General features: G+C 29.8%; 6 protein-coding genes across 8 annotated transcripts; 4 read left to right on the top strand and 2 right to left on the bottom strand.

Moving 5' to 3' along the window:
• Nucleotides 1–529: 529 nt before the first annotated feature.
• LOC127251261 (phenylalanine ammonia-lyase-like) lies at nucleotides 530–5,907 on the top strand. The gene is made up of 2 exons (XM_051274883.1): nucleotides 530–1,073; nucleotides 3,988–5,907. The coding sequence occupies exons 1-2, from the start codon at nucleotides 682–684 to the stop codon at nucleotides 5,735–5,737; spliced, it is 2,142 nt and encodes a 713-aa protein (XP_051130840.1). The 5' UTR covers nucleotides 530–681; the 3' UTR covers nucleotides 5,738–5,907.
• Nucleotides 5,908–25,367: 19,460 nt separating this feature from the next.
• LOC127251266 (NAC domain containing protein 50-like) lies at nucleotides 25,368–28,494 on the top strand. 2 transcript variants are annotated; one of them, XM_051274891.1, is made up of 5 exons: nucleotides 25,368–25,943; nucleotides 26,471–26,748; nucleotides 26,870–27,067; nucleotides 27,594–28,111; nucleotides 28,213–28,494. In XM_051274891.1, the coding sequence occupies exons 1-4, from the start codon at nucleotides 25,733–25,735 to the stop codon at nucleotides 28,104–28,106; spliced, it is 1,200 nt and encodes a 399-aa protein (XP_051130848.1). In that variant the 5' UTR covers nucleotides 25,368–25,732; the 3' UTR covers nucleotides 28,107–28,111; nucleotides 28,213–28,494. The 2 variants fall into 2 exon arrangements, with proteins under 2 accessions (XP_051130848.1, XP_051130849.1); XM_051274892.1 differs by having other exon boundaries at nucleotides 25,370–25,943; nucleotides 26,882–27,067.
• Nucleotides 28,495–40,260: 11,766 nt separating this feature from the next.
• On the top strand, nucleotides 40,261–49,799 carry LOC127251245 (transketolase, chloroplastic-like). Its single transcript, XM_051274856.1, has 8 exons — nucleotides 40,261–40,879; nucleotides 44,043–44,133; nucleotides 45,746–45,851; nucleotides 45,930–46,212; nucleotides 46,583–46,731; nucleotides 46,809–46,962; nucleotides 47,711–48,182; nucleotides 49,082–49,799. The coding sequence occupies exons 1-8, from the start codon at nucleotides 40,385–40,387 to the stop codon at nucleotides 49,579–49,581; spliced, it is 2,250 nt and encodes a 749-aa protein (XP_051130813.1). The 5' UTR covers nucleotides 40,261–40,384; the 3' UTR covers nucleotides 49,582–49,799.
• A 1,073-nt stretch (nucleotides 49,800–50,872) lies between these two features.
• Nucleotides 50,873–59,251, bottom strand: LOC127251250 (putative receptor-like protein kinase At5g39000). 2 transcript variants are annotated; one of them, XM_051274864.1, is made up of 8 exons: nucleotides 59,190–59,251; nucleotides 55,089–57,809; nucleotides 54,614–54,882; nucleotides 53,564–53,699; nucleotides 53,332–53,468; nucleotides 53,103–53,226; nucleotides 51,539–51,882; nucleotides 50,873–51,130 (listed from the first exon to the last, which is right to left on the bottom strand). In XM_051274864.1, the coding sequence occupies exons 2-7, from the start codon at nucleotides 57,724–57,726 to the stop codon at nucleotides 51,566–51,568; spliced, it is 3,621 nt and encodes a 1,206-aa protein (XP_051130821.1). In that variant the 5' UTR covers nucleotides 57,727–57,809; nucleotides 59,190–59,251; the 3' UTR covers nucleotides 50,873–51,130; nucleotides 51,539–51,565. The 2 variants fall into 2 exon arrangements, with proteins under 2 accessions (XP_051130821.1, XP_051130820.1); XM_051274863.1 differs by lacking the exon at nucleotides 59,190–59,251 and having other exon boundaries at nucleotides 55,089–57,892.
• Nucleotides 59,252–82,079: 22,828 nt separating this feature from the next.
• On the bottom strand, nucleotides 82,080–84,145 carry LOC127251287 (protein NUCLEAR FUSION DEFECTIVE 4). Its single transcript, XM_051274930.1, has one exon. It carries the CDS (start codon nucleotides 84,049–84,051, stop codon nucleotides 82,261–82,263), a length of 1,791 nt encoding a protein of 596 aa, XP_051130887.1. The 5' UTR covers nucleotides 84,052–84,145; the 3' UTR covers nucleotides 82,080–82,260.
• A 16,627-nt stretch (nucleotides 84,146–100,772) lies between these two features.
• Nucleotides 100,773–103,263, top strand: LOC127251239 (uncharacterized). Its single transcript, XM_051274850.1, has 2 exons — nucleotides 100,773–100,916; nucleotides 102,595–103,263. The coding sequence occupies exons 1-2, from the start codon at nucleotides 100,773–100,775 to the stop codon at nucleotides 103,261–103,263; spliced, it is 813 nt and encodes a 270-aa protein (XP_051130807.1).
• The last annotated feature ends 40,916 nt before the right edge of the window (nucleotides 103,264–144,179 follow it).

The following is a 144,179-nucleotide window of genomic DNA, read 5'->3' as shown; positions in this document are numbered from 1 at the left end:
ATAAAAGTAATGATATTTTTGTAATATATTGTAAGTTGAAAGGATATTTATCATATTAGATAGATAATACAATTATTACATTAAAAAATGATAATTTTATTTTAGGACGAATAAAAATAAAAAATAACAAATTTTCAACGAGACGAAGAGAGTATAAAAAATATATCTTTCAACTATTTTACAAAACCAACACACTATATAATAAATTGATTATTATTTATTAAAATAAAAATAATAAAATAATAAATAAATACAATTATTTATTATAAATAAATTATACCTAACTTTGACACTAAAAAAACATGCGACATAATTATGCGGATGTCAATTACTAAGCCCCCACCCACGTCGGAAATGGAAGATGACGTCGGCCTTTCGTGACTCCATCGCACCAACCTTACACGTGTCTCCATCTCAACCCTCCATAGCAATGGCCATCCAACGGCCATTATTTATTCTCTCAACCAACCCGGTTAGACTCGCCCGACCAACACACATTTTCCCACTCTATTTAACCAAACCCAATCCAACTCTACATACTCAACCAATTTCAAGCTTAGATAAACCCCAAAAATCTCCTACCTAATATCTTACCCACATTTCTCTCTCTATATATATAAAGAGAAAGAAAAAAAAAAAGTAAAAAAGGAAAAAAAAAAAATCTATTCAAAAGTACCTATTATGGAAATTATCAATGGAAATTCGTCGCCGTACATGTACAACGATGACAAAAATGGTGGCGGCAATGATTCGTTGAAATGGGGCAAGGCGGCTGAGTCCCTAATGGGAAGCCACCTCGACCAAGTCAAGGGTATGGTGGATGAATATAAACGGGCGGGGGCGATCAAACTAGGGGGCGAGACACTGACAATAGCGCAAGTGGCGGCAGTGGCGAGAAAAGGGGTTGAGGTCGAGTTAGCCGAGGGGGCCAAGAAAGGGGTTGAGGCGAGTAGCGATTGGGTGATGGAGAGCATGAATAAAGGGATGGATAATTACGGCATCACGACTGGATTCGGAGCGACATCGCATAGAAGAACTAAACAAGGCTCGGTGCTACAAAATGAACTTATTAGGTACGTATAAATATATTGTACTACCTCCATTGAGCTCTAAGGATCTCAAAGAAAAAATTGTAAAAATACTTCAATTAGTATATCCTATAATACTAATAGAAGAAAATTTGTACAAAATATTATACAAATATAAAGATATGTTTAATGTTAAGTACAATAACACAAAAGATAAATGTGACCCTTAGAGGCGGACGAAATATAATAAGAGTATGATTTATCTATATATGGAAATGAGTATGACGAAATGAGTATGATTTATTTTAGAATTGTATTATAATTTTGACTACGTCATTTTTAGGTGATACTATAACTTTAAGAACAATATGATTCTTTTGTCATTAATTATTAAAATTTATAAAAATATTTTGAAAAAGTATAATACTCCCTCCGTCCCAAAAAAAGTGTCTTATTGAGAGTTGGCACGGAAATTAAGGAATAATAGTATTTAATTGAAAGTGAGTATAAAGTAGAATGTAAATGACTAAAATGCCCTTGTTTTTTTAAGGATTTTAAAGAGTACGTTAGAGTAATAATTAGGGATAGTATGAAAAAGTAAGAATAATTTTGTTATAAAGTAAGGACCACGGCTACTAAATAAAGAAACAAGACAATTGTTTTGGGACGGACGAAAATGGAAAAACAAGACAAATCTTTTGGGACGGAGGGAGTATTTGGTTTGTTCACTCAGTGTTTTTAGATAAATTATTATTATTATTATTTTTTTTTGTGTATAGTATATGAAGATTGCATTAGTAAATATAAAAAATATTTCCTCCGTGTCACATAATTTGTCCCTATTTTCTATTTTTGTTCATCCTACATAACTTGTCTTTTCATTTTTTGGAAATCTTATTATCCACTTTAATCACATTTTAAATTTTAAATTTTATAAATTTTTTTAATCTTAATTTATAATTATTTTTACTAAATAATAATTATTTTTACTAATACACTTCTTAATTACCTACTAATTATACTTTACTAAAATTTCTGTATCTACGGGAATATGCCCAAAATATATGGGACGGAGGGAGTAATTTTTTGTGTTGAATGATTGACTTTTAATAAGTTGATAATATATATATATTATTGTGTGTATATTTATATTTTTTAATAATATTCATAGAGAATTGTTCATCGAAAAATGCCTAGTGAACAGACTCATTGTTTTAGCTAAATAAATTTAATTATTTTTCAAAAAATTTTTATGAAAATATAATATATTTTTCATTAAAAAAATATACTCCGTCTCATAACAAACTATCTATTTTTCTATTTTAATCCGTCCCATAACAAAATATCTATTTTTTTTTTTTAGTAATTGTATTATCTACCTAACATTACAAATACCTTTACAACTTACAATATATTACATAAATATCATTACCTTTATATCACACCATACTAATAAGATTATGTTAGTCATTTCTACTTTATTCCTACTATATCCCAATATAATACTAATATTTCTAAAATTATGTGAAAAAACAAATAAATACTTAATTATGAGACAAATAAAATAAATTAAAAGAGGTTACTAAGAATAGTATAGTGTACAAAAGAACAATCTTTTAGTATTAATTGATCAAATTTGATAAAATGAATTATTAGCTTATTTCACTCTCTTTTTAGATACTTTTTTAGTGTTATCTTTTGCATCATGATCATGGTGTTTAAATATGGAAATACTTTGAATTAATATGTGTTTTTTAGTTATTTTTTATTTGATATATATATATATATATATCTTTTTTATTTCTTCTCAATAACTCAAACCAAATTAATATTTAATATAATGTTTGTAAAATTTAAAAAATTATTACTATGAATATGTATGTAAACAAAATGTGAATTCACTGGTGTGTTTGTTTGGGGGATTGAATTTTAAATACACTGTTCATCCCATTTTTTTTTCCAAAAAACATCAAATCAAACACATATTTTTTATTTTTTATATTATACTAAAAATCAATTTTACATTCAAAATATCACATCAATCCATATTTATATCACATCATACAACTATTTAAATTCAAAATTTTTATTATTCAAATCTCAACTCAAAATTTAAATTCTCGAACAAACACAATGGGACAAAAAATAAAAATTAGACAATCTTGTCGGCATAGTAAGGACAAATAACATACTTTTTTTAATAGAAACAAATAGCTTAAAAAACCACATTCATCATTTTACTTTAAATAGATAAATTTTTAGGTTATATTTTCTTTTTGTGTTTATTTAATTTTTTTACTATTTAAATTTGATATTTTTAAAAAATATATATACTTTTACGAAATATTATTTGATTTAAAAATCCAAATATCCAAATCCAATTTAAACTGAATATAACACACTCATTATGCTTGAATTGTGAAGTTGCTGGCCCCAAATAGATTTCTTTGGCCTGATCTCTATAAAATCTCTGGTTTGTTTAAAGGATTTTGGTAGATTTTTACTATTTATACAATTTTTTTTTTCAAAATTATCAAATCAAACATCTATTTTTTATTTTTTATATTATATTAAAAATTAATTTTACATTCAAAACGTCACGTCAATCCATATTTATATCTATCATTGTGGAAGATCCCGAATTACTACTCCCACACCAATCTCATTTCCTACATGCATCTCCCGAGGAGTATCCAGGGAGGCCACAAACACAATATCATTTTCTTTATTATTATTATTATTATTATTATTACTATTATTATTATTTTGATAACGTTTAAACTACAGTCGTTACTCGTCGAGTGCGCTCTAGATAATTTCCAGTTGAACTTAATACTCTACAAACTAGGCTCGACAAGACAGTTATTTATATTATTACACATACATTAGATAAAATAATGATTTATTTTGTCCCATAAAATCTTTCTAACATCGGATCTCTGGTTTTTCTTTTCCGTAGGTTCCTAAATGCGGGAATATTTGGCAATGGATCCGAGTCGACCCACGAACTTCCAAAATCGGCCACAAGGGCCTCAATGCTAGTAAGAATCAACACACTCCTACAAGGATACTCCGGGATCCGGTTTGAAATTCTCGACGCGATCGCCAAACTCCTCAACCATCGGATCACGCCGTGCCTACCACTCCGGGGCACCATCACCGCCTCCGGTGACATAATCCCATTATCTTACATTGCCGGAATTTTATTGGGCCGGCCCAATTCCAAGGCCATTGGGCCCAATGGTCAAGTCCTAAATGCATCCCAAGCATTTGACCTTGCCGGCATTGGGCCGGGCTTCTTTAACTTGCAGCCCAAAGAAGGCCTTGCCCTAGTAAACGGCACCGCCGTTGGATCGGGCCTCGCCTCAATAGTATTATACGACGCCAATATTCTTGTTGTCCTATCAGAGGTTATATCGGGTATTTTAGTCGAAGTTATACACGGGAAGCCCGAATTCACAGATCATCTGATACATAAGTTAAAACACCATCCGGGCCAAATCGAGGCCGCGGCTATAATGGAACACATTCTCGACGGGAGCTCTTACGTTGAAGAAGCCCAAAAGCTACACGCTATAGACTCGTTGTTAAAGCCAAAGCAAGATCGATATGCCGTCCGCACGTCACCGCAATGGCTCGGCCCGCAAATCGAGGTCATCCGCGCGGCGACTAAATCGATCGAGCGAGAGATCAACTCAGTTAACGACAACCCTCTCATCGACGTGTCGAGGAACAAAGCGCTCCACGGAGGCAATTTCCAGGGCACGCCGATAGGCGTGTCGATGGACAACACGCGCCTCGCCGTCGCGGCGATCGGAAAACTCATGTTCGCGCAGTTCACCGAGCTCGTGAACGACTTATACAACAACGGATTACCATCGAGTCTCTCGGGCGGTCGGGACCCGAGCCTCGACTACGGTTTCAAGGGCGCCGAGGTCGCCATGGCGTCGTATTGCTCCGAGCTACAACACTTAGCCAATCCCGTGACGAACCACGTGGAGAGCGCCGAGCAACACAACCAAGACGTGAACTCGTTGGGCCTAATCTCGGCGCGCAAAACGTCCGAATCCGTCGACATCCTCAAGCTAATGTCGGCGACATTCCTCGTCGCTTTATGCCAAGCCGTCGATCTTCGCCACTTGGAGGAAAATCTAAAAGTCGCGGTGAAAAACACCATTAGCCAAGCCACGAAGAAGGTACTCACGATAAGTGACGACGGCGAGCTCCATCCGTCGAGATTTTGTGAAAAGGACTTGCTCAAGGTCGTCGATCAAGTGCACGTGTTCTCCTACATCGATGACCCGTGTAGTGCCACATACCCTTTAATGCAAAAACTACGGCTAGTGCTCGTCGAGCACGCCCTGGCAAATGCCGAGGGAGAGAAGGCCTATTTCACATCCATTTTTACAAAGATCGGTGATTTCGAGGAAGAATTAAAGACCCTTTTGCCGAAAGAAGTCGAGAGCGCTCGACTCGAGGTCGAGCGTGGGGAATCGACAATCGGGAATCGGATCAAGGAATGTAGGTCGTACCCGTTGTACAAGTTCGTTAGGGACGAGGTCGGGACGAGATTTTTGACGGGCGAGAAGGAGACGTCGCCGGGAGAAGAGTTCGATAAGGTGTTTGAAGCTATATGCGATGGAAGAATGGTCGAGCCATTGCTCGAATGCTTGAAGGGATGGAATGGAGCTCCATTGCCAATCTCTTGATGAATGTTTGTTCGAATTTCTACAAGTTTCGAACAAAATATATATATATATACATATATATCTTGTAATATTGTTTTTGTTTTTGGAAATCTATCTTCTTTGAAATTTCGTATGTGAGAAAGACACACGTTTTTCTCTAAACGTGATATGGTATACATATGTTCTTCTCATTTTGTGGAAAGATGAGGGTTTGCTTACTTGTATTTTTTTATAATTGTTTTATTGCTTATTATTATGGTTATAAAAAACTACTTCGACAATCAAATCTGTTCAACCTGGAAACTTTTAGGTTCAGGTTTGGATACTTCGAATATGCAAAAGATCGGGTCAGCAATCTGAACTCGAAACGAAAAAAAAAAAAAATTCGTGTCATGTTTGGATCGTGTTTCGGGTTGACCTGATAACCCGAAATATAAAAATTTGGTCAAGTTTCGGGTTTCAGGTTGACCTGAAATTATTTTATTATTATTTTAATTTATAATATTTATATTATTTTAAATATAAAAATATTAAAATACAAATGAATTTTTTTAGGTTAATTTAATTTTCTTTAAGTTTTTTGGGTCAGGTTCATATCGAGTTTGTTTGAGTTTCGGGTGACCTAAAATTAATTCAGATTAATTTGAACCCGATTTTAAAGAATTTGTATCGTGTTCAGGTCTAGGATTTCAGATCAAATTTCAGGTTCGGATTGACAATTTTTTATTACCCCATGACTCAACCCGACACGAACACGACCCGAAAACATGACAGCCTTATTTATGTTCTTTTATAAATAACTCGAATATCTATATATTTATTTAAAAATATTTAATTATTAATTTTTATATATTTTGTTACTATTATACACATATATAATATTAATATTATGCATTTATGAAAAGAGCTTCTAAAAGGGCCTTCAAAATATTTGGGCCCTAAACTTGGGCTCAGAAAGGCATACCCAGGGCAAGGCCCGACTTCTATGGTAATTAAATATAATATTTTTATAATAATATAATATGTTTGTAAAAGAATTTTTAGAATTTTATAATAACAAAAAAAAGTTAAAATAACCAAAGTCAATTCAAAGAGTCGCAACATTATCTATTATTATAAAGAATTGATGATAAGGCGGATATCTTATCCGGATAGTATTCATTCAATCTCAAAATATGTAATTAGTTACTTGTTCTGAAATATTCATTATTTATATATTAATTATAAAAATATTTATAAATTTATTATTATTATTATTATTATTATTATTAAAAAGACCGTGGTTTAACCCGCGTAACTCATCATCTGTCGGTCGGTTGAGTTAGGCTGGACTGACTAAATTATAGATTATCCTGACAAACAACTTGTTTATTTGTGAGTTGTAGGGGCTTGTGGACTAATCCGTCCGGCCAATCCGTTTTGGCTATTATAGTCTATGAAAAAGTTTGTGTATCTAACGTTTTGAATTAAGTTTTATTATAATTTTTTATTTTATAATTACCAATGAATAGACATATACGACTGAACTCATAATCATCAGATATTTTGAAAAATAAAAAAATAAATACAAACAAAACAAATGAACCAAAAGACAACTAAACAAACCCTTAACACTCTGAAGAAAATCGTGTTTATATATTGTTTTCTAACATTTGACAATTGGCAATGAAATAATTATAAAAATTGCTATTTATAATAATAAGATATTAAATAAATAAATATTTCTTTGTCCCGGTGTAATGTTATCATTTGATTTTTTTGTCATTGTATTTGACATTAAAAATATTCTTATATTTGAATAATTTATTCCAAAAATGTCATTGTATTAATATTATAAGATGCTAATAAAAACATATTTTCTCTTTTTTCTCTTAATTTACAGTACGTATTGATATAATAATTAATACTCCCTCCGTCCACTTACAATGTTTACATATTTCTATTTTGGGACGTTCAATTACAAAGTTAATATTTCATTAAATACCATATTTTTTTCACAAATACCCTTACTTTACATCACATCGTTACTTTTATACAAAAAAAAAAGTAAGGGCAAAAATGTCATTACACTAATTTTAACTACTCACTATAACTAAAATACTATTATTTCTTAAATACCGCACCAAAAGTAAATGTCAACCTTCTAAGTGGACGGAGGAAGTATTTAAAAATCAATACGTATAAAATTAATTACAACCTTCTTGCGAACACATGAAATAATATTTAAAAAAATATTAAACTTTACATAGATTCTTTTAAAAATATTTATTCAAAGTAAGTTTATTTAAAAAAATTGCTACTTTAAATATTTCTTTAGTCCCAAATCAATCCGAACAATTTGTGCTATAAAATTTTAAAAATATTGATATTATATTAGTAGTAATTTTTCGTTATTCATAATGATTGTGATTCTATTACTTTATGTTGATAATATAATCACCACTAAGGATGATACTTCTAATATTTTTCATCTACAAGTATATTTACATCAACCGTTTAAAATGAATAATTTGAGTCATTTTTGCTACTTTTTTAAATTTGAAATTTCAAACTCTTCAAATGGTTTTTATTTAGTTCGAGTTAAATATATTTTTGATCTTATTTCTCAAGTTGGTTTCATTGATTGCTAAACAAACTCTAAACCACTTTTATATGACATTTGAGTAATTTTTCATGATAATTCTCTTTTCCACTATTAGTTTGTAGAAAGTTTGATTTATTTGACTGTCATTTGATCTAATACAACTTATGCAATTCATATTATGAATTAATCATGGCTGCTTCAAACTTCTCATCACTCTATCGTTTTATATTTTCTTTGTTATGTGAAGAGTATTCTTCTACATAATTTATATTTCTCAACGTACTAATTATTGACACTTAGCGATTACTCTAATGCTGATTGGGCTGGTAATCTAATCGATATTCGTTTCACTACTAGCTTTTGTTTCTTAAATGATTTTCTTATATCTTGGCGCAGTAAAAATACTTTAGTTTCCCGATCGAGTGTTGAGTCAAAATATTGTATTCTGACTAACTCCATATCAAAACTATTTTGACTACATTGGTTGTTCACTGATCTTGGTGCCTCAACCTTCTCCTACAACTTTTTATTGTGATAATTAAGGTGATATAAAAATGACACACAATAATATATTCATAAACATACTAAAATATTGAGTTTAACTACCAATTTATTTGCCAAAATGATGTTCATGGAATTCTTCGCCACATTTCCTAAGAATTTGAGGGGGATGTGAAGTTATGTTATTGTTATTATTTGTATTATTATTGTTGTTGTATTTATTTGTATTATTATTAATCAAAATTTAGATCTATTTTGTATGTGTACAAAATTATTTTAGGATTGATACCATTCATAATTTTCTTCTTAAAACTAACATAAACAAACTTTATATCATGCTAAATAATTAATTTTTTTTTTTTTTCAAAAAACATCTTATCAAATATTAATTTTTCAGTATTCTAGTTTTTATTTTCTAAAACTTTAACTATTTACCAAAATATATCTAAATGAAATTGTCATTAATTTTTTATTTGATTTTTTTATATATAAATTATTATAATAGGAAACATAATAAAATTTTTGTGTAAATAAAGAAAATTATATAATTTTTTACTTATTTCAAATTTAAAACAATAGCAAGTTATTTACGACAAATATATAATCTGTTTATGTACATATTTTTGGAAAGTTTTGATATTATTAATTACTAATATATTTTTCCCCAAAATTTTTTTGAATTAAGTATCTATTTTTTTTTTTTCACAAAATGTTATATCAAATATTCATTTCTTGTTTATTATTTTCAAAATTTTCAAAATTTCTATAATTTTTAAAATTATTTGTTTAGTTTTTATAATTTTAGTTGTTTTTATTGTGCTATATGCTTAATTGTAAAAATATTATAAAAAAATGATACTCCATCAATCTTAACTCAAGTATATTTTTTTACTATTTTTATTTCTCACTAAAAAATCTTTATTTTTTAATATAGTAAAAGCATTTTATATAAAAATATGAAAATGCTCCTAATTACACAAATTATAAAAATATTATTACTTCATATGTATTTTGTAAAGGTAAAATATCAAATCATCTTACACACTTGTACTAATTAATAAATTATTATTATTTTTTAATATATTACAAAGAAAAAGCAAATTGTCCCTTTGAAATAGGACGAAACTAGTATCTCATATATTTTTTAATTTTTTTCGGTTAACATTTAGTATCTAATATATTTTTTAATTTTTTTCGGTTAACATTTATTTTTATATCTAACTGTTTTATATCATATAGTAAACACATTCAAAGCCATAATTCAAATGCTAATTTTTTTTTTCTAATTTTATATAATATATCTAATGTTTCTTTTTTTTTTTATGTATTAAAAGTAATAAATTTAAAATACTATAAAGTATTCAAAATGTTGGGATTGTTCATTTATTTATTGAGGTTTATTATTTGTATCTTATAACTAAAACTGTTGGAAAAAAGTTTATAAATGCTTGTTCTCCAAACAAATGTGAAGAAAGTGATTTTTAATTAATTGACATGAAATATATTTTTTATTAAAGAATATAGGTTATGTTTATTTTGTGTTTTGAGTTGAAATATTTTTATGTTAGGTATAAAAAAATAAGTGGGTAATAAAAAAACTTCAACTATTCTCCAAAACATATCTAAGAGTGTTTACTGCGATTTTAGTTTTGATTTTACTTTTAAAATTTATTTTCAAAAAATATCAAATTAAATACTTATTTTTATTTATTATTTACACTTAAAATTTAATTTTGCATTCAAAACATTATATCAATACATATTTATATCATATCAAACAACAATTTCAATTTAAGAGTTTTACTATTTAGAACCAACATCTCACAAATAAACACACTTTCTTTAATAAGTACTAATATTTGAAATATTTTTATATTATTATAATAGGAAACATAATAAAAATTGTGTACAAATAAAGAAAATTATAAATTTCTTTTTGACTCATTTCAAATTAAAAATAATAGTAAGTTATTTGTGACAAATATATATTTACTCTAGTTTGTTTACTCAATATTTTTAGATGAATTGATTTTTTCTATATGGTATAGGGTACTTATATTGATAATATAAAAAATAATATTTTGTGTTGAATAATTGACTTCTTACGAATGGATAATATATACTATTAATGTGTGTATATATTTATATTTTATTAATAATATTTATAGGAATGGTTCCACGGAGAAATGCTAGGTTAACATCCCGAATATTTTTATGTACATATTTTTAAAATTTTAATACTATTAATCAATAATTATTTTTTAAAAAAAAGAATATCGCATTAAATATTTATTTTATCTTACAAAATATTAAATCATATATTAATTCTTTTACTATTATATATATAAAAAAAATTATGTCTCCAAAACTTTCAAAATTGTTTGTTTTGTTTTTTTCGGTTTAAATGTTTTTGTTGTGAAGTGTGAAGAATTGTAAAAATAGAATAAAGAATGATGTTTTTGTGTATATTATATTCCTCCATCCCTACTAAATAATCATTTTTATCATGTTGTCTATTTCCGTCAAAAGCATTACTTTTTTAGTATAATAAAAATAATTTATACATAAAGATTAAAATACTCGTAATTTTTTAAAAAATATTTATTTCTTCTGTAAGGGCAAAAATATTCAAACATCTATTTCACTAACCAATTAGATATTATTATTTCTTAATATATTACTCCATCCGTCCCATATAAAATGTTCATATTTTCTATTTCGGTTCGTCCCATATAATTTGTCTTTTTCTTTTTTGAAAATATAATTTTACAATTTAATCATATTTTAGATTTTATAATTAATATTTTTTAATCTTAATTAAAATAATTAATTATATTTACTAATACATTTTTTAATTACTTATTAAATTTTTATATTTACATAATATAGACAATTTATCTAAAACAAAAAAAGATACAAAACACTTCATCACACAGGGTCTAGTACCAAATAAAAGTTATACAAACATATTTCCCCCCAAAATACACAAAGATTTTAGCATATTTAATTCCCTTCAATCCGAACAAGTACATACATCCAAAAGAAATTTTTTGTCCATTCCTTCTCATTTAGCCTTATATATACCTGAAAAAAATAAAATAAAATTATCTCACTTTTGTTTCAATGTATCTAAAATAAGCAAACCAAATCCTAAACACAACTTAATCCAAGCTTTTAGTTTGTAGAAACCACAATGTCCTCAATGTCCAAAAAACTCTTCACAAATGAAGAATTGAATAAGATGGTGCAATACTTACTTGGAACTTGCAGAGAAGAATGAGAACGAATTTCTCCAAACAGTGAATGCTTATTCAGCTGTTGCAATTGATTGTCACATGAACTTAAGACTACAAGATTGTTCTTTAAACTTATAGGGTTATAGGGTTGTTCAAAGATCACAATCCTTTAACATTAGCATTTCAATTGCACCAGCCTGTATTGATGTTTGCATGATGACATACTGCAAGAGATGCTAACTTAAACTATCACATATTTCAATAGTAAAAAATAAAAAGTTTTCACCTAAATTTCAATAATAAAATTGAGAGAGAAAATCTATACTTAAATTTCAATATTGAAACAATAAATAACCAATATTTTCACCTCATTGTTTTTATTTAAATATTTGAGATGATTTACTAGATTTAAGATCCGATTATTCCTGAAAAGTTTGCCACCAGCCTAATCAACTACATTTTCTTTCCCAGTGCTTCTGCTTGTCGACGAAAAGTTTGGACAGTTGAAGCTTGAAACTGTTACACAAATGAAATTTTATCAAGATAATGCAGCTCTAGAAACTCCAGCAAGCATCATTTCATGAGTCATACTTTTGCTATGGAAAAATGATAATTATTGTCGGTAAAAAACTAAAAACTTTTTTGTAATATCACTCTACTGAAATGTAAGGATTGACTATCTAGCACTAGCGGAGTTAATGGCATGTCAATTGAAGCTTGAATCTGTTACACAAATGAAATTTTATTAAGATAATACAGCTCCATAAACTCCAGAAAGTATCATTTTACGAGTCATACTTTTGGTATGAAAAAAAGTTTGTAATTTCACACTACTAAAAAGTAGGGATTAGCTTTCCAGCATTAGCAGAGTTAATAGCATGCCAATTGAAGTTTAAATCCGTTACACAAATAAATTTTTATTCAGATAATGCAGCTCCAAAAATTCCACCATACATCATTTCATGAGTCATACTTTTGGTATGGAAAAAAGTTTGTAATTTCACACTATAGAAAAAAGTTTGTAATTTCGTACTACTGAAAAGTAAGGATTAGCTTTCCAGCTTTAGCAGAGTTAATGGCATGCCAATTGAAATAATATTTAACACTATGATTAATCTCTATAATGAAATCCAAAAATGTTTGTTTCCACAATTTTAACTCAATTTCATGCTCAAGACATCGAGTTTACAAGTGGAAACATAATTACTATGAGTATATTCAAGAAGATCGCAAACAAGAAAATGAATATCTATCAAACCCAGTAATGACAAACTAGTATAAACATTCACTAACAGTGCGCAAGGGCATGTACACATATGTCGGGACATAACAGGCGCAGATTGAGGAACATTCAGGTCTAACATAATGCAAATAAGATACAATAATATTCACCACAACCAAAGTAAGGCAAAATCAAGCCATAACACTCAAATATGACATGAATTGTAATATACTCAAAATTAATCCAACAACAGTGAGCGACGAGTAAAAGTTGGTTTAAATCTCATCAATATCCTCATAAGGGACGTGTTCGTCTGATCGATCGGAATAAATAAATGGGAAATGAGGGAGTATTTTATTTTATTGGGAATTGTATATATTAAAAAAAAATCAAGTGAACACGTTCAAATTCATAGTATCAAATCGTAAAAGATATACTCCCTCTGTGTCGTTACAAATTACCTCTTTTCATTTTTTGTACGTTTCATAAAAAATGATTCATTTCTAGTTTTTGATAAATTTATTTATTTTAAACATATTTAACAAATATAAATCAATTTAATTAAATTTATAATATCTTACATGTATGACCAACTCAAAACCCCTTTATTTATATTTCTTCTCAATAAATAAATATTTTTATTTATATATAATTTTTTTTATAAAATTAGTTTTATGTTAATTATAAATAAATAAATATATTTACTTATTTATTTGTATTATATAAAATTTTATTATCTACAAAATGATATTCATATTGTATATATTTTATTGAGATATAGTGCTAAAAATATTTAAAATATCAACAACTCTACTCATATAAAAAATAATAAAATAATATTCCTTCCGTCCCATAAGTAAATATCCATTTTTTTTGCACGTAGTTTTAGAAATATTAGTATTATATTAGAATATAGTAAGAATAAAATAGAAATGACTAAAATAACCTTATTAGTATGTGTGATATAAAGGTGATGTCATTTGTGTAATATATTGTAAATTGTAAGGGTATTTGTAATGTTAGGTAGATAGTGCAGGATAATTTGTTATGGGACGGACTAAAATGGAAAAATAGATACTTTGTTATGGGACGGAAGGAGTATCATAATTTATTATTAATATTACTAATCAATAATACCTAAAATACCGTGTCCGTAACAAAAGAAAACCATCCGTCTGCCTCTAAATGTTACATTTATCTTTTGCGTCATTGTACTTAATTTAAAAAATATCCTTATATTTGTATAATATTTTGTATAAATACCCTTCTATTAGTATATAAGACACTGATAGAAGTATTTTTGTAATTTTTTCTTAATTTGTACCATGTTTTTATATAATAATTTATATTAAAATATTAACAAGTAAAAAGTAAATTAGACCTTTAGAATTGAACATCTGTAGTATTTATTTTTAATTTTAAATAGTATATTTATTTATTAAAATTAATAAATTTAAATTACTAAAAAACATTCAAAATATTGGGGTTGTTCATTCATTTTATTTTTGTTTATTATTTGTATCTTTTAAATAAGACTGGTGGTACATAGTTAGTTACTATTGATTTTCAGACAAATAAGGAATCAAATGATTTTTAATAAAAAGTGACGTGAAATATGTTTACTATTTGTATCTTTTTAGATAAGAATTAAGAATATTTGCATTATTTATAAAAACACATAATAATAATAATAATAATAATAATAATAATAATAATAATAATAATAAAAAGGTAAAAAATTTCAAAATTCACATGTAGATTGGAAATTTTATGATTTAAAAATTGCATAACACCCCTCATGTTTTCCAGAATGTTGCATCAAATCTTCCACGGTTTACACTTAACAGAGTGTACGTGACACGCGTAAATAATATTGTATCGATGAAGCATGTCGACTTTGGAATTCACATTATTAGCGTGTATCGTGTAAGCTCTCTTATGTGTCGACGGTAGGTGTGTTTCATGAAATATTTTAAAAAATATGAATGGAGTGCCATGCAATTTTTAAATCACATGGAAGAATTACACAAAGTTTTTAAATCACAACTGAGATATGAATAAATTTGTCTAATAGAAAAACTATAAAAATATAAATAAATAAATACACAAACACAAGAAATTATTAATAATGCCTAAATAAAATTGAAGAATATGTCATAGCATAATTGGTGCGACCGTGAGACACTCGACTGTAAGATTCAGATGGTTTAAGGACAAGTTTGTGTATCTAGCTTTTTGAATTGAGTTTTAATTTAATTTAATTTTTTTTACAATTACAATAATTTTAGAAAAAATGAACAACCTATATGTTTACTTTTTTATGAAAAAAAAAATATCATATTACTATTATAGAAACAAAACTCTAAAAAAATATTTCTTAACCTTTTTTTTTTGTGTGTGCAATTTTTTATTTTGAAAAAAATATATTGATTGTATATTTAAAATCTTACCTTCAATAATTATTTTATCAAAGAAAATAATAAAAATCAAGGATGTAAATAATATAAAAATAATGAGTGTATATAAATTATAATATATTAATTATTAATTTTTTTTAAAAATAAATATGTTTTTTTGGAAATTGTAAAAGAACACACCCCAAGAGGTGACGGACAGGTAAACTGAACTTATAACTTGAAATATTTTAGTAAAAACTATAAAAATTTAAGATAATAATAATAAAAAAATAAAGACAACCAAAAATGTTGAAAAATAACATGACAAAAAAAAAAAAAAATCATTATATATATATTTAAAACTTTGAAAATTTAATACGAAATAATTATTAAATTTTGTTTTTTAATAATGAAATGTTAGATAAATAAAACATAAATATAAATATATTTTTTTGGGAATTGTAAGAGAACACACTCCAAGAGATGGAAGGTAGATCTGAACTCATAACGTGAAATATTTTAGTAAAAAAATATAAAAATTTAAGATAAGTAATTAAAAAAAAAACTAAAGACAAAGAAAAAATTGAAATCATTAACATGAGAAAAAAAAATCATTATATATATATATATATATTTTTTAAAAACTTTGAAAATTTAATATAAAATAATTATTAAATTTTGTTTTTTTAATAATGAAATGTTAGATAAATAAAACATAAATATAAATATATTTTTCTGGAAATTGTAAGAGAACAAACTCCGAGAGGTGGAAAGTAGAACTGAATTCGTAAAATATTTTAGTAAAAAAATATAAAAATTTTAAGATAAGTAATGATCAAAAAAAAAATCTAAAGACAAAGACAAAATTAAAATCATTAACATGAGAAAAAAAATCATTATATATATTTTAAAAACTTTGAAAATTTAATATAAAATAATTATTAAATTTTATTTTTTTAATAATGAAATGTTAGATAAATAAAACATAAATATAAATATATTTTTTTGGGAATTGTAAGAGAACACACTCCAAGAAGTGGAAGGTAGAACTGAATTCATAACGTAAAATATTTTAGTAAAAAAATATAAAAATTTAAGATAAGTAATGATAAAAAAAACTAAAGACAAAGACAAAATTAAAATCATTAATATGAGAAAAAAATTATTATATATATTTTTTTTGAAAACTTTGAAAATTTAATATAAAATAATTATTAAATTTTGTTTTTTAATAATGAAATGTTAGATAAATAAAACATAAATATAAAGTTATTTTTTTGGGAATTGTAAGAGAACACACTCCAAGAAGTGGAAGGTAGAACTGAATTCATAACGTAAAATATTTTAGTAAAAAAATTATAAAAATTTAAGATAAGTAATGATAAAAAAAACTAAAGACAAAGACAAAATTAAAATCATTAACATGAGAAAAAAATTATTATATATATATTTTTTTTGAAAACTTTGAAAATTTAATATAAAATAATTATTAAATTTTGTTTTTTAATAATGAAATGTTAGATAAATAAAATATAAATATAAATATATTTTTTTGGGAATTGTAAGAGAACACACTCCAAGAGGTGGAAGGTAGAACTGAACTCATAACGTGAAATATTTTAGTAAAAAAATAGAAAAATTTAAGATAAGTAATGATAAAAAAAACTAAAGACAAAGAAAAAATTAAAATCATTAACATGAAAAAAAAAATCATTATATATATATTTTGAAAACTTTGAAAATTTAATAAAAAATAATTATTAAATTTTGTTTTTTAATAATGAAATGTTAGATAAATAAAACATAAATATAAATATATTTTTTGGGGAATTGTAAGAGAACACATTCTAAGAGGTGGAAAGTAAAACTGAACTCATAACTTAAAATCTTTTGGTCAAAAAATATAAAAATTTAAGATAAGTAATAATAAAAATAAAAAATATAAAAAAAAAACTAAAGACAGCCAAAAAAAATTAAAACCATTAACATGGGAAAAAAATCATTTTATATATTTTAACAACTTTGAAAATTTAATATGAAATAATTATTAAATTTGTTGTTTTTTAATAATAAAATATTAGATAAATAAAACATAACATCAGATGAAAACACTCAAATTTACATATATTTGAAGCTATTTATTAAAAATAATTTTATTTTTTAAAAAATACCCTTTTGAATAATTTCATAGTTTTAAATCAATTGGAAGAGTTTTATGATTTGATATTTTAAAAATATGGATAGCAAATATTGATTATATGATTATGATCGGGATGATGCTTTTAGTATTTATAAACTACAAATATATTTAAATCTAACAGTTTGAAATAAAAATTTACATATCTTTGTTACTTTTTAGAACTTGAAGTTCATTCTTCAAATATGTTATTTGTTTAAGATTAAGTGAACTTCTAATTTTATTTTTCAAGTTGACTACACTGATTACCATAGAAACTCTAAATTGTTTATATAAAATATTCAACTTATTTCTTAAGATGGTTCTCTTTTCGACAATCCTACATTGTATTGTCAGTTTATTGGAAGTTTAATTTATTTTATTGTTAGTCAATCAGATATAAATTATATCTTTCATATTGTGAATCAATTCATAAATGTTTCGAAAAGACATCTCACCACTCCTATGTGGTTCCAGATTAAATAATTAAATAAAAAAAATATATTTTTAATATTTTTAGATTTAAAAATAGTATTAAAAAATTTCAAAATTTTATAACTCTATAAATTAGAATCAATGACTTCACCGTTATAAAATAACCTCACATCATCAAACTACGTTTCTTTTAGTTTGAACTAAATAAAATAAATTCTATGTATAATAACTATGCATATATAACATAAGTATTTGACAAGCCCCTCGTTTATATTGGGATCTGGGCGGACGCCTCTCTCGTTCGAGCCCAGGACCGGCCTTGCTTTGGGTGATTCTTTTATTTCTTGGAGTAGTAACAAGCAATATTTGATTTTGATTTTTCGATTGAGTGTGGATTTAGAATATTGTGGTCTTGCCAACTCTATATCAAAATTATTATGATCACGTTGGTTGCTCACTAATCTTAGTGTGTCTCAGCTGGTTTCTACTGCTTTTCATTGTGATAGTTAAAGTGCTACGAAAATAATACATAATAATAGAGCGCATTAACCATATTAAGTTTAATTATCACTTCATTTGCTTTTGCTAACATATTGCTCATGGAACTGATCATCTCTTCTTCTAAATTGTTTCTGATTGTTCTTGTATAAACTCAAGTTGGTATCTAGTCTCGCACCTTTGAGTTTGAAGGATGTTAGCTACATTGTTTTTATTATTGGTGGTGTTGTTGTATTTATTTATGATCCATCCATTTTGGTGCAAGGTTGTCGTTTACTTTTGCACGTAAATTTTTGAATATTAGTATTATAATGAGTTGTAGTGAAAAAGACGAAAATATCCCTATTAGTATTGTGTAATATAAAAGTAATAACATTTGTGTAATATAGTATAAGTTGGAAGGGTTTATTATGTTAGGTAGATAGTACAATTACTAAATTAGGAAATGGTAACTTTGTTTAGGGACAGACCAAAAATGAAAAATGGTAATCTTTTAATGGGACGGAGGGAGTATTATTATTATTAAAACTTAAATATATTTTGTATATATACTCATTTTATGATTAATACAATTCATAATCCCTAACCCCAAAAGTGACATAAACAAACTCTAAATATTTTGAATTCATGTTAGTAGCACTATTTATTTATAATTATTTAAAAACTGTATATATATCATACTAAAAAAAAAAAAAAAAATTCCACAAAACTTCAACTATTCTCCAAAATATATATAAGGATTTGTGTCTTTTTCAATAAAAAAATTTGAACACATTATTTTCTAAAAATTAATATACTACACACACTCATTATTTTTATATTATTTACACAATTTTTTAAAATATAAAAAAATAAAAAATAAAAACCTCAAAACAAAACTCGAAACAAACACACCGTAAATGAATGTCTTTAATTCTTTACTTAAATATTTAATAATTGATCATAATAAGAAACATAATAAAACTTGTGTGCAAATAAAGAAAATTATATATTTTTTTACTCATTTTAAGTGAAAAACAATAGTAAGTTATTTACGAAAAATATATAATATGTCTATTTACATATTTTTTCTTTTTGATATTATTAGTTAATAATTTACTTTCAAAAAATCAAATAGTATTTATTTTTCTCACAAAATCTCACATTAAATATTTATCTATTTTTATTATTTTCTAAACTTACAAAATTTTTTAAATGATTTTTTTTTTTAATTTTTATAATTTAGATGTTTTGGTTGTGGGGTACGATGAATTGTGAAAATACTATAGAAATTGATAGTTTGTGTATTTTCTTATAACTTTTATTTTTATATGTGTATATTACATAACATTATATATAATTTTTATTTTCTTGGAAATTATATATTGAAAATATTATGTTTTTTTTGATAAGTTTGTAAAAAATTTGGTTTGAGTTTGATATTAAAATAATGTATAATGAGATGTTTTGTGAAAAAAAAAATGTGTATCTCTTTCGAAAAATGTAAAGTCCATATAGTAGAAACTTGGTATTTATGGCAAAAGAAACAGACTAGTAATATATATATATAATATTTATTTTTAATTTTATATAGTATATTTAATATTTTTTTATTAAAAATAAAAAAATTTAAAATACTATAAAATATTCAAAGATTTGTGTTGTTCATTTATTTATATATATTTATTATTTGTATTTTCTAAATAAGACTGCTGACACAAAATTTGTTGACGCTGGTTCCCTAGAAAAATAGTAAATCAAGTGACTTTTTTAATAAAAACTGACACAAAATATACTTTTTACTAAAGCAAATATAGTGTGATTATTGTGTTTTTTTATTTTTTTATTTTGGAATATTTTTAAATTTTTAATAAAAATATATTGATTTTCAATACAAAATTTTACTTTCAACAACTAATTTAGCTGAAAAATTATAAAAACCAAAGGGCAACATATTTATGCAATAATAATAAATTGAAAGTAATTCTATAGTGATATAATTATTTATCATAATGAAACAATTAACTACAAAAAATAATAAAATAAGATAATAAGTAAGAGAAATAGGGAACGGGGTGGGTGCATTCTTTTTGCAAAAAATACACACAAGTTTATACTATACATATCAATTATTTTGATATTATTTACACAATTCTCTATACCTCATATAAAAGATGCTCCTTCAAATTATTTCACTTTAGATTTTAATTGCACTAATTAATTATTTAAATATTAATTTATAATTATTTATATTGTATTGTATTAGTTTTATTGATATAATTTTTAAAATTCTGTATCTATAATGCATAGGAGATAATACATGGGATGGGGAAAGTGGTTATTAATGAGTTTGTTTATTTAGTATATTTGTAGCACAATTCTTCATAAATATTATATATAATATATATTTTATTTTTCTACAAAAATTACAATTAAATAAAAAATATTATTTTTTGTATTATCAATACAATTTTCATACATAATATATATAACACATACACCTTCATTAAAAAATATAATATATTTACACATTAACATGTAAAATATACATATTTTATCCATTAATAATTTAGCATAAATATTATTTTTTAAATTGCAAACACAATTTCATACCTAACACATAAAAAAAATTCAAAATGAACAAATCAAAAAATATTAGGCGTGTTGGAATAAAAAATATATATTTATATATATCTCAATATATTTATCATACAACATATATTTATTTTATAATATAACATATGTTATAACACATCATATGTTGTACTATGTATAAATATATGCTGGTCATTGACCGGATCAATACAGAATTTGTAGTTAGGTGTGTTACTATTGTACCAATTTATTGTGAGTTTGATCTATTTGACTGCTAGTCAATCATATGCAGTTCATATTGTGAATCTATTCATGACTTTTTCGAGGACATCTCATCACTCCTTGTGGTTCCAATTGGTTTATACTTCTTCACGGGTGATTTTTATCTTTTAATGCAGTAAAAAACAGAATTAAATTTTTCGATTGAATGTCAGGTAAGAATATTATGTTCTTGCCAACTCTTTATCAAAACTAGTATGACCACATCGGTTGCTCACTAATCTTAGTATGCCTCAGTTATTTCATAATATCCCTCGGGCAAAATGCTATGGAGATGATACATAATAATATCTTTCATGAGCATATTAAATATATTGAGTTTAGTTGTCACTTTATTTGCTAATATATTGCTTATGAAACTGATCGTCTCTTCTTCCAAATCGCTTCTGATTAATTCCTCTTATACAAACTTAAATTGGTATTTACGTCTACATTGAGCTTAAGGGATGTTTGCTACATTTTTTTTTTATTATTCATGTTGTTGTTTTTGTATTAATTTATATTATTATTAAGTAAAGATTAAATCTATTTTGTATTTATATATATATATATTTGTATATACACTCATTTTAGGATTAATACAATTCATAATCTCAACCCCAAAATTGACATAAACAAACTCTATATATTTTGAATTCATATTTTGTAGTACTATTTATTTATAATAAATTTTTAAAAAATATATCATTCTAAACAATTTTTTTAAATAAAACATCGTATTGAATATTAAATTTTTAGTATTCTCAAAAATTTTCTAATATTCAATTATTCTCCAAAACATATCTGAATGAATGTCTTTAAATTATTTGTTAATAATATTTTTTTAAAAAATAACATATTTATTTTTGTCACAAAATAACACATTGAATATTTTTATAAATGATCATAACAGGAAACATAATAAAAATTGTATGGAAATAAAGGAAATTATATAAATTTTAATCCATTTCAAATTATAAACAATAGTAAGTTGTTTATGACAAATATAGAACCCATATATATACATATTTTTGGTTGATATTATTGGTTAATAATATTTTTTTTTAAATAAAATATTTATTTTTCTGCAAAATAACACATTGAATGTTTATTTATTTTTATTATTTTCTAAATTTCCAAAAAATTTGAAATGATTTGTTTAATTTATATAACTTTAGATGTTTGGTTTTATGGGGTATGATAAATTCTGAAAATATTATAGAAATTAATATTTTTGTTTTGTATTTTTGTTAACTTATATTTTTATATTTCTATATTGCATAATATTACATATATTTTTTATGTTTTGGAAATTATATATTGAAAATATTAGGTCAACATAGTGAAGCCATAGTATCCAATGGTAATATATATTTTCGATAAAATATTATAGTATTTATTTTTAATTTTAAATAGTATATTTAATATTTATTTTTAATTAAAAATAACAAATTTTATAATAATTTAAAATATTCAAACATTTGTGTTGTTCATTTATTTATTTTTATATATTATTTGTATTTTTTAAATAAGATTGCTGACACAGTTTGTGAATGCTTATTCCCTAGAAAAATAGTAAATCAAGTGATTTTTTAAATAAAAATTGACACAAAAGATACTTTTTACTCAAAAAAATAGAGTGTTTATTTTGAATTTTTATGATTGTATTCTTTTTTTGAACTTTTTCTAATAAAAATACAGTGATTTTCAATACAAAATTTTACTTTAAACAACTAATTTATCTAGGAAAATAATAAAAACCAAAAAGTTACATATGTAATAATAATAAAAAGTGAAAGCAATTTTATAGTAATATAATTATTTATCATAATAAGACAATTAATTAGAACATATAAAAAATAATATTTTCTCTTATATCGACTATCTAATTTTTTTTTAATATTATATCTATTTTTTCAAAACACAATTTCTAGTATATGAAAGGTTGCGCTTTGTTTACACAACATTATTTTTAAACTTTGGTACTATTTATTTATTTTTAAAATAATTTATTAGATATCTATATTTTTAAGTAAAATATCATATTAATTATTTTTCTAAAATTTTTAATTGAATTAGTTAATTATTTAAAATATTAATTTATAATTATTTATATTATATTAATATTATTTTTTTAATTATTTATTAATTATATCATTTAAAAATTCTATATCATAGTGCATAGGAGATAATACAATTTCTTATAAATACTATATACAATATATATTTTTTATTTTTCTAAAAAAATAATAACTAAATAAAAAAATTATCTTTTATATTATTAATACAAATTTCAAACTTAATATAAATAACACATATACATTCATTAAAAAGAAAAAAAAAAAAAACAAAGTTTGGTCACATATTTTTTTTTTTAAATAAAATAATTTTTTATAAATATTATTGAAAAAATATAATATATGCACACATTAACATATAAAATATACATATTTGATCCGTTAAAAAATATAATACTATATACAATTGTATATAATAGCAATTGTAGTATTTTATTTTATATTTTAAATTATCATCACAATTCTATACTAAGACTTAAAAAAAAATACAAAATGAACAAATTCAATAAATATGTTTCTTTTGAATTGGTTTTGAAATTTTTTGTTTGAATTTGATGTTAAAATAATATATAATAAAATATTTTGTGAAAAAAAAATATATATCTTTTTTAAAAATGCATAGTCCAAATAATAAAAAATTGAGTTCGATGGCTAAAGAAACTTCCGTCCAAGTCATATAAAAGTACTTTTTATTATAATAGTAAAATATATTCCTACATTTTACACAATATTATAAACATGTTTTTATTATTTTTACAATTTTATTATACTATTACCTATAAAATATAAATATATGCAAAAAAAATAGTAATAAGATAATAAGTAGTCAAATTTATCTTATTACTATTTTTTTTTTAAAAGTCAACAAATAAATATTTAACTATTATCTTTTATTTAATACTTATTTATAACAAATTAATTACCTTACTTTCGTTACATTCTCTTTTCTTATTTTTTTAATTTCTAACTAAGATTTTAAAATTACTCTCAACTATCTTATTTTTATCATATTTTCAATAAAATACTTATTTTTCTTAATATCCGTGCTGGACACATATGTCCTAAATTTACTTAGGGTGGGAGTAATATATATATATATATACTGCTTTAGTCATCAAAATTTATTTCTATTTTTGTTTTTTTCATTGTCATCCAAATTTTAAAAAATACTACTACCTACGTCAAAATAAAAAATATATATTTATTTTTGGCGCGAAATTTAAGAAATAATAATAATTTAATTATAGTGGATAAATAAAAATAGTGTAATAATATTTTTGCCCTTAAGTAGTGTAATGACATTTTTTATCTTAATTTTTGATATAAAAATAATAACACGATGTAAAGTAATATATTTGTAAAAAAATAAGGTATTTAATTAAATGACTACTTTGTAATTGAACATTCTAAAAAAATATGTATACTTTTTGGCCCGACCTAAAAAAGTATTTTTCTATTTGTTTTACAATAAAAGAAAGATTCTAATTTTATTTATTTATTATTTTTTTTAAAATTCGTGTCCAATCAAATAAACATAATTTTACATGTCAATATAAAAAAATAGACATAGCCTAAGAAGATAGAAAAAGAAAAAGAAAAAAAAATTGAAAATCCAAACACGGCCTTAAGGCTGCCACCATTTTTGTTTGCTTTCTTCATTGATTTTCGATTTCCGTGTCAAGCAAGCATCCTTACCCCACACCCACACCACACCTCACCACTCTCCGCCCCTTCTCTTCTCTTCTTCGCTTCTCCAATTCCAATTTTTTTTCCTTTCTTAACCGATGGGCAAAACACCAAACCCCAATCCCCATTTCCCATCGCCATAAATCAAATCCCATTTTTACACTCCTCCATTTCTGCTCCCTTCCTTTCCTTTTCATTGCTTGCCGTCTAATCTTCCTCCAAACCCACCTTTTCTTCTCCCTCTTTCTATTTCTATGGATTTCGATGCGTTCTCGGTTTTGATGCTTTGAATTTTCCCTGTGGACCGTCGTTGATTCAATTTCACCTCATTTTGCCTGCAGATTGGAGTGTGGAGTGGAGATTGGGGTTGAGATGGCTGGTCAGGAGCGGGTGCCGGCTGCTATCGCGGCGGGGATGGTCGGAGCGCCGCCGCCGACATCTCTCGCTCCGGGATTCAGGTTCCACCCGACGGACGAGGAATTGGTGAGGTACTATCTGAGGAGGAAAGCCTGTGGGAAGCCTTTTAGGTTTCAAGCTGTTACTGAGATCGACGTCTACAAATCTGAGCCCTGGGAACTTGCCGGTAACCACCGCCCCACATCCATGGATGCTTTTTTGAACTTTTACTTGGGTTTAATTTTGATTTTTGCCTTCAGATTTTACTGCTTCTGTTGATGATTGTTGTCTTTGATTGTAAGCGTTTATCTTGGCTGATGATCCTTGATTTCTTAGGGTTTTGCAGATTTGTTTTGAAAACCTTGTCGGTTTTGAGCTTGTTTTGATTTTGTTGCTTGTTAATCTGTGTTTAGGCTTCATTTTTTTCTGATCATGTGTTGGTGTGTGATTTCTGCCATGGAAAATTGGAAATTGGAACTCCATGAATGATTGACGTATAGTGGATTGAACTGTAAGAAATTTGTTGTGTGTTTTCGATTTCATCTGCATTATGATTGGGAAAAAGAAATGAAGCAAAGTTGAGATTTTGATGTTTTTCTCAGTGGGGAATATTATATATATGTTGGTTTGATTCTCTCTTTGTTGTTGTTGTTATTGTTCTTATCTGATAACTAATTCCTCTTTGATGATGTTCCTCGGCTGGGCTGTGAAAAGACTTTTCGTCGCTGAAGAGTCGAGATCTTGAATGGTACTTCTTCAGCCCTGTGGATAGGAAGTACGGCAACGGTTCACGGCTCAATCGTGCCACCGGAAAAGGGTATTGGAAAGCGACGGGGAAGGACCGGCCCGTGCGCCATAAGAACGCCACTATTGGGATGAAAAAAACCCTTGTTTTTCACAGCGGACGAGCTCCCGATGGCAAGAGAACGAATTGGGTAATGCATGAGTACCGCCTTTGCGATTCGGAATTGGAGAGTGCTGGAGTTACACAGGTGTTGCCGTAGTATTTTTTGTTTTTGTCGATTTGTTGCTGCTTTTAACTTGTTAAAATTTCAAGCCTTTATGCGAAAAAAAAGTCGTGAATCTTAAGAGGTTTCCTTTTTGTGTTGTGAGGGCGGAAAAAAGGATGCTTTTGTGCTCTGTAGAATCTTCCAAAAGAGTGGCCTCGGGCCACCGAATGGGGACCGATACGCCCCTTTTGTTGAGGAGGAATGGGATGAAGATGCGTCCGTTGTGGTTCCCGGGGGAGATGCCGAAGATGACGGAGCTGTTGGCGTTGAGACAAGAGTTGAATGCAATGATCTTGATCAGGTTTTACTGTCTTTTATCCGTTACGTAATAATTCCGTTAGGATGCGAATATCTAGTTGCAATTAATGAAGTGAGCAAATGTTCCGTCTTGTCGCAGCTTTGCATACCGAATCTAAACAGGATTGAGTAAATTAAAACACGTGTTCGACGCTTTTTGGAGTAATGTTTTTGGTTTCCTATTTAGGTTTCGGCCCCATTTGTTAGTTTTGGTTATAATCTACTTGAAAATTTGTCAGATAGTTATGTTATGTTACATGTGTTGCCGTTTCTATAGATCCGTCTTAGCCCTTTTGTTCTAGATTCTTCCTGAAAAACAGGAACGGATATTTGATCTCGTATTTGGCGCATTAATTACACTTCATTACGTAGCGAAGAGTTATGTCGTGATCACTTTTGTTTTGTCGTTGCTTCACACATCATTGTTGTTTTTTCTAATTCCGCAAGTACATCTGTTTTTTTTATTTAACTTCTTTTAGTTTGTGTTTCTTGATGTTTCCCGATTTTATAACTTTTTATCGTTGTGATAGGACACTCCGCCCCTCTCCATAGCCCCGCCGGGGGTCGAAAGTCCGATCGGGTCTCAGAGTCTTCCTTTTATGTGCAAGAGGGAGAGATCCGAAGACATCCCCGACCTGCTGTCATTAGCTCAGACCAAAAGATCGAAGAATGACGACCCCAGCTCCAGCCATGCTAATGGATCTGAAGATTCCACCACTACCAGCCTGGATCCCGCGACAATGATGACGACGAAAAATTGTTCCTCCACCCTGTTGGAATTTCCTTTACTGCAACCTCCGGAGCCGAAAGAGAACCATCATGTCACTTCACTCACTTCTTTCGACTCGTCCAACCTGGAGAAGTCTGTCCCTCCCGGGTACCTGAAATTCATCAACAATCTCGAGAACGAGATCCTGAACGTTTCCATGGAGCGGGAGACGCTGAAGATTGAGGTGATGAGAGCCCAGGCGATGATCAACATTCTTCAATCTCGTATCGAATTCTTGACCAAGGACAATGGGGATTCGCGAAGGCGCCTTTAAGACAGGCAAGATTCTTATATCGTATTATTTTATTTCGATTTTTTGGTGGCTACCTGCGACTTGCTATGATACGTAGTTTTGAGCGTTCTTCTGGTGTTCTTAACAGGGAAGACGAGCATTGTGGTGCTTCTTCGAGGGAGAGCTATGCGCCGGGCTCTCTTTTGGATGTACTGTGGTATGTGATTGTTCGCCGTAGCTAAGTTTAGCTTAGTTTAGTCGGGACTTATGGCGAATCTGTCGACTATGCACTTTTTTCCCCCCTTTGAATAAAGGAGACGCATTCGATATGGGTTGCGATTCAACTTATTACATTCTTGTCTCGTACATTTGCTCGATGTGGATCGAGAAATTGCTTTACTTGGTAAGAAGATCAGGTTACTTAGTTGCATCGACCTCCATAAGAGGATCGTTTGAGAAAGTTTTCGGGTTTGTGCGGTGTTGATGATGGAGATGCATTTGCTTGCATTTTTGAATTCTTTAATTAATTAAGTACGGTAGAACTGTCAAAATAGATTGGATACAGGTTAGTGTACCAATTAGAGGATTTGAGTTAAGTGATGGTAATGTGTTCGGGTAGACCAAATTCAGATTGTGTTTAATTAGGCAAGTATCGAATAGGATATATATATATATATATATATATCTACAACACTTTTTTGAGTCGATATCCGGTTTAGGGTCTAAGGCGGACTTGATTGGATTTGGCCCTGACTCGTTTAAGTAGTGTTGGGCTCAATTATTCAAATCCACTCGGGTATTAAATAATATTTTCTTGTGCAATGCACAATCCATAGTCTCAAAATTTCGAAGTCAAATATGTTTGGGCGAAGGTAGTATTAATACATGTGATTTTCTTGAAAATCTCCAAGTCGGATTTTAGGGTTTAAGGTGAATTTGATTGGATTGGAATTCTATAATAATATTTATTCATTATATTTAAGGGAAAAGATAAATTCTCAATGCAATTATTTTAAATAGATTTTATTGAATTTGATTTATTTATACATGATTTTATCATATATATATATATATATATATTTTATTTTAATATATAATTTTGATGAATGTTGGATCTCATTTTGAGTTCTGAGTGAATTACAAAGTATTGTAGGTTTATCAAGTCTTATTATCTGATCATATATGCTTTGGGTCGGATTTGAATATATTTAAATCTTTTTTGGATCTTAATTTAATAATATGTATTTGGATTAGATTTTAGGTCTAACTACGTCTGACCTGATGCCATTCTCATTTTAGTACCCCAACTTAAAGTGAAATGAGTTAGTAGTTAACGAGCTTAATCCAACTTATCCAACTGTAGCGAGCTAAACCGTTAACCCATGAATTACTTAATAAGATATACATTTCTAATTCGGTACGGATGTGGTGTTGATCCAATTTGAACCATTGGATCTTGGAGATGTGGGGCCTGATGTGGTGGTGGTGGTAGTGGCGGAGGTGGAGGTGAAGTGGCGGTGAGGGCTTCCGAGGTCTTGTAGGTGGTGGAGATCACAGAGAAAAATTGTTGGTCCCAATATAATTACAATTTTCAATGTTCTGTACTTATAAATTCTCAACTCCCTACCTGCACAACCTCTACCTATATGTTGTTCCTTTCATATTATTTATTTTTCTTCATTCAATTATTTAATCGTTACCTCAACCTCTATCCACCTGCTGTTTTTTTTATATTATTTATTTTTCTTCATTTAATCATTTAATCGTTAGCTTAACCTCGACCCACCTGCTGTTCATTTTATACTATTTATTTTTTTTCATTCAATTACTTCAACCTCTACCAACCTGCTGTTCTTTTCATAGTATTTATTTTTCTTTATTCAACTACCTCAACCTCTACCCACTTTCTGTTCTTTTCATGCAATTTATTTTTCTTCATTCAATCATTTAATCGTTACCTCAACCACTGCCAATCTGCTGTTCTTTTCCTATTATTTATTTTTCTTTATTCAATCGTTACCTCACTTCAGTCAGTTGGTTACAACTAATTTCAGAATTTACACCATTAAAGAGGGGACCACCACACATTGATAATCTCTGTTGAATGTCTTGAATACGGGTCACCTTAATATTAGACCCAAATTGAATTAAGCTGTTGTACGTCACTTGACGTCACCAGTTAATCGATTTTTCTGCAAACAACCATCAACCAAAACTAAAAATTTATATCAACTATTACCCATAAAAATGATGGTGGCAACAGTGGTTGGAAGGATTAATACGGTATGGAAAAATAATATTTAACACTGAATTCTTTATAATTTTAATTATCAATATATCAAAATAGTTATATATACATATATATATATATATAGCTGTAACAACAATTTTGAAAGTCACCGAGAACAAAAAAGTTTACAAAGAAAGAAACTACTTGCAAAGACAAAAAATAAAAAATAATAATAATTAAATAAATAATACGAACCAAGAAGAGAAGAAAATGATAGAGAATGAGCAATGTCAATATGACATAATAAAAATTATGAATTAAGAAGACAAGAGAAGGTAGACACAACTAATTTAGAAGATTTGAAATTAAACATAGTAAATGTGAAGTGGAACAATAATATATTATCAAAATAATAAAATTGAGGAATAAATAGATTTTTTTTTTTTTTTTTTTTCCAACTTAACATAAATTAAAAAATATAATTCAACACATTTTGACACTGATAATCTGTGATAATGAAAATGTTTATGTAGTGTTGATTTCTCAACTTACAATTATAGATAGAAGTTATACATAATTTTAATTAATATATTATGCATTGTATTAGTTGAAATTATGTATTAACAGTTTAATTTTTAGAATATACGTTATATATGAATATATTTTATGATGAAATTAATAATAATAATAATAATATATTATGTTGTATGAACTATAAATAATGTGTTAGCCTCGTTTTATATTATAAGGAATATTATATTTATTTGTTATATAATGTATTGTAAATTATTTCTTTAAAATATTATTTAATATTTTACAACTTATTGTAAAAAATAATATATTATTTCCATTTTATGACAAATTATATATTATTTCTGTAGTATAAAATATCAAATTTTAAAATTAAAATTTCAAGCACATTATAAGTAGACAATACACAACATCAAGTAATTGGATTAAAAAAAAATTAGAAAAAAATATGCAAAAACACATTTCAACCAAAATATGCCAAAATATAAATAACTTATGACAATCACTTCATGTAACAATTTTTATATTTGGTTATAATTTCGCAAAAAATTAATATTACATTTTAGTATGCATCTTAGTGGTTCTATTGCACCAACTGCTCTTTATGCGGGAGTAGGAGTGGAAAAAAAAATATTAAAAATGCTGTATATATCATTTAAATAATATCGAAAAAAATACTAAAAGTATTGTATTTTTTATGTATTGTAAATTTTAGTACGATAAAATTGTCAAAATAGATTTGATACACTTTAGTGTACCAATTAGTGGATTTGAGTGAAATGATGGTAATGGGTTCAGTTAGATCAAATTCGGAGTCATTTAAATAAGTTTGTATTTACTTACCTAAGTATCGCTTAGGATATTATATAACTTTTTTCAGTCCATGTAGGGTTCAGGGTCTAATGTGGACTTGATGGGATTCGGACCTGACTCATTTAAATAGGATTGTGCTCAATTATTTAAGTATCAGATCGAATATTATTTAATTTTTTCTTGTGCTATACGCAATCCGTAGTAGCTTAATGTATTGGATTTTATCAAAATTTCGAAGTTAAATATGTTTGGGCGAGAATAGTACTAATATATGTGATCTTGAAAATTCCCATGTCGAGTTTAAGGTGGATTTGACATGGATTGAAATTCAGCTCGATTAATATAATAATATTTATTCATTTATTTATGAAAAATAATAATTTCTATCCATGCAATTATTTTAAATATATTCTATTGATTTTGATTTATTTATACATGATGATTTTATTATAATTTTTTTATATTAATATATAATTTTGATGAATGTTGGATCTCCTTTTGGGTTTTGAGTGAATTACAAAGTATTGTAGATTTATGAGTCTCATCGTCTTATTATATATGCTTTGAATCAGATTTGAGTATATTTAGATCTTTTTTGGATCTTAATTTAATATCTATTTGGGTTAAATTTTGGGTGTCATTCCCATTTTAGTAACCCCAACTTAAGGTGGGATGAGTTATGAGTTAACGAGCTCAATCCAACTTACTCAACTGTAGCGAGCTAAACTGTTAACCCATAAATTTCTTAATAAGATATAAAATTCTAATTCAGCGTAGATTTGGTGTTAATCCAATCTGAACCATTGTTGGATCCTTGGTCGAGGAAGATAATGATAGTTGTGTTGATGGAGATGGCAGTGGAGGTGGTGCCCGATGGTGGTGGTGGTGGTGGCGGCAGTGGCGAAGGCTTATGAGGTCTTGTAGGTGGTTAAAATGATAGAGAAAAACTGTTGGTCTCAACATAGTTACAATTTTCAATGTTCTGTACTCATAAATTTTCTAATTTTCTAGTTTCGAAAGTTCTTTTGTTCTATATATCTCAATCAATGACTCCACCTAAAGCTCATCTTTCTTAATCAGCTATCGCACAACTTCTACCCACCCGCTGCTGTTTTCATATTATTTATTTTTCTTCATTCAATCATTTAATCGTTGCCTTAACATAACTCACATGCTGTTCTTTTCATATTATTTATTTTTTTTCATTCAATCATTCAATCGTTACCTCACTTCAGTCGGTTTGTTATAACTAAATTTTAGAATCTACGCCATTCTAGAGGGGACCACTACACATTGATCATCTCCTTTGGACTTATAGATTGAATCTCTTTAATACGTGTCACCTTCGAGATATTAGGTCCAAACTGAATTAAGTTGTACGTCACTTGACTTCACCGGTTGATCGATTTTTGCAAACAACCAACAACCAAAACTAAAAATTCATATCAACTATTAATAATAAATATAATGGTGGCAGCGGTGGCAAAAGCTTTGAAGATGGTAGAGCAATAGGCGGGGGTGGTTGGAAGGATCAATATGAAAAATAATATTTAGCATCGGATTCTTTATAATTTTAATTATCAATATATCAAAAATAGTTTAATATATATATATATATATATATGCAACCCGTGGCGGAACGAGAATTATATTAAGGGGTTAATTTTTGAATTCTATAGAATAAAATAATTTATTTATATATATATATATATATAACTACTTATATTTATTTGATGTCCAAAATATTTATTGTTATAGTTGTTATATTTTGAAAAAAAAAAAACATAACTACAAATGACAAACTACAAAAATAATAGTAATTAATATATTATATATATATATTTTTTTTATTTATTCAGACTAATTTTCTTAATTATATATTTCTAAATGAATATGTATATATATATATATATATATATATAAATATAAAGCAATGGACCGACCTAAGTGGGGTGGAGTGGGGGAGGTCGGCTGCAGCTCACGCCCTTACTCCATTTCGATCCGTCCCTTGCTGTAACAACAGCTTGAAAGTCACCGAGAATAAAATAAAATTACAAAGAAAGAAAACAACTTGCAAAGGTAAAATAATAATAATAATAATAATAACAATGAAATAAATAATACGAACAAAGAATACAAGAAAAAGATAGACAATGAAAAAAAAAAAGGAATTAAAGAAAAAAAAAAGGAATTAAAGACAAAGAGAAGGGTAGCCGCAACTTATTATTTTTTTTTATTTAAAAAAATTTATAAATTTTTGTGGATTTAGAAAATTCAAAGTCTATGCTGAATTTGATAAATTGTTAGTAATTCATTTAGATGAATTTATAAATTTTATTGAATTCATTATGAATTTATATAAAATTTGTAGGATTGTAGAATTTTTTTTTTTTATTGATATATAATTATATAAATTTATTGAAGTTATTTATATCAAACACAAGTTTATAAATATAATATATTTTATAATTAAGGTTATTATATATTAGTATTATATTTTATAAAATAAAATAAATATTAATAAATAATAAATAATTATTAATAATGTAGAAGTATTGTAATATATATAATACTACTATAATCTATATTACTATTTAAATTTTATAATTATAAATATTATATTATCATTCAATATATCAAATTAGTTTTATATTTTTTTTTATTAGTTATTATTATTTATATAATTTTTTTACATAAAAAAATAAATATGTATATAAATAAAATAAAAAGACATAATTTACAATTTTTGAAAAAAATATTAAAATAAAAAAGTAAATAAATATAAATTAAGAGTTTAACGAAAAATATATATTTAAGTATCTATCCAATGTCAATGGGATGACAATATAGTGCATTGCATATTAAAAAAGAAGAATGACACCCAAATAATAATATATTGTATTCGATAAATTGAAAAGAAAAGACGATATTATTACATATTTATTATCATAATGATATTTTTTAATATTAGATTTATAATACAATAATTTGCTAATATATTTTAGTTAAAATTATTATTTTTATTAAAAATTATAATAACATTAATAAATATTATCATATAATTTATCACTTATACAACAATAAATAAAACATCAAAATCCATAATAATAATAATAATAATAATAATAATTTTAGTAATCCATCAAAATCTATATTTATCAAGAAAGATTTTATACTATACAATTTTTTTTATAATTTTTATTAGAATTCAATAAAATCCATATACTTTTAGAGTGCGTTGGATCCAAGAATAGAATTGCAAAAAATGATAGTAGAGAATTGAATTGTAAAAAAAAATTATTGATTCTTTTATTTGCTAAAACAGTGAATTTAAATTGAGAAGTGTAAAAAAAAATATAAAGTATAAAGATAATACACTTGCTAATTGAAAAAAAAAATAGATCACTAAAAATTAATAAATTAGATTTTAAAAAAATATTATTATAATTTTTAGTTATATTTCTGATAATTTATTTTCATAATAATTTATTAATATAAAATCTCATGAGATTTGAATAAAAACTATAAAATATTCCCAGCGTCCCGAATAAATTGTCCATGTAATGTAAATATAAGAATTTAGACAAATTATATGAGAAATAAAAATAGAAAATATAGACAATTTACATGGGATAGGAGAAATAATAAATAATAGTAAGAAAATAAATAAATAAATACAAATTAAATCGTAAAAGCTAAATATAAAAAAAATAAATAAAATAAATACACATTGAACTCGTCTCTAATTCATTTCTCTCAATTTCTTTGCATACAAGAGGAAAATAAAATTAGGGCATATGAAATGATTTATTTTTTAACTTCTAATTATTTGTCTCATTCAAATAAGGGAAATTGGAGTATTTTTATTTCTTTGTTCCAATTTTTCTGTACCAAACACCATCTTTTAAGTTTTATGTACCAGGCACGATTCATAAGTCTATGAATTGTTTTGTACTTCAATGTTTCTAAATACTTTTAAAAATTTGAATTGAATACTGTCCTATAAATATAGTAAATGTGAAGTGCAACAATAATATAATGCTTCCTCCGTCCCATAAATATAGTCTTAATTGAGTTGGACACGAGATTTAAGAAATATTGATATTATATTGGTAGTTGATAAAAAAACATGGATAAAATTTTTTTTGCCCTTGTGAGTTTATTGGTTTAAAAAGTAGTGAGAATTGTTTAATAAAAATAAAAAAAGTATTGAGTAGTTTTATGGTGATTTGGTTATTTATGGAAATAAAACTATTATTTTAAGACGAACAAAAATGGTAAATAAGACTATTGTATTGAGACATTAAAGGAATGTAATAGAAAAATTAAGGAATAGATAGTAAATCTTTTTTTTTAAAAAAAAGAACTTAATGTAAATTAAATAATGTAGTATATTAAATTATATAATTGAACACATTTTGACACTCGCAATCTATGGTAAGGGAAATGTTTATGTGGTGTGATATCTCAAGTTAGACTCTATAAACAAAAATTATACTAGAGGATGGACGGATCCATGGGACCTTGGGGTCACCCGTCCCCCGCCCCTGAAAATATTTATTTTCTCAGTCCGTTTATAAAGATTATATTTATTTTTGTGTTATTGTACTTAATATTAAAAATATTTTTATATTTATATAATTTTTTTTTTACAAATGTCCTTTTGTAATTATTATAAAATACTAATAGAAGTATTTTTTGCAATTTTTTTTTTTTAATTTGTACTAAATTTTAATATAATAATTAATATTCAAATATTAAAAACCGAATGAAGATAATATTTTTTTTAGTTAAAAATATAATAAAAATTATGCATTTTTAATAATTTGTCTTTTCTATTTTTTAATTTTTATTTTTATTATGAACAAAAAAATAAACAAAATTTGATAATTTTATTGATTTGAAAAGGAATTAAAGATAGACAATGAAAAAAAAAAGGAATTAAAGAAAAATTAAAAAGGAATTAAAGACGAAGAGAAGGTAGCCGCAACTATTTTTTTTTTTATTTTAAAAAATCTATAAATTTTTGTGGATTTAAAAAATTCAAAGTCTATACTGAGTTTGATAAATTGTTAGTAATTCATTTAGATGAATTTATAAATTTGATTGAATTCATTATGAATTTATATAAAATTTGTAGGATTGTAGAATTTTTTTTTTTTTATTGATATATAATTATATAAATTTATTGAAGTTATTTATGTCAAACACAAGTTTATAAATATAATATATTTTATAATTAAGGTTATTATATATTAGTATTATATTTTATAAAATAAAATAAATATTAATAAATAATAAATAATTATTAATAATGTAGAAGTATTGTAATATATATAATACTACTATAATCTATATTACTATTTAAATTTTATAATTATAAATATTATATTATCATTCAATATATCAAATTAGTTTGTAAGGTTGAAAAGTCACATGCATAACCACATGGTCTATACACACTCTTACCTATTCCAGAAGCACCATGGATTGATATTTCAATGGATTTTGTTATGGGATTGCCTAGGTCTAGGAGATGAAATGATTCAAACTTTGTCGTGGTTGATAGATTTTAAAAAATGACACACTTCATTGCATGTAAGAAAACCAATGATGTGTCTCATGTTGCAGATCTATTATTTTATAATGTTTTGAAATTGCATGGTGTTCCTAAGACAATTGTGTCGGATAGGGATACAAAATTTCTTAGTTACTTTTAGAAGACACTTTGGGCTAAATTGGGAACTAAGTTGCTATTTTTTATATCTCATCATCCCAAACGGATGGTCAAACTGAAACAGTGAATAGAACCTTAGGGAACCTACTTCGTGTCTTGATAAAAAAAATTGCAAAAGTTGGGAAGAATGTTTGCCTCATGCTGAATTTGCATATAATCGTACATTGCATTCATCGACACACATGTCTCCTTTTGAGGTTGTTTATAGCTTTAATCCTCTAACACCTTTGGATATGTCATCATTACCTAGCAATGAGTATTTTAATAGTGATGAGAGGAAACAGGCCATTCCAAGTTGTGGAACGCATCAATGACAATGCCTATCATATTGAGCTACCGGATGAATACCAAGTTCATAGCACATTCAACGTTGTTGATTCAAGTCAATTTTGATGTAGGAGATGAATAGGCTATGAAAATGTGGGACTCAATTTTCAAGAATGGGAGGATGACAAGGTCGTTAAAAGCGACATGAACCTGCACTACCACCAGGTCCGATTACTCGAAACCGTGCCAAGAAGTTTCAAACTAATAATATGACATTAGTTCTAAACTTAGAAGAGGAGAACATGCATAAAGTTGAAGCATGAAGCCCAATGGGAAGAGTGTTGTCAATATTGGAGTGCATCCATGATTCATGCACTTCATTTCCTTGAAGACCATAATTTATAATACCCATGAGAGTTGCTACTCACATCATTACTCATGTGGGATAAAAGGTGTTTTATTTTATTTAATAAGGTAGGCCTTCAATCTAATTAATTAGACCTCTCTTATTTACTTAATTAGTGGAATATAAATAATGTATATTTTTGTCCCACATTGGTTTGTAGAGTCTTTTGCCAAGCTAACCTCCCCAATAAATAAGGCATTTGGCTTCACTTGTTAGACATCTTGAAACTTAGATCAATTAAAGTTTTTCTCTTTATTCCATTATATTGAAATCAGTGTGTGAGCGAGGGTTACCCTTGTATACACGTATCATTTTCAAAGGTCATTGGGTTGATTCATTGGGTTCGTAGCTTCCGAAACCGACCATTGGTTTAGAGGTGTTGGGTCTAGGCAACACTTGGGTTCACATCTGATCGATTGTCGAATCGGACACCGGTAATTTTTTTTTTTTACTTAGTTTTCATTTGAATTTAGTTTTAAGTTTTGGTTAGTATAATTTAGTTACTTGGGTTGCGTCAGAAATTAAAATAAAAGTTCCCTAAAATTCGTAATTACCCCTCATACGTTGCAACAATTTTTCTCTATTCGATTAAATTTGAATTTTAACATGTAAAATAAATTAATCGAATAAAATAAAATATAAAATCTGAATTATTCGCAATTGGGCTCGACCCATGAATTGAGCCCAATCTAACTCATTAATTCTTTAATCATAAATGAGACCACATTGTATTTAAAAAGGTGTCATTTCTTTTATTTTTCAATATAGATACAACCGTTCACATTCTTCTCATTCTTCCTCCTTCGCCTTCGCACACCATCGGTAAATTCTATGATAAAGATTTCAAATTTTCTTTAAAATATTATTTAATATTTTACAACTTATTGTAAAAAATAGTCTATTATTTCTATTTATATGACATATAATATATTATTTCTTTACTATAAAATAATCCCTCGGTCCAGCTGGAAAGTATACATATTTTTATTTTGGAATGTCCAATTACAAAGTAAACATTTCATTAAATACCTCACTTTTTTTCCACAAATACTCTTACTTTACGTCACATAATTACTTTTATACCAAAAAACAAGGGCAAAAATATTATTACACTACTTTTAACTATCCACTATAATTAAAATACTATTATTTTTTAAACATCGCGCCAAAAATAAATATATACTTTATCTGCGGACGGACGGGAGTATCAAATTCTAAATCTAAAATTCCAAACACATCACATGTATAGATAATACCACAACACCAAAGTAATTGGATTAAAAAAATTAGAAAAAAAAAAAAAATGCAAAAACACATTTCAATTTTTAAACCTTTTATATGTCAAAACGAACAATACTTCACATAGCAATTTTTTATCTTTTATTTTTATAATTTCTCAAAAAATCAATATTACACTTTAGTCTGCATCTTAATGGTTCTATTGCACCAACTGCTCTCTATGTGAGAGAATGAGTGGAAAATAATATTGGAAATATGATATATCATTTAAATATAATATACCATTTAAACTATATTACTAAAAGTATCGTATTTTTTATATATTGTAAATTTTGGTATAATACGACATTATGCTATTGATTTTCAATATGATAATCGTATAAAATTTTACATTCCGCAAATATATTGTTACCACATTGATTTATCATAGTATCGGCATAATATTATTTCATATATGTAATTATAAGGTATCTCTATTAAAAAAATTAATGATATTAAAATGCGAAAAAGTATAATTTATTTAATTTTTAAAAAATATTAATAATTTATTTATTTATTATTTTCAATTTAAATTAATACTTTTATTAAATTTTTTGACAGGATCCGAAATTTTTTTAATATATAATAAATTACAATTTTAAAATTATATAATTGTCTTATTTATGATTTGTGTCATTGTAGTCGGTATTCAAAATATTTTATATATATATAATATTTTTGTATAAATGTCAAAACACAAAATATAAATAAAACCTTAAACCCGGAGATAATATTATTTTTATAAATAAAATATCGTATCAAAATATTATTTAAATAAAAATAAAAATTTTATTTTAGATCAATTTCAAATCATATCCAATCAAAGACTCAACTAAAAAAAATACAAATACAAACATAAACTATTATAAATAAATAAATAAATAAAATTCGTGCAGTAGCTATATATACGTCAAACTGAACCGCCATAGCTGAGCACATCACAGCTTCTCTGCAATGGCCACGTATCTCTCTCAACGCCCAACTTCGTCTCCACCCACCACGTATTCCTCTTCCCAAATCTTCAAAATCCTCACCGCGCCTGCTCAATCGAGCCACCAATGGCCATATCTTCGCTTCTCCGCGCCCCAAACCCTAATTTCCCTCAATTTCCCCCAAATTCCATCAACTGCAGCACACGCCAGAGGTTCTCACGCCTTAATAAGCCCTATATTTGCCATAGCAGCTTCAATTCCACCAGGCTTCACTCCAAGGACGACGATTACAAGCTCACCTGGAAGGAAGAGCTGCGAGATGCGTACCCGGACGAGAATCTCGATTGCGATTCGGATGAGAAATTTCAGGAAATTGTGGACAGGCGTGGCGTGGATAATTTGAGGATGCTTATTGTTGATTCGGTGCAGAATGCGAAGGCAGGGCATCCAGGAATGGCGTTGGGAATGGCGGAGATTGGATATTTTATGTACAGGCATGTGCTGAGGCAGAATCCTGGGAATCCGTTGTGGTTTGACAGGGATAGGTTTGTTCTGAGCGCCGGCCATGGCTGCTTGCTCCAGTACGTTTGCCTTCATCTCGCTGGATTCCAATCTGTTCAGGTAACAGGGGATTTATTTATTTGTTTATTTGTTTTTAGCTTTCTGGTTCTTCGATTTTGTGGTTGATTGAGAGATTAGTGTTTTTGTGTTATTATTGTTACGTATTAATTACGGATGAGATTTTTTGGTAAGAAATTCACTCTAGATTCCAGTACTGATAAAACAGTGTTCTAGTGATTGTTTGAGGTTTGGATTTTGAATTGGAATTTGAATAATAAAAGTTTTGAATTTGTATTATTGGATGATAGTGATATAAATAGACATTTGATGTTATGTTTTGAATGTAAAATTAATTTTTTTTTTTATAATAATATAAAAATTGAAAAATAGGTATATGATATTTTTTTAGAAAAATAATGGATTTGAAAATCAAATCCCTCAAACAAACACATCCTAAAGAGAAAACAATTTATAGTCCGGCAACCAATACTGATAATGTGAAGTTGAGTCATTAATTTATTTTATTAAATTATATAATTAATCGTAATTATATATAATTATATTTACACTATCAACATGGTGTTGATTTTAGCACCCAATTATCTACCTTTAAAATTAAAATTATTATTATTATTGTCTTTAATAAAAAAGAACAACAAATATAATTTAAAGTTACAATTGAGATATTAAATTTAAAATTATTAAATATAATTTATAAATTTTAAATTAAATGGTAGAGTAAAATTAATTTGAAAGTTAAATTATAATTTCATTTTTAATATATATTATAATTAATTAAAATTTTAAAAATATAAGTTACTAAATTTAATATATTTAATAATATTAGATAATTTGATTTTTTAAATATAGTTAATATAATTCAAAAAATAAGTTATAAAAATTTAATAAAAAAATTATTTATATTGACAACACATATTTTTTTTTGTTAATTTTGATTTTTTAAAAATATTTCCAATTTTATTACATTTATTATTATTATTTTTTTATTTTTTTCAAAAATGCTTAAAATATTAAGAGATTTTCTATTTAGTGTTTTAATCTGAAATTTTTTTTATGTTAGATACAAATAATCAACAATTTTTAACTTAATTCAAACTGGCATTGAATATAATGGTTTCATGGAATTGTGCCAAATCCCCATACTTCTATGCTGTGCTTATTTGATGGTATGCTACCAAACTAAATAAATTTTAGAATTTCAATTTTTAAACCTCTAAAATTACAAATATATTCTAAAATTTATTGACTTTATCGACACATTTAGATCAAATACAGTAAAATAAGAATCGCCTAGTGGTTAGACACGTGAAACCATGAGTGAGTTTGATGCAAGTACATGGATTTTACGGAATTTCATGAAAACACATGTAAATTTCGTGCAATTTAGCCTTATATTTTTTATTGGACCTGAAGAAAAGAACCTGGTTAACATGGGAGGCAATCTATAAACGAGCCATTGGTGCTTCTCTCAGGCAGCCCATAACACAGTGGATGGCAATTGGCCAGATCTTTGTTTCCTTTATGTTCTTTAAATGTCAAGTGAAGTTTTTTCCTATTTGTCTTGTATGTTGATATTTTTTATATTTAGTTTATAGTTTAGATTAGAGTTACATTATGTAAATTAAATTGTTACTGTTAGGTTATATTCATTCGATTTTACTTAACAAAATACCACTCTGGAATGTATTCGGAGTTCTTACGATTTTGAGATGCCTGCCATTGCTCATCTATCAAATTTACTTATTGTCAATTGTTTTTTAGCTTCCATAGAGTTTATGTTCGGTCTTCAATCATTTGTCTTGGTTCCATTCAGTTCAAAGCCTTGCTTCTAGCTCTTGACTCAATAGACGGCTGCGTCATTTTTTATTTCTCGAGAACTCTAAGAGTGTGTTTGTTTGGGGGTTTGGATTTTGAGTTGAGATTTGAATAGTAAAAATTTTGAATTTGAATAATTATATGATGTGATATAAATAAGTGTTGATGTGATATTTTGAATATAAAATTAATTTTTAGTATAATATAAAAAATGAAAAATAGGTGTTTAATTTGATGTTTTTGGAGGGAAAAAAATGGGATGAATAGTAGAAATCTAATCCAATCCCCCAAACAAACACCCTAAATTTTTTTTCTGCGACACCACTTGAGTTTGAAGGATGTTAAGACATTTTAGACATTATTTTGTTATATCTATTAAATTAGATTTTCATCATTTTAGTCTATTTGTATCACGTCCACTCCTGATTGCATTAGAAATTTTACAAAAATGTAACATTCTTTATAAATTTGTGAAATCAAAAGAAGAACCGACCCTTGTATATCTATGTCTTCTTTGTAGTTCTTTATTCTGAGTAGTATGGGGTTCGATGTGGCTTTAATAATTAATTTTTGAAATTTCCTCGAGCTCAAGATTGATCTTTGCACCTCCTTTTGAAGCTTATGCTTGAACCAATCTTCAGCATGACTTTGAGCACCCACAAACTCAGAGTTAGCTAAGTGGGGAAGATAAACGTTTGAGCTTGTATATTTTGAACCATTAGCCTCTTCTACAAAAAAATAAATAATAAAAAAAATAAAAAAAATGATCCATTAATTTGTAAATACTAATTACTAATTGATTGTTTATCAATAAAACTTTTACCTTAGTTTGATAAAGTTCTTAATTGTTAGCTGATGTCCTGAATTTTACATATGACATAGATCAGGAAAGAGGATATAAAGGAGTTTTCTAATGCTTCATCCTATGTTTTTATGCACCAACTGGAACAATCATAATCTGTTTGGTCTTATGATACATATATATATTTCCAGTTTAGTTCTTTCTTGTGTATAGAGTATGATTCACGAGCACTGGTCACCACAAGTTTAGGGTGTGTTAGTTTTTTGGTTTGGATTTTTTAATAGTAAAAAGTTGAATTTGAATAGTTGTTTGATGTGATATAAATAGAGGTTTGATGTGATTTTTGAATGTAAAATAAATTTGTAGTATAATATAAACAAAAATAATTGTTTGATGTGATTTTTGAATGTAAAATAAATTTGTAGTATAATATAAAAAAAAATAATTGTTTGATGTGATATTTCTGGAGAAAAAAAAAATCTAAAAACATGTGGTAAAACCCACGAAAGAACACAACCTTGGTTACTTTAACACGTGCTTTATTTCCTGAACATGTCTGTGAACCAAATCCTTTGATCTGATCAGATTGAAGACCTCCAGCGATTATGTAAACTCGGTAGTAGGACTCCGGGGCATCCAGAGAATATAATAACAGACGGCATTGAAGTTACAACAGGTGCTGATCTAGAGTGAGCTGCTCTTTTTATATATCAATTTGTTCTATTGAGGTGCACATTTGAATGAATAGTTAGCTACTTTCGTCGATAATGTTTTTAATTGGAAGGATGGCTTCGAAATCGGTAGGGAAATACTAACATATATGAAACTTCATTGATGTCCTTGTAGTGTTAAGTTTTTCCTCCTTGGAGAGTTGCTTTGACGAGTTGAATAGAGCGAAAGGACAAGACTCATTTTAGCTTAACTTTAAGAAATGGATTTTCATTACAGAATTTCGATGATTACGATATATAACTCCTAGGGGAAGATATTGAAATGCTTTGTAGAAGTTACTATCGTAGTTCAGTCATTTGTATTAACACACTGTTTAAACTCTTTCGACTTATGGTTAAAATTAGTATAATAGATTGTTACAAAGCATATAAATAAGTGATTCCATGACTAAATTTGTTAAAGACAACAAACATGCTTAACCTTATTTATACCAAAAAATAATTTATTGAAGACATGAGGAGACATGTTTAGAGTTTGGGAAAAAATCAATTTTGGTCCCAATATAATAAAAATTTATCAATTTTGGTCCAAATATAAAAGCTCATCAATTCTAGTCTAATTATAAACAAATTCAATCAATTTTTGTCCCATTTAAACAATTTCAATCAATTTTGGTCACACAGTTAAAAAAAACTAACGAAAATTGTTGATGTGGACATAATGGAGGTGACGTGGCAGCCGACATGGAAACTACACGGCCATGTACAATTATACACAGTCACGTATATTTCAGTGTATAATTATACATAACCATGTTGTTACGTGTATAATTTTACACGGCCTTGTACATTTTCGTTTTAGTCTAAAATTTTATTTTATTTTTATATTTTTTTAAAAAAATTATTTTGAATTTAAAATAGTTGATATAGTTAAAATAGACAAAATCAATAGTAATTATAATATAATTAAAATTTATAAGATATATTCTTTTGAAAAGTTTTGTCTAGAATTCTATTATTCATGTATAATTATACACTGAAATATATATGGTCATGTACCAACATGACCGTATAACAACATGAGCATGTAACGTTATATACTGAAATATACATGACAATGTAACAACATGACCGTGTAGTTTCCAAGTCAGCTGTCACGTCAATTCCGTTATGTCCACGTCAGCAATTTTCGTTAGTTTTTTAACGGTGAGATCAAAATTAATTGAATTTGTTTATAATGGGATCAAAATTGATGAGTTTTTTATATTAGGACAAAAATTAATAAATTTTGGTTATATTGAGACTAAAATTATTTTATTGTGATGGTTTGAATGAGATTATTTTTAAGGTAGTATTTTAAATGAAAAATAAGTGATAGATTCGATAATTTTGAGAAGCAAAATGTGATGAATAATTCGAGACTCTGTAGAAAACTATATCAAAAAAGAACCTTATGCTGTGTTCTTTTGTGGATCTCTCACATTTTATTATTCTCATTTTTTTTTTTCCAAAAAATCTAATCAAACAACTTGTTTTTACTGTTAAAAAATCCAAATTAAAAATCCAAATCCGCAAATAATATCTCAGCTATTCATTATTTTTATGGTTATTGATTAGGACCTCTCGGTCAAGGTGTAGCCAATGCAGTTGGCCTTGCAATAGCTGAAGCTCACTTAGCTGCTAGATTCAACAAACCCGATGTTGCTGTTGTAGATCATCGGACGTAAGCATGAAAACATAAAATCTTTGTGTCGAATTAATCGTTGCAACAAGTGTGTTCGTAACAACCGGTTTGACACAGATATTGCATTATGGGTGATGGCTGTGCTATGGAAGGCATATCAAATGAAGCAGCATCCTTGGCAGCACATTTGAAGCTCAATAAGCTCACATTAATTTACGATGACAATCATAACACTATAGATGGTTCCACGGATCTTGCATTTACCGAGGATATCACGCTGCGGTTTCAGGGGTTGGGTTGGAATACAATAACCTTGGATAATACTCACGGTTGCATAGCATCGTTTCGAAATGCACTCTTCGAAGCTTACAAAGAGACAGAAAGGCCAACATTTATCCGGGTGACACTCTTTTAACTCTTTTGATTGTGGGTTTGGGTTTTTGAATAGTAAATAGTTGAATTTGAATAGTTGTTTGATGTAATATAAACAGATGATGATGTGATGTTTTGAATGTAAACTAGATTTGTAGTATAATATGAAAAGAGAGAAGTCATTATTTGATTTTATATTTTTGTAGAAAAAAAAGAGTCATTTGTAGTAAAATTCACAAAAGAAAAAACTAAGTTTTTAGTTAGTAGCTTGTTTTTAAGATCTTCGACTTCACTTTAGACGTAAGTATTAAAAAGTTTTGGACAAAAGATTTGTGGGTTTGATTATGACTAGTCTTGGAGGCCACCATTTCTTCCAACTCGGATTCTTTGAATTTCAGGTGAAGACACGAATAGGAGCATTGTCGAAGAAAGAAGGAACATCGAAGGCTCATCATGGAATCTTCGATGAAGATGATGAGAGGCAAATGAAGCAAAAGGTTAAGTGGGATGGTCGACAGCCATTTTATGTCATTCCTATGGTTCGCCGGTACCGCATCACTCCATAGATATTATCACTCCTATCGAAATATATGAAGACACTAAAACTTAGCACCATTGTTGCAGTGAAATGCAAGTTCAAGCTGAATACGGCGAAGAATTAGATAGAAATTGGCAAGCCAAATTGTCTTATTATGAAAGAAAGTATCCACAAGAAGCAATCGAATTCAAATCTCTCCTTCATGATGGACTGCCTCCAGGCTGGGAAAGCTCATTACCGGTAATTCATACTATGCTCATTTTATTATTTTAATCTGTCTACCAAAAGTGTGCCAAGTAAAAAAGTAGCATATTTCTTTAAAATTTTACCCATTATTTTTTTCATCTATTTACCCGTTGCCACTGATGGACCCACACATTTCTTATACCAATTCTATTTTAATGCAAAACTTACATTACTAATCCTTTAAAAGTTTCAATTCTATCTTTATAAAAAGTACAAAATAATACAACCTCCATCATCAAAATGTATTATGATTCTCTTTAGAAAGAGAATGATAAGATATTTTGATGACAGGGTAATATGAAAATACTCTCTAAAACTTATATTACTAATCCTTTAAAAGTTTCAATTCTATCTTTATAAAAAATACAAAAATAATACTACCTCCGTCATCAAAATGTATTTTGATTCTCTTTAGAAAAACAATGAGAATATATTTTGACGACAGAGTAATATGAAAATACTCTCTAAAATGTGGTTATTTTTTCATTTTCGTCTTTCATTTAAAAATATGTCCATTTTGTTTTTTAGTAAAAACTTGTACTATATATATATATATTTTTATTATAAAAGATAAAAATAACAAAGAGTACATAACACACTAAAATTCATGCCAAAAGCATTTGAGCCTAATTTTTTTGTATGACGAATAGAGTACTATTTTTCTTAAATCTCCGTGCCAAAAAGTTTTGAATATATTATTACAATGTCTTGAGTTTAATGATTAAGTTGTTTCATTGTTCAGCTATGGTCGACGTCCGATCCTCTAGATGCCACTCGAGGGTACTCCGAGAAGTGCTTAAATAATCTCGCGAAGGTGCTCCCCGGCCTTATTGGCGGAAGTGCAGATCTTGCTTCCTCCAACAAAGCATACTTGCACGGGTATGGCGATTTTCAGCAGCCCGAATCCTCGCAGGGCCGGAACATTCGGTATGGTGTTCGGGAGCATGCTATGGCCGGAATTTCAAATGGCATAGCCTTGCACGGCGGTGGTTTGATTCCCTTTGCAGCAACCTTTCTAATCTTCTCTGACTATATGAAGAATTCCATTAGACTATCTGCTCTAAGCCGTGCAGGAGTCATTTATATTATGACGCATGACTCGATTGGTTTAGGAGAAGATGGACCTACTCATCAGCCCGTCGAGCAGCTCGTCGGGCTCCGAGCAATCCCCCGTCTCTTGGTTTTCCGCCCTGCAGATGGTAATGAAACTTCAGGTATGTCATATGTGTGTTGACTAATTTAAGCTTTAACATAAATTGAAATTTGGTATTTCATTTTTGCTAGGTTCCTCTATATGCAATGCTCATTTGTTTAATTTAATTGAATCAACTTGATAGCAATTCAATCAAATGATTTAAAGCAGTGTAGCAATTTAGTGACTGAATGCAGGTCAAAAGCCATAAAATATTTTTTCATGGAATTGATTTGATGGTACACTGAAGCAGAAGTTGTGTTTGAATGAAAAATTAGGGCTCTATTTACATAGAAGTTTTTGAGTTTTGGAAATAGTAAATAATTGAGTGTGAGATGGAAACGGTATTAGACGAATAGTTCCAAAAGTTAAGTTAGAATTTGGATGTTCAATTTTACATGGAAAATAGATGTTGTGAATAGAATATAGGTTTTAAGGGCGGAAAAACAAAAAAATAAAATAAAAGTTGGATGTGATGTTTATGGAATAGGAGTTATGTGAATGAAAAATAAATTTTGGATCGTAGATGAAATAAATATTCTTTTTATAGAAGTAATTATTTTATTTTCTCAAATGTATGCCAAGAAATGCTCAACAACTTGAGTTACAACTCTTCGGCAATAATTGTTGGAAGCAAAGGGTTGTGTTCTTGTTAATATTTAAGAATTTTCGGGAGTTTTGTCATTAATTATTGAAAATTGTGAAAGTATTATTAAAATATTTATTTTTATTGTTTTTAGATATTATGTGAGAAATGATAATGTATTTTTAGTTTTACAATACTGAAAATGATAAAAATTTAAAGCAAATACACCAAAAGTTAAGATAGACCATTTGATTTTTGAATTACAAATAATTAGATATGGTCATTTTTAGTTGTGCTACCCGACTTTTCGAATTTGATTTATGTTCCAACTTTAGGAGCTTACAAAGTAGCCGTTGCCAACCGGGATGTCCCGAGTTTGATTGCCCTCTCGCGGCAAAAAGTGGCGGCTCATGTCGAGGGCACGTCCGTGGATCTAGTGGAAAAGGGCGGCTATGTTGTGAGTGATAACTCCGGGCAAAATTTACCCGAAATAATATTGATCGGGACCGGATCCGAGCTAAGCCTATGCGAGGCAAGTGCATGCACTTTAAGGGGAGAAGGGAGAAGAGTGAGGGTAGTTTCACTTGTGTGTTGGAGGCTTTTTGATCAGCAACCGGTGTCGTACAAAGAGCACGTCTTGCCTCCCGGCGTCTCAAAACGTGTAAGCATCGAAGCTGGCTCTCCCGTTGGGTGGAGGGAGTATGTCGGCCCTAAAGGCGTCGTTCTTGGAGTGGAAGAATTCGGGGCGAGTGGAGCGTATTTGGATACCTTTAAGAAATATGGTTTTACCGAAGAGAACCTCACCGCGGTCGCGAAGGAAATCCTCGCCTCGTGACGAAAGGTACGTCGATTTTTCGAATGGTTAAAATGGAAGAAGTTAAGAGTGCTAATTGAGACAGATCAGTGTAAGAAAGATGAAAGGTATGTCTACTCTTTTAATACTTCAAATAGTAGCTAATTAAAGTTTCGTTTTGGTACCGTATATTGCATTATTTATACCATATATTGTCGTAATATGTATTGTATATTGGTATTATTGGATATTGTTAGACATGTGCTTCTTTTTTATTTTTATTTATTTTTTATTTTTTATTTTTATTAAATGTGCACCGACCGTATTTGCAAATTGGTTGATATGATCAAAGCTAAAATTACAATTGATGCGGTCAACACACATGAAAGAATCCATCATTGGAGGATTTTTTAGGAACAATGAATCTCATATAATATTATTTAGGAACAAATTTATTTAAAGAACGAAATGTTAATATATATATAGCTTTTTTTTATTATGTTTATTGGATCAAACTAAGTATAATTAGTAAATATTTATAAAAATATTATATATTAATATAATATATATTAAATATTTTAATAATAAATTATATAATTATATATTCAAAATTATAAATTTAACTTTAGCAACAAGATATTTTGACTCAAATCAGTAAGTATTTATAAAAATATTAACATATATTAATATAATTTATAACAATATTTCAATAGAAAATTATATAATTATGTAATAAAATATAATTTTGATTTCAATATAATTTAATACCATAGTACACAATAAGTAAATTATATAACACAATAGAACAATATATAACTCACACAATAAATATTAATACAATGTATAGTGTAATATACTCTCCCGTGGGCTAAAAATACTTTGTTTGTGTTAATCATTCAATATTAATTATGCAATATAAGAATAATTTTAATGTTAAATACAATTATGCAAAAAATAAATATAATCCTTAAAAGCGAATAAATGTACTATTTTATAATTATATGTGATATAATATATATTGATTTTAACACAAAATATGATCCACACAATACATTTTTATTTAACACAACATATACTATTTATTTTTAATGATTTGCTAATTACTTCAAGTTAATTGGTGCAAAGTTATTATAAGTACCTTCTTATTTCTAGGGATTAAAGCTCCTATAAATTATTTAAAAAAAAATAATACAAAATAAAATATTTAATGTAACGTTTTATACGAAAATAAATATTTAATATAATACTCTCTTTCATTCAAAATTAATATATTCATTTTATCTTTGTCAAAATTAAATTATCCAAACTTTTTAATAATCGTGGCCCTATAGAATAAGAAAAAAACCCCTTACATTTTTTATTATTCTTAGAACAGTATTATCACTTATTTTAACTCCATTAATAATAGAATTGTCCTTTCCTTGATTTATTATACTACAAGTGGAAAAAAAAAAACATTAAATTCATTTTTAAAAAAATATTACAGATGAATAATACTGAAAACTAAAAAAAAAATACATGTAAACAGAACCTGAATTTCCTGAGCTTCCTCCTCTTCAAGAACATCACCAATGCTATACATACCTACAACCTGCATATATACACACATATATATATATATAAGTGTGTTTGTTTGAGAGTTTGGATTGTGGATTGAGAATTGAATAGTAAAAATTTTGAATGTGAATAGTTGTACGATGTAATATAAATAGGCATCGATGCGATGATTTGAATGTAAAATTAATTTTTAATATAATATAAAAAATGAAAAATAGGTGATACGATGTTTTTGGATAAAAAAATTGAATGACCAGTAAAGTCTGGGGAAAATTCCCCAAACAAAATGAAAAGAAAAGAGATCATCCCCACACCAAATCCAACGATCCAAATTCCAAAAAAAAAAAAAAAAAAGAATCAATTTTCCGCACACATGCTCAAAAAATGGAAGAAGTTCATTCGAAGGATGCAATGCACAAATGGAAAAAAAGCATCAAGATACCTGGATAAAGTCTCATAAGCATTAATGCTACTGTGTGTGCATCAACTGGATTCTTTCCAGTGCCTCGAGAACTTCTTGAGCCGACGGCCTATTCTTGGGATCAGGCTCGAGACAAGTCTTGGCAAGTCGAGCAACTTCAAATGCACTTTTGGCTGGATACTTTCCCTCCAACCGATGATCCATGCAACGCATCAGTTTTTTCCTGTGGATTAGAAGTGGCACCATCCATTCGACTAGATTTTGCTGCCCTTGGGGACGATTTAGATCAATAGTTCGTAAACCAGTTAGAATCTCTAACAACACCACTCCGAAACCATATATATCACTCTTCACGCGCAAGTGACCTGCCAGTAGAGTAGAACAAACAATGTAATAAACGAGTATGTTTAGTGTTCTAGAGATACGATTCTTAAAAAATATTACGTAAAAAAAATACATATAAACTATAGCCCGCATCTTTATTATGAATACAATACAATTTTTTAATCATCTGAAAAAATTTCTTCTCACGCAAACAATAATTAAGATTAGATGTGTTAAGGAACTTCTTTGTTGAACTCCATTCATTTGCATTGCACAGACTAAGCATCAATGTTAGATGTAATATTTTTTTGGAGATAAATTTATTTTCAGTCCCATTTATAGTATCCATTATCATTTTGGTCGTCTAAATGAAATATGTATAGAAATAATAGAATGTGGTACATAAATATTATCATCTATCACCAAATATAGACGTAAATTTACATTTTTAAATAAATATATAAATAAATATACAAAACTAGATTTACGTTAATACTCCTCCGTCCGCACTCTAGGTACATTTTTGTCCGTTACATTCAAAATTATTAATTTTCAATTATAATAAAAGTAATCCTATATAAATATTAAAATACTCATAACTTTTATAAAAATATTCATTTTTTTTTTGTATTCTTAAAGGCAAAAATGTCCAAATCAACCGTACATATTTCACTAATAAAATACTATTACTTTCTGATTCACTAAAGAAAAACAAATGAATACTTTCCATTGGACCGAGAGAGAATTTGGTGTTATAAATTGACAAGCTACTAGTACATGTTAACTCTGCAATGTTAGAACACATAATAATATTATTGGATATGTCATATCAGTACACATGGCAATATTTCAGTACCATACGCGACTATAGATTAAATATAAGACTATTTCTATATATATATATGCTTTACCTAGATAAACCAAAATAATAATATGTGCAATGAAATAAACTAAAATAATAAGACTATTTCTATATATCCCATCGGTGTGTTCTTTTATCAAATTTCTCAATATTTTTATTATACTAAAATTCAGTTTTACATTCAAAATATTACATAACATCTATTTATATCACATCATACCACTATTCAAATTCAAGATTTTTACTATTTAAATCCCAACAAAAAAAATCCAAACCCGCAAACAACCACACCTTCGAAAAAAACATTTTAAAATCAACAAATATACAAACTAAAAACACACCAAAAACACATATGATCACTCCTAGAGTAGAAAGCTAATAGATCATAAGATTAATTACCCGTTGCAATGTACTCTGGAGCAGCATAACCATATGTCCCTATAACTTGGGTGGAGACATGGCTGTTTATAGCATTAGGTGCCCATTTTGCCAGGCCAAAGTCAGAGAGCTTAGCATTATATGACTGCATCCATTCAAAATCCGAACAGAAAAAAAACAAAAATGCACAAGATAAGCAAATCATGAGCAAAGCACAATATATCTTAGATGAGCAAAAACTTATGTTTACCTCATCAAGCAAAATGTTTGAGGGCTTGAAATCCCTATAGATAACTCCTGTCTCTAAAGAATGTAAGTATGCTAGGCCATTAGCTGCCCCGATCAAGATCTTGAGTCGGACATCCCAGGGAAGTGGCGTAGCACGCCCTATATATACAAGCCCAACATTATCAGCTAACGAGTTGCTGGTTACGAAGAAGTACATTCATAATATTAGCATAAAGTGGAATACATTTCCTTACTTGGAAAAAGAATGTTATCTAGGCTTCCATTCGACAAGTATTCGTAGATGAGCAATTGGTATTTACCCTCCAAACAATAGCCTAGTAGCTTAACCACATTTGGATGAGATATGCTTCCCAGGAACCTTACTTCAGACTACAAATTTTACATTAGGGACAGTTACAAATTTGGGGAAACGATTGAAGTGACAAAGAAGTATAGCAGAAGCCCGAATTTATCAATTCTTAACAAGCTAGGCAACCATTACGATTACCAATAAAATACACTATTTTCTCTTTCAAAACATCGCATTCAAACTACTATTCAAACAAAAATCAAAGCTAAAAAAATAAAATAAAATTTCAAAAGAACACACTGTTTCTGATACTTCAAAAAACAACTACACAACATTCATTAATTGATAATTAATCATCAGAGGCTGTTAAAATACTAAGTTAATTGATTATGTTTCTAGAACAGATAGAAGCATATTCTAAAATAATATATATATTTTACAATTTTAATAATTTCATATCCAACTTAATAATAATTTCATGTTTTTAGTACAAATAGAACACATTTCGATAACATATATCAAAATTTTAATAACCATGCCTATTTTATTTAATTACTTATTTTAAATAAGATATCATTGCTAATAAGCTCTTGATTATTTAGGACATCTTTATTGTGTTCCGAGTTTTGAAACTTTTGCCATTAAAAAAAGGTATTAGATCCAAGAATAGGAAACAGATGGACGTCATATTTTTTTGAAAGAAAAACGGAAATGTACTATAGATTGAATAGTGCTAAAATAAGAAGGCAAACACAAGAATCACAACCTTAATCATTATGTGTTAGTCAATACATAGTAAAACATGATCTTGGTTGTTGCATAACTACATCAATCATGTTTGTTTTGTGTTTCAAACACAAATCAACACTATTGAGCCTGTACGGTTTCTGATAAAAAGACACTATTTATTTTCATAAAATATCATATCAAAATACTATTTAAACCAAAACTCAAATCAATGCAGCAATTTAAATATAAAAAGGTAAAAGCTTACCAGCCACTCTTTCATACCCTGCATGCCTGTAGGATTCACCTTTTTAATAGCTACGGCTGCGGCAGAATCAGTTCCATAATCTTTGAGCAAACCTCTATAAACTTTTCCATAACCTCCTTCACCGAGTATTGTATCTGGGTGGAAATTTCTTGTGATATCCCTCAATTGTGCATAGGAGAAAGCTCTTAAGTTGGGACTTTGAGAAAACTTGACAGCTTTTCGACCCTCAGAAGAAGTTTCAAGTCTAGGCTTCATGTTCACCACCGGTGCTGCAAAATTCATATCAACAATTTTCAGGACATATGTAATAAAATAAACGTTAACCAAGTTTTATCAATGAGCAGATATTCAGCTGATATATCCTTTGGCAGTTCTTTGTTTTTTTAATGATTACCAATGCTTAAGATGTGTATGAGTATATTGAACTTAGAACTTGTAAACCGTACACCTATCAAAGCCAAAGCCAAATAAATACCTGACACCGAGCTCATTTCAACGGCAAGTTTCTTGTATTGGTTTCCACTCTTCTGAATTGCATCCCGTGGCCAAAGTCTTGATAGCTTGCGCATCGTAGTTTTTACCACATTTTTCAAGGGAGACGAGGCGTTTTTCATGTTAGAGGAGGTCAGTTTTTGTTGTGTTGTTCTTTTCTCTCGTGTTATTAGTCTGGTTAGAAAGGATGGTGCTTTTTCCTTTTCCAAAATGACGGTAAACTTTGCAGCATCCTCACCATGTTCTAATTCTTCTGGTAATGAAGGTCTCTCATTCACCTCTTCAGGAAAGACAGAGATGTTTTCTATCTCATTCGAGGATGAAGATTTCACAATTGGGAGGACATCAGCCACCACAGCTACTTTATTTGGTTCTGAAGAATTTGCATTTTCGTGTAGCTCAAGCGCAAACTCAAGGTTTATCACAACATGCGCTATTGCTGGCCTTTTCTTAGGTTCATCCTGCAAGCATCTCTCCACAATCCTCAGAAATGCCTTCAAACTAGCTGAAGAGATTTCATCCCTCAGATTTGGATCTATAATCTGATCAATATCTCCCTTTTCAATTTTATCCCGAGCCCACATAGTTAGACTTCGCTCTTCCACCTCTGCCGATGGCTGCAGTGCTGGTCTCCCACACAACACTTCTAACAACATCACACCAAAGGAATATGTGTCACTTTTCATCGTTAATCTACGAGTTCTGAAATAATCCGGATCAAAGTATCCAAATGTGCCTTTAAAATTTGTGCTACCGTTGCTTTGTCCAGTACGAATTTTTGCTAAGCCGAAATCTGAAACCTTAGGCACAAACTTTTCATCGAGCAATATGTTCGAAGATTTAATATCACGATGTATAATCCCATGGCCCGTGTGAAGATAGTCCAATCCTCGACCAGCTCCAATACAGATTTCAAGCCGTTGCTTCCATGACAGAGAAGTGGCAATGTTTTTCCTAGCAAGTTTGTAGAGATGATCAGCTAATGATCCACAGGGAATATACTCATAAACAAGAATCATCTCTCGATCCTCACTGCAATAACCAACCAGAGAGACTACATTAACATGGCGGAGCTCAGAAAGCAATTCAATCTCCGTCTGAAACTCCTGCTTCCCTTGCTTGGAGCTTGATTTTAATCGTTTTATAGCCACAGCCAGTTTTCCATTATCTATATTTCCCTTGTAGACTTTACCAAATCCTCCCTTTCCAATGACAAATCCATCGAAAAAATTATCTGTGGCAGTTTTCATCACAGCAAGTGAAAATCGAAGACAGAGTCTTTCAGATCTTGTCAATGGCTTGTCTTCCTCCTCAGGCAAGCTAACTCCCCTACTCTGCTGCACCTTATGCACAAAAATGCTCACCAAACAAGTTAGAACGACAACAACAGCTAAAATTGAATTCATGGGACCGAGAGTGGCTAACAAATTTCGAGAAGTGATGGGAATTGAATCTGCTGTAAGAGGCAAAGGATTCGGACTCGCAAGACTGTTGTCATGGTTACTTAACTTGAAGATTTCAAATCCTTCGAGCGGACCTCCAATTCCATCCACGGCTTCATCTCTCGAGTGCAAGGAAATCAAGATAGCACGTCTACCTTCTAGCTTGTTTCCATTCACCATAACCATACAATTCTTATACCACAAGACACCTTTCCCTTCCCTTTCTTGTACCAAATCAGCATTTGTGACAGCAATCATGCCATTGATAAGAATCATAAAATCCTTGGTTCCATTTTCCGCCATTTTCAGCGCCAGCTGATCGAAATGAAGCCGAATCATATACCTAAATCCAACATCCACAGATACATTCCATGTTCTATAGCTAACCTTGTTCGATGGCCACATCCTAAACATGCCAAAAGAATCATCATCTACCATGGAAGATGCAAAATCCCTTTTCACGTTCACTCTATGAGCCATTTCAAGAGCAGTTGAGCTATCAACATAAATCACAGATTTCTGCCCCACAACTTCGACCCCAACATCTTCATCATGGCAGTAAGAAAGACCAGAAGGCACAGAGATAATCTCAATCCCATTAATGAAAGCGTAAAACTCTTTCGACGGATTTTCAGCCATTGCAGGGGTGAAAACAAGGCTGAAAGGTATATTCTCTTTTACATTTACACAGAATTCCTTAGTAACAACATTCAGACCAAGAGAACGAGCAGTAATCGAAGCACTGAAATTACTAAGCAGCGTAAACGGACCTGCCTCGACGCTGAAACAATCCACCAATTTATTGAAAATTCCAGAGCTGAATTTGTACGGTGTAGGGTTAAAATGAAGACGAACATACTTCTGACCTGAATTGAGCCTAAAATTGTACGAAAATTGGGAAGTGGAAATCCTCGCCGAACTGTACGGTACTGGATCGATCGGCTGCACGCTCCTCGCAGACGTTCGGTACGAATTCCCCTTGAGTGTCACCGGAGACGATGAGAATGACGAGTAAACGTCGCCGAGCCATTCTCTGCGAGTGAGCGACGCCGACGGTGATGCCGAACCGCAGTTGATCGAAATGCGATCGTCGGAACCGCTACCAGAAACGTCGGCGAGGTTGAGGAGGAGGAGGACGATGAGGATTGAGGGTAGAGGTTGTGAGGAGCTAGTCGCCATGGCGATGGTGCTGCCATTGGAGGATCCGTCTTCGTACGCAGAGGCAACGTAATGTAATGTAATGTGTATGGAAGGAAGAGTGACTACGCCACAAGTCAACGTCAGTAATATTGCAGTGTTTAGTTTGAACACGTAGTTCATTAATTGTATAGTTGACTAAGTCAACCTCCAGACCACGCGTTTTGTGGGCATCCCCGTTTTAAAAACTTCATATTTGTTCTCTTAATCTAAAAATTGCGTAATTTTTTTAATTATTATTTTAAAAATACTGCAAAAGTTTTTTAATATTTTTTTTAAAATGTCTAAACTTGTTTATGTAGTTGTATAAATAGGTATTGATAGGATGTTTTGAATATAAAATTAGTTTTTAATATAATATAAAAAATAAAAAATAAGTATTATAATTTGATATTTTGGAGAAAAAAATTGAATAAATAATAAAATTTAGGAAATATCCCCAAACAAACACACCCTAAGCTCGTTTATGACATATTGAAAGCTGTGCAAATTTAAAATAGAGATCTCTAATGAATAATTTTTGTAAAAAAAAAAAAATTAAAATTTTTATGAGTCATTATATTTTTTTATAGGTGTATCATATATGTGTAATGCCATGTCGACTTGATTTGAAACTATTTGATAATTTTTATAAAATTAAAAGTATTTTATTAAAATACTACCATATATCATTTATCAAGGGTGTGTTCCGTTCGGTTGAGAGATTTGGACAAAATCTCACTATTCATCCAAAATTTTTCCCCCAAAAACATCAAATCAAACACCTATTTTTTATTTTTTATATTATACTAAAAATCAATTTTACATTCAAAACATCACATCATCACCTATTTATATCACATCATACAACTATTTAAATTCAAAATTTTTACTATTCAAATCTCAACTCAAAATCCAAACCCCCAAACAAACACACCCCAAATTTATTAGTATAACATTTCAAGTTTCTTCCATTTACCATTCACAAAATTCATCAAAATAGTATTTTAAGTTCCCCTATCTACCATTCACGAAATTCATAAAAATAATACTTCAAGTTCATAAAAAAGAAAATCAAAATAAAAAAGTCAAAAACTAATTGAAAAAAAATAAAAATGTTATCAAGTTTATCAAAATGATTTTACAACTTGAAAAACATTCGTCACCTTTACAAAACAAACTTTTTTTCATCGTATTAAAATAAAATTAAATTAGAATCTGAATTTATAAAAATATTAATATATGCAATCACTTAGATTAATTTTAAAATTTATAGAACTTACATGTTTCATATTTCATAATTCTATAAAGTTGACTTTGCATGCTTTCACCGGCTATTAATTTTGCAAATTGACATAAAACGGTTATTCTTCCTCCTAATAAAATAAAAATATATTATAATACAATTTTTTATAAATATGAATATATGCGATCATATATATCAATTAAAAAAAAATAGAACTTACGTGTGTCATAATTGATTTTTTTATTCCATGAAGTTGGCGAACCCAATATGCTCCATAAATCAATACTTCAATCATATCTGAAGATAATTTTGAACGATAATGATCTTGCACTCGAGTTCCTGCACTGAATGTAGCGTTTGATGCTACCGTACTAATAGGAATAACTAACACATCACGAGCCAACTAAGATAAAATCTTGAATTTTAATTATTGAGATTTCCACCAAGTTAAAACATCAAAATCAGTAGCTACAATAGCATCTCCATCTTAACATTTATAAACTTCATCCTCCAAGTAGATATCCAAATCTGATTAAAAGGTCCATCAATCTCAACAACATTCAAATAATTATCAAACATAGATAAACAAGATAGAATCAACTTTCCATGAGATGTAGATTTTATATCAGTTTAAATCTTTATGCAGTGATATCCTTTTGAGATTTCGCATGATCAACTTCAATATACTCAAAATACAAGTTATATAATGCATCACGAACCTTCGTCACATTAGTACGTGCATCATTCTCATATTATATTCTCCTGAAAGCAAACTAAACTAACCTCATTGTGAATTTAGGATCAAGTATCGCTTCAATAGTCATTAAAAGTTAGGAACATCTCCAATATTTGTCAAACTTTTGCTTCATCTTATGAATTATTACTCTAATGAACACGTCAATGTAATTTTTCTTATCATTCAAGATATATTTCACTCTCTAAATAACAACAAGATAAACATTTAAAATATGATAATCAACCCCAGAAATCACATGAATAGCTCCATAGAAAATCTCTGATATGTCAATAACATCATTCACCTTATTTCAACCATCAAGGTTGGGACAAAAAGTGTACGAGGACTCTCTTTGTTAAAATATAGGGAATGCATCCTTAACTCTAAATGCCTCAACTAACATCTCATATGTAGAATTCCAACGAGTTAGACAATCAATTATCAATCTTTTAACCGATATTCCCAAATGATGCACGATATTAGAAAATTTTCTCAACCTAAACTCCGATTGACATATAAATCACACACTATTTCTGACAACTTCAATGATATGTTTAATCTCAGAAAGACCATCTTGAACAACAAGATTCTGTGCAATGCATTGAACATGAAACAATTGACCTTCCAACGACAACTTACGACTTTTTAAAAATGTTTCTTTAGCAATTTGAATTGTCACATCGTCATTGGAAGCATTGTCGACAGAGATAGTGAAGACATTATGATTCTATTCTCTATTCATTCGTACTCTTTATAAGTTCATCATAGATATCAACACCTAAGAAATATCAATCATATAATTATTGTTAGCAAATATGATATATATATATATTAAAGTAAATTATTATACTAATAAGTCACTTTTAAGTTGCCAATGTGAATCAACAAAGTGGCCTGTAGAAATCTTTTGTACTTTTAACTTCCAAATGTCTATAGTTAAGGAAATTTTATTGACATTTTTTAACATCAAATACAACTTTTTTTTTCTCTATTTTATAAACATTAAAAACATTTTTTTTTTTTTTTTTTTTTTTTTGCCATAGCACAAGAAATCTTATGAAATTGTGGTTGGTTTACACTTAGCATATAAGTAAACCATAGTTCTCCACAATGTTAAATGGCTGTTCATTCATCAAAATTCTATGGGCAACGACTTCTTTTTGCTTCAAATGATCATACCTACCACATGATAAATGATTCATCTCAATTTTGGATTGGACGGATTGAAGTTGCAAAATCTTTTGTTTTTCATTATAAAGCTTTTTTTGCAAGCACCTCCTCAGGTGATTCCAAAGATGAGACATTATATCCGATGCTGATTTAGCTAGCTAAGTCTTGCAATGTATACACTGAAATTTTGTACTTCCATCCTTCAAAGCTACTTCAATAAAATCTTTATAAGCTTTTAAACATCTTTTTCTAATTTTTTTGGAAATGACATTTCTTTTCTTCGCCACCGTCTTCTTTATCATTTTTTCGATGATCTTCCTTTTTATTATCCTTCTCTTCATCAGTATTTATATTCTCCACACGTTTGGCTCCGTCGCTCTCATTTAATGAAATATCACATTCACAAAGACCATTCATCTCATCTCGAATACTATTTTCTTAAATGACTGATTCTATTATATTTGAATTATCCATAATCCTGTAATATAAACTTAAATGCTTAAATAATATAAATTCTGTTGTAAAAATAGAAAAATATATAAATAAGTAAAAAAAAACTACAAAATAACATAATTTAAAAAAATAGAAAAATACCAACCTAAAAACCAAAATGACGGGAAACTGCTGATGCTGATGAACTATTGGAAAACAGAACAATTTGGTTTAATAATCTGTTGCAAAAATATAAATAAAAATACACATTAATATAAAAAAAAATTGCAGAATAATAAAATTATAAATATAAAATTTTTTAAAAAAGATAACTAACAGCCTAAAAACCAATATAATGGAAAAATAGGATTTATAACCTATCTAAAATAGAACGTTATACTCTGAAAAAAAATAAAGAAAAAAATACAGATTTATAATAAAAAAATCTAGAAAATAGAAAATAAACACTACCAAATCATAAAAAATAAAATATAAAAAAAAATAGAAATAATGATCTTACTAGTCTCCAAGACGAAGGAAATATGTTAATAAAATAATCTATCGTGCAAAAATAAAAAACAATTAGTGGCAATATGGATAACATTAAAAAACAACAAAATCAAACTAAAAATAATAAAGTAAATAAGAAATGGGAAAAACAAATATTGGAGCAAAAAATATATCAACCACGAACAATCAAAGAGAATGTAAAAAAGTAAAGTGAAAGAATATAGAAACGGCGGATAATATGAAACGGCTAATATGAGATGTTTAAAATTGACAAATTAAGATTTTGTTTGATAGTTTCTACGTAAAATTGGTTTAGCGCATTAACTTACAAATTTACGATTACGATAATTTATTATTTTTAAAACTTATATTATATAGTATTTATTTGTGTAGAATTTAAATTTTAATATTAAATATATTGAATTGAATATATTACTTTACAATTTATATGGAATTATTTTGTTAATATATTATTTTTATAATTTTATTTTTATTCATATTAGTTATACGTTTTTTAAAAAATAATATTATAAATAATGTTATTTTAATTTAATTAATCAAAAATAATAATAGTAATATATATAATATATAATTGAAAATATATACTATGATATACATAATTGAAAATATATATTATATATTATCAAATCGAATATTTACAAATATCAATCGGATATTAAAAAATCATATTTATATTTGAATAATATTCGAATCGAATCGGATATTTATATTCGAATTCGAATAAAATTTTCAAATACGAATATCAAATTTTCAAACCGAATATCAAATTGAACAAAAATATTTGATTCGTTTGCAACCCTATGTTCGATCACCTCAACTTTTGTTACCTCACGTCAACGTATTCTGTTAAAGATTTAACAATATGATCAAAATTGATGATTTATTTTTTTATTACTAATGCCAAGATCAACAACACAATATTCTCATATAATCGGATGAAATTAAAAAGAAATCTAAAGAATCTTTTATATATTTTGAAACCAATAGAACTCGGACTCAGTTTACCCTTATGTCAATCGAAACAAACGCAAACACTCAATCACAATCCAAACCCAAGCGACATCCACAGAAACGCACAAATAACACGAATCAAACCACAGTCTAAGGAAACTTCAACATTCTAAGTCTAATTTCATTGCGGACAAACAATATACACCACAGACAACAAATCAAAATAGAATCGAGAAAGCAAACCAATAGACAACCTCAGAACAGGTCGAACATCATCACGCACATCAAATCCTTAGCTTCGCCGGACAAGATCACCGGAAAAATCGCAAGGAAGATTGATTGGAACCACCGTCGGGAGGTTAGGGCTTTTAGAGAGAAAGTCATGATGTGTGAATGAGCGTGAACCGGGTTCACAGAAGAATCGATGCTTATATATATATATATATATCAAACTAGTAGTCTAATCCAAAGGTCTAGATTCAAGCCATCGATCCAACAGCCATGATTGAGCCTCACTTAGATGGGTCGGTGTGCGGGTACCGGATCCGGTTTTGGATGGGCGGGTCGGGTTGAGTGTTGTTGGGCCTCCAACGATCATAGGCCGAAAACCATCACAAATCTCCACCTTTTTTTGCTGGACAATGTATCATTAATGGGTGTCATCACTGTCCGAGCATCAATTGATCTCAGTATTTTAACTTGTGGACTTATTAACGTGATTAGTATTCACAAATTTTAATCACCAAAAAATTTTTTTACAACAGTAACAGAAACCAAAAAAGAAAAAAAATGTATTAGCAACTTTAAAACAAAATTTTAAGTTAAGCTACAGCTTTTACAATTTCAAAAAATCATTCCTAATCAAAAGTATCAATATACATTATTTTCTTACACAAGTTGAATTTTGTTACCAACAAAACCTTTGTTCCCATGTCCGTAGGGTTATTTTTGAAAAATATCTTTTCAAGTTTTATCAAATATTTAGATACAATATCATGAATTAAACGAAACCTAATGTCTCTATGTTTGAAAGCACAAAATAACTTTTTCAAAAGACCATGTTCCTTCTTATTTTCATTAATTTCATTAATCAATTCATTTCTACGTTTTGATCGTATTGTTTTACTATAAGTTTTTTGTTCAATCCCACCTGCCGATTCAAAAACCTCAAAGACAAATAAAGTAATATCAAAATCATCAAAACTAGATGGTTGTCTAATTCTCCTCTTAGTCCTATTACTAGTCAATTGATAATTCTTAACTTCTCGAGGGCTTCCTACATTTAATTCCGAACATAAACAATCAGAATTTTCACCTAAATCGGACTATTCATGCAAAATTTTAGAATTTAAAACACTTTCAAACAGATTTTGCACATTTTCGGAATTTAAAACAATTTCGGATAGATTTTGAACATTTTCAAACCCTAATTATGGTCCGGACAGAATTTGGAAATTTCCAGGTTCACTTTCCGGGTCAGATTCAGTTTCTGTGCACATTGGAATATTTTCAAATTCAAGAATAACCTTTTTATTATGCTCCACCTCATTTGAGGTGTTATCTAAATCACTAATAGTTCCATTTATCTCACTTGGCACATTATTCATCAAACAAGGCATTTCATTTTCATTAAACATCACATCCCCCCGACTCACAAAAGTTTTGAATCCCGGTTTAGAAGTTAGCCACAACCTATACCCTTTAACCGCCTCGGGGTATCCTAAGAAAATGCATTCTAAGGTTTTAGGTTCCAACTTATCACTAGAAATACGAATAAAAGCGGAACAACCAAACACTCTAAGGTTGGACAAGTCTATACATTTCCCACACCAAATCGATTCGAGGCAAGCTCCTTTTCGAAGGGACCAAAGGTGATCTATTGATTAAATAGGCTGCGTGACCAAGGCTTCTCATGTTTCTAACCCTCTCTAATAGGGTTCGGTTCATCCGTTCGGCAACCCCACTTTGTTGGGGTGTATAAAAAACGGTTCTTTGACGTTTTATTCCATTTTCAACACAAAAATTGTCAAATAAAGCATTACAAAAAACTAAACCATTGTCGGTTCTCACGTTTTTAATCTTTTTACCCATTTGATTTTCAATCAAAATCTTCCAATTTTTAAATGTATTAAAAATATCGTATTTTTGCTTCATCAAGAAAACCCAAACTTTTCTAGAAAAATCATCAATTATAGAGAGAAAGTATCTATACTCCCACTATGTGTGGGCTCACTAGAAGGACCCCACACATCGAAGTGTAAATATTCCAAGATATCTTTTGAAAAAATTTTATTTTCAGCGGTAGTTTTAGGTAAGGGAACTTTATGATGTTTGTCATAAATGAAATCACAAAAAGGCATAGCTGAAATTTTTTCATCACCAAAATAGCCAGATTTTTGCAAAATCTCTAATCCTCTATTACTCAAGTGACCTAATCTCTTATGCCACACATCGGTTTTATCTTGAACAACATTTACAACAAGATCAAATTTTATTTCAGGCACAACAGTCACCACATAGAGATTATTCTTCATTTCAGCTTTAAAAACTACTAAAAAACCTTTTATAATTTTTATATAATTTCCTCCCACTTCTTCTCTAATCCTAGGGAAGATGAATCCGTACAAGAAAGCAAATTGCTAGTCAAATCGGGCACATGATGCACATTGGATAGCTTCAAAATAGACCCGGAACTGAATTTTAGTAAAACGGTCCATATTCTCTCAACTCTACAAATTCTATTATCCGCCATAGAAATATTGCAATTTGTAAGAGTTTTATAGTCCGAAAAAAATTTCTTAAAAGGTGTCATGTGATAAGTGCATGCCGAATTTAATAACCATTCATCTTTATCAAAAGAAGTCATTTTAGAACATAACGGAAAGACCGTAAATACATCACCCAAACATTCACCGGTTAAAGTCATATCGGCATGCTCATTACCAGAGGTGTTAGTCTGATTGCTCACATTATTGCTATTATTATTGGAGTTATGGTTCTTCTTAGGACAATTCCTAATAAAATGAAAAGGATCACCGCAATTAAAACACCGTTTGACATACTTAGAGGGGGTTTGAGATCTATTCTTTGACTTGCTTCTAGACATCTTCTTATGTTGATTATTATGAGAATTATTCCATTGGTTATTGTTATTGGAAGAAGAGTCATCTTTGCTAGGTCTAATCGAAGATCTACCCCTAACATGCATTATCTCTCTATGGCTTTCTTTATTAGCTTTATAAAGTTGTAAGTCTACTTCCTTACTTTTCAAGCCATTTATCACTACGTCTAGTGTTATCATGTCCCTCCCATACTTAATAGCCGATTTCACATTTGAATAGGAACTAAGGATAGCATTTAATAAAACTATAGAACTATAGTCATTTATATTCTTATCACCGGTTAATTTTATATCTTGTATAAGTTTGGTACAAACATCGAGATTTTCATCTATAGACTTTGAAAGATCCAATCTATAACTAAAAAACTTTCTAACAAATGATGCCAATTCATCCAATTCGGCCCTATTTACAACAGGGATATCAATTGCATGTTCAACTTCAACAGCTTTAATCAATATTTGCAAAACAAAGACACTATGCATTTTCTGTTTCCATATAGCAAAATCTATTTTACCATCACAAGGTTGAATATTGTAATATGCAATACTAGCCATCATGATTGTCACGGTGCCCTTTTGCGGCGCGGCGTTAGGGGACCACCATACCGCTATGGCGACGTGGCGCCCGCCATGGCGACAAAATGGCAAACGCGGCGTACTATGTATAAAATTAAATAAATATATATAATTATAAATATCATAAATCCGTAAAAATCATACATTATCAACTTCCTATTAATCTTCAAAGCTTCATATGCCTTAAATCATAAAAAGAAATATAATACCATAAAAAATATAATTGCAATCATCAAACAAAAAAAAAAAAAAATACTATCCATGAATCTCTAAACCACCAATTTTATCATCTCAAATTTCAACAATCAAAGAGCTCAAGTTCACCACTACCATTAGGAATATCTTCCAAATCATCATCATCAATGTTATCATCTAATGATACATCTTCATCGTCTAATTCTTGCTCTATCAATGCCAAAGTTGACGCTTTCTTAGGACGTCTAGAGTATAATTGTATTGATGAACCCGATGTATCTCTGATATTTTCCCTTCTAGGAATATTGCGGCGTTCAAGATCGGCCGATGCACCCATAGCTTCATCAACATGACTCCATGTAAGATCCTCTCCCGAATTAACTACATCATTGGTGTCGAGAACCTACTCATTATCCCATTCAAATTCCTCTAACACCAAAGGATTGAAGTTCTTTCCTTCATCGCGCCTCTTTTGAAATCTATTCGCAATTTTTCGATTGTATTGAACGAAAACTAAATCGTTCAATCTCTTATGCTCCAATCTATTTCGTTTTTTTGTGTGAATCTAAGAAATAATAAATTATAATATATTAGTATATGACTACGATAGCAATAATGTTTAATATATTATTTATATAAGTAATTAAATACTTACAAATTCATGAGCTTCAATTGCGTTCACACCCGGAGGACGAACAACAAAGACTAATTATTTGGAAGACAAGTGATTGAAGCTCGAAATGAAGGACTCCAAAAGCATTCCACCAATCAACTACAAAATGTGAAATATTAAAAAAAATATATTTAGTTCGAACTTTAAAGAAAAATGAAAAAATAAATAAATAAAATAGAAATTATAAAAATTAAGCACTTACGAGGACTTTTTGTCTTTTGTTGCTTAATAGCCAATTGTTTTCCGAAGCTTCCCCGCATATTATCATAATCATCGTCTTGATCACAAATCTTTGTTTGCAATTCATCATCAGTGACCATTTTTTCAAGAACATCATTAAACATAGCTCGTGCCTTACGAGCATATGCATTATCACTCACCTTGAGATCAAAGTACTTGGAAGGATTAAGAAACAATGCAGCTCCATACAACCCGTCTTCCATTTGATCCTCCCACCGGCAATCGATAATATGCATAACTTCTTTTAACAAATTTGGTTTTTTCTCAAAATCTTCTTTGATTTTTCTTTTAGCTTCATTCATCGCTACTGCAAGCTCCGGCATCGCTGGCTTCTCATCCCCGTCAACGATCCTCAAAACAATTATAAGTGGATGCGATGCTTTTATACAATACTTTACACCAGTCCAAAAAGGAGAAGACAATACCATGTTTGCTACTAATCTCCCGATATTTGTATTAGCCAATTTCGATGTAGTCCAATGTTCGCTAAAAAATAAGCTCCTCAAAGCATCTCTATGCTTATATAAGCTCTGCAAAGTAAAAAATGAAGTAGCAAACCGGGTAGGCCCAGGTCTCACAAGATCACTGCCGTCTGTCTTCTCCCGCATCGCATTAAGGAGCCTTACGTGCTTATGGATATATGTAGTAACTATTCTTGCATTGTCAATCTTTGTTGGGAAAACAGACAATTTCCCGATATTTTCCAACATAAGATCAAGGCAATGAGCTGCACAAGGAGTCCAATATAAAGTGGGTATGCACTGCTTCAATATTTTATCCGCTGCCTTGAAATTAGCACCATTGTCCGTTACTACCTGAACCACGTATTCTTTCCAATTTCTTCAATTTTCGCCTAAAGTAAATCCGCCAACATTGATGCAACTTGAGCTTGACTTGATGCATCAATCGACTCCAAAAAAAATGTACCTTCTGGGCTATTGACGAGGAAATTAATCAACTGCCGCCCTCTTTTATCCGTCCACCCGTCGGCCATAAGTGAACAACCGTATTGCTTCCAAGCAATAATATGGTTTTTCTTCAATGTTTGCGTCTTTTTTACCGCCTTCTTCAAAAGAGGAACTCGTAATTCATGATAACTTGGACCTTTTACACCCAGTCCCATCTGCCCCACTGACTCAATCATTATCTCAAAACTTCGAGACTTTGCCACATTGAATGGTATGCCATTTTCATAAAAAAAAATCGGCAATATGTCCATGAAATCTTTCGATCTCCTCCTTACTCCTTGTACACACTTTCAATGTTCTTTGACTTCCACTACTCATTTTGCTGTCTTTCCTCAATGACTTCCTTTGGGGTTTTTCTAAGCATTGAGACAACCGACTTACTTTTTTTTCCACCTTGTGACGTCATCGATGGAAAATTTAGAACAGATTGCGAACGTTTCCTCTTGCTCAAAGTACCCGAGCTAGGATAAGAAACTGAGTCGTGCGATACCCATTGCCTTGCTCCTTGAACATTCACATCAACATCGTCGTCAATGTCGTCGTCGTCATCTAATTCAACACGACTACAAATGGGCTACTTTCCTACTGTCTTTTTCTTTAGGAACTCCCACATCTCATTCCGGATTTCTTCGGACCGTCTTTGAAAACTTCTCTACATCTCCAGAATTTCCAAGCAAGTGTTGTTTCAATCGCTTTATTCCCGATTGTACTTGCTTATAGCAAATGGAACATTCTACCAAATCTCTATTTCCCAAGTCTGGCCAAAAAACATATTTCTAACCCGGATCATTTGACTTAGCTTTTCTTTTAGGATCTTTGGATGGATCTATCGTTGATGCTTCACTTTCGGCCATACCAAATTTAATCCTATAAACATTTATATATCAATATGTCAAAATAATACAAAATAAATAAAAAATTTGTTTTATAAAATTAAAAAAATATAGAAAATATGATGCAAAATAAAAATAAATAATATTGTTATATTAACAAATAAAAAATATATATAAATAATTAAATAAATATTATTAAGACACTAGTTAATAATAGTAATATAATATATATATATTAAAAAATTAATAATAGAATAATAATATAAACATAAATAAAAAATAAAGTAGCAATTTCAATTATGTGCGTGAAAGGTCAAAATTGAGATTTTACTAAGAAATCAAAATTGAGATTCCACTCACCCAAATATCAACGATGAGGAATAGCAGACTGAAGCGGCTTCGACGGACTGGAGCGGAGTGGAAGATTCGCAGAAAAGAATTTCAAACACAACAGCGGCGGCGGCGGAAGAAAATATTTGAGAAGGGCTTTATATTTAGACCGGTTCAAGTAGGTTGAAGCCTAGAATTGGGTTAGGGTTTGATTTCGGCTCAGGACTACACGCCGCGACGTCGCCATGGCGTCGCCATACCGCCTTCTGCCATAAGGCGGGGCGTTGAAGCCTAGCGCTCTCCAAAGAGTGCCAGAACGCCGTGGCATCGCCATGGCGATGCCGTGACAACCATGCTAGCCATTTTTCACAAGAAAAAAAAAAAAAAAAAACTGATTTTAAGAAACTTTCTTAAGAACATATTAACAAGAAAAATGCTTCCGAACAAGAATATAGCCACAGGCTCACCCAACAAACAATTAATCTATTGAACAAACAAATTTTTAGGCTATCCCAACGTGAAAAATGAGCAGGCAGCAAGCAGAAATCACTTTTAAACAAAATTCCAACTAAAACATCAAAAAACTCAATCAAGAATCACAAAACAACCACAACACACCCCAAAACAACAAATAGTTAAAGTAAAAACACAGACAACCACTGCACAACAAAAACAACAGAAGACTCAAGCAAAACACCACAAGCATCCAATGCACAACTAAAAAACAATAGAGGACTCGACCAAAAAACACAAACAACCACTGCACAAAATTTCAAAATTTAACCGAATGTAAATTTTACTGACTCCAAGCTCCGCAACAGTCTTTGACAATCTTTTAGGAATCCTTTCGATGTCCACCTGTTAGATTTTCTAAACCGCGCACTCAATACACAAGTTAGTATAATTTGGATGACAATCAACTATACAAAGTGAATATCCTCTCAAAAACATGTATTCACATTCAGTATTCAAGCAGATTCTAATCTTTGGTCTAGAACTCCCGAAACACACCTCACTTGGAAGTTTGTTTTTAAAAAATATTTTGAGGATTTTACAAAACAATTGAACAGACCATCGGTCTCGGATTTTGAGGAAAAAAAGAGTGCATATTACAGTTTCAAATTTTAAAGAAAAAACTAAAACACATACACTGCTTCTAATTTATAGAAACAGGTAGCAAATCGGTTTCAATCTTTGGAAAAATAAAGAACAAACAACAACTTCAAGATTTTCGCACAAAAACAAAATACAAATCACGGTTTCAAGTTCTATACAAAACAATGACAGATCACGGTTTGAATCCTTTTATTAAAAACACAGAACAAAACACGATTTCAAGATTATAAAAAAAAAAAAAAAAAACAGAGAAATAGATATTGTTAGGCTTTGATACCACTTGTTATTACTAATGCCAAGATCAACAACACAATATTTGTTAGGAAATAAACATATAATCAAATATGTTAGCGGAAGCGGAATTTAAACAAACCTTCAGCCATTACTAAAATTATAATTTATTTTTGAGATCCCCTTCTTCAAAGAAGGGTAGTTGGATCCGTGGAAAGATGGTGTTGCCAAGCTCTGGAATGCTTGGGAGGATGTTGCCAAACTTTGGAACCCTGCGAAGATATGTCAGATCCTGGAACCTTAGGATGATGTTGCCAAACCTTGGCTCTCAAATAGCGATGGTGTATTCTGATTTTCTGAGAGTAGGTTTAGTAACCCGTATGTGAGAGTATTTATAATAAAAAAGAGAAACCGTCCATCACGATTTTTCTGCCACTTCTCACGTATATTTTGAATGTGATAGACTTAATGGGAGAAAAGTATTTTTCTGCCACTTCTCACGTATATTTTGAATGTGATAGACTTAATGGGAGAAAAGTGGGCCACAATTTAAGGTTAGTTTAATTATATAAGATAATTCAAAAGTAATCAAAATTCAAATATGATTAATTAATTAATTAAACTAACATTCTCCCACTTGGCCCACTCAAACCATCACAACATAACGAGAAACTTTACATACGAATCATAGCGGTAGGTCTTCTATAAATGAATATTACCTTCCATGTATCACGATATGTCAAGTATTTCAAACTAAATTCACAACTTAATGAATAAATCATATATTTATTCCGGGTTAAACATAAGCGAGTTTTCTCAATAATAAAAAAATATGTGCACAATAAAGCGAGAAAACATCAAACTGAATAAGAGTCTTAAATAACAATGTGCGCAAATAAACTACATTGTAGAATCAAGTCCCATATTTGCTACGTGATCCCTCAAATTCTTTAGTGGCATGCCTTTAGTCAAGGGATCACAAGCATCAACTCTGTATTAACGTGTTCAATTACCACTTTATTTTCCTTGACACGTTATCTTAAGGTTAAATACTTGATGTCGATGTGTTTACTTCGACTCCCACTCTTATTGCTTTTAACCATAAACACTGCAGCAGAGTTGTCACAGTACAACTTGATCGGTCTAGAAATAGAGTCAACGACTCTAAGCTCGGATATGAAACTCTTCAACCATACACCATGCGAGCTAGCCTCGAAACATGAAACAAACTCAGCCTCCATAGTGGAAGTAGCAGTGATAGACTGCTTCGCACTTCTCCAAGAGATAGCTCCACCAGCCAACATGAACACATAACCCGATGTGGATTTCCGAGTGTCAATGTAGCCAGCATAGTCCGAATCGGAGTAGCCAATCACTTCCAAGACATCAGTTTGTCTATACATGAGCATGAAATCCTTCTTACATTGAAGGTACCTCATATAATATCCCTTTATCATTAGTTGCAAGCAAAATATCATCCACGTACAACTCAAGGAAGCAAATATGACTCCCACTAACCTTCTGGTATATATAATGATCTATGACGTTTTCTTCAAAACCGAATGAAGAGATAACATCATGAAATTTCAAATACCATTGGGGAGGCTTGCTTCAATCCATATATGAATTTATTAAGCTTACAGGCTAAATTTTCTCACATTCCTCCATCAATAATTTTTCATCCTCTTGAACACACATGGTCATCAATTCATTGATGGACCATTTATCTTTATGTGTATTGTAGGATAATATCCCGCATCCGCATTATGTGCTCGCGCACACCCCTCACACCCGTGAATCTCATGGTGGATAACTGAATGACTGGCATAATCAATGTCCATCCAACCTAAATGAAGAATGATCCATTCTTCCAAATTTCGTAATTATCACCAGTCAATTTGGGGACATCACACTTAATGTCAGAGAAATTATAGGATTAAACGCTCCAAAATTAAATATACATGCCCATCAATAAACGAGATAAGTAAATTACATGTTCTACTAATGTAAACATGTTAAAACATGAATCTAGAGACATAAAACTTGCCTGTGGGCTAAAGTTTTACTCAATTAGATTCAAACAAAAACTTAACAATAAAACTATCAAATTGTGTTCCTTTTCTTAACTCCTGTGGGTAGATTAAGAAATACAATTCGATACTTTATCCTAATTACTCGTATAAATATAACAAGACTCCTGTGGGTAGATCTCATTACATTGTACATGATAATTACAATTGATGTCTATTAATGTGATTTCAAATCAATCATGAATAAATGTATAATTAATCGAGGATGTTGTGGCTATTCCCCAATTAAATAAAATTTAAAATAAATCACAAATATCATGAACATAGTCTGAAGTGTACATGTATATAAGCTATTGAGTCATCCGTATGTGAATTTATAAAATAAATTAGCAATCTTATTACAAGTCATCGAAAAACATCAGCAATTGTCTTTGGACAAATTACTGACTCGCCAGTGATAAATTTGTTTTAACAATCGAAAGTTGACAATAAGTAGTGTGTCGAACAATACTCCATCTTTGGAAAAATCTATTGTTTACACACAAATAACCAAACTATTATCACCGCATTCAATGTCATTAAACACGCATGTAACTACTTAATCGCTGACTTGCCTTTGGTTCAATCAGCAGCTTTATAAATTACATACACAATCTCCTAACATATAAAATAAACTGATCTACACAGCAGAGACTGATTTGGCAACATTACTGTTTCAACCAATTCATAAAATACATTATTCTCTTTATTGCTAATTAAATTCACCTTAAAATAAACTATGTATATCCAATACATATGAAAGCTATAACAACAACAATTAATTTTGGACTCATCAAAATAATCAAATAGTCCAGAAAATATTGTGTATAAATATTAAATGTAGGCTGAGTTTGTAAATATACATAATTTATTTTGTGAGCAATTATACATTGATTGCAGTCAAATAAACATAGATCCAAATATTAAATGTATAAATAAATAGACACCCTGTATAATTTATTTTTGTGTCAACAAACACATGTATCTAATTCAAATTATAATATATGTGTAAACACAGCATTTTAGCGTGAATCACATAAATCCAGCAATTATATTGAGGAACTTATCGAAGTCTGAAAATTCATAGAAATAGGCTGCCCACATAGTTCAAACTAATAATACTTCTCGGGTATAATAGCAAGGAATTCATATATATATATTGCAGCCAAACCAAACAGACATAGATGATTCTGAATTAAATTTAATATTCTGATTATTTAATTGAACTTCCATCCAATCTGATCAAAACGTCTCATGATATTTATATCTATCTATATATATGTCCAAATGATTGCAGGTGGGTATCATTCGAGATCTAGATATCAAAGCAGTAAAGACCTTAATGCTCATTATTCATGTTTGATTTCACTAAATTGATAAACATGCACGCAGTGGAAGTCGGTTGCATAAAAAAAAACACGACAATCGATAGACCATGAACTATACAAATCAGATTCCGATTGCAGATTAATTCATTTCTTACATAAAAATTCAACACGGAATCACTTTCTCAATGTGTGCATACGAGTTGACAAAGATATGAAATACACAGAAGACATTACAGAAAAATCTGACACTCCATCGAAACATAGAAAAACTCAAAAATTTAATATTTTTCATAAATTAATTTCAAAATAAAATTCAAAATTTTCCTCAAAACACAATGAAATTTTCTCAAATCATAGGATCGGATCTTGATCAAGAAATATCGCAAAGCAATTGTTGAAAATAAAAAACCAAAATATTTTCAAATAAGAAATTAAAGCGAATCTTGATCAAGAATTTGACGAGAAGAAAATTCAAAGCAATTGCTCTGATACCAAATGTTAGGAAATAAACATATAATCAAATATGTTAGCGGAAGCGAAATTTAAACAAACCTCCAGCCATTGCTAAAATTATAATTTGTTTTTGAGATCTCCTTTTTCGAAGAAGGGTAGTTGGAACCGTGGAAAGATGGTGTTGCCAAGCTCTGGAATTCTTGGGAGGATGTTGCCAAACTTTGGAACCCTGCGAAGATATGTCAGATCCTAGAACCCTAGTATGATGTTGCCAAACCCTGGCTCTCAAATAGCGATGGTGTATTCTGATTTTCTGAGAGTAGGTTTAGTAACCCGTATGTGAGAGTATTTATAATAATAAAAAAAAAAAGAAACCGTCCATCACGATTTTTCTGCCACTTCTCACGTATATTTTGAATGTGATAGACTTAATGGGAGAAAAGTGGACCACAATTTAAGGTTAGTTTAATTATATAAGATAATTAAAAAATAATCAAAATTTAAATATGATTAATTAATTCATTAAACTAACATTCTCCCACTTGGCTCACTCAAACCATCACAACATAACGAGAAACTTTACATACGAATCATAGCGGTAGGTTTTATTATTACTAATGCCAAGATCAACAACACAATATTCTCACATAATTGATTTAAATTGAAAAGAAATATAAAGAATCTTTTATAAATTTTGAAACCAATAGAACTCGGACTTAGTTTACCCATATATCAACCGAAACAAACGCAAACACTCAACCACGACCAAACTCAAGCGACATCCACGGAAACGCACAAACAACGCGAATCAAACCACAATCTAAGGAAACTTCAACATTCTAACCCTAATTTGATCGCGAACAAACATTATACACCACGAACAACAAATCAGACTAGAATCGAGAAAGCAAACTGATGGACAGCCTCAGAACAGGTCGAACATCATCGCGCACATCAAATCCTCCGCTTCGCGGGACAAGATCACCAAAAAAATCGAAAGGAAGATTGATTTGAACCACCGTCGGGATGTTAGGGCTTTTAGAGAGAGAAAGTCACGATGTGTGAATGAGCGTGAACTGGGTCCAGAGAAGAACCAATGCTTATATATACATCAAACTGGTAATCTAATCCAAAGGTCCAGATTCAAGCCACCGATCCAACGACCATGATTGAGTCTCGCTTAGAAGGGTCGGGTCGCGGGTACCGAAACAAGGTTCCGGATAGACAAGTCGGGTTGAGTGTTGTTGGACCTTCAACAGTCATAGACCTGAAACCATCACATATTTGTTTTTATAAAACTAATTTTAGTAATTATTTTTAAATCCGGCCAATATATATATATATATATATATTTGATTGACATCAATATTAATTTTTGCTCTAATTATCATTATAATATTTATTTAATATACATATATAATTATATTTGTAAGGGTCTATAAACTCTAGCTGAAGCTAAGCCCAAGCCAGCATGCAATTAGCCTTATATATAATCTCTTATAAGAATATTATATAAATATATTTTTTTTATATAATATTAAATACCTTTTTTTTTTATTTCTAAAATTTTATAACTACAAAAATGTCTATCGAAAGGTAGCCTAATACTACTACTATGTCTTAATGAATTGAAAATTATTAGACCTATTCAGATTACTGCCTAATTGCATGCCTAATAAGTAAATTAGATGTCTTTTTAATAATATTCAACAACTTTATTCAAATTATTTGTATTTTAATTTATTAGTTATGATATTTTATAAATAATGAATTATAGAATATAAACAAACATTACACAAAATCCGAATAAACGAGTGTGTTCACTTAAATTTATTAAGAAAGATTATGATAATAATAAAAAAAATATGTACAAAAAAGTCAATAAAAATATACAAAAATAATTTACTACTCCGTATAATAATTTTACGATTTTTTATACTTCACAACAAAAATATTTAAAATTATTAATATTAAGTAAATACACTTAAAATTACTAAAAGGAAGTTAGTAATTATAATAAATTAATTCTTGATTGAGAATAAAATTAAATAAAGAGAAGAAGAAAGAAGTAATAAGTCGGAGAAGAGGTCGAGGTGGAAGAAGTGAATGAAGAGAAACTTGGATAATTTTTTACTCGGTTCGTTTCAAGGGTTTATTACCCAATAATTTTTTATTAACATAATTTTCAATTAATATTATTAAAAATATATTTATTTGTCCCACTTAATTTGTCACATCTTTCTATTTCTATTAGTTCCATTTTTTTAAAAATATAATTATACATTTTAATCACATTTTAAAATTTATAATTCATAATCTTTTTATTTTAATTAAATTGTTTAGTCGTATTAATCTTAATCTATAATTATTTTTATTAAATTATAATTATTTTTATTAATATACTTTTTAATTATTTACTAATTACACAATACCTAAAACTCTGTGTCTAAATTAAATGAGACAATTTAGCTCAAGGAAGGAAGTAATATATATACATATATTATACATAATATAATATATACTATTATTCATTTAAAAAAGAATTATTATTATTAAACACAAAACTATAGTTTCAAACAAACAAATTAATTAATTAATTAATTTTTTAAAAATAATATATTTACATTAATAGCAATAAATAAGTTAAGGACACTGTTATTTAGATAGTATAATTATTAGATTATTATTAATGTTATAATATTATTTTTCAATATTAGTAGTATTGTTAGTATTTTAAATATTTCTAACATTATATCTAATAAAATATATACAATTTGGATCTCATTTTGTACATAATAAAATTTATATAATACATATAAATAAAAATATATATATTTAATTATGATTAACTTAAAACTAATTTTATAAAAAATAAAAAATTTTAAATATGGATAAGATATTTATTTATTGTAGAAAGATATAAAAATAAAGTGATTTTGAATTAGTCCTACTTATAAAGGATTATAAATATAATTAAATTAATTTATATTTATTAATCTGATTAAAATGAATAGATTTATTAAAAATAAAAAATAAAAATATTTTTTTAGAACGAAGAAAAAAAAAAGGGTCATGGCCAATCAATAGAGTATATAGAATGTTTTGCATGGTACAATGTTGCACTATAAATAACTCTAATATGTATATTTTTATTATATTTATCATAAAATGCAAATCAAATAACTTTTTTTTTTCTTTTTTTTAAGTTAACATTGTACTAAATTTTAAAATATTAAAATTTTGACAAAAAATTTTAAGTTAACATTGTATTTCACTAATGAACATATGAACAAAAATATTAAAATTTTGACAAAAAATAGCAATGCTATACACAGATGACACAAGAAGTTCTTGATTGAGTTACAATTAAAAAAACTTAAATGATAGCAATGAATATTCATCTAAATTAATGTGATAGAAAACACCATAAAGTAATCGGTATTTCCAGTTAATATTTTTTAAATGATAGTAATGAATATTCATCTAAATTAATGTGATAGAAACACCATAAAGTAATCGGTATTTTCAGTTAATATTTTTTAATTGAACAATTTTTCATAAATATTATTAATATATATACATATTAATATAATATATATATATTATTTATTTATAAAAAATTAATCATTCAATACAAAATATTACTTTTTTATATTACCAACGTAATTTTCCATATTACACAAAAATTCATATAAAAACGTTAGAGTGAACAAACTGAATTTATATGTTTATAGATAATTTAAAAATATTTATCAATTATGATTGTTGTTAAAGTGAGATTGTTGTGGATCTCGCGGTGAATGAAACAGGAATAAAGACGAATTGTTTTCTCATTTCGTATTCTCCATTGAAGACATGAAACAGGAATAAAGACGAATTGTTTTCTCATTTTGTATTCTCCATTGAAGACAGGAAGTTTGCTTTGTTTTTCTTTAAACACATTCAGTGCATTGATTGTTTGTGTTTGATTGATAAAATTCAGATTATGAAGTTAGCCTTAATGTTTAATCATTTTTAATTTCGATTCGGTTTTAGATTAATTTGGTTTTATTCGAATTTTGCTTCCGCTATTATTAATTCATTGTCGTATTTTGTATACAAGGTTTGTTCGATAAATCCAAATATCCGGGAATAAATAAACACAACAGTGGTATCAGAGCCCGGCAACCGATTCCGAAATTGAAAGAAATATTTGGTTCGAGTTTGGTAAGACTCGATCCGTGGTAAAAGGCTAAACCCTCAACTCTTTAATTTCGGTATATTTTTATCTTGGTGAATCTTAGTGATATTGTTGTTAGATAATATCTTGAATTTCTTTATGTTGGTTGCCTATGCATTTCTTGGTGTTTGAATGGCTATATGTTTCTTGGTGATTAGATTAGTGTATAATTTTGAAGTTGATTGTTATTTCCTTGTACTTTTCCTTGGTGATATTTCTTGGGAGTTTTTTGTTCCTTAATTATATTCTTGTTATGTTTCTTGAATTATGTTGATAGCCTTGTGAAGTTTTTGTGCTAGCCAAATTATTGGAGTAGATACATGTTTAATCTTCTTTGTGTCTTAAATATGCATGTTTTAGTTTTTCTTTGTGAGATAGAAAATTGCATGTTATGTGTTAATTGGAATATGCCTAAAAATATTGAATAATTGGAGGATAATCAAGAATAAAATTAGGTTTGTGACATTATGTGATTTCTTGGTGTTAATGCATAATTCTTGATTTGTATGCTATGTGATTAGTTTTTGTTATGTCATGTTTTGATTGATTGCTCTGTGATTATGCTCCCGGGTATTCTTAGTGGTAGTGTTCGATCGAATTAGGTACTTGTGTTTTCCTTTCCGTCTAGTCGCTTAGTGTTCTTCTAGGGTTAGCTTTGTTCCTAGTTGTTGCGTGTTCCTCTAGGTTTCGTCCTAGTTGTTTAGTGTTCTTCTAGGTTCCTAGGTTGCTGAATGTTCTTCTAGGTAGGATGTCTGAGTAGTTGTTTATCCGGAGAGCTAAGTGATAGTGGCCGATCAATCCAGGTTCTTAGGTTGTGCTTAGCCCATAGACGTGTGTGCTAGAACCGTAGAGTTTGGTGCCTAAGGTTTTCTTTGTGTCAAATGCTAAGTGTTCTCTAGTAGACGTCAAATAAGGTGGAACTTCTATTATGTGATTCTATGCCTTTTGTATTTGGCATGTGTTTGTTTTCTTTTTTGAATATGCATGTATGTTGCTCGATTGTGTAGTTTTTGTATGGACTATGTGCTAGGGTGCTATGTGATCTATCTAGGTGCATGTCAGGATCTATGTGTTCTATGTGTGATGTGTTTTATCTGCATTAACGTTTGTTCGTAGATGCAGCGAGGGACTAAAGACGATGATGAAATCCATTGGTGCTAGGTAAGTCTATATCTAGAAAATACATATTTTGGGATTTGGTTAAATCACGACCAAAATAGATGGAATATGTTGGGAATTTTGGCCGTTCGTGGCCTAACCCGACAAATCCCTCGATAATAAATGAGTTGGCCCACTCCGTAGCCCAGCCTACCGGATCAGACCAACCCTTTAATCCTAACCTAATCCATTTGCCCAAACCCACCTTACCATAAACACAATTTGTTAGGTTGTTGATTTTTGTTATAATTGTGAGTGAGTTTGTTAGGGTGAGTAAGTTTTTGATAGAAATTAGTTTGGGGGGTTTTGGGTGTAGATCCGTTTATCATCGAGCTGAGATTCACAACCGTTACAGAACCGATCGAGAGCGAGAGAAGAGAGGGCGATGTTTTTTTGGGCGACTTCCGGTGTGTGATTCCAGTGAGAGTAACCCTTTCCGATGGCCGATCCGGTGGGTGTCGAGGCTTTTGTGTGAAGTGCCGACCTCTAACTTGAGGCGTGGTTACCTCGTGCCATTCTTACACCATAGATTGAGCCGAACATCGCGTTCCTAACCCGGTAAAAGAAGATCGACAAGATCAGAAGATTGATGTTCGAAGTCGGTGCTGTTCGGGAAGCGACTGGAAATCTACCGAACTTGTGCTGTCCAGACTGGAGCTGTCGCAATCGGTTAATCACCCGGAGCTCTGATAAATAATTTCCATCAACGACAAGGACCAACGACGCAGCGATGGACGTCGGCCCCGGTCACCTTCTCCGATCGACGGGCTACGGAGTGGGCCAACTCATTTATTTATCGAAGAATTTGTTGAATTAGACCACGAACGGCCAAAATTCCCAGCAATGATTATAACACATATTTAATCAATAATTTATCATCCACAATTAATATATGAAATATGGAGTATAAGTTGTTATTAAAAAAAAAAAAAAAAACATATGGAGTTAAAGTTAATTGTTGTGAAAAGTATGCTTCTTCATTCCAAAAAAACATTTCACATTAAAAATATCTAAATTTACTTATCTTAATAACAATAATATAATTTTCTATCATTCTTTTAAATATGTATATCATATAAAAAATTAAATAAAAATATATTTTCCAACAATCTACAATCGCATATTACATATACATTATCCTCATAAAAATAATAATATTTTGAACATTCAAATGTGTCACGTAGTCAAACAAATTGTTTATTTTGTGGACCTACGAAGCCATCCCAATAATAATAATAATAGAAAGGCTACGATGCCGATGTGAGAAAAAATCAACACTAATTTTTAAATAATATGTATAAAATATAAAAATAAGTATATATTTTTATTACACACCATGTATTATTATCTCATGTGTAATTAGTAGATAATTAAGAATGTATGAGTGAAAATAAATATTATATAATATAAATAATTATAAATTAAGATTAAGATAATTAATTAATTTAATTAAATTTTTTTTAAAAAAAATTTAAAAGTTTAAAATGAGATTAAAATGTAATCATTTTTTAAAAAAGGAAAATGACATGGTACGTAAGACGGACAGAAACGGCAACGTGAACATCATATGTGGGACGGAGGAAGGGTATATTGCAGCACATATTATATAAAAATATATATTAAAAAATTAATTATTGTATATATTAACTGCAGTGTTATTATTTCATGTGTTTCATTTATTATATTATTATAAATAATGTTAAATAATAATAATAATAATAATAATAGTAGTGATAAAAAAAAATTACGAATTTAATAATCGCGTATATAAATAGAAATAAGGGGCCCACCAACAACAAAATTTCATTAACAAACCAAGCGGGAACAATTCCAGCTGAAATTACAATACGAAACCCTTCCATTGCGAATTTACCATTTTACCCCTTTCCTCATCTTTACGCTACTAATTAATAACAACAATAATAAGTTAATAATATCTTCTGTCTATCTCTTTAAACTATTCACTTCGAGCTCTGCGCATGGCCGTTTCCCTCGCCGCCGCCGGCTGCGGTGGCGCCGACCGTCGCCATCTCGGCCTCCTGCCTAAATCTCCTGTATATATCACTTTTATAAAACTTCCTCGTTCTCAGCACCAGCAGCATCGAAACAATCGCCCCGAACGCCGTCACGGCGGTGATTATCAGAAACGCCGTCCGGAAACACTCGACGCCGCCGCAATCGAGCTCCTCGCCGTGAATCCTCGTCTTCCCCGCCGCTCTGAGCTGCCTCTCCGCCTCCCTGTCGTACAAATGTCCGGTGACCCTCACGTTCAGTACGTACAGTCCCACCGGACTCGCCACCGCCCCGAAATTGTAAAGCGTCGAGTAATACTTCAGGCCGAAAAGCTCCGATATAATGGCGAACAGCAATGGCCACTGCGCGCCGAAGCAGAATCCGATGACGACGGAGGCCACGTAGAGGCCGTTCTCGACGCCGAAGGCGATCAGAACATGGCCGACGCAGGAGACGACGAGCGTTAGGGTTAGCATCATCGGACGGGGGAATTTGTACTTCTGTAAAACGTGCTCCGACAGAAATCCGGCGACGACGCGGCCGAGATAGTTCCAGATGCTTACCAGAGAGACGAACGTGCTGATGCTCTTCGCCGGATAACCTAACGACGATCCGATTTGCCCCAAATTGTCGATCGCCGTCAGCGTTCCTCCAACGCCGCAAATCGTCGCGAAGAAGAGGATCAACATGTCGACGCTGAAGAGCGCTTGTAGAATTGTGTAGTCTTCGCCCCTCTCCGGCGGCCGGAAAATGCTCTGTAAGCTCCAGCAGGAGAGTTCTTCCTTTTCCGGCGACGGTTGTTGCTGTTGTAACTGTGCGGCGGTTGTAAGTGTAACCGTTTCTGGCTTTTCAGTTATAACAACGCTCATTCTCTGCGGTTCGGTGCTGTGCAGTTCGTGTTTTTTCTTCTTACTAATTACGAGTTCTTCGTGGACGACGACGGCGACCGGAGCGAAGAGGAGGAGGACGACAGTCGCGGCGGCGACGGCGTATTCAGCTCTGGTGAAGCTGAGCTGCTTCTGTAAAACGATGACCGCCATTAAAAATCCGGCCAATCCGAGGGAGATGTAGAGGAATCGGTAGAAGACTTTGAGTTCGTGTTCGATTCGGACGACTCTGATGATCCGAATCGTGCGGAGGAAGACGATGGAGATGACCGCCGGCATCCACCCGATCAGAAGAATCAGAGCTTTCGGATTGTCGCCATAGACGGCGTTGTAGACCTGCGTGATGATGGCGCCGCTGAGGCCGACGAAGCCTTTGAGCAAGCCGAGGACGGCGCCGCGGCTCTCCGGGAAGTTCTTGACGGCGGTGACGAGCGCGCCGGTGTTGGCGAAGGACTGCGAGTTCGCGCCGACGCAGATGTAGGCGCACATGTGCCAGACCGCCGGCCGGGAGATTTTCCGGGAGACGGCGAGCCAGATCATGAGGTAGCCGAAGAAGTTGAGGACGGCGCCGATGACGAGCACCACCCACGGCGGCGTGATCTCGTTGATGAGGCCGGAGAGGATTCCGACGTTGGAGCCGAGGTCTTTGAAGAAGCTGAGCAGATTCAGAGTCGTCTGGTCGTAGCCGAGGGACTTTTTGATCGTCGACGAGTAGAGGCCGAACATGTACGTCGCGCCGGCGGCGGACATGATCAGAGTGGTGGCGAACACCATGAACCACCGCCCGGTGATGACCTGGACGGCGAATGATTTACTGGCGGCGCCGCCGCCGCCGCCGGTGACGGCGACCATTTCTGCAGTTGCGGTGTGAGTGTTTTTTTATTTGTGTTTTTTTTTTTTTTTTTTTCTTTGAATTTTATTTTTGGCGATTTATGAAGTTTGTATATATGCCGACATTTATTGCATATAGACGACTGAATTTATAGCAATACTGATAGAGCGGGTGGGATACTCGCTCAGTCCACGTGGTGATATATTATTGGTTGAAGACTTTATGGTTGACTATAGTGCAATAGGGGGAGAGCGATACAGAGAGGAGTTCCTCGAAGCCACGTTGAAAATGACATATGGGTATTATTCTTATTTGTGAAATTACTCAAACGCCCTTTCCTATTTTGTTTTAGAAATCATGTTAGGTTTTGTTTGCACTTTAATATATATATATTTTTTTCCATAATGTAGAAATTGGTGGCCGCTATTTGCCGAGTACATTCTGGTAAATCTCTGGTCGAACCTAATACTTTACAAATTAAGCATGACAATGCAAGTCACACTAATGTAAACTATATGTAATTGGTGGACCTGAAAACATTGAAATTTTGTTTGCACTTTAACGTTTTGATACTATTTAATGTATTTAAAAAGTATAATATTATAAAAAAAATAAAATCACAAAATATAATTAATACTAAATTTATATTATTTATTAAAAAAAAAATATTTAATTTCAAAACTCTCAAAATCTCGAGCCTTTCATTTTCCATTTAAGTTGTCCGAACTAAATAAACTCCTGCGATATTTGTTGTTATTACATATGTGCATAATATTGTAATTTCCTAAAACTCACCTAACTAATTTTAACAAAAAAACAATAAAAATGTTAATTCAAAGCCTCTCTATTTCTACAAAATAATATTGTCAAACCCTACCAAATTATTCATTTCAATTCAGAGAAATGTTACCATTTTTCAAAATATATTTCAATAGTTTGTCATCCATATTTATATTTATCAAATTTGAATTTTGTTATTATAGAATTTGTTAGTAGTATTTAGTGTGGTATGAAATTTAATCGAGAGCAAAGAAATGTCCATCTTGAATTATATTATAATACAAGTTAAAAGATACAAAGTAAATGCTAATATAAGCTAATCATTTTTGTTTTGATTAAGATTCAATCAGCACCGTCTGACAACAAACAAATTTAATTATATTTGTCGCTATATAATTTGAATTAATATAATATTTTCTAAATATACAGTGATGGAATTAGCTTTGAAACTTCATAGGGTGAAACATCGGTTTATTTCTATCGACTTAATGTTGCTTTTTTTTTTTATTACTTATTTTTCTTGTTACAATTTGGTAAAGAGAAAAAATGGGAAAAAAAAACTAAGTTAAGTTCTTGAAAAAAAAAAAAAATTAACAAACTACATAAAACTTGATATTATTATTATTATTTACCTAAAAATATATGGTTTCTTGCACTAAAAATAAAAAATAAAAATTGGAGGGCAAATCAATAAAAAAAAATATACATACTATCTTTTATGGATTATCATATATTTTCAATCAATATCTTGTACTTATTTTCTTTAAAATATACTTTGTTCACACCTGCGTTTTTAGATGAAATGATTTCTAGTGTATAGTATGAAGAATTGTGTCAAAAATATAAAATATATTATTTTATATTGAGTATTTGATTTTCTGAGTTTTTGTAATGATTCTTTGACTTTTTATAACGAGTATTTTGACTTTTTGACTCCCTTTGTCTCTTAACAATCTATTCATTTTTCCATTTTTGTATGTCCATAACAAAATATTAATTTTCTTTTTTAGTAACTGTACTATCTACCGAACATTACAAATACTCTTTCAATTTACAATATATTACACAAATATCATTACTTTTATATCATACAATACTAATAAGGGTATTTTAGTCTTTTTTATCTTTATTTTTACTACATCCCAATATAATACTAATATTTTTAAAACTCCGTGTAAAAAGTAAATGGATAGATAGATATGAGACTGAGAGAGTAGTAAATACCCTAATTAAAAGTAATGGTCATGGTCATTGTAGAAGACAAATAACTACACAAAATACCAATTTTACACTCAATATTCATATTAGACTTCATAAAGGGGTCGAATAATTAGGGTGTTACTACTCCTCCGTTCAATAAAATTAGTCCTATTTGGGCTCGACACGAAAATTAAAAAGGATTAATATTTTGTTAAAAAAATGATAGGTAATTGAAGGTATTTTTGAAAATTTAGTTAAAAATAAAATAAATAAATAGATAATGTAATAAAGTTAATGATATTTGTTGTAAATAAGTGTTGAATTGAGAGTAATAATTACACGTTGATTTGTTGACTTTGCCAAAATTAGTAATGAGATAAATTTAATAGACGGACTAAAAAAAAGTGAGAATAAATTTGGCAGACGGAAGAAGTAATTAATAATAATCGGCAATTTTAGTTTTGATTTCAAGTCAAGATTTTTATTATTCAGTTACATAATTTTTAATAAATTAAATAAAACGAAATCCAGAATAAACGTATATTAGTTTAATAAAAAAAAAAAGTAAAATTTTTTAAATATATATATTTAATTATTTAAGAGTGAAAAAAATTAAATAAAATATATTTTTAAAAAATCGTTAAACATTTAACTTTAAAAAAAAATAAAACTTAAAAATATACTGCCGACCATTAACCAGACAGACCCGAGTTGCAATGAAAATAAAAAATAATAATAATAATTTATAGTATGTGATTTTGTCGTGTTATGTCAACTTGTTTTGTGGCAATCCTTACCAATATTAAAATAAAAATAAAACAATTAGTGACAGCAAATCAAAGCAAAGGATGGTTGACTCGCCACAATTAAGAGGTTCCCATGTTCAGACATAGACATAGACATGTAGATTGTGTTTCTTTTGAATTTTTTCTAAGATTTTTAATACTTACATTTAAAAAAAAAAAATCAAATTAAATAATTATTTTATATTTTATACTCCCTTCGTTCACAAGATAAGTATACATATTTACTTTTGGCACGAAGACTAAAGAATAATAGTATTTTAATTATAGTAGGTAGGTAAACGTAGTGAAATGATATTTTTGCCATTACTTTTTTGGTATAAAAGTAATAATGTGATATAAAATAGGGGTATTTGTGGAAAAAAATGGGGTATTTAATGAAATAATTACTTTGTAATTGGACGTCCCAAAATAGAAACATGTATACTTTCTAGCTGGACGGAGGGAGTATTATATTAAAATTTAATTTTATATTCAGAACATTATATCAATATATATTTATATCCACATCAAATAACCATTTAAATTCAACCTTATACTCTTTAAAAAATCCAAACAAAAAAAAAATTCATAGCAAAAACAACCATATTTGTTGTCTTAGTGATTTTGGGGAATAATTTTTTATAAATACTACTCATTCCGTCTCACTTACTGTGTCCATATTGCCATTTTTGTCCGTCTCACATCTCATGTCACTTTCCTTTTTTGGAAAATGATTATACACTTTAATTTCATTTTAATTTTTTTTTATTTTATAATTTTTAAAATTTTAATTAGACTAATTAGTTATCTTAATATTAATTTATAATTATTTATATTATAGAATAATTATTTTTTCTAATATATTCTTAATTATCTACTAATTATACTTATTCTAAATTCTCGTGTCTACAGTGACACGGTACATGGGACGGAAGAGTACTAAAAAATTACCATATATTCTTTCCATCCGTCGGCAAATGTTATATTTACATTTTGTACGTTAATTTTTTAATATAAATTATTATATCAAAATATAGTATAAATCAAAGAATAATAAAAAAATTATTTATATTAATGTTTTATAATGCTAAAATAGTGACATTTATATAAAAAAAATTATACAAATATAAAAATATTTTTAATACAAAAAATTAATATTTTAATACAAAAATTAATTTTTATATTATTAATACAATTTTAGATATTTAATTTTAAAAAATATATTAATTCAAAAATATAAAATGAATAAACTCATAGTAGACCAACTTATTTGAATTTCAATATTTATTGGGCACACTAAACCAAAACCATCCACCTATTTGTATCATTTTACTACTATTAAATTTCAATTGGATCTTCACAATGATTTGATTTGATTTTATTCTATTTATTGCTTGGATGATTCGGATTTATTATATTTGATATTTTAAAGTTTGGAAAATACTAAAAAATTCAAAATAAAATAATTATTTGATATTATTTTCATTCACTTTATACATTGATATATATATATATAAAAGCACAGATCATGTGCTGATATGAAAATTAATTTCAACATTTAGGTTGTGTTTGGTACAGAGAAATAAGGTTAGAGAAATGGAAATTGCTTCAATTTTCTTGTTTGTTTATGTCAGAGAAATGAAACTTGAGAAATAAATAATTTTCATTTTTCATTTCTCTCCCATATATAGAGAAATGGAGAGAAATAACGTGGCAGCATATTTTTTTTAATTATTTTTTACTATTTAAATTTTTTATATATATTTTTTAAAATTATATTATTTCAATTTTACAAAAATTAAATTAAATTTATTATTAAAATATTTAATTTTTACGATCTTTTAAGAAATTGTACTAAAATATAATCTTAAAAAATATCGTATATAATTATAATTTTTTTTAAAAAAAATCACCAAAAATATTTTTCATTAATTCTCATTCGTTAAAAATTTTTTTTTATCCGATTAATCATTTATTCATGTTTGATCATTTATATAGCTATATGTTTTTTTATATTTCTCAACTGAATTCTTTGTTTTACCAAACAAGAGAATTAATTCTCATTCTTGCTCAATTCCATTTCTTTCCAATTCCATTTTCTACTCTCATTTCTCTGCAATTTCATTCTCTCTGCCAAACGTTACAGAATTAATTACAACTATTATTTAATAGATAATAATTAAGTAAATTATGAATTTTCTTTTTTTTTTTTTTTAATCAAGGGTAAAGATGAAGTTTCAGTATGTTGAATTTACTAGTTTAGCATACAATCCATGTTGAATCAAATAGGTTCTTTAGACTTTTTTTTTTTTTTTTTTTAAGTAAATTAAAAAATAATAATATTTTATTAATTAGTGTAAGTTTGTAAAAGTTTTTGATATTTTTATTATTTGACTTTATATATACAATAATGTAATGAGATATTTGCAATTTAAGTAAAAGTTAAAAGTAATTTTGTATTAATATATTACTGTTTTTTTTATTTTAAAATAAAAAATAAATAATTTAAAGTGAGACAATGATAAAATTTATACTTTGACTTTTGGACATAGAAAGTAATATATAAATAATAGCTACTTTTGTGTGTAATTTTTTTTGTTCTTTTTGCTTATTATTTCAATTTGATATATTGATATTGATTTAAATAAATATAAATTTAAAATGATTTATAATCTATAATGTAGTTAAATTTACTAAAAATAAAAATATGGACTATGTATTTAGACAAACCAAAATGAAAAGTAAAAATCTTTTGAAATGATGAGAGTATAAAATACTATCTAGAGTTGGTTTGGTTTTAGAATTTTGATGGATTTTGAAAATATAAGTGTATTCAATCTAGATTTTTAAAAGTTTTTTAAAATATGGAGATATTCAATTAAGATTTTTAAAAGTCTTTTTAAAATATGTGTGTATTCAATCCCAACTTTTAAATTTTTTTTACAATTTTGAAGTATTCAACCATTCATATACTTTTAAAGTTTATAGATTTTATTGGATTTTTATAGACAATTATGAAAAATTTGTATTAAAATTATAAAGTATTTAACAATGCATAGACTTCTATAAATTTTATTGGATTTTTATAGATAATTATGAAAAATTTGTACGGTAGAAAATCTCTCCTGAGAATAAGAAATTTTGATGAATTTTTAAAATAATAATAATAATAATTAATAATATTATTATTATTATTATTATTATTATTATTGTTGTTGTTGATGATGATGATATGTAGGTTATAAATAATATGATAATATTTATTAATAATATTATAAATATTTAATAAAAAATAATTTAAAATTAAAATATTAAAAATTTTATTACTTTTTTGTTAAATAATATTTTATAAAATATGATACTATCTTCATCCGGCTTTAAAGGTCTTACTTATTTTTTGCGTATTGATATTTGAATATTAATTATTATATCAAAACATAATACAAATAAGAAAAAAGTGCAAAAATAATTCTATTAGTATCTTATAATACTAATAGAAGGACATTTGTGAAAAAATTATACAAATATAAAGATATTTTTAATGTTAAGTATAATGACGTAAAAAGTAAATGTGACCCTTAATGACGAACAGAGATAGTATTTTTTTACTAATCGTTATATAGTAAAAAAAAACTCGAGCAACATTGATTTTAAAAAAGATTGTTAAAAATATAAAGTAATTATTAAATATTATGATAAGACAATACGTAGCTCCTACGATGTATATACGTGGATGCATTTATATCCCTTCTTCGTCCAAATGTACCTATATATATATATATGTATATTACTTGATAAAGAATACAGATAGAAACTTACCCCTCTCTTGTTTGCATTTCCAATCCATTGAATTACTCTCAATGTAATCATTGCATTATATATAGGGGCGGGCGGGCAAAATAATCGAATCGAATCGTCGAATCGTTGAACCGAATTGAATTAAATCGAATTTTTGGTTAATCGAGCAAATTCAGTTCGAATACAAATACTGCATATTTGATATTTGTTCGGTTTGATTCGATTCAGTTTTTTATATTTTTTTCGGTTTGGTTAACCGAACCGAATATATTTATGTATTTATAATATTATATTTTAAAATTTATATTAATAATTATATACGGTTCGGTTTCGGTTCGGATATTTGAAATATTTGCAAATATTTTTTATTTAATTAGAATTTTAAATTTTTTTATATATTTTTTCTTAATTTCGGTTCGGTTCGGTTCGAGTTATTTGCAAATACTACAAATATTTTCGATTAACCGAAAATTCGGTTAACCAGATTTTCGGTTCGAATACGGTTCGCGGTTTTAAGTATTTGTTCGGTTCGATTCGATTATCAAATACCTGCATATTTGTAAATAACCGAACCGTGCCCACCCCTATATATATATACTAGAATACGCTCTTGCGCGGTATACCGCGCGACTATTCTATATTGTAATGTAGTGAAACATTATTTATTTGAAATATAAACTGTAAAACAAAAATACAATTGAATTATTTGCGCTCAGGTCGGTTGGTCAGGTCGGTTGGTCCTCGGTCGGTTGGTCTGGTCGGTTGGTCAGGTGGGTTGGTTAGCTGTCGGATAGGCAGGTCGGAAGGTCCTCGGTCAGTTGGTCCTCGGTCGGTTGGTTAGCGGTAGGATAGACAGGTCGGAAGGTCCTCGGTCGGTTGGTCTGGTCGGATGGTTAGCGGTCGGACAGACAAGTCTGATGGTCAGCAGGTCGGACAGACAGGTCTGATGGTCTGCGGTCGGATAAAGTAGGTCGGCTGGTCTGCGGTCGGATAGGCAAGTTAGCTGGTCCGCAGGCAGATAGATTGAGATAAGAAGGGTGACCCTTCATCTTTATGAGTTTTGAAATGTAAAAAATAGCAAGGATATTTCAACTTTGATAATTGTTACGCACAAAAAATAATAATAATAATAAAAATAAGGATAGCAGGATCTTAAAGGAAGTTAGATACAAAGCGGGTGGAAATGGAGAAAAATTTGCGCTCAGGTCGGTTGGTCAGGTTGGTTGGTCGGATGGTCAGGTGGGTTGGTTAGCGGTGGGATAGGCAGGTCGGAAGGTCCTCGGTCGGTTGGTCTGGTCGGTTGGTTAGCGGTGGGATAGGCAGGTCGGAAGGTCCTCGGTCGGTTGGTCCTCGGTCGGATGGTTAGCGGTCGGACAGACAGGTCTGATGATCTGCGGTCGGATAAAGTAGGTCGGCTGGTCTGCGGTCGGATAGGCAAGTCAGCTGGTCCGCAGAAGGATAGGAAGGGTGACCCTGCATCTCTTTATGAGTTTTAAAATGTCAAAAATAGCAAGGATATTTTAACTCTGATAATTGTTACGCACAAAAAATAATAATAATAATAAAAATAAGGATAGCAGGATCTTAAAGGAAGTTAGACATGAAGTCGGATGAAAAAGGAGAAAAATTTGTGCTTAAGTCGGTTGGTCTGGTCGGTTGGTCGGATGGTCAGATGGGTTGGTTAGCGGTCGGATAGGCAGGTCGGAAGGTCCTTGGTCAGTTGGTCATCGGTCGGATGGTTAGCGGTCGGACAGATAGGTCTCATGGTCTGCGGTCGGATAAAGTAGGTCGGCTGGTCTGCGATCGGATAGGCAAGTCAGCTGGTCCGTAGGCAGATAGACTGAGATAAGAAGGGTGATCCTGCATCTCTTTATGAGTTTTGAAATGTCAAAAATACCAAAGATATTTCAACTTTGATAATTGTTACGCACAAAAAATAATAATAATAAAAATAAAAATAAGGATAGCAGGATCTTAAAGGAAGTTAGACATGAAGTCGGGTGGAAAAGGAGAAAAATTTGCGCTCAGGTCGGAAGGTCCTCAGTCGGATGATCAGGTCGGTTGGTTAGCGGTTGGATAGGCAGGTCGGAAGGTCCTCGGTCGGTTGGTATGGTCGGCTGGTCCTCGGTAGGATGGTTAGCGGTCGGACAGACAGGTCTGATGGTGGTCTGCAGTCGGATAGGCAAGTCAGCTGGTCCGCAGGCGGATAGACAGGTCGCTTGGTGGTGGGTGCGGCCAAGGAGTCTTTTGGTCTACCGATTGGTCTCTGGATTGGTCGGTTGGGCTATTTGAGTTCTGGAACTGGTGGAGGCGTTTGGCGAGGTGGTTGATGTAACCGACCAGACGACGTTCCAAAACGTTTCGTCTTGAGCGGTTGACGGCGGTTGCTGACGACGGTTCCAAAACGTCTTTTCAAGCCAGTACAAGGGTAGGTTAATGGCTAAATTATCATTTTTGAAATGAGGGGCAAGATAGACTTTTCGTGGCAGATCCGTACAAACTCGTATTTATAAGATATAATATATAATATTTCTCTTACATATATATATATACACGCACGACACTGATATATATAAATATACTTGCCAACGTTATATTATTATTATTATATAACATTAAACAATATTTAATATTACACCATATTGTTAACATGTATGATAAATCCTGGACAAAGGTATCTTCATTTTATGATTTTTTTATGAATGTATATTAAATACTCCTTCCTCCTAAATAAATTGTCTGAGTTACTGTAGTTTGTAAATACAAGAATTTAAATAAAATATAATTAATAAATAATTAAAAAATATATTAATAAAATTAATTATAAATTAAGAGATAACTGAATAATTTAATTAAAATTAAGAAAATTATAAATTACGAAATTTAAAATGTGATTAAAACGTATATTTATATTTTTAAAAAAGAAAAAGACAAATTATGTTGGACGGACGAAAATAGAATATATGGACAATTTATGTGGGATAGAAGGAGTATTAGGTATAGAAAATTGTATTAATAATATACAAAAATAATACTGTGTTAAATTATTAACTTTTTTTGAGTAAATAAAATAAATATTGTATATATATTGTGTTACTGTATATATATTAATTTTCTTTAATACTCCCTCCGTCTGTCTCTAATGGTCACGTTTACTTTTTGCATCATTGTACTTAACATTAAAAATACCCTTATATTTGTATAGTTTTTTGTACAAATGTTCTTCTATTAGTATTATAAAATATTAATGAAAGTATTTTTGTAATTTTTTCTTGATTTGTACTATGTTTTGGTATAATAATTAATATTAAAAAATAAATATGTAAAAAGTAAATGAAACATTTAGAATCGGACGCTTTGATATAATAATTAATATTAAAAAATAAATACGTAAAAAATAAATGAGACCCTTGAAGTCGGACGGACGGACGTAGCAATATTTATAAAAAAAGCGTGGCACTACAAAACGCTGAGCGAACAAACTCAAAATTTCACGAACTACGTAATTCGAGGGAATTGAATTATGGATTTCTACAAACCAGCTTCATAAATTAATGCCCTGATTACTTACAAGTCTCTAGCCATAGTTGACTTTATTATTATTATTATTATTATTATTATTATTATTATAAAAAAGTTAAACTGATTTTTTAGTTTCGTAATTTGATTTATTTATTATTTTAGTTCAGTAAGTGGAGTCCGTTGTTTTATAAGTGAAATTTTTTTGTTGTTTTAGTCCTTCAATGTCGGAGATGCCCGCGTGGATCATCGGACGCCACATGTCGACCTGGTGGACACGTAGATTTTATTTTATCTTATTCATTTTTTTCATTTTTTTAAAAAATTTATTTTTAATTTGTTTTTAATTTTATTTGTCTTTTCTAATTTTTTTTGGTCCAATTGAAAAAATAAATTAAAAAAATTAAAATAAAATAAAAAATAAAATAAAATCCACGTGTCCGCCAGGTGTCACTGACCTTGCGGGACACCTGGCGGACACGTGGCTTCCGGCGAGCTACGCGGACGTCCCCGGCCCCGGAGGACTAAAACAACAAAAAATTTTCACTTATGAGACTAGGTTGCGACAGACTCCATTTCTGAGACTAAGGGGTATTTGGTACAGAGAATGAAATTGCAGATAAAATGAGAGTATATAATAAAATTGGAGAGAAATGAAATTGAGTAGAGAATATAATTGGAGAGAAATAGAATTGAGTAGAGAATGAGAATTAACTCCTTGTTTGATGAAACAGAGATTTGAGAAATCTGAAAAAAAAAATTGCAGATATATGAATGATCAAACAAAAATAAATGATTAACTCGATAAAAAGAGAGTTTTAACGAATGAAAATTCATGAAAAATATTTTAATTTTAAAAAAAATTTATAAAAATTAAATAGTATAAAAAAAATTTAAAAATAAAAAAAAAACATATACTGCAACATCATTTCTCTCTGTTTCTCTGCATATGGGACTGCGTATGGAAGATAAATGAAAACAGATAAATAAAAATGATTTATTTGTCAAGTTTTCTTTATCTGACTCAAACCAACAAGATAAAAGATACCATTTTGATTTCTCTAGCCTCGTTTCTATGTACCAAACACAACCTAAAATGATAAGATTGTTCAGTTAGGGACTAAAACAATAATTTACCCTTATTATTATTATTATTATTATTATTATTATTATTATTTGTGTGTTTTCGAAATGATTAAATATTAGTGAAGTTATTGTAGGGATTCGTGCTATATTGTATTGTGTTAGTAAATTAAAACTGATGAATTTATATAATTATGTCTGGTAAACATTAGTCAGTAAACCTAACCTTATATAAAAATCCATTTGCGTGTGTATTATTGACAATACAATGTGTCACACTAATAAATAGTCTTTGTTATATTTTATGTCATATCAATTATCTCTTGCCCATCACAGCTTATCATCATAGTAATTAGTAATCGCATATTTTTTTTTTTTCCAACACGGAATCTCTTCAAGAGATCAAAGAAGCTACTCGACTTTTTCACTGGTCTTATCCAAGGTGGTTAGCTTTGATTTTGTTTAAAATTGAACCATGCATGTTGTTTGCTTAGTAATTTTCATGACCTATCTCCTCATATGATATTGAAAGTTTAAGCGTTGATGACAAAATTTCTACAATAAAAAATAAAATTCAAAAATATATTTCGAATTTGATAGGTGGTGCTAGGGATGGCAACGGGTCGGGTCTGATCAGACCCAAGACCCGACCCGAAAAAATATATATGGACCCAGGACCCGGATCAGACCCGATTGGACTCGAACTTGATTGGACCCGGACTCGACCTGAAACTACCTGATTGGACCCGACAGACTCGATAGTTTCAGAATTTTAAATATAAATCGAATCCGGACCCGGATCCAGACCTGCCTAAACAATTATCTATTTTTTTTTTCAAACAATTACAAAAAAATAACAACAAATAACAAATAATGAGCAACAACAATAGTAATAATTCAATCCAAAAAAAATAAAACTAAATATTGCATATTATGATATATAATAACCAAACATGTAATCTTTTGTGCATTTATCGTAAAAAATCTAAACACATTAACACAAGTCATCAATCACAACGTAAAATAACAACAATTTTCATTGTTCATCGTCATCTTCTTCTTCATCGTCAAATGCTTTTGAGCATCCGGAAGTCAAATTGCCACCTAAAATCAACAAATAATATAAGTCTTACAATATAATAAAATATAAATATATTAATTAAAAATATATTAAAATTAACTTACAATTTGCCTCATTCCATAACCAATGTCGAGCATATACTAATGCTTCATTCCATAACCAACATGATACGACAATCACTCCAATATTTTTCATACTTTGCAAGCATTTTTTTCGTCATTTCTTGAATCAATACATTTGAACTCTTCACCCATTCATCTAATTTTGATTTTATCTCACATATATGAGCAAAATAAAAATTTGATGTAGGATAAAGAGTTCTAGAAAACAACTTTGTCACCTGATAGAAAATCTTAACTTTCCACATATTTCAATTGCAATTTCTCAATCCTCATTACTTGGCTCACTACTGTAATTTCTCTCTCGGCATTTAAGTCGTGGGAACACATCTTTATAAATAATAGCTGTTTCTAACATCAAATAAGTAGAGTTCCAACGAGTTTTGCAATCCAGAACTAACCTTCTAGAACAATTAATATGCAATTGACGAGCAGCTTCTTCAAATTTCTCAATTCTAGAAGGTGAACCAGTCCAATAAATCACACTATCACGCACTTTTTCAATTGCACCACTAATTATTTCCAACCCATCTCTAACAATCACATTTAAAATATGTGCAGAACAACGCATATGAAGTACATTTCCATCCATCAACATATCTTTTGATGTCAGTTTCCCCAAAATTTGTTGAATCATCGAATCATTGGTAGTAAACAATTATCAACCGTAATAGTTGATAATTTCCTATCAATATTCCAGTCCATCAAATACAAAATAAGGACACTTGATAAGACTTCGGCAGTATGAGGAGCCGATACATAAACAAACCTATGAAATAAAAGAATTGTTCGTAAGTTTCAATTATCTATACAACAAAAATACAAAAATACCAAAATAATAAAATTGTTTTTAAGTAAATATACCTGAAAATGACATTCTTTAAAGTCCAAGAGTCATCAATATAAGATCCAGTAATTGACATAAATCCTTTCTTATTATTGCTTGATGTCCACATGTCCGTTGTGATAGCAATTCGACTATTACGCTTGTCCAATATCTCATAACACTTGCTTTTTTCAACCTCATAAATCTTAAAAATGTGACCTTTCAAAGTGTTTCTTGTAATCATGTTAAAACATGGCTGAAGATTACCAACAAATCTTCGAAAACCATTATGATCGACCATTGTCAATGGATAATCATGCAAAATCACCATTATTGCAAGATCGTGCCTTGAATCTTCTTGATTAAACACACGGGTTTCAAGTGTTTGACCTCCACCAAGTTTTTTGCTTCCCATCATCATAACACTTTGTCAAATGGCCATTTTCCTTAGTCTTTTTTTTTTTTTTACAGACTTTTTCAAAATGCTTCTTCAAATTTGTCATTCCATAACCACTCGGTGCTTTGAGACGGACTTGCAGTAGTTGCATTCTGCATATATCATATCATCAATCTTTTTCCTTTCAAAATGATCCCACCATTCCGATGTCCTTTTTCTTTTACAATCAGTAGAGTCATTAGTTTCCAAATTATCATTATTAGTATTTTCTTCTGGAGTTTTCTGTGTATTCATATTTTTCTGAATACTGCTAACCGACGGAATAGAATTGTCAGCTCCTTCGGAATCCATCTACAAAATAATAAAATAATGCACGTAGGAACTATGAATTATCAATTAAGTTTAAAAAACAAAATTGCATAGGCAACAGACAAGACAATAGGAAGTACAAAATTTGAATTCAATAAACACTGCATTTGAATTAATTTCTAATTTTTATACCAAATAAATTAATAACATTATGAACTATCAAATTATCAATATTTTATTATTATTAAATGTACTATTGTAAACTGGCAGTAATAATAAGCAGAGCATCGAAAGAAAAATTTCACAATAATAATAATAATAATAATAATAATAATAATAATAATAAAAAACACCATCATCTTGATTCAGTTATGAATCAACCGACAAATAAAAAAAATTCAATCACCACCCTGGATTTCGAACTCAACATGAACAAAAATTACTTTTTAACAACCGTTGCTACAATTTAGAACTCAAACTGAACAAAAAAAAAATTTATTTTTTCATTCATTTACTTTTAATTTTTTTATACCAAAAACTCAACAAATAATAGAAAAAAAAATCTCTCACACCAAAATAAATAAGTAAAATTACACAATAACTTAGCCTTATACAAAAAACAGCAGTGCTTAATGATGGAAAATTGAGTTGGAGAATGGATTAGACGAAAAAGAGGGAAGAAATCAACCAAAAACTTGTTGTGATGTGATGGTGTCCTGCATGCATGGAAAGGGGCTGTCGTGAGAATAAAAGAGGGGATGGGGCTGCGTGAGAAAAGAAAAAAAAAGAAGAGAAGGCTGCGCTGCTAGGTTTTATGAGGAAAAATACAATATAATTCAGTTTTTTTTTTTTAATTAAATGGAGGTCGGGTCCGGGTATGGGTCGGGTCTATGCTCGGACCCTGGACCCGACCTGACCCTTAAATTTTTTTTTTAATCCACACCCAGACCCGACCTTAGACCCGAATATTTGGACCCGACCCCAAATAAATGGGTCGGGTCCGGGTCGGGTCTCGGGTCTATCCGAATCCATTGCCATCTCTAGGTGGTGCCTGAGAAAAAGGATTCCTAACGCACTGAATTTAGTTACACTAGAAAAATGATTAAACAACAATTGAAAATATGAAAATGATGATCCCTAATGAGATTCCTTTAAATTTTTTTCAATTGAAAATGTCGATCACTATTTTGCTGAAGTCTTTAAATACAAGCCGACCCAAAATATTCTCAATCGTTTCTCAGTCGGTTGCCCAAATCGTGTGTTAAACCGTCGGTGGTTACGTCCCCCACTTACCTATGTTCTGACTTTGGCGGTTGTAACCAATCACTTTTTACTCGGAAGCTTCATTTGGTTACATCCTCCAGTCGTTCTCTCGCGGCAGTTGAAATTGCCTGGGCAGTTAGGTGGTTGATGGCAGTTAATCTATTGAAGCAGTTGCACTGGCCATAACTCCCTAATTGTTGCTTCGCTCGCTTCGGAATATAAGGGCATAGATCTTTCTCCCTTGTTTGGATGGCTGGAGGACATCAGCACAACTGAAGCGATACTGTTATACTATACGAAATTACACTTTAATGTATTGAACACATAATGTGTAATAGAAAACATGTGATGGTTCTTGGGCCACCTTGAAGCCAATGCACTTGCCATAGCTTGATCTTGATATGTCAAAATGGTAGTCGGTTTTCTTCTGTAAATAGTGCTGGCGAATGTGTCAAACAACCGTTGAAATGAGGGAATAGTCTCGTCGTATAATATTCCAAAAACCACTATTTTTCTGTGGTGATTAACACCAACAAACAATGCTAATGGACGATTTTCCTTAATTTTTTTATATGTAGTGTCGAAAGAAACTATGTCTCTAAAATAAATATAATTTGCTCTCATTCTCCCATCAACCCAAAATATGTTAGTAATCATATCATCTTCATCAACTTGAATAGAATACAAGGAATTTGAGTCTATACTTTGCATTCCTTGCAACTTTTCTAGCACCCCTCTCGTGTCTCTTACTTTCATATCTTTTATTTTCTTCGATTGCAAGTAATTTTTAATATCTTGCCTTGTAAATCCTAAGCTATCCCAACTACCACATTCCTTAACCATTAAATCATTTAAGACTTTTGAAGCAAGTCCCACGTGTTCGGCTATCTCAATCTGCGTAGCATGAACATAATCTATCCTCCAATGTGACAAAAAAAAATTGCTGATGAGTGTGCTTAGAAATAAACTTAAATATTTCGTATTTATCATTGTCCTTCAATCGAATTCTCATCATTGCTTTGCACCTGAATCTTGTAATTGGTCGTGGAGCTCTCATATTGATATTTCGTTTATCTTCTTCCTTTATACCTTCAGCACTACAGCAGAATAATCTAAACTTTATCTCTCCTGCTAGTTATTTCTGCATTTTTTGTCTTCGCATGCCGAAACCAGTTTACTTAGCATAGGCTAAGTAAAACTGATAAGCATCCTCTTCATTGTCGAACTCTTTTTCAATTTGAGGTTTTTCTTCAGAAGAAATGTCATGATCATATGGCTGGTCATCATTTTCCATACCCGTAAAATCTAATCTTCATGAAGACGAAGACTTATTTATCGATAGCTCATCAATCACCATTACCTGTAATATTTATGTATTAACAGTAATATTGCAGAATCCAAAATAAAAAATAACAGATAAATCCTACAATACAATGAAAAATAATAAAATTGTTAGAAAATAAACATATAATCAAATATGTTAGCGGAAGCGGAATTTAAACAAACCTCCAGCCATTGCTAAAAATTAAATTTATTCTTGAGATCTCCTTCTTCAAGAAGGGTAGTTGGAACCGTGGAAAGATGGTGTTGCCAAGCTCTGGAACCTTGGGAGGATGTTGCCAAACTTTGGAACCCTGCGAAGATATTGTCAGATCCTGGAACCCTAGGATGACGCTGCCAAACCCTGACTCTCAAACAGCGATGGTGTATTCTAATTTTCTGAGAGTAGGTTTAGTAATCCGTATGTGAGAGTATTTATAATTATAAAGAAAAATCGTCCATCACGATTTTTCTGCCACTTCTCACGTATATTTTGAATGTGATAGACTTAATGGGAGAAAAGTGGGCCACAATTTAAGGCGAGTTTAATTATATAAGATAATTAAAAAATAATCAAAATTCAAATATGATTAATTAATTAATTAAACTAACAAAAATAACAACGAAATCCTACAATACGATGAAAATTAATAAAATAACAGAAAAATTTTACAATACAATAGACTTGTAAAATTTAATTTTATACAATAATAATAAAACCCAAAACAAAAACTATTTTGATAGAACCCCTACCTTCCAGTGGTGTTAACGCGGGAGCAGTGGTGTTGGCGGTCGTGTCGGCGGTGAATCCTCATGGAAGGAGTACAGGTCGTAAGAGGCAGGACGGATTGTTCGGTGGTGAACAAATCGTAGAGGTTGAAAGCAGGAGTACAAAAAAAAAAAAAACAAAACAAAACAAAAGGCAGAGACTCATTTGCAAATTAACATTTAAATTTTTTAATTTTTGATTTAATAAAATAATATAAAAACTTAAATCTTACTTCTTCTACGTGTGGCTGTGTAATGGATTGGACAAAATAGATAGGATAAAATTTGGACAGAGAATCCGAAGCCGCGGTTGAGCCATGAGAGAAGAGGACAATCATTGTGTATTTTTTTGTTTTAAAATATTTTAGTTAGAAAAAATAGATGGTAAAACCAAGAGCACATAATAAATGAAGACATTTTCATTCCTAAATTGTTTTAATAGATTATATTATCAATTAATCAAACTATATAATACTACCTCCGTCTTACATATCGTGTCTGCTACACTGTAGACACTGTATTTTAGGAGGGATGTAATGAGTAGATAATTAAGAATATATTAATGAATAATTATCCTATAATATAAATAATTATAAATTAAAATTAAGATAATGTTGTACACAAATACAATACGTAGCATTTCGTTGGCATACACTTACCGTAGGTGTGGATGTTTGTGATTGGTTGGAGTAACCTATATATATGTATACCATGATGTATTGAAAGAAATCAATTATCTACACTTAGTCTTCCCCCTGTCATTCTCTCTGCACTGCATTAATTAGATTAGAACATATCATATTTAATATATATGCAAAGATAAATATAATAATATATACTTACAATATATATACATATACATATATATATATATAATTACCAACTTATATATTACACTTATTATATAACACGTTATCAGCACGAGGGCTTTTGCCTATTTTATTTTTGGTAAGTTTTATTTTTATACTATATATATATTATCTATTTTATACACTATGGAAAATCTTGCAAAATTTTCTTTTAAACCTCTATCTCTCACCGACAACAATTTTCTGACTTGGTCCTTAAATGTAGAAATGCATCTGATTTCAAAGGGCCTTGTTCATACAATTGCCAGTAAAAATACGGCTACAAGCCAAGATCGGGCTAAGGCTATTATTTCATCCGTCATCATTTGGACATTTCTCTACAGTTTGAATATTTGAGGGTGAAAGATCCACTTGATTTGTGGAATGAATTGAGGGAGAGATTTGGACACTTGAAATATATCACTCTCCCCAAAGCCCGACATGATTGGCTTAACCTGCGATTGCAGGATTTTAAAACTGTTACAGAGTATAACTCTGCTATCCATCAGATTACATCTCAGTTGAAACTCTGCGGAGAAAATGTTACTGAAAATGATAAATTGGAGAAGACTCTCTCTACCTTTCATGCTTCGAATGTTGTGCTGCAACAGCAGTATCGTGAGAAAGACTTTCAAAAGTGCTCACAGCTCATTGCATGTCTTCTATTAGCTGAGCAAAATAATGAGTTATTGATGAAAAATCATCAGTCCCGGCCCATTGGTTCCAGTCCGTTCCCTGAAGCGAACGTGACATTTTCTGAACGAGGCCGAGGACGTGGTCGCGGTCGCGGTCGTGAGAGTCAACGCGGTCGATATACCCCTTACAATCGCCGCAGTTTTGACATTAACAAGATGCAGAGTAAACCCCAACATGGGGATATAGCCGAAAAGGATAAACAGGGAAAGAGGCAAATCGGCAGTTGTAATCGGTGTGGCATTGAAGGCCATTGGGCCAATACCTGCAGAATAGCCAAACACCTAGCCGATCTTTATCAAGCCTCACTGCAGAAAAATGGGAAGGAGGTCGAGACTAATTACGTTGATAACGATGACGACCCCGATGATGATCTTTTGGATTACGACACAACGCATCTTGATATAGCGGATTTTGTCGTAGATCCATCAAACCCCCAGTGATAGACATATTATGTCATTTTACATTACGTTTTGTAATATTTAAATTATCGCATATTACCTTTTTGTAATGTATTTTTTAATATTTATATCTTTCTTTATTAATACTGCATTTACTTATATTTGAAGGTTAAATGGGTGCCAATCAAAATGATGCAAATATGTGTTTTATTGAAAGTGCAACGACATATACTATATTGAAACACGAAAAATATTTCTCCCATTTGAAAAGGCAAAGAATGAATATCAATACAATAAGTGGCAGTGCGAAATTAATTGAAGGCTCTGGAGAAGCCATTATGTTTCTCCCCGCGGGACGAAAATTATGATACAGTATGCACTGTTGGCCACTAAAGCTCGAAGAAATCTACTGAGCTTTCATGACATTTGGAAAAATAGTTATCACATTGAAACTATGAGTGATACCGATGGTGAATTTTTATTGATCACCAATATCATTGATAAAAGGAAATGCATCATTGAGAGATTACCCTCACTCTCTACTGGTTTATATTATGTCAGATTAGGTGTTGTTGAAACACACCTTACGGTAGATCAAAAGACTACCGATTTTCAAATATGGCATGATCGCCTTGGGCATCCTGACAGTATAATGATGAGGCGAATAATTGAGAATTCGCATGACCATTCATTAAAAGGTCAAAAAGTGTTAAACTCAAATGAGTTAACATGTGTTGCCTGCACTCAGGGAAAATTGATAACCAGGCCATCGCCAACTAAAGTAGGTATTGAATCACCTACATTTTTGGAAAGAATACACGGGGATATATGTGGACCAATAGACCCACCGTGTGGGCCATTTAAATATTTTATGGTGCTTATTGATGCATCTACCAGATGGTCACATGTCTGTTTATTATCTACTCGCAATATGGCATTTGCGAGATTGCTTGCCCAAATTATTAAATTACGGGCACAATTCCCCGATAATCCAATTAAGATTATACGTCTGGATAATGCTGGTGAATATACATCGAATGCATTTGATGATTATTGCATGTCGATTGGAATTAATGTAGAGCACCCAGTTGCTCATGTTCATACACAAAATGGCCTGACAGAATCACTTATTAAAAGATTGCAATTTATTTCTAGACCATTACTGATGAGGTCTATGTTGCTCGTTTCAGCTTGGGAGCATGCAATCTTACATGCATGAACACTTATAAGAATGAGGCCGACAAGCTATCATAGCTATTCCCCAATGCATTTAGTATTTGGTCACGAACCAAATATATTTCATCTACGTATTTTTGGGTGTGCTGTTTATGTTCCTATTCCACCCCCCAAACGTACAAAAATGGGTCCTCAACGTAGATTGGGAATTTATGTCGGATATGAATCGCTGTCAATTATAAAATATCTTGAACCTATGACGGGTGATTTATTCACTGCAAGATTTACAGATTGTCATTTTGACGAATCATATATTCCGACATTAGGGGGAAACAGAAATGAACCAAAAAGAGATATTAATTGAAAAATCCCATTGAATTTTTGTGATCCTCGTACAAAGTAGTGTGAACTAGAAGTTCAACGCATTACACATTTGCAAAATATTGCAAATCAGTTACCGGATGCATTCAATGACTCGAGCAAAGTCACTCGATCATATATTCAAGCTGCTAATGCTCCGGCTAAAATAATTGTCCCTTATGGACAAATTGCAAGTGCTAATGAATCAACGACACGCTTAAAGCGTGGTAGACCACTCGGTTCCAAAGATAAACACCCTCGAAAGAAAAAAGGAATTAATGATGATAATCATGAAAATATCAGAAACGACATTGATAAACCTCAATCTAACGAGGAAGTCAACCCTGAAATAATTGCTCCAGAAGAGCACGACTTTGAAGAACATGATGAGATTATTGAAAACTCAATTAACTATATTACTTTAAGAAAATGTTAGAACCGTAAAGAGACAATTATTGATAATGCCTTCGCATACAATTTAGCACTTGATATAATGGAAGAAAACGAGAATCCAAAGCGAAAATCGGTTCATGAATGTCGGCAAAGAAATGACTGGCTAAAATGGGAACATGCGATTCAATCAGAGCTTGACTAATTAAACAAAAGAGAGGTCTTCGGACCAATTGTTCAAACACCAAATGGTATAAAACCAGTTGGATACAAATGGGTGTTTGTACGAAAAAGAAATGAGCATAACGAAGTTGTGAGATATAAAGCCCGTCTTGTAACTCAGGGATTCTCACAAAGGCATGAAGTAGATTTTGATGAAACGTACTCTCCAGTTGTTGATGGAATAACATTTAGATACCTTGTGAGCCTAGCAGTGCGAGAAAAACTCGATATGCGTCTTTTAGACGTAGTCACTGCATATCTTTATGGCTCATTGGATACTGATATTTATATGAAAGTCCCTGAGGGATTCAATATGACTGAAGCATACAAATTAAACCCAAGGGAATCATAATCCATCAAGTTGAAAAGGTCATTGTATGGACTTAAACAATCAGGGCGAATGTGGTATAACCGTCTGAGCGAATGTTTAATAAAAGAAGGTTATACTAATGATCCAATATGCCCATGCGTCTTTATAAAGAAAAATGGATCACATTTTGTCATTATTGCTATATATGTTGATGATCTCAATTTAATTAGAACTACTGAAGAGATCCAAATTGCAGTTGAATATCTAAAGAAAGAATTTGAGATCAAAGATTTTGGAAAGACAAAATATTGTCTGAGATTACAGGTGATCATGTGAACAATGGAATATTTATCCATCAATCAACATATACCCAAAAGGTATTAAAACAATTTTACATGGATAAATCTCACTCTCTGAGTACACCAATGGTGGTCAGATCCCTTGATCCCAATAAAGATCCATTTAGGCCAAGAGAAGAAAATGAAGAGATACTTGGTCCTGATGTACCATATCGGAGCGCTATTGGCGCATTAATGTACCTCGCAAATTGTACCATGCCATATATATCTTTTTTCAGTAAATCTACTGGCCAGGTCTAGCGCATCCCCCACAAAGCGCCATTGGAATGGTATCAAGCACATTTTTCGTTATCTTCAGGGAACTCATGACCTCGGTTTATTTTATTCAAGTGAATCTCGAAATGAATTAACTGGTTATGCTGATGCTGGTTATTTGTCTGATCCGCACAAAGCAAAACCTCAAACTGGCTATTTATTTACTTGTGGTGGAACCGCAATCTCTTGGAGATCTGCTAAACAGAAAATAATAGCTACTTCTTCAAACCATGCTGAAGTTTTAGCAATTCATGAAACCAGTCGTGAATGCGTTTGGTTGAGGTCCATGACTCACCATATTCAGAAAAATTGTGGCTTGATTACCGGTGATAAATTACCTCCTACAATATTATTTGAAGATAATGCAGCTTGTATAGCTCAATTTAAAGGAGGTTATATTAAAGGCGATCGGACAAAGCACATATCTCCGAAGTTCTTTTTCACTCATGATCTTTAGAAAAGTGGTGAAATTAATGTGCAGCAAATTCGATCGTCTGAAAATTTTGCAGATTTATTTACGAAGGCGCTACCGACTGCAACATTTAACAAACTGGTGCAAGGAATTGGAATGCTTCGGATGAAAGACATCAAATAAAGTCCAAAACAGGGGGAGCGCATTAATACAAGAATGATGTACTCTTTTTCCTTCACTATGATTTTTTCCCATAGAGTTTTTTCATAGTAAGGTTTTAACGAGGCACATTCTTTGTATAAAACATCCAAGGGGGAGTGTTGTACACAAATGCAGTACGTAGCATTTCGTTGGCATACACTTACCGTAGGTGTGGATGTTTGGGATTGGTTGGAGTAACCTATATATATGTATACCACGATGTATTGACAGAAATCAATTCTCTACACTTAGTCTTCCCCCTGTCATTCTCTCTGCACTGCATTAATTAGATTAGAACATATCATATTTAATATATATGCAAAGATAAATATAATAATATATACTTACAATATACATACATATACATATATATATAATTACCAACTTATATATTACACTTATTATATAACAGATAACTAATTAATTTAATTAAAATAAAAAAATAAATTAAAAAGTTTAAAATGAGATTAAAGTCTGTAATCATTTTCCAAAAAAGGAAAGTGACATGGTATATAGAACGGACAGAAACGGCAACGTGGACATGATATGTGGGACGGAGGGAATATCTACTTTGTATAATTAAATACAGTATTAGATAAAATTATATTATATTTATTTTGTATAATTATATGATTTGATATGATTGTTTTTTTGTTTTTTACCTAAAATATTTTTCACAATCTTATTATAAATTATAATACTACTCTTATTCCATAATCTATATGCAAAAGGCAAATGACAATCTTTTTATGAGATAGAGGGAGTATAAATTGTTTTATACATTTTTTTTTCTAATAGCAAATATATAACAATATATTAAAATTTAATTGTGATATTATCATAATATATATATATATATGTAATTTGATATTTATTTGCTAATTCAATTTAATTTTATCTTCAAAATTATAAATTATGTTTTAGGAATATACTTTATGTTGTTCTTATTACTTTATATTTTATTAATTAAAAATTAGAAAAGATAAATTACATTTAAAATAAAATCAAAATATATTAAAAAAAAAAATTATTTTATTTACTTCTAAGTGTCTATGTCTAAAAGGTACAATAATTTGAATATTTTATTAAATAGAATTAAATAACACCAGAAAAATAGATTGTATTAATAATTTTATAAATTAGTATTATCTTATTGTATGTATATATATATATATTTTTTATCTGATTGTATTTTTAGTTATATAGAACATGAATACAGTAAAATAAATACTAAGATTAGATAAGATAAAATAGTATTATCAATCATAATCTCATATAGTAAACGCACTTTGTTTTGATTAAAATGAATTATTTGGAGGGAATAGTTTGTTCTTTTTTATTTTAAATTGAAATCAATATTATTTATTATATATAATTTTTTTTATAAAAGGTATATTATTTTTCACAGCAAATTACACCAAAGTATTCGCATTTCAGAAGGGATGTCTTGTTGGGAGTTGACAAGAGAATTTAGGAATAATAGTATTTAATTGAAAGTGAGCAGAATGTAAAAGACTAGAATGTCCTTGTTTTTTAAGAATTTTAAAAAGTAGGTTAGAGTAATAATTAGGGGTAGTTTGAAAAAATATGAATAATTTTGTTATAAAGTGAGGACTACATAGTTACTAAATAAGGAGACAAGACAATTGTTTTGGGATGAACGAAAAAAAAAAAAAAAGACAACTCTTTCGGAAATATTTTTACTTTTACCACTTATTCAATAAAATATTTATTTTTCTTAATTTTCGTATCGGAATAAAATGTTCTACATTTACCGAATGAAAAAAGTATATATCATTTATTCAAGAGAGGAGTTAGTATAATCTTTTATAATATATATATATATATATTTGAAATTGAATAGTGAAAACAATATAATAAACACAAGTAAACAAATAACAAATACTTCCTTCGTCCCATAACAAAATATCCATTTTTTTATTTTAGTCCGTCTCATAATAAAGTATCCATTTTCTTTTTTTAAGTAATTGTACTATCTACCTAACATTATAAATACTCTTACAACTTACAATATATTACACAAATATTATTACCTGTATATCACACGTACTAATACGATTATTTTAGTAATTTCTATTTTATTTCTACTACATTCAAATATAATGTTAATATTTTTAAAACTACATGCAAAAAGCAAATAAATATTTAGTTACGAGACGGAGGGAATACAAATTGTCCAAACTTTGAAATATTGTGACAATAACGACGTTTATACTAAGTAGAGTATTAAACTTCAACGAATATTATTAAAAAAATGTACCCAAAGCATACAATTTTAACAAATACAACACGTACTTTACATTTTTATTTTATTACAATAAATTCCAAATTGGAATATTATATTAACAAAAGATATTAATTATAATAAATGTATCCCACAAATGAGGGAATATTGTCGTCAATTTTGGACACTTACAAATTGATTTGAATATATTTTAATAAGCCAATAATTATTATTTTATCCGTTCCCAATATAATATAATAAAATTAATTCAAACAACTGCTCGTTGCAACAGTTTTTTTTTTTTTTTTTAATGATATGATTGAATTTTGAACTAATTAATTAATTACGTATGCGCAATAATTTCAACGCTGACGTGGCGTTACATCATCTCTTAATTATGGTACCATTTAATTTAAATTCTGCGAATGATGTCACTTGTAGGACAACATCATTGGTTATTCACAAAATTATTGGACTTAATGTTCACTCGTAAACTGAAGGCACGTGACGCACGTGTGACCGTTGGATAAGGTATATTCAAATATTCATTGATATGTTTCCCACAGGCAACTCGAGGCAGTGTTCTTCCACAATTTTAAAAATACGTTTTTTCTAAAAGAAATTAATATTATATATATATTTATTATTTTTATATTATTTATATAATTTTTTATATTTTATATAAAAAAAAATAATTTTTCAAACAATTTCACTAAATAAACACACTCTGAATTCGTAATGTCCTTCGAATTTTATATTTTGTTTAGAATTTCTTACACTATTATTAATATTCCTGTTATATGCCAGTCAAATTTATTTTTATTTTTATTTTATTTTTTATTTGGTTCATTAAATTGATTTCATTATTAATTTTGGTAAAATTAATTAATTAATATTTAACTATTATATTTTATTTAAAATTTATTTACAACAAACTTTTACTACTTTTATTTACATTCTTTCTTTTTATTTTTATTTTTAATTTCTAATTAACTTTACAAAAATACTTGAACTACCTTTTAATTTTTATTATTTTTTAATAAAAAATATTTTTTTTTTAATCTTTGTGTAGGACTCAAGTATGCTAATTTTAACGGATCGGAAAAGTATATAACATTTTTATTCGAGTAAATGAGTTACCAAAGAACTTGATAATTTCTTTTGATTTCTCAAAACCTATTTGGATGTGGTAGACGTGAGACACTATGAGGATAAGATCAAGACGGTAGTCTTATACTTGTCAGATGATCCAACATTATGGTGGAGGACGGCTCAAATAAATATGAGAGAAGTTCAAGGTGGACTTGCAATAAAAAAGAATACATCACCGAGTTTTCACCACTTATGCTTGAGCTTTCCAACATGTCTAAGAAAGATTGCCTATCTATTTTTTGGATGGATTGCAATCGTGAGTGACACTTGAAGTGAAATAATGAAATGTTCAAGGCTTGGTGTAAGTAATTTACATGGACGGATCTACTACCCCAAGCCCCTAAATTTTATTTAATTTTTTAGTGTCAAATATAATTTTTTATATATAATTTAAATAAATTGCCCCCTAAGTCTTAAGGAATTTATTTTTTTTAATCGTTTACATATAACATTTTATTTTATTTCATGTTCCTACAATAAAATAATTGAATTGTCGGTTCGAACTGAAAAGCAACAATTCAAAAATTTTAAAACTAAAATTATACTATAAAAAATTGATTGACTGGACAGTTCCGCCCTCCCAACATTCGGAGGCTGGTTCGGTAACTGGTGATTGCGACAATGGAATAATTTATGAACTTCTAGAAGAGCTCATATTCAAGAAGGATAAAAAAAATAGTCGAGTAGAATGGTAGGGAAGATAAATCAGGAGACAAATCCTATAATACGGAGAACAAACCAACCTTCAAAGACAATAAAAAGGCTAACAATAGCAGTCCAAATAAAAATGAGTGCTTCTTGTGTGGAAGTCCATATTTCATTCGGGAGTGCTTACAAAAGAAGACATTTAACGTCATCTTTGTTCAAAAAGAAGAGAGAGCCAATAAGAAGCAAATTGGTTCGATGCAACTCAATGCCATGAAGACAAAGGAAGGAACTATTACAGAGTAGTAAAAGAATAAAACCAAGGATAGTCATATATTTTTGGAGGTGAATATGATCAAGAGAGTCACCAAAACCATAATTGACATAGGGGCAACCAACAACTTCTTAGTTGAGAGTAAGATAACTTGGTTTGGTGTGAAAGTGACAAAAGAGGATGGATGGATAAAGAAGGTGAACTTGACATCTAAGCTAATTGAGGGAATGGCCAAGTGAGTACTAGTACAACTCGCGGATTAGCAAAAAATAATGAACTTTATAGTTGTTGTAAGGAATGATTACAAGATGGTATTGGGGATGGATTTTTTCAATGGAATGAAGACGATGATGTTCTAAGATGCCTGAATGATGAGCATCACCTAAGGAATGTAACCTTCAAAATCTCTATATTATGTCGTAATTTTCATTTTTGTGTGCTCTTGGAAATGCATGTGTCGAAGATGACAAAAAATGATGACTCAAGGAATGTTGAAGATATCTTAAAGATGATTAAAAAAGACATGTTGTTATTAATTGAGATATCCCAAAGGCGAGTGAGGATGCACTAGTTGATATTCGAGGCATGATGGGAATAACATTGAACTTCTTGAAGGGATGTGTGCGTACGATGCCTAAGAAGTTACCGCCTAGACTAAAATCTGGTCTTGGGATTGAGACAAAGAAGCAAACACAATGGCGAGACAAGATCACAAAGGACTATGTGGTTGATTGAGCCAATGAAGGACTTATGAAGAGTTCAACAGCCACAAGCTTAATGACGAGAGAGACACACAATTCTTAGGTCAGGAGCGGGATTTTTGTTAGAAAAAATGATCGAATGTGTAGCCCACGGCAAGACAAGGTCCGAAGGAAAGTGACAAAGGAGCGCCACGACCAGACAAAGGCCAACCACGTAGGTATTCTTTGGATTCAAACTTTGACCAAACATTCTTTCTATTGGCCTAACCTTTGGAAGGACGGTGGAACGTGTGTGCAAACAAGTCTTAGATAGCGATAGGATGTGAACAACAAACCCAATGTGATAAGTTTAGTGAATTATTCTCCAACACGTGAGCATTCTTGGGAGTCTACTGTGGCACTACCAAGTCCACGATATGTGGACACGAAAACAAACTCTTCAAATGATGGATTGGGAAATGTAACATGATAAATGTTGCAAAAATAGGGGTGAACAACACACATCACCCACAAGAATTTTAGGCTTAGACCAAGCATTGGTTCGACCATTTGAGAGAAACATCGAGGCTATCCGTCCAAGGCACAAATGGTTGGCATGACATAGTATATCACATTACACTCCACCTATTAGCATGGTATCATTTTGAAAAAAAATTATAAAGGCCTTGGTGGATAAGGAAAATGGAGAATCGAGACATATCATGTTAAGCAGAATGCATAGTTCGGTGGAAAGTTCCACCGATTGATAAGGTGATGCTGTGAATAAGACTTGTGGGAATTCAAAATCCATATCAAGGTCTACACATGAAAGACTTGACGAGGATGTCAAAGCTTAGGTAGAAAAGAGTTGTCATAGTAGAAGGTGAGAAGGAGTTCTAAGAGAATGATTAATTTATATTTAGAAATTTCTAGTATGTGAGAGATTTCACTCAAACTTGAGAGAAGATTTTAAATCAATTAATATTCCGAAATTCTTTTAAAATATCATGAAACACTATATAACCTTACAAAATCCTTTAGAATATTATTGACGGGCACAGTACATGTCTTGTTGTATATTCTAAAATGTTATAGAATATTATAGGTGGAGTCATTAGTCTATAAAAAGACTTTCATTCCTTATTTGTAAAGGATCTAAGCATATTAAGTTAATACAATCTTAAGTTTATCTTCAAATTTTCTTTCTTTCTAGAAAGTCTTTAGCTTTTTATAAGTGCTTAATCAAGTTGAGAGTCTACCTTAATACCCGATATATTAAGTTTCTAAGGGGTGCATGGCTAATCGCGACGGATTGAAGTTAGCCTGTTACACTAGAAAGCTTTTCATATATGATTTCAAACATTTACTAATTTATTTCATAAAGGAAAAATTGACAGATTGCTGGTGAACCCAATTTGTATGGTCTTTTTGTGTCTTTTTTGGACATATTTGATTGTATGGACGTAGTCAAACGTTGGAGAATGGTCTAGAAAAGACAAAACGACGTTCAATACAATTGTAAGTGCAATTAATTTTCCAAAGAAGGTGAGTCAAACACTGCATAGACCCGACATGTTTGTTTTATACGTCGATTGTGTGAAATAGTCTGAGGTGTGGTGGAAAATTGATTTTTGTAGTGAGAAAAAAAAGTTTAACTTTTTCCTCTTTTACTTTTCAAATTCTTTATGTTCAAGATGAGTCAAATCTTTCATAGTGATCTGAAGCTTATCTGAAAAATAAGATTTTGGTTTTTCAAACAAAAAAGAAAATCAACATATGAAACCGGTTACTCTAAGTTAGACAAATAGTATGTTAGTATTTTAACTGTAGTTTAAACTAATTTATTGTAAATAGATATATCCAAAGAGAGTTGTAGAAGAGAATAGTTTGTGGTCGATGTTTGTTTAATCGTAAAGTCCACTGTGTATCTAGTAATATGTTTATTAGACGTCTCATGGATTAAAACCCCTAAATATAGGTTGTTATAGGGAATTGGGTCATCAAATCTTAGGTGTTGTTTGTTTTGTTTTTTTATCTTGGCCATCCATAAGCAATTATCATCTACACACATGCGTTATAATTACAGAATAACTGTGGTTGCACTCTTTTGTAAATTTCTCACAATATTTTTACTATTGCTTTTATTTTTTTTCTTCTAAAATATAAAAACAAATAATTATTTTTTATTTTTTATATTATATAAGTCAATTTTACATTCAAAATGTCAGATCAATGTCTATTTATACTAAATCAAATAACTATTCAAATTCAATATTTTACTATGCAAAAAGTCGAAACTCAAAAATCAAATCAAATCAAAAAACAAACACACCCGGCGTATTTTTTCAAAATGAATTTTTGTAGGGTGTGTTTGTTTGGGGGTTTGGATTTTGGATTGGGATTTGAATAGTAAAAATTTTGAATTTGAATAGTTGTATGATGTGATATAAATAGGGTTTGATGTGATGTTTTGAATGTAAAATTGATTTTTAGTATAATATAAAAAATGAAAAATAGGTATTTGATTTGATGTTTTTGGGGGGAAAAAATTGGATGAATAGTGGAAATCCTCCAAAATCCTTCAAACAAACACACCCTACAGTATATTAATTTTTTGGTTAAAATGTGTTGGAAAAATTTTATAAAATAAACTTAATATTCTAACATTAATTTTTAATATTACGGCCAAGATTTGTTATATGAGATTCAACATATTGTTTTATTATCGAATATAGAAGTTTTCAAGCAATTTACACTATGATTAACAACTTTCTTATATAATGACATGTTTGCAAAATTGTCCAATTAATACCTTTTTGTCATTCAATAAATCATCTTTGAATATATATAATGACAACATTGTTCAATGTATTTTATAATTTAATAAAATTACACCATATATAATTAAATAATTAAACATTGATTTGATATTTTACATAATTTAATGTATTTTCTAGGCAAATAATCACATACATGTATTTATTTATTTTTATAATTTCATTTAAGAAATTTCAGCACACAATTTTTTAAACCATTTATATACATATATATATATATCTGAATGATAAAAAGTTATTTAATTTTATTCAGTCAAAGTGTCGACTTAATCTATTTTTTTTATTTTTTATTTTTTATTTTTGATATATATTAATCGAACCGTGAACAAAATATACACGTAAACAAGTTTCAATATATACATACGTATAATTAAATGATAACCACTTATATATAACGTGACTCAGTACTTATCTTAGGTTGAATAAAACGCCAGCATCTTAAACAAAGACCAAATCAATAGTTATCTGTACATAATAATAATAATAATAATAATAATAATAGAATTAAATTACACTTATAATATTGTTTCCATCTTGTATCAAAATATATATACTTTCTCCTCTCCATCATTCAATTATATGGAATATTTAGAGACGAATTTTAATAAAAATGTGTAATAATTATTATTTTTTTATCTTTTATAGTAATTTTTTTTAAAAAAAAAAAATTGATACTTTTTGCTAAAGAATATATCGAAAATATTTTTTATAACAACTAAAAAAATGATGTACCCCCTCCGTCTCGGTGCAAGTTGCCGTTTACTTTTTGCACGTAAAGTTTTTAATATTAATATTATAATGAGTTATAGTGAAAAAGATAAAAATACCCCTATTAGTATTATTTAATATAAAATAATGACATTTGTGTAATATAGTGTAAATTAGAAGAATATTTATTATGTTAGGTAGGTAGTACAATTACTAAATCAAGAAATGGTAATATTGTTTTGGGACGGACAAAAATAGAAAATGACAACCTTTCAATGGGACCGGGGGGAGTATTTAAATGACGGAAAAGTATCAATTTCACTATTTTGTATAGTCTATAATTCTCTCTAAAATTCGAATGCATAAATCATAATGAAAATATGAAACAAACACAATTTTTGTTTGTCTACAAAATCTTAAATAATACTATTATTAATATATCGATTTAAAATATCACTGAAATAATGTTATACTCCCCCCGTCCCATTGAAAGGTTACCATTTTCTATTTTCGTCCGTCCCAAAATAAGGTTACTATTTTCTAATTTAGTAATTGTACTACCTACCTAACATAATAAATACCCTTTCAACTTACATTATATTACACAAATGTCATTATTTTTATATTACACCATACTAACAGGGATATTTTTGTCTTTTCTACTACAATCCAATATAATACTAATATTAAAAAATCTACGTGTAAAAAACAAATGCCACCCTTCCAATGGGACGGAGGGAGTATAAGTTTTATGAAGAATAGGATTTTGATGTTGTGCCTATATATTGAAAATAAATGTACATATTATGATTAAACATAATTATATTGAATTCTATATACTTCAAATAAAATAATTTTCTTGCACGATGCATATCATGTAAGTACCAAATTCTAATGACAATAATTACATATTTTCAGTAAGTATGTAAGAGGAGATTTAAATCGAATTGTTCATACAATTTTTTTAGATTATTTTAGGAATTAAAAATTTTGAAAATTAAACTTATACTAATATATGACATACATATGACAATGAGACAGGTTTGAAACAAATTTTGCAGACATCAAACCCCAATCCTTCCCCACCTCTAAAAAAAAATAAAAATAAAATCATACCCTTCAATAGTGGTTCGAGGTCAATATGAAATTTCATTTTGTTTTACAAAATATTTATTTATAGGTCATACAATATAAACTTTTAAATACATCAATGGCATGGGATTTTTCAGTTTGTGTTTTTGGATTGATGTATATATATATATATATTATATGTCAAGAATTATGTTGGTAATATAAAAAGTAATATTATTTTCGTCTGCTTTTAAGAGTTATATTTACTCTGTGCGTTATTGTATTTAACATTAAAAATATCTTTATATTTGTATAATTTTTTATACAAATGTTCTTCTATTAGTATTACGAAACACTAATAGAAGTATTTTTGTGATTTTTCCTTGATTTGCATTATATTTTGATATGATAATTAATATTCAAAGGTCAACATGCAAAACGTAAATATGGCCTTTAGAGTTGGATGAAGGTATTATTATGTTGAATTGTTGCCTTTTTGTGAGATAAAATATATTGTCTCAATCCTAAAACAATAGTCACATTTTGCTATTTTTCGTATGTCTTGAAATAATAGTCTAGCTTCTTTTTGGGTAATTAGGTTCCCCACTCTTCTACAAAACTATTCTTACTTTTCCACAATAATTACATAAATGTCACTATAATTAAAAATCTCAAATAACACATATTGTAATTTAATTATCCTACCCATCACAATTAATACTCTCATCTACCCCCACTAACACCCACTCACCCCCCCCCCCCCTTAAACCCACTCCACATGCTAATCTTATGGATCTCATTTATCTCTATTTCTCTCTATCGATTTGACCTTTCGTCTAGGGATTTTTCTCCATAAGAACACCGTTGTCACCGTCGTTTTTTTTTTTCTCCATTGAATAGGCTGAAAAAGCCAGAAATGATATTTTTTCTTCACAATGAGCTGGATGAGATGTTGGAATCGATTTTCTTGTGTCCTCCGGCTTTGATTGACAATTTTGAAATCGGCTTTAGTGATGCCGTCGCATACAACAATGTTGTCATCGATTATGAGTTTGACGACAAATAGGGTTTAGGTGTGGAGTTGAAAGATTGAACATATCTTTTCCGAAAACTTCAAAACCCCATGTTATAATATAAAACTGAAATTTTTTTATTTCAATCATAAGAATACGTACATATTTATAGTGATATACAAATTGTCTAAATAAGGTAAGAATCTTACGAATCTCTTAAATAAGATAACTACCATAAATATAATATATTGCTTCTAAATATATTTTAAAACTCCTCCTCAAACTCTAGATATGATCGAACAAACTTGAGTTTGTTAGAATTGACTGAAAAAGATATAGTCGAGATCTTCCACGTACGAATTTGAATTCGCCAAGATTGACTGAAAGTGGTGTGACCGTTCACTGGATCATAGTCAGAAGCAGAACTCTCAACACCGTTAGAGTTGGAAACAGGACTCGCTCACTCACAACGGAACTAGAGTCGAAAACAAGACTCGCTCACTCTATAGAGCTAGATTCGAAAACAGGGCTCGCTCGCTCACAACAGAGCTAGAGTCGGAAATAGGACTCCCTCGCTCTCAATAGAGTTAGAGTCGAAAACAGGAGTCTCAACGGCATTAGAGTCGAAAGTAGACTCTGTCAGTGGATTAGTAGAGATGGAGAAAACATGAAAATAACAGCATGACCGAGCATGACCGTGAATAAAAGTAGATACATCAATAAAATATAAAAATATATATGAGATATAACGGGTCATGGATGTACTCGGAGAGAATTTAGCTCTGATACCATGTCGGATGTAGATTGACTATTTCACCTAAAGCTCGAATTGTTAGGGATACACAATCATTAATTATTTATCAGCAAACGGGAGTCCCCAATACGCCTCCTCGGGTGCAAATGAAGGTATGCGAAACTTGCACATACATATGCCGCAAATAAGGGTGGCAGGACTCGAACTCAAGACCTAACCAGACTCTGATACTATGTTAGAATATAAAACTCAAATTCTATATTTCAATTATAAGAATACATACATATTTACAGTGATATACAAAACGTCTAAATAAGACAAGAATCCTACGAATCTTTTAAATAAAATAACTACCATAAATATAATATATTTTTTATAAATATATTTTAACATCCCAAAAACCTAACTTCCCTCGCTCGCGAAGTGTTGTTGATGTTTCTCCCAATCTTGTGTCCGCTGACTATGGAGTTGAAGAAGTACAAAAAATGTGTGAATCAATATATTTTGTTTCATTATGAAGGGATTTGAAATACTTTTCACCAATTATGCATATTTACCTTCTTATTTGTTGAATTCAAAAATTTGTTTCGCTACTGATTACATCATATTTTTGTCGAGGGTTTGCTTCCGAAGGTCATTGAAAATCTGGGGAGTTTCAGTGTAGTATACGTATTGGCTTCTTGTGAGAATTAGAATTTGAGGGGAAATGGCTTAAAACCAATCTTTCGTTAGTTGTGAAATTGTTTATGCTTCTATATGCTGGTACATAACATATTTGTGCTTGCTTGGTGGGAGTTTGAGTACTTTGGATTAAATGATGACAATCATAATAGCGATTGGGTATTAACAATTCTGATGAGAAACATATGTTCTATGAGGTTTTAAAGATATACATATTAATGATTTATCACCCCTCATAGAACCGTACACGTTCCTACTACTCTAGTTCTTCTTGTGTCCCTTTTTCTTAGGTCATTTACTACTCACCCGATGATAAATTTGTTATATAAGAGTGATACATACATCCTAAACGAACACAACACATGTTGCATAAAGTCAATTTCTACTTGATGGTGATGTTAACATCTAAAAGTGAACATGTAGCTCAATAATGTATTATGAACCTAAGAGCTGCTACATGATTGATTGTTCTTATATTACATTATGTCTGAATAGGTACTACAAGTGATTAAAATCTACTAATGATAGGTTTTACTCACCTGTAATCTCATACATACAAAATACTTCTACCTAGTTGTTTAATGTAACTACAAAAATATCAAATTCTATGGACGAAAAATGCAGCATTACATTATAGCCTCTATGATTGTAATGAGCTCTTCCATTCTGGCAGCTTCATTACTCTCTAATAGATACTCTATGTACTTGATCAACTCTTGATCTACTTTCAAATTTGTTGGGAGTAAACCTTTCCTTGCTAGTGTTGTTTTATCCTGTATGTTGTATTTTGTAATTATTTTTACCTTGACATTTGAGAATCTTCGTAAGACACATTTGTAATGTGATAAAAACATTGTTAAGTGTTGTGTCGGACAATTCTTCAAAAGATTTTCGAACAATTGCTAGTAGATCTACATTGTAGCTCATTTTGGAAACTTGTAAGGATTGCAATGATCTAAACCACCCTAGATCATTTATATTTGTATCCAGGCTTGGGATGGTTGAAGATACCAAATGGATATCAAATCCTTCACTGCTTGCAACCTCTCAGAATTCGGGATCATTGTCATCAATGTGAGGTTTCGCATTATCTTGTTTTATATAGATTAACTTACTTTCGTCACTAGGCCACCTCTTTTGATCGCTTGAATCACCTACAATTACAACTCAATGATGGTTAATAATTGTTGGGTAATTTCTGATAGTTGATTACATATAAGTAGTGTGTTTACCTCTTCGATCAAAAATTGTTTCATGATTTTTTTATTTTTTTTTTGTAATTGAATCCAATGATTTAATCTTCAATGTCCCGGAAGCCGTATTTTTTTATTTACGGTTAGCTGGTTCTTTCTTTGTAAATGGAAATATTCATATTTTTCCATTGAACAAGCAATCCCCATTTGGACCGTATAAAGTCCTTGATAAGAAACAAACGAACATTCCCTTGGTAATGAACCTTTGGTTTTGACATGTTCTATACGGTTCAACCTCTTCAAATGCTAGATAATACATTTCACTATCTTTAGAGAGGTTAAGCAATTTTTTATCAATATATACGGTATTGGACATGCTTTTTACCTTATGGTGTTACACTCCAATAGAACTTCCAATGCTTAGAGGCAAAATCGTAGTCAGCTTGTCTTGTTCTACTTGATTAAGCTTGGTTTGATTGTAATTGTGTGTGCTCTTAATAGTCTTGCTTTGTACCATCTCTCAACACTAATTTTGCTAACTTTTAAATCTATCAATGCTTCTATATGTACATTTCTTGCTGCAATGAACATCTTTCCTTGTTTGCATCGAAAACTGTTGATTTCGGCCTTCATTTACCGTATTTTTTTTAATTGGAAATAAGAATGTTGTTGCTTGCCTTGTGTTGTTATTTTGGTTACTGTCAAATGCGACTTATGGTTTTTCGTGAGAAACCAAATTTCATGGAAGCCTCATTAATTTATACATGATGGGTTTCTCGTCGGTTGAATTCTGCAACAAAAATATGACTATTTGTTTGAGCTCTTCATTGCTTACATATTTTTTGTCCATCTCTAAAATGTTGAAAAATGATAGAATTTTTACTGTTGATATTTTTGGCCCAATCCAATACCAAGCCCAACCTGCAACCCAAAAATCTTTAACCCGACCTGGTTTTTGACCTGACCTGACCCAGTTTTTGACCTGACCCGACCCGCACCTTATAACTCCCACTTCCATTCCTTTCTCATTCGAGACTGTGTGTATCGCGATTTTGTTTTTCTCTCTCTAGTTCATCTTCTTCGCAGACCTTATTGGTAAGTTTGGGGGTTTTTCTTTCTTCTCCGAAATTGCAATCGCTCTAGTTCGATTCCTTCGGTAAGTTGTTCATCTAGGTGTTCTTCGTGAGGTTCTTGGGGAAATCGGTCGATAAGAGTTTAGGGTTCTAAGATCGAGTCTGTTGGTGTACAGTTTTGTTTGGAGGCAGTTGGGTTAGTCCCTGAGTGTGAGTCATTAGGTTGTAGACTGAGCCGTCAAAATAGTTTCCCCTATTGTTTGTCGAGTCGCTTGGAAATCCTCAGATAAGAAAGTTGCCGGAGCTGTTGTCTTGTCGTTGCGCGTCGCTGAGTGTGATCGCCGGAAGAAGGTTGAAAGAGGGAAGTTCAAGTTCTGCCTTCATATCATTTGCCTAATCTTGGATACTGTTTTTGTCTATTGTGTTTTTAAATTCGATTTTCAGAAAGTATATTGCCTTTTGCTTTCAATGTTGTTGGACACATGCTATTTTGATGATTTTGCTATTTGATAGATTATGTATAAAAACACAACAGTTACTTATAGACAATAATGGACGATGGGGAATTGGTGTTTCATTGAAGGGAAATGAATTGTGTATTAGATTTTTGGGGTGTTAGAGAGAATTACCTATTGTTATTTCTCTAGTGTAATTGACTTGTACGTGTTTGTGCTATCCTCCAAAAAAATGATGCAAAATTATTTTCATGATGAACCAATTTGAAAGTTTGATTTTTCGGTAATGTCGGGAATCAATTTACATACTCGGAGCATATTGATTATGGGATTGTTGTGACCGGCTTGGTATATTAATTATGTTGTATGATGTGTTGTGTATAATCCCTCATTTATGCTATGCTCCTTGCATGCTGATTTTTCAGTGGTAGTCTATTCCTGTTATATGTTGCCAAATCTTCTGTTGTTATGTAATTTATTGTGTAATTTAATTTGAAAAAATCAAAATATTTAGCTGATTTTGGAGGATTAATTGTAATCTTTGATAACCAATTACTTTTATTTATTTATTGTATCCTTAATGATATTATTAATCATTCATCTTATCTTTTTACTTTTTCCAATAATAAAGTAAGAGCATTTTGGTCTTTTAAAAATACTTTTACAGCCGATATCAATATAATACTATTATTTTTTAAATTTTGTATCCATCCCAAATATACCTATTGTTTTGGGACCGAGGGAATATAGATTATGTTAGGCGGCAATTAGTCTGCTGATTTGGGCTAATCAACACCTGATCCGTTGAATTAAATGTTAATCCAATGGTTAATATTAAATTAAAGGGTAAATATGTAATTTCAATTTTCTTCTCTCTTCTTCTGCAAGCGGCTTTCTTTTACAATCGCGCGCTTTTTTTTGCAATCACCTCTCAGTTTCTCTTATTCAATGTTTATAATTGATTTATTTTTTCACCTATTCAAGAGATTTTAATAGTGTTTATATTCATGATATTGGTTTTATGTCTATTTAATTTGAATTACGGCATACGATTATTATATGCGAAATTTATGAGTTGAATAAAAAGTTTTGCAATCGTCTATTACAAGTACAATATTGAGGTGGGCTTCTAAAAAGTTTCTCGGCGGAAAGACGATGAGTGCAGGAGACCAAACGATAGGGGTGTCGTCATTGTCTTCCTCCTAAACATGTATTGTCATGTTATTAACATAATTATAGAAAAACCACTTTAATTACATAATCAAATTATGAAATATATATATATATATATATTTATATAAACACCACTTTATTACATGCATGGACTATTCTTGTGCTATAACTAATCAGGCTTTGCGCTCTTATCAAAAGAAAATTAATTTTGTTGATTTTTTATAAGAGCATTGTAATTGTATAATAAGATTATGAAATATATACACAAAAAACATCATTATATTATTTGTAGAGGTTGTTCTGGTGCTCTAAGAAATCTGGTATGTGCTATCGTCAAAATAGAATTAATTATTATGTTTGTTTTTTATAAAGCATTGTAATTACATAATTAGAGCATGTATTATATATTGAGAAAACATTATTTTATTATTTTCATATATTCTTCGTGTGCTTTAATGGATTATACTCCGTACTTTCCTATTAATTATGATTTTTGTGAAAAATATAACCAAAATTAATTATGATATATAGATATATGTATTTCATTTTAAAAATAGTAGTAAATAATAATAACGCATAAACAACAACATTAAAGAAAAAATTTAAAAAAATGAAGCTTCTGAAATATGTTTATTCTGAAAGTTAATTATGTTTAATTACTTATTAATTTTTTGTCGATGTTACTACTCATCAACGACTATATGTTTATATTATATATATATATATATATATCTTCTTCTTGATTAATTTTTTTAATTATCTCAAAAAAATTAATAAATACTAAGTTGTCGTAGTCTATTTGCATAGTTAAGAGTATTAAATATATATAATCATGTTAGTTTTTTTATATAAAGCACAGTGATTATATAATTAGAGCATAAAATATATTTTCAAAGAGCACCACGTTATTGTTTTTATAAATTCTTATTGTGCTCTTTTCTTATTAGAGTTTGTGCTTTTGCCATAAAAAATCAATTATATATAAAATTATTGTGATTGAATAATTAAAACATGAAATATATATTCATAAAGCACAACATTATTGTTTTTTTTACGACTATCTCGTACTTATACAAATCGTATTTGCTCTAATTTGAGATTGTTTAATTTACACATTAAAGTGTATAATATAATTATGAAATTAACCTGGTTTATTATTGATCACATAATATGATAATTTTCAAATCCAACTACTGAGATTTAATCAGCACTGTAACGGAAGCGATTATGTTAATATGCATATATATATATTGTATTTTTAATAATATTTATGAAAAATTATTATACCTAAAACACTAGGGTGTATTTGTTTGGAGATTTGAATTTTTCTTTGAGATTTGAATATTAAAATTTTTGAATTGAATTAGTTTTATGATATGATAAATATGTATTGATGAGATATTTTGAATATAAAATTAAATTTTAGTATGATGTAAAAAATAAAAAAATAGGTATTTAATTTGATAATTTTGAAGAAATTTTTTTGTATAAATAGTAAACAAATTTCAAAATTCTTCAAACAAACACCCTAAGAGAACAAACCTATAGTGATGATATCTTCAATTGTAGTAATATTAATGTAGCTATAATGGATAAAGTTGATTTGTGAACATTTTTAAAATAAAATAAAATACTGTGTTTGTTTTTTATTTTAAATAAAAACAACAATATTGTTCGATCGGTCTATTTTTCAATAAAAATATTATTTTTAAAAAAATATCATATTAAAATATTATTTACATAAAATTTAAATTTAAATTTCAAATAAAAATAAAAATAAAACCAACCCCAAGACTATATAGAAGTATATGAAATATTTAGATAATATTGATAATTATATAAAATATCATTTGAATTTAAAAAAGTATTAGTGTAAATAATTTCTAGACATGTTATGACATGAGACAAAAATTTTATTTTTTAAAATATAAAATACGTGTAAAACCATTTTTGCTAAAAGTACGAAGAAATATTTAAGATGAACTTCCAAAATCACGTGAACAAGGGCGCAAAAAATTTGTATAAAATTAGACTTGCGTCTAAAATCAAATATCAATTTTCGACTAATACGGTATTTTATACATATTTTAGTTTAACACAGAGTTTTATACAATATATAAAACGTGACATAATTTGTCATTTTGGTTAAAACAAAATAGAATATTATATAATTTATTCTTAAATTTATATTAATTCAACGTAATTGTATTTAGCATTAAAAATATTTTTATTTTTTATAATTTTTTTCACAAATGTCATTCTATTAGTATTATAAGACACTAATAGAAATATTTTTACAATTTTTTCTTAATTTGCGCTACGTTTTGATATAATAATTAATCAAGTAAACTATTTTTTTAGTCCCGTAACTGGACCTCCTTGTCATTTTAGTTCCGTAAGTAGAGCCTGTCACAAACTAGTCCCATAAGTGAAAAAATTTCGTTGTTTTAGTCCTCCGGAGCCGGAGACGCCCGCGTGGCTCGCCGGAGGTGACATGTCCGCAAGGTGTCCCGCCAGGTCAGCGACACAGGCGGACACGTGGATTTTTATTTTATTTTTCATTTTTTAAATTTTTTTTTAATTTTTTTAAAATTGGAATAAATAAAAAAATGCAAATAAAATTAAAAAAAAATTTAAAAAATTAAAAAAAATTAAAAAAATGAAATAAAAAATTAAAAATCCACGTGTCCGCCGGGTGTCGTTGACTTGGCAGACACGTCACCTCCGGCGAGCCACGCGAGCGTCTCCGGCGCCGGAGGATTAAAACAACGAAAATTTTTCACTTATGAGACTAGTTTGCGACAAGCTCCGAGACTAATGATAAGAGGATCCTATTATGAGACTAAAATAAAAGTTTACCCAAATTAATCTTTAAAAGATCAACAAAAAAAATAAATAAATAAACCCTTGAAACCGAACAGAGATAGTATTATACTGTATAATTTACCCTTAAATTTATATTAATTCAGCACATATAATTTTTAATAAAAATATATTTTATTATTTTTTATTATAACATATATATTAAAATATTATTTAAATTAAATCTCAAATTCAAACAAAAAAAAAAGAAAAAAAAAAATCAAACGCATCCAAATAATCAAAAGAAAATATTCTGTAGGTCACAATCAGAAGTCAATGCCCAAAAAGTTAAGGCGTTGTGTTGAAACTTCAAATTAAAAGATAAGAGACATACAGAGAGTGTACTTTTCAAACAACCTCTAAAGTCGTACTCGCACCGCATGCGGTTTTCTTTATTATTTTTAGGGGTGAGCAAAATATCCGAAATTTAAAAATTCAATCCGAATCAAATTAAAATTTAAAATTTTGTTTAGATTTTTCGGATTTTAGGATTGAATCGGATTGAATTTTTAACAAATTTCGAATTTTCGGATCGGATCGGATCATTGTACTTAAAATCCAAACCAATCCGAAATCCGAAATATAATATTTTAATACATTATTTTATTATACATATTTAATATTTTATTAGAAAATATTATATTTTAAATTATAAAAACTCAAATTTATTAATTATATTTTAATATATTTAATTTTTATATATTATATATATTTAATAATATAAAATAATAATAAAGTTTAAAAATTAAAAAATAATAATAAAATATTTAGAATTTCGGATTTTTCGGTTTGGTTCGAATTTTTTAGTTCGGATTACGGATTTTCGGATTTCGGTTATTTTGGTTCGGTTCGAATTGGTTTTTTTAAAAATTTTGAATTTTCGGATCGATTTGAATTTGGCAAAATCTGAACCGAAAATCCGAATGCTCACCCCTACTTATTTCCATTTGGTTACATTTAAATAAAATATTTATTTATATATTATCTCCATCTTGCTTAAATAACTACAAAAGAATTTTATAATAAATTATAAATAATAATGTATATTTACGAACGAATTTGTATAAAATATAAATATCAATAATGCTTTTAAATTTATATATAGTACTCCATCCGTCCAACTAAAAAGTATACATATTTTTATTTTGGGATGTCCAATTACAAAGTAAACATTTCATTAAATATCTTACTTTTTTTCACAAATACCATTATTTTACATCATATCATTACTTTTATACCAAAAAGCAAGGGCAAAAATATCATTACACTACTTTTAACTGCCCACTATAATTAAAATATTATTATTTCTTAAACACCACGTCAAAAGTAAATATTTACTTTATCCGTGGACGGAGGGAGTATATGATGATATTTTATGTGTATTTGTTTAAGGTTTTAGTTTAAGATTTTTTTTTTTTTTTCCTATGCGAGTTAAAGATAATTGTGTCGATAATTTAGATAATGTAAAGTATAAAGAAATTCGTATTTTTAGTTTCGTTACTGACTCTCTTATTATTCCAGTCTCGTAACTTAAGTTTATAAAAATCGACCCATAAGTGATTTTTTTTCTTTTATACACAATTGTTCCTCAGGCCCGGTAATACGCACATGGCACCCGACTGAGACGTTAGAGCACACATTTCCGTCAGATATATACAAAAAAAACACTTACAAGATTAAAATGCTAAGGACTCAGTTACTAGACTAAAAAAATTTTATGTGTCCGTCAAGTAACATCTAACTAGTGGACTTATATGCTCTGGTGTGCCAAGTGGGTGCCACATGAGCATCTCCAGCACCGAAAGACCAATTGTGCACAAAAAGAAAAAAATCACGTATGAGATTATTTTTATATATATATGCTCAAGTTGCAGAATTAAAATGATAAGAAGGTTGGTCAGCTACAGAATTATAAAAATAGTTTTTATTAAAATATAATAATTTGTATTAAACTATTAAATTTTTTATAAGAAAATATATTATTTATATTATATGAATATGTTTCCTAAGCGTCTTATTATCAATACAATTCCCTGTACCACACCAAAAAAATCAATTAGATTCATTATTCCTTTTTGTCTATTATGAAAAATTAGACCTATTTTATTTTTTCGCAAAATATTATAGTATTTTTTTACTTTTTTACTATAAAAGATAAAAAATACACTTTACATAAAGTTCATGTAAAAAAAAAAAGAAAAAACAAAGAAGCCTACTTTTCAATGATAGATAGAGTATTCTAACATGGAAATATAAAACCATACTCTAAACAAATTTAGATAGATAAATAAATCTAAGAGACACGGGTAAAATACAAGACAGTGAGAATATCACCTCATTTATAATTTGTTCTTTCAGTTATATATTATTTTTAATAATAAAAAACATTCATTAATAATAACAAACATTCATGTTTTTTAATAAAAATATATAATATCTTCTATAAAATATTTAAAAAATAATAAAAATTATTTCACTCAAACAATATTAAAATTTCAATAATTAACAATAAAGATCACTTGATATCAAAATACTAAAAGAGCAATACATATATTTTCCTCTTCTTTACATTTATTATTCTTATATTTTTTACTAAAATACAATATTTTATCATTTAATATTTAAAGTAAATTTGAAATTAAAAACACAAAATAAGATACAATAAATAATATTAAAATATCATTAATTTTTATATTGATAACAAACATACAATTAATTTATGGAAAAAATAGTTTTTTAGTTCATATGTGACGCTATTATTATTTTATAATCATAAGTAGACTTTGTATTAGATTAGTTCATGTTATGGAAAAACGAGAAAGAAAGCAAATAAAGAACACAGAAGTTTTACGTGGTTCGATAACAGTATGTCAACTTACATCCACGGGCAAGAACCAGAGAGATTTTATTATATTGATTCAGAGAGTTACAATCGTATCATACGACTAGGAACCATAGCTATCTATTTATAAGCACCCAAAAACACCCTAAACCCTAAGCCAATTTGTTATTAATTAGGATAAGCCCAAAAGGAATACTGCCAATTGAAATAGCCATTTCGCTTTGGTTTCGGGTCGGGTAGACCACTAAATTCAAATCACGTTTCAACAATCTCCACATTGACTTGGAGTTTCTCCAACCGCCAAAGGTTCTCCAATATCTCTCAATCGTCTCCTTCCTATCAGATGCTCCGAGAGGACTTTAACTCATGTGAATATTCACCAAGTTCAAGCAGTGCTCGAACTTCTCCGTCGGTAGCGCCTTTGTCAACATATCAGCTGGATTGTGTTATGTACCTATTTTATGAATAGAAAACCTGTCTTCCTCCAGAACATCACGGATAAAATTCAACCTTACATCAATATGTTTGGTTATCTCATAATACACTGGATTTTTAGCCAAACTCAAAGCACTCTGGCTATCATAGAATAACACCAGTTTCTCCACCTTCAGACCCAAACTCTGCACCAGACCATGTAACTAGATACCCTTCTTAATACCTTAAGTCATAGACATGTATTCCGCCTCAGTCGTCGAGAGTGTAATCGTATGTTGTAAAGTAGACTTTCAACTGACTGCACATCCAAACAAAGTGAAGATAAAGCAAGTCAGTGATCTTCGTTTCACCAAGTCACCCCCATAATCAGAGTCTGCATAAACAACCAGACCATCACCATGGCCTTTATCATAATATACCAGACAAATATCAGACGCTCCTTTCAAATATCGCACGATCCACTTTACAGCTCCCCAGTGAGCTTTACCTGGATTAGCCATAAACCTGCTCACCACACTAACCGCATAAGCGAGATCCGGTCTCGTACATACCATCGCATACAGAAGACTTCCAACTGCACTTGAATATGAAACCGTCTTCGTGTAGCTAACCTCTTCATCTGTAGCCGGTATAGTGCTTCGATCAAGTTTAAAGTGTGCCGCCAAAGGGGTACTTACCAGTTTGGACTGATCAACAAAGAATGACTGCAAAACTTTCTCAATATACTTTTCTTGAGAAATCCATAACCGTCATGCTTCTCTATCATGCCAGATCTCCATACCTAGTATTTTCTTTGCCGCACCCAAATCCTTCATTTCAAACTCACCCTTTAGTAGAGCCTTCAAGTCATTAATTACAACCATGTTTTTAGCTGCAATTAACATATTATCCACATACAACAACAGATACACAAAGAAATCAGTAGAAACTTTCTTCGAGTAAACACACTTATCAAACTGATTACGAGTATAATCATTAGACACCATGAAAGAGTCAAATCTCTTGTACCATTGCCTCGGAGACTGCTTCAAGCCATACAGAGATTTATTTAACAAGCATACCTGGTCCCCTTTAGAATTGTCGAATCCCTCCGGTTGAGACATGTAAAATCCGTTCTTCTAGATTACCATGAAGGAATGTTGTTTTTACATCAAACTGCTCCAGCTCCAGATCAAAAGCATCCATCATTGCCAAAAGAACTGGATGGTTTTGTGTTTCACAACAGGAGAAAAGACTTCATGGTAATCGATTCCTTCCTTCTGTAAGAACCCTTTTGCCACCAGTCTCGCCTTGAACCTAGCAGGTTAACACCAGGAATTCTCTCCTTTCTTTTAAAGACCCACTTGCATCCCACTGGCTTCACCCCTTTTGGTAGTGCAACAAGATCCCGAGTCTTGTTCTTTTCAAGAGATTGCATCTCTTCATTCATTGTCATAATCCAGATTTCTGCATATTTACTCGCCACAGCTTCTTTATATGTCTTTGGTTCTTCAGAGCCAAGATCATCACCAACCGCTTATGCATAAGCCACAGAATTCATGTCACATGTATTGACACATCCTGCAAACCTAGTTGGTTTCTGAATATTTATCTTTCCCTTTCTTGCTGCTATAGAATCTTCAACCCAGTACCAGCGTCATCAGCTTCCCCCTCAACCGGTTTCCCTTGATGTTTTGATTGATCTGGTTGATCGGATTGATCAATAGTATTATCCTGCTGCTCTTCCTCTAACACAATTCTATTAGGAGTTTTAAACTCCACCCTCTGGTCAACACCACAATCTTGTGTACCTGCAATACTTTCACAACCTCTTCTCCGATCAAGCATAGCAAATTCATCAACGGTTACATCTCTGCTAATAATAAATTTATCAAGATTTTTACTTTTTGTACACCACAGTCGATAACCTTTGACTCCTGTTACATACCTTAGGAATATTCATTTTACCGCCCTCGGCTCCAGCTTACCATCATTCACATGAGCATATGCAGGACATCCAAATATTTTTAGATTAGAGTAATCAGAGGGTTTACCGGACCATATCTCTTGAAGAGTCTTTAAGTCAATTGCAGTTGATGGAGATCTATTAACCAGATAGCTAGCAGTGTTAACTGCTTCAACCCATAATTGCTTAGGTAAGCCAACAAATATGCGCATACACCTAGCACGCGCCATGAGGGTTTGGTTCATTCGCTCTGCAACTCTATTTTTTCTGTGGTGTGTGTCGTACAGTGCGGTGCCTCACTATACCTTCTTTCTTGCATAAATTATCAAATGGAGCGTTGCAGAACTCCAACCCATTATCAGTTCTTAGAGTCTTGGCCTGCTTACCCGTCCGTTTTTCAACCATGGTCTTCCACTCCTTGAACTTCCTAAACACCTCATCTTTAGTCTTCAGAAAGTACAACCATACTTTTCTCGAATAATCATCTATCAAAGTGACAAAGTAAGAACAACCGCCCTGCGATTTCACTGGAGAGGGACCCCATAAATCTGAATGAACATACTCCAGAATTTCATTTGAAGTGTGGTGACCGGTACTAAACCTCACCCTGCGTTGCTTCCCTTTTACACAAGCCTTACATAATTGAATTTTACTTGTCACATCCCCACCAAATAAACCCTGCTTGCTCAACACAGACAACCCTTGCTTACTCATGTGACCTAATCGACGGTGCCACAAATTTGTCCTGTCATCATGTTTATCCAAAGACTAGGATACAGCCGCCGTTCCCATAACTGAACTACCCTATAGAAAATAAACTTCATGCTGCATTTTACCCTTCATCATCACCATAGCACCTTTCAAGACTTTCACCCACTCACCTTCACCATGATATTTTAAACTATTCTTGGCTAAAGTGCCAAGAGAAATCAAATTCTTTCTGAGTTCAGGAACATACCAACAGACAAATTTCTTGACAGTATCGTCATGTAATTTTATCTGTACTATCCCGCTCCCCTTTATGGCTACAACCCCATCTTCACCTAACTTCACTGTTCCATTCCACTTCTTAGAAGAAGTGAGTAGATCACGAGAGAACGTCATATGGTGAGAAGCACCGGTATCCATAATCAAAGAATCAGTAGTACTAGTACTACACGCTGTCAGAACTTCACCAAAGTCCCCATCATCAGAACTGTCTTGTACCACAGCAGCACTGTTGCCACTGTTACTAGAATCAACTTTTGTATTTGCCTTATTCTGTGGACAATCCCTTTTAACGTACCCCTTCTCCTTGAAAAGATAACACTTAAATTTGCTAGAGAATTTTGATTTTGAACGCGACCTCCCATTCCCGTTACCCTTCTCCTGTGGTCTTCCCTTACCTGCAAACAGACCTTAACCAGAACCCTCTTCCAGAGAAACCTTTCTTTTAAATTCTTTGGATATAAGGGCATCTTTCATATCATTAACAGAAATTGTAGTTTTACCATATAACATAGTATCTACAAAATTCTCATATGAACCAGGTAGTGAACACAGTAAAATTAGGGCTTGATCTTCATCATCTATTTTAACCTCAACCCCTTGAAGATAAAAAATAATACGGTTAAAGGTATCAAGATGATCCTTTACCTGAGTACTTTCGGACATCCGGAGAGTGTAAAGACATTGCTTCTGATATAGCCTGTTCGTAAGAGATTTGTTTTGGTACTTCTCACATAGTTTATTCCATAGCCCAAAAGCCGTCGTCTGATCTACAACCTGGCGTAACACCACATCAGTAACTGACAGCAAGATCGCAGAATGAGCCCTTGCCAAAATCTTTTTATTTATCTTCTCCTTCGTGTCTTTAGGAAACTTGTTTTCTCCCTCCAATGCAGCCGCACATCCTTGTTGAACCAGAAGTGCCCTCATCTTGACCTTCCAGAGCGTAAAGTCATTCGACCCATTAAACTTCTCCAGATCAAACTTATACGATGACATCTTCAATCAATCAGATATGGCTCTGATACCACTTGTTATGGGAAAACGAGAAAGAAAGCTTATAAAGAATACAGAGGTTTTACGTGGTTCGGTGACGGTGTGTCAACCTACGTCCACGGGCAGGAACCAGAGAGATTTTATTATACTGATTCAGAGAGTTACAATCGTATCATACGACTAGGAACCATAGATATGTATTTATAAGCACCCTAAAACACCCTACACTCTAAGCCTATTTGTTATTAATTAGGATAAACCCAAAAGGAACACTGCCAATTGAAACAGCCCTTTCGCTTTGGTTTCGGGTCGGATAAACCGCTAAATCCAAATCACGTTTCAACAGTTCAATAAATAATTTTTTTTACATGTCCCACTTAATTTGTCTACTATTTCTAAATTTAAAAAAAAGAAAAATAGTTTTTTCTTAATTTATATATAAATTACAAAATCAAAACCTCATTATACATTTTCATCGATCAATAAAATATTATTATTTTTTGATTAATTACAAAAAAGTAAAACGATACTCCATCGGTCCCACTTAATCTGTCAATCTTTCTATTTCCGTTCGTCCCACATAATCTGTCTTTTTTTGGAAATATAATTATACACTTTAATCGTATTTTAAAATTCATAATTTACAATTTTTTATTTTAATTAAACTATTTAGTCATTTTAATCTTAATATATAATTATGTTCATTAAATTATAATTATTTTTATTAAATTATAATTATTTTCACTAATCCATTTTTTAATTACATACTAGTTACACAATATCTAAAATTTTGTGCCTAATAATTTAACTGGGACGGAGAAAATACATTAATTAGACAGATAATTGAATAATATATATTTTAGATATCTATTTAAAATGTAATTATTTGTTTCAAATATTAAATTTAATAGTATTTTTTTATTGAAAATATAATATTCAAAAAATTTTACTTCACTCATTTAGTTTGGACTATTAAGTTTAACAAAAAAAAATTGTACTTAGAGCATACTTGAAAGAGTAGATATTTATGGTGGTGACTAATGAGTTATATTTCATTATTTGGTCTAGAGTTAATTTTTTACGTACTAGTACTAATTATAAATTGGGTAAACTATATAACATTATTTTTTATTTTAGTAAAAATGCACAAAATACCTCATATTTTATTTATTGCGTGAAATCATGTTGTGTTAATATAAAATTTGCATGAAACATCCTACTTGTTCAAAACTAATGTTTGGTTCTAAATAAAAACTTAAATTACACAAGTTTAATACAAATAAAAAATAAAAAATATTTTAAATAATTTTTATGAATAAAATAAATAAATAAATAATTAATTAATGCTTCATTTTATAATTTTTTTTAGACAAATTGTTATGTGGTTTTTACAAAAACTATAAAAGTAAATGATTGATCAATTATTTATTGATAGGAGAAGGAGCAAATGTTAGGCAGAATGAAGGAATTTGTTCATATGGCGTTGTAATGATGCATCTGGAAGTGGGATTCAAATCAAGGTGGAGATTTTTTGATATGCCTTGAATGATATGATTTGGATATTAGGTATTGTATCATAGATATAAGATTTGGATATTAGATATTAGGGTAAACTGTTTTTTAGTCCTGTAACTGGACCTTCTTATCATTTTAGTCCCGTAACTGGACCTTCTTATCATTTTAGTCTCGTAAGTGGAGTCTGTCGCAAACTAGTCCCATAAGTGAAAATTTTTCGTTGTTTTAGTCATCCGGCGCCGGAGACGCCCGCGTGGCTCGCCGGATGTGACGTGTCCGCCAGGTCAGCGATAGAGGAAGAACGTGATAGTTTGTAGGCTATTTGGTAGAAAGGGAAATATACTAGTTCATTGAGTTGGTAGTGATGGGGGGATAGATTAGGGGTGGGGTATCTTCGAGAAATAGAGAGAGAGATTTCTTGAGAATTTGAACTCTAATTATATCCATGGAACCTTATTCTTCGACTGCTTTGATATTAAAACTCGTCTGGGTTGAAATCCCTCAGATGTAGGTCGTTGATGTCCGAACTGGGTTATCGATTATTTTGTATTTTTTGTTCTCGTCATCACCAGTGTGTGCATTCGCAATATGATCATCCAATAAACAACCAGTCCGAATTTACATTCTAATCGTGGAAGTTGTCTCTGTTGTTGTTGTGCGTGTTCTTGGTATTGAGATATTGTTTATATTTGGTTTGAGCGAATTTTGGGACAACAATTGGTATCAGAGCATCCTCTTCACAAATATTACCGAAGAGTGATCCGTGATCATGGTAGCGAAGGAAGGAACAACATTCGTGATAAGACCTCCATTTCTAGATAAATAAAACTTTTAATATTGGAAAATGAAAATGATGTATTTCATCATGTCTATCAGCGAAAAAGCTTAGGATTTGGTTGTTCATGGCTGGACTCCCCCAGAAGACGATTATGGTTAATTCGATAGGGAAATGAGATGATAAGATGGAAACTATGGTTGTGGAGAAGCCTAGGATCAAATTCACTCCTGAAGAAAGAGCTCGGTGCAATGCTAACTCAAAAGCGATCAATGCCATCATCGGTGGGGTGGATCTTTTGCTATTCGAGATTGTGTCTACCTGCACTACCGCTAAGGAGGCGTGGGATGCGTTAATTGAAACCTTCGAAGGTGACAAAAATATTAAGAAATCTAAACTTCAGACGGTTGAAAGAGAGTTCGATCGATTGTGCATGAGGGAAGACGAAACCATTCTTGAATATACAGCACGTTTCAAGTCTTTGGTAAGTCAAGCACATCTGTTGGGTCTGAAATATGATGAGAAGAAGTTGGTGGACAAACTGATGTGAACATTATCTAACAAATTCGCTGTGAAAGTCACATTTCTTGAGGAGTTGGATAAGATGGACTTTATCTCATTGATGGGCTTATTGGAATTTTAAAGACTTATAAGATAAACCTTTTGGCATCTAAAGCTCAACGCCAACTTGCTATTACATCCAAAACTGCTGTTGCTGAAGACAGTGATGAAGAACTTGCTCTCATCACAAAACGAATGGCTCGTATAATCCAGGAAAAGAAGGCCAGACAGTTGAAACAATAGAGATATCAGACAGGCAGTCCGAACGCAGTCGGAACAAATGACAGACGCTCTGTGCAGAATGTTCAAAAATTTGGTGCCCCACTAAGGCTAGTGTTCAGAAGGGTGATGGGTCTGAAATGGTTAAAGTGTCGAAGAAATTAGGCATACAAGATGACATCAGATGTTATGGATACAATGGGTATTGGCATGTCAAGGCTGAGTGTCCAACTGCCAAGAGAAAATATAAGAAAGCAATGAGAGTTACATGGAGTAACAATGAAATCAATGAACAAGGAACAGTCCAAGAGAAACAAGAAAATGTGGAGGGTAAATTGGTTGTTTTTATTGTACAGGATTATGAGAAGAGAGAGGCAAAAGTGGATGTTGAATTTACTAAAATGAGCTGTGAAGAACTGGTTGAGGCGTATGATGTGCTGGTTACTGAGCATAAAGTCTTGGTTGTGCAAAATGACGAACTGAAGGACTGTGTTATGAGACTGGATAAGAAGATCAAGGTATTAATGGAAGTGAATGAAAGATTAGATTAAATGAATGATGAACTTTCTATCAAAAATGAAAAAAATCTTTTAAGTCTCGAATGAACAGCTGGAGAAAATCAGCAAGCTGGAAAAGGAAAATGAAGACATACTGAGTGAAATCAATCGATTGATGAAAGAGAAACAAAAACTTGATGAAGTATTGAATGTTGGGAAGCCATATGGTGATCATAATGGGATTGGCTACACGCATGGGGCTGGAACTTCTCAAACAACATTTTTCAATGGTGGATTGCTCTTTGAATCAACAAGTAACAATGAATGTGGTAAACTGACTGCTATTTCGAAACAATATGAAAATCGAAGGAATGTCTGGTGGTCGAGCAGACAACTATCAAACTGCAGGTATTGCAAACAATCTGGACACCAAGAGTTGGACTGTTATTGAATCAAACAAGATTTATGGCTTGGCAAAAAAGTATTTTGGCCATTAAAACAATTGAAGAACAAAATTATGGGGAGACTAGTGTGGAGACCTAAAGTGAATCAAGAAACATGTCTAGTTGCTCTCTCCACACAAAACATTGGAATCGAATCCGTTAATGTGAACTTCCACAATGAATTGTCTGAGGTAAGAAGACAAAATTCAAGTGATGACGAATTTGAACTGAAGCAGGGCACATAGGGATTGGATTTGATTGATGTAAATAAAGGAGATTCAGATTGTGTTTGGACATCCCATTAACAACCCCACGGGAGCAGCAACCTTGAACCATCAATAAGAATTCTTACCAAGGCCAACAAGAAATATTCACCAGAGCATATCCTTGGAGACGCTCACTGTTGCATATCCGAAATCAAACTGAACAATGTTGTTGAAGGTTCAGAAAATAGAGTGTACAGTCTTGATCATGTGCATACAACAAAGCAGCTGGAAGACATTTAAATCAAAGCCTTGAATTTGAATCAATGTTAAGAGCTACGACAGAATCTTGATATGTGCTTCTTGCAGTAATGGGTGTTGTCTTGGAAGAGTGGTCGAGCGCGAAAGTGTATCTGTGCAGCAAAAGTTGTCATCATCCTAATCAAATGAGTAAGTTTGGTATTAAAATTTTGGGCGCATGCTTATAGAAGGTACATACTTCAATTCATATTTCTAATATTTAGAATTAATCATATTATGAAGGTTTGGGTTTGTTCACTCTATTTTGGAGGAGATAATCCGTTTAGGCCAGGTGTTTTGAGAAGTGTGTTAGTCCATTAAAATTGTTTGGAAGAGATGTTCTAGGTATTAGCAAAATTAATGAGGTGGATAAGGTGCCCGGGATGGATGAAGAGGATTTCGAGGGATTGACATTTCTTTTAGATTGTTGTTCCCTCAAGGGGGAAAAGAAGTTGCAGTCATTTATACACTTTGGTTGCTGTTAGTATTTGAGGAAAACTACGTCTGGAGATTGTCGGAATCAACAGAAAACAATCTGGTAAAAGAGATAAGAAAACATTTACTTCCTTCCAGCTTTAGTTTAAGTCAAATGCATATTCAATCCGTTTTGGCTTAATTGTCTCCCACGGTGGGGAGTAAAAGGAATGAGTAAAGCTGCGATTGAATGGGTAACTCATTTATCTTCATCTTGATATGATTTGATATTGGATTGATGGATAGAATGAGTTGCTTGCTTGTGCGCATTAGTTATTGTTGCTAATTGTGATGGATAACTAAGCTGATGTGCATGGATTAAGGGGGAGTCTCTTATATTCTGGAACACCGTCAGCCCCTATTTCATCGTTGAAGGCTTTTTGTTTGATGTCTCCCAAAAGGGGAGTGGATTTCATGTCCTTAGTTGGATGCATTTATTCTTAGTTGAGGGGGAGTTTATAATGGTCTGAATGTGTGCTTATGGTGTGTAAAGTTGAGAAGATCGTCCCTACTAAGGTTGGTAAACATCAACAAAAAAAAAGAGAGATTTTTTAAAGTGGATTGTATTTGTTTTTGAATTTTGGTTGATAATATTTGCAGATGGTCCAATCAACGGATGAACAATGATGGACAGACGCGACCCAATTTGTCTTGAGCCCAATCAAACAAGAAAATGACTTAAAATTGATCAATCCAATGAAGACCCAAACGAATTGATCAAGAAAGCTCGTTGGTCCCCCAAATTCATATGTGAGAATAGCAAAAATTTATTGTAACAAACTTTGTGAAGGTAGGAGGAAATAGTGGGGGGGTGGGGGGGAAGATTACATTCTTGTTGAGTTTGTTAGAGTGAAGATTATCATGTTTGGAGATAGAGCTTCATTATAGAATACAGAGTGAAGCAAAAGAGATTTTGGGTAGTATAGAAAAATCTGAATGTAATTCCTCTAAGGAAGAACGTGATAGTTTGTAGGCTCTTTGGTAGAAAGGGAAAAATACTAGTTCATTGAGCTGGTGGTGATGGGGGTGATAGATTAGGAGTGGGGTATATTCAAGAAATGGAGAGATGGATTTCTTGAGAATTGTGATTCTAATTGTATCCATGGAACCTCATATTTCGACTGCTTTGATACTGAAACTCGTCTGTGTTGGAACCCCCGAGATATAGGTCGTTGATGACCGAACTGGGTTATCATTTATTTTGTATTTTTTGTTTTCGTCGTCACGAGTGTGTGCATTCACAGTCTGATAATCCAACAAACAACCCGTCCAAACTTACAGCCTGATCGTGAAAGTTGTCTCTGTTGTTGTTGTGCGTGTTTTTGGTATTGAGATATTGCTTATGTTTGGTTTTGAGCGAATTTGGGGCCAAAAACACATAGACAATATTTGAGGACCATTTTTTCCAAAGTTTTTCAGTTATAAAATTAATCCAATACATTATCTAATTATAGTTCTAAAGTGATTTTTAAATACTTTCCATATTTTATTCATGCAATCTCCGGCGTGCTATCACGCTGCCATGTCAGCAATTTCGGCGTCCAATGACAATTTCTGTCAATTATTATTATTATTATTATTATTATTATTATTATTTTACTTGTGAGACTAATTAAATAAGCAGTCTAATATAGCGTGTTTGTTTGAGAGTTTGAATTTTGAGTTATGATTTGAATAGTAAAAATTTTAAATTTGAATAGTTGTATGATGTGATATAAATAGGTGTTGATATGACATTTTGAATGTAAAATTGATTTTTAGTGTAATATAAAAAATGAAAAATAGGTGTTTGATTTGATATTTTTGAGGAAAAAAAAAATGGGATGAATAGTAGATTTAAAATCCAATCCCCCAAACAATTTGTTATATTATATCAAATTAAACATCTATTTTTTATTTTTTATATTATATAAATATGGTAAAAAGGAATTTTTAGGTGCAATATTATAATACTTCCTCCATCCCGGAACTATAGTCCTGGTTAGGTAAAAAGTATAGATAAAAGACATATTTGCCATTGTGATTGTATTAGTATAAAAGGTAGTAGCAATTATGTAATAATAATGAAATAGTAAGAGCAGTTATATAGTTATATGATTATTTATGGAAATAAAACTATTGTTTTAGGACGAACAAAAATAGTAAATAAAACTATGTATTGGGACAGATAAAGTATTATATAAAATATCATATTTTAAAAATATATATATTTTTTCTAATACTAAAAAAATATCTTAAAAAATATACAACTCAATATAGTTATTATTTTAAAAGCATATTTTCTCTTTTGGACTTTGACAATTTAGGCATGATATTATTTATTTAGTGGAATGAACCATCTTATGATGATTAGTATGAAAAAGATGTGGAGATTTTCATACTCCTACTTGTTGGCTTCTTTTGAATTGTAAAAAGATTTCCAATAATAAAAAAAAGTCTTCCAGCAAACACACGTGCACATTTTCCTTTTCACATTTCACTTCAAACGTGCGTTGATTGGTACAAATAAATATTTACTTTATTCTTTCAATACTATTTTTCAACTGTGAGTCTTTAAAAATATTAGTAAATAATATAAAAAATTTTTATAAAAGTAAAACAAAAAAAAAAATTCAACTACTCATTACAAAAGTAAAAAAAAAATATATATATATATATTTAAAATAATACTACATTCATCCGGCTCTATGGATTTTATTTACTTTTTTCTTGTTAATATTTGAATATTAATTATTATATCAAAACGTAATACGAATTAAAAAAAAAAATTACAAAAATATTTTCATTAGTGTTTTATAATACTAATAGAAAGACATTTGTATAAAAAATTATACAAATATAAAGATATTTTAATGGTAAGTACAATAACGCAAAATGTAAATATAAACTTTATAGGCGGACGGAGGGAGTATATTTTACTTCCTCTGTCCATTTAGAAGGTTGACATTTATTTTTTGTTTGCATGCTAATCTTTGAATATTAATTATTATATCAAAACATAATACAAATTAATAAAAAAAGATAAAAATACTTTTATTAGTGTCTTATAATACATATATAATGATATTTGTATAAAAAATTATACAAATATAAAGATATTTTTAATGTTAAGTACAATGACGTAAAAAATAAATGTAAATTTATTAAGTGGACGGATAAAATATATTTTTAATACAATTTTCTATACCACATCCCAAAAATCGATTGATCTAAAAACGCTGAATGAACGAAACTATTGCATAAAATAGGTTTATATTTGTAAATGTATTATATGAACATTTTTTAATTCTGAAATGATAGTAAAAATGCACTTTATTACACTATATTATGTGTTATATTTATATTATTGGTACTCTCAATTATGACTACACTTTTAATAAGTACTTTTTTATGTCTTTTCTTTATTAGATTTTATTTTCTATTTTCTAAAATAACATTTTCTTATGGATTATTTTGCTAAATTATATTTTATAAAAGCTATAATATCTTTCTTCTTTTATACATTACACAAATCTTAATAAGAACTTGTTAATATTTTTGATAAAGATATAATATTTTATTTTATGATAAAATATTTTAAAAATAACACAAAGTAATTCATTCAAATAATATTACAATTCCTCAAAATATTTTTATAATTATCTATGACTTAAGTAAAAAAAAGTTATTGTTTTTAAAATACTAATTTATTTGTGGGGCTGTGGTTTTGAGTTTTGGTATTGGATAGTAAAATATTGAATCAAAATAATTATTTGATGTGATATAAATATGTATTAATGTAATATTTTAAATATAAAATTATATTTTAGTATAATATAATAAATAAAAAATAGGTGTTTGATTTGATATTTTTTAAAAATAAATTATTTTTTTTAAATAATAAAATCAAAATCAAATTTGTACATATAAACACACCCAATCTAATAGAATGATTCTCTGTACTTTTCTTTTCCAATTTAAATAACAAAGTATTTTTTTAATAGTATTTTAATATGATATTTTATGAAAATATATATATTTATTAAAACACACACATGAACTATAAAATATTTGTTTAAAATACAAATCAAACAAATATGGTGCTTTTTTGAGAAAAAATACACACCTTTTAATAATAGTCTTACGATTATAAATAATCAATAAAGTAAAATACTTCCATCGTTTCAAAAGTATAATCTAATTACGTTGGACACAAAATTTAAAAAATATTGATATTATATTGATAGTGGGTAAAAAGTAAAAATAAATGACTTTTTTGCCCTTGTGAGTATATTAGTGTAAAATGTAGTAGCAATTGTGTAATAATAATGAAAAAGTATGAATAATTTTATGGTGATATGATTATTTATGAAAATGAGACTATTGTTTTGAGACGGACAAAAATGATAAACAAGACTATTGTATTGGGACGGAGGGAGTATAATATTTTTTTTGTTAGTGAAAGTATGTAAAATAATTACTTTTATTATAATAGAAATGAATACTTTTAAATTGAATTAAAAAAAAAAAAAACCTTCAATTGGAACATAGAGAGAACTATTCTCTATAAGACAATAACAATTCTCTATATCTAAAAAAAATAAAAAAATATTTAAATTATAAAAACTTAACAAATGTTTTAGAAATAATAAAAATATTATTGTTAATTATTAAAATTTGTGAAAATATCTTGAGAAATTATGACATTATTTAAGTGAATTACTGTTTATTATTTGATAAAATATAATAATATATTTTTATTAACAAATATAAGTATTTTTTTTATATTAGAAATAATATAATATATAAAAGAATAAACATTTTATTTTTGGTGTTCATCCTTATTAGGAATATTTGCATTGCCTTTTCAAACTTTGGCACCTCTCCAATACCTCAAATGTTCAAATATTCTTATTCCAACAAACTAGCATTTTTTTTTTTCTTTTTCTAATTATTCCACCACATGTATCATCTTTTTCAAAAAAATGTTTTTTATTTTGTATGAATTGAAATATTTTTGTAAATGATTTGTTTTATTGTGATTTGAAATGAAATGTTTTGAATTTTTGATTAAATAATATTTTAATAAGATATTGTGTGAAACGAAATAATATATTTTTATTAAAAATCGTATCAAATGAATAGTGTTGATAATTAATTTGAAATAATATAAGAACAAAGCCTTAACTCTGTTTATGTATATATTTTAATCACTTTTAATGTATTTGTTATTATATATATATATATAAAGAAAAAAATCACATCAGTCTGTTAATTTGATTATGTTTTCAAACTCTTATGTTCTTATCTAACATACTTTTATCTTTTATTTTTCAAAAAAAAAATTCACATAATCTATTTATTTTAGAATTAATATACTATTACATTTAAAAACTACTTTTTATTTAAAATATCATTTTAAACGTCTGTTTCTATCGTATCGAATAAATATTTTAAATAATAAAATTTATTATTAGCAAAATACCAAAATACAACAAATAAAATCTTATTTTTTATCTAAAAAATCACATATATAAAAACCTATTTTCTATGTAAGACATCTCGTCAAAACCACTGTTTTATTGTTTTCAACATTTTCAAAATTACCAAATATTTCTACATAGATTGACACATAATGTAAGTTTTAATTAAATTAGAATATAAAGACTTTTGTTTATATACAATCTTTTGAAACTATTTAAAAAAATTACATCAAATATTTATTTTTCTCACAAAATAATACATCAAATACATATATATATTTATAAATTTTAAAATCTTCAATATTACAAAATTTCAAAAAATTCCATGTAAACAGAGTGAAATAATTTAGGGACATCACATTAAGTATATTATGATTATTAGTTCAATTTCAATGTTTAATTACAGTTTATTAGAGATATAGTTAATAAGTTTGATATATTTTATCTAATTCATAGCCATTAATGCGAACTTAAATTTAGTCTGAATTTTTTAAGTACTTTTATTCTTTTTGAAACTTGAGTGTATTTATGTTCATAAGTACCAAATATTGAAAATCAAGACTTGCATTAAATATATAAATAAAAAATTAGCAAATAAAATAAATAATTGGTTCAATATAGAAGTAATTGCAAAAAATATTATAAGTTGGATCAAATTTTAATGTAATTGATTATACTATCTCTCAATATTGAAATATCAATACTGTTAAAAATCTAAACTCTATAACATTTATTATTATTGAAGTATGTGTGAATGTGTGTTTTTTTAAAATAATGGTCATATGTCCGAGTCTTTAGTATGT

This window comes from Andrographis paniculata, unplaced genomic scaffold, assembly GCF_009805555.1.
Source record: "Andrographis paniculata isolate CXL003 unplaced genomic scaffold, ASM980555v1 Contig43END, whole genome shotgun sequence".
In the NCBI taxonomy this organism is placed as follows: Eukaryota; Viridiplantae; Streptophyta; class Magnoliopsida; order Lamiales; family Acanthaceae; genus Andrographis; species Andrographis paniculata.
This window is presented reverse-complemented; position numbering and strand designations above follow the sequence as displayed.

What these genes read in the sequence shown, in the direction of transcription:
- LOC127251261 (XM_051274883.1), top strand. Translation starts at nt 682, where the DNA reads ATGGAAATTATCAATGGAAATTCGTCGCCGTACATGTACAACGATGAC. An exon ending in CTACAAAATGAACTTATTAG is followed by an intron (nt 1,074 to 3,987) that starts GTACGTATAAAT and finishes TCTTTTCCGTAG; the next exon opens with GTTCCTAAATGCGGGAATAT.
- LOC127251266 (XM_051274891.1), top strand. Translation starts at nt 25,733, where the DNA reads ATGGCTGGTCAGGAGCGGGTGCCGGCTGCTATCGCGGCGGGGATGGTC. An exon ending in AGAGTGCTGGAGTTACACAG is followed by an intron (nt 26,749 to 26,869) that starts GTGTTGCCGTAG and finishes TTGTGTTGTGAG; the next exon opens with GGCGGAAAAAAGGATGCTTT. An exon ending in AATGCAATGATCTTGATCAG is followed by an intron (nt 27,068 to 27,593) that starts GTTTTACTGTCT and finishes TCGTTGTGATAG; the next exon opens with GACACTCCGCCCCTCTCCAT.
- LOC127251245 (XM_051274856.1), top strand. Translation starts at nt 40,385, where the DNA reads ATGGCCATATCTTCGCTTCTCCGCGCCCCAAACCCTAATTTCCCTCAA. An exon ending in CTGGATTCCAATCTGTTCAG is followed by an intron (nt 40,880 to 44,042) that starts GTAACAGGGGAT and finishes TGATCTGATCAG; the next exon opens with ATTGAAGACCTCCAGCGATT. An exon ending in GCTGTTGTAGATCATCGGAC is followed by an intron (nt 45,852 to 45,929) that starts GTAAGCATGAAA and finishes GGTTTGACACAG; the next exon opens with ATATTGCATTATGGGTGATG.
- LOC127251250 (XM_051274863.1), bottom strand. Translation starts at nt 57,867, where the DNA reads ATGAACTACGTGTTCAAACTAAACACTGCAATATTACTGACGTTGACT. An exon ending in AGATAACATTCTTTTTCCAA is followed by an intron (nt 53,469 to 53,563) that starts GTAAGGAAATGT and finishes TTGTATATATAG; the next exon opens with GGCGTGCTACGCCACTTCCC. An exon ending in TCCAGAGTACATTGCAACGG is followed by an intron (nt 51,883 to 53,102) that starts GTAATTAATCTT and finishes CTCTACTGGCAG; the next exon opens with GTCACTTGCGCGTGAAGAGT.
- LOC127251287 (XM_051274930.1), bottom strand. Translation starts at nt 84,051, where the DNA reads ATGGTCGCCGTCACCGGCGGCGGCGGCGGCGCCGCCAGTAAATCATTC.
- LOC127251239 (XM_051274850.1), top strand. Translation starts at nt 100,773, where the DNA reads ATGGTGTTGCCAAGCTCTGGAACCTTGGGAGGATGTTGCCAAACTTTG. An exon ending in TGTATTCTAATTTTCTGAGA is followed by an intron (nt 100,917 to 102,594) that starts GTAGGTTTAGTA and finishes CTGCGATTGCAG; the next exon opens with GATTTTAAAACTGTTACAGA.